General features: G+C 39.9%; 4 protein-coding genes and 1 long non-coding RNA gene across 10 annotated transcripts; 3 read left to right on the plus strand and 2 right to left on the minus strand.

Annotated features, from left to right (window-relative positions):
• Nucleotides 1-25,220: 25,220 nt before the first annotated feature.
• On the minus strand, nt 25,221-34,550 carry NHLRC3 (NHL repeat containing 3). Of its 3 annotated transcripts, none has more exons than XM_062614982.1 (7): nt 34,265-34,550; nt 32,986-33,138; nt 31,975-32,122; nt 31,484-31,522; nt 30,034-30,125; nt 28,402-28,514; nt 25,221-27,917 (listed from the first exon to the last, which is right to left on the minus strand). In XM_062614982.1, exons 1-7 carry the CDS (start codon nt 34,346-34,348, stop codon nt 27,689-27,691), a joined length of 858 nt encoding a protein of 285 aa, XP_062470966.1. In that variant the 5' UTR covers nt 34,349-34,550; the 3' UTR covers nt 25,221-27,688. The 3 variants fall into 3 exon arrangements, with proteins under 3 accessions (XP_062470966.1, XP_062470965.1, XP_062470967.1); XM_062614981.1 differs by having other exon boundaries at nt 31,322-31,522; nt 34,265-34,545; XM_062614983.1 differs by lacking the exon at nt 31,484-31,522 and having other exon boundaries at nt 34,265-34,549.
• Nucleotides 34,551-34,758: 208 nt separating this feature from the next.
• Nucleotides 34,759-55,753, plus strand: PROSER1 (proline and serine rich 1). Of its 4 annotated transcripts, none has more exons than XM_062614979.1 (14): nt 34,760-35,084; nt 35,248-35,318; nt 38,405-38,470; nt 39,244-39,312; nt 39,802-39,896; nt 41,765-41,858; nt 42,357-42,467; nt 43,166-43,249; nt 44,198-44,276; nt 46,360-46,455; nt 46,578-46,622; nt 48,875-50,633; nt 51,293-51,440; nt 55,618-55,753. In XM_062614979.1, the coding sequence occupies exons 2-14, from the start codon at nt 35,274-35,276 to the stop codon at nt 55,621-55,623; spliced, it is 2,697 nt and encodes an 898-aa protein (XP_062470963.1). In that variant the 5' UTR covers nt 34,760-35,084; nt 35,248-35,273; the 3' UTR covers nt 55,624-55,753. The 4 variants fall into 4 exon arrangements, 3 of the variants coding, with proteins under 3 accessions (XP_062470963.1, XP_062470961.1, XP_062470964.1); XM_062614977.1 differs by lacking the exon at nt 55,618-55,753 and adding an exon at nt 52,793-54,484; XR_009964101.1 differs by lacking the exon at nt 55,618-55,753 and having other exon boundaries at nt 34,759-35,084; nt 48,875-50,951; nt 51,293-51,418.
• A 2,766-nt stretch (nt 55,754-58,519) lies between these two features.
• STOML3 (stomatin like 3) lies at nt 58,520-67,297 on the plus strand. The gene is made up of 7 exons (XM_062614985.1): nt 58,520-59,205; nt 62,138-62,241; nt 63,040-63,112; nt 64,230-64,312; nt 65,077-65,280; nt 66,265-66,399; nt 66,548-67,297. Exons 1-7 carry the CDS (start codon nt 59,154-59,156, stop codon nt 66,737-66,739), a joined length of 843 nt encoding a protein of 280 aa, XP_062470969.1. The 5' UTR covers nt 58,520-59,153; the 3' UTR covers nt 66,740-67,297.
• A 2,145-nt stretch (nt 67,298-69,442) lies between these two features.
• LOC134161812 (complement C4-like) lies at nt 69,443-111,321 on the minus strand. The gene is made up of 41 exons (XM_062614984.1): nt 111,169-111,321; nt 110,275-110,467; nt 109,037-109,220; nt 108,249-108,319; nt 107,865-107,950; nt 106,199-106,281; nt 104,976-105,063; nt 101,574-101,679; nt 101,266-101,389; nt 100,330-100,445; nt 99,413-99,580; nt 98,468-98,665; nt 95,974-96,165; nt 94,790-94,939; nt 94,253-94,379; nt 93,809-93,880; nt 92,698-92,901; nt 91,663-91,774; nt 91,374-91,444; nt 90,619-90,758; nt 89,265-89,477; nt 87,842-87,893; nt 87,269-87,349; nt 86,188-86,391; nt 84,624-84,699; nt 84,073-84,229; nt 83,634-83,729; nt 83,145-83,313; nt 82,002-82,168; nt 81,138-81,296; nt 80,493-80,552; nt 79,939-80,032; nt 79,168-79,336; nt 77,486-77,573; nt 76,623-76,697; nt 75,855-75,963; nt 74,806-74,895; nt 74,111-74,203; nt 73,257-73,340; nt 70,878-71,010; nt 69,443-69,714 (listed from the first exon to the last, which is right to left on the minus strand). Exons 1-41 carry the CDS (start codon nt 111,231-111,233, stop codon nt 69,576-69,578), a joined length of 5,058 nt encoding a protein of 1,685 aa, XP_062470968.1. The 5' UTR covers nt 111,234-111,321; the 3' UTR covers nt 69,443-69,575.
• Nucleotides 111,322-118,085: 6,764 nt separating this feature from the next.
• LOC134161814 (uncharacterized) lies at nt 118,086-120,778 on the plus strand. The gene is made up of 3 exons (XR_009964102.1): nt 118,086-118,215; nt 119,538-119,623; nt 120,341-120,778. It is a non-coding gene; the product is annotated as an uncharacterized LOC134161814 (long non-coding RNA).
• The last annotated feature ends 1,118 nt before the right edge of the window (nt 120,779-121,896 follow it).

Genomic DNA, 121,896 nt, shown 5'->3' on the forward strand with positions numbered 1-121,896 from the left:
AGAAACAAAAAAAAAAAAAACAGAAAAAGAAAAACAGGGTGGAAGTTTTCAGTGGCTCCATGCCTACTGAAGTAATACAAGGACTTGAAACATCATTAAATGATACTCCTGTAAAAGTGTACAAAGTATTTCTTCTTATCTTCTTGCCTAATCTCAAAATATGCATCTGCATAAGTACTTTTAGGTAAAAGGAAATAACAAAGCCAACAATTTTATTTTCTTTTAAGTTATTTTTTCTGTTGTGTAATGTAAACAACTATGTGTCACTTATAATACACAGCTGTGTTTATATTAGCAGACAACCCATTTTGTGTTCTGAGTTTCTTGCATACAGATATATATGAACTTGGCTTCCAGGGGAACTGAGCCACAAATCTCAAAAACTAAAAGCTGCAAGTGAGATGAAAAATACCAGGAGCAGAACAGCCACCTGACAGGGCAGAGAGAGCTAATCCTCTTTGATTGAGTTTGGATTTGCTTTCAGGGAGTGTACCAGTAAATGGCTTTGGAAGGCAGAATATTCACCGAGGTGACTGTCCATGAAAGAAAATACTGAAAGAAAGTGAGTTTTCTGATACTGAAATTATACTTTGAACACTTGATACTTGCTGAGATGTTCTTTTAAGCCAGGGAACAGAAATGATACTGCTGCATCTGCATGAACTACTGTGGTGAAGCAACATGTCTCTGGTTTCAAAGATTAAGTCCTTTCAGCGAACTCATCTTAAAGAATCCCCCAACCAATAATTAGGAAGATTTGCACCAGATTAATTTTAACTTTAAACTGCTTAAATTAAGCCAAAGAAAACTCTTTTTATAGATACATTCCAAAGCAAAAAATGCGGGTACTTATCACTGTGTTTACTTACATTATAGTTGTATGTGTATAGATGAGGCAAAAATGTAGGTTGGATACCCGTGGAAGAAAACCTGGATAAACAGACATAGCTGTTTATTTTCTCATGCTCAGAAATTATTTGGACAGAATGTGTCCCTGGAGAGAGCTGTAGTTATCAGACAATGGAGAAGTGCATCATTTTCTGTGAGCAAAACGTTAACACTGAAGCATTTTTGAGCGAAGGAAATCCAGAAGTGTTTCCTACACAGTGAGTAAAAATGTTCAGTTTCCCGCACTGCTTCCCAGTTCCCTTCATAGTGAATGGTCCTGAATGGTTTTTAAACCAGAGTATTTAACCCATATATCTAGAAAAGATATCTGAGTAGATAGGATGAATCTCCTTCTTAAGGTACTTTCCTGTCTCCATCAACAACGGAAGCTTGCACAACCAGCTTAGCTGATCTTAGTAAACCAATGTCAGTCAAAGTCTCTGGGATTTTTAAGAATCAATAAACACGAAATCCTTGCATTTTTCATCTCACTGAGAAATATGATTGACTTGCTCTGCAAATATTTTCTATTGCCATGACCCTGAAGACAGATCCTAAAGCTTTTGTTTAGTATTTACCATAGCCTTGTTTCAGTGAGATCCTTTAAAAATATAGTCAACAATATACCTAGAAATTGGCTGAAATTTATTTAGAAAAAAATAATAATAATAAAAAAAATGCAAATGAAACACCAAAACCACCAAACAGTAAAGGAGACATGGATTTTGTTGATAGGTGTCATTCAGGTTTTCCAAGGCTAGCTGAAAAACATCTGTCAAAACTCAAAATTGTTCTTTTTTTTCCCCCTGAGAGAGCAGGCTTTCCCACACGTAACATATATTTTTCTTTGGAAAAGTGAGAGCCTAAGAACGAAAGGTTGGAATGAAGGGTTGGCCAAGAAACCAGTGTTTCAGGGTATGTGTAAGTAGTGTGTCCCAGTGGTGCTGCAGAGCAGATGTTGCATGTCCTTATACTTTCCCATTTCCAGGGTATCCAGGTACACTTTACATTTCCTGAAATGTGCCTGTGGCCATGTAATCCTTCACAGGTTTCCTGAGCCGTTTTCCTCTCCAAAATGAGACACCGTGGGAAATATGACCCAGCACAAAGAAAAAAACCAGAGTGCATATGGCCACTGAACCACAGCTCACATAAATCGTCCCTGTAGCACATAGCAACATTTTTTTTTCTCTTGGTTGAAATATTTGAGACATTCTTTTCTTTGAAAATTTTTCAATATTTTCATGTGGCACAAAAAGCCATTTTCCCACCACTAGTAACTTTTATCTGTACTGCAGTTTTATTCCAACTTACTTAATCATCTCTAGGTATCAACTTTACTATTTTCCCTGTGCTATAAATGACTTCTCACAGACCTGCCTCCTGAATGACATGAATACCTCAGCATTTTAGCTCTTATGTATGAATCATATTTTATTGGAGAAATACATGAATAAAGAAAATTATGATATTAAGATCTGATTTTGTCCTAACAGCCTGAAAGACAGAAAACAAAGGGAAATTTCACAAAACTTTGGGACGTGATGGAAGAATGTGGGCTCATTATGCACTTCTGGACTTTCTTCAGTGGGATTTCTGACCAAGGACAGAATTTCACTATTAGCCTAAGGTAGTGTCCTGGGTTCAGCAGTAGCAGTCATTTTTCCCCTTCTTGGTAGCTGGTGTAGTGCAGTGTTTTGACTTTCAGCTTGGGAACAGAGCTGATAACAAGGATGTTTTGGTTTGGCCAAGGACTTTGTGAGCCTCATGCTCTGCCAGGGAGGAGGGGGAGCCAGGAGGAAGCAGAGACAGGACACCTGACCCAAACTGACCAAAGAGGTATTCCATACCACAGCACGTCATGCCCAGGAGGTAACTGGGAGTTAGCCGGAAGGGCTGGGGGACTGCAGGGTTGGGTGAGGTATTGGTCAGAGCTTGGTCGGGCTGGGGGGGGCGAGTTATCAGTCGGCTGGTGGTGAGGTGATGTATTCTCTTCCCTTGTTATTTCCTTTATCATTATTATCATTGGTGGTAGCAGTAGTGATTTGTGTTATACCTTAGTTACTAAACTGTTCTTATCTCAACCCGTGGGAGTTGCATTCTTTTCGATTCTCCTCTCCGTCCCTCCGAGAGCAGGGGGAGGGCAAGAAAGGGGGGGAAGTGAGCGAACGAGTTACCTGACTGGGTTTAAACCACGACAGGTAGCTAAGAATTAATTTTCTTAATGGAAACCAAAAGTTACCTACATGTGTAATGACCCATTGCTAGAGCTATTGGACAAGAGAAGTCAAATCCTGTGGTGAGTACTTTACTAGTAGGTGTAGCATTTCCTTTTGAAAAGAGAGTTCTCAGATTGCTAGGTGATTAATGACATCTGTGAAAAGTGTTTTTCTAATTAGTAACTAAATTTAGACTATGGTTCCTCAGATCCTCTGCAGCATGCCAGCTGCACAAAAATATCCCTTTAAATGATGGCTTGTTCCATGCTTATTTGTGCTGTGATTATCAAGTAAAAATAAAACTCTTCTGTCAGGTGTTTTTGTTTCATGAAGAACAGCTGATAGCCTTGTGAAATGAAGTATTTTTTTTATGGTCCCATAACTCATTCAAACCTTCACTGCAAGATGACTTTGTGGTCACACACATACAGAAAAACACAGATGAATTCTTGTGATGCCCTTGCTTCACCAATTCTGCAATTAAACCACATGCTGTTGAGAAACAGGAACTCACTGAAACTAATAGACCCACCTGCAAGACTCTCAGCACTGTGCTACACAGTCAGCACCTCAGACAGTATCAGGGATCTGAGGGAAAACACATTAAATATGACATTTGAAAGTAATACAGTCCATTACAGCAGACAGTGCTGGCTTTGCGGAGGACTTGACAGACAATGAAGTGATCAAAGGTGCTTTGATATGTCTAATTTTGACTTACATAGCTGAGTTCTTTTATAGCTGACAGAAGTGATGAGAATAGTGGTCTCTTGTGTGTCTTCCTAAGGGAGGGATTAACAAATAGCTTAGCTTATGCAAGCGACACAGTGATGCAGCATTTCTTTTTTTCTCTCTTCCTAACTCAAATTAAATGAAAGAATGAATGGTTGCAGATTGGGAAATAAATATAACTGAATATCCTTTTCTTTTTTTCTTTTTTCCTACAAATTGTGAGCTAATTAATATTACCTTGCAAATGTTAACCCTTCAGCAGACTAATTGCCAGTATGTCTCTCAGTAGACTATGCAGTTTTGCTATGTACTAGCAGGGAAATGTGCCATTCTGTATTCTCAAAGCACAGGTGTGCTTAACTGGGAAGGGAAGGAATTTTCACATCAATAAGAAATAAATTATGAATGTATTATATTTGCAGTGTTTCTGTGAATCATCCTAACAGAGTTACATTGTTTGCCAAGTAAGCAAGGTAGTAATAAATCAAATCTATTCTATGAATGCTTCTTACGAAATATATAAAAAAATTATGAGTTAAATTGGACTGAGACACAGATGTTTAAAAGAAACAGGTGAAATTTAAAATCTCAATTAAAAAAACAAGCCATTTTCTATTACACAGAGACAATGCCTAGTGTTCTACCAATGTTTAATAACTTCAATGTCTATAGCAACTTCCATCACTTGGTGCTAGACATTTGCAAATAAACAGCAGATTTGAAACCTTATTACTCACCATGGGAATGATCATTGTAAGGCAATGGAGTATGGAAGCCACATCAGTCCAGCTTCCCTAAGAGTTTTTTGGAAAAGTCCTTGAAATAATTTGATATATTTCAATGCTAACCATATTTTTTTCCCATAGTTTTTAGTGTGCTTTTCATATGATGCAGGAGGCAACTAATGATACTATTAATAACTGTTACTGTTTAGATGAATAGTGCCATGACTGCACAAAGTAATCAAACCCCTGGATCTATCAACAGGACCCTGAAGACATCCCAGGGGCAGGGACAGTGGGAGAGATAAAACAAGGCATGACTCAGGGAACAAATGAAGGGGCTCTTTACTGCAGCCCACGCAGTTCACATCCCAGGCTCTGTGAGCATCCCTCTGCCAAAATACTTCCCTGAGGAAACTGAGATTGTGAGAGAGTCCTGGAAAGGCAGAAAACCAGATATAAAAATTTTACAGTTTTTTCTTGGCTCTACTCCTGTGTCCTAGCTCCTTCCCTGAATTAACTAAGACAGGCTGCTTTTAGCAGATGAATAGCTGGGACCTGGGTTGGTGGAGACCCAGACTGCTGACTGTTAAGTGGCACAGCTCATTCTGTGAAAGTATATTTACCCAGACAGCTGTTTTCCATGAAGTTTCTCTTCTTTCATGAAGAGCCAGAGGGGAAACTTTTCGTCTTTTCTTTTGTATCTTCTTTCTTTGGAAAGACGAAGGATGGGAGAGTGTAAGATACTGCTTTTCAGGTACTTTTTTGTCTTTTTCCTTAAGACATGGCTGAATTGAGGAGTCAATCTCAGCTGAATACCTACTGGAAAAAGTTTCTGAGTCAGAAACAGTATTTTGAATGACTGTACCTCCATCTAACACAGTACTTTACTTTACTTTTACACCTTACTTTAGACCTTCAATGTGCTTTTACTGTTTGATTCTTACACTTTCTCTCTCAAACCTCCCTCCTGCCTGCAAGTTTGCTAGCACAATTTGGGTGAAAGATTGCATTCAGTCAGCCCATACAGTACTCTGCCTTCATTCCATCTCTCCAGAAAATCCTTATCTCTTCTTTTGTCCTTGTCTCCTCTCTCAGTATCATCACCATTGCAATTTCTCCCTGGGATGTTGCCAGTCTTCATCTCCTCACATCCTAGAAACTGCTGCTGTTCACAGTCTACACCTCAGTCCTCCTTCACTCTTGAGCAATAAAGAGCTTTCTGAGGCTGTAGCTCTTCTGTCAGGAGAGCAACATGTATAGTTTTCTGCGATTGAAATCAATGTAACAGGCTTTTGTGGGTCTCTGGTCAGAGGGCTGGGGATTGTGGATCACTGAGGTGTAGCTTCACTTTCTAGTGTTGTTATTCATTTGACTTCAGCAATGGCCTCGCATGGAAAACTGCAATCCATCACACCCATTAACCTGGAAAATATCTGTTTTATATTCAGAAGGAAAGATTAATTGCAAAACTGTATAGAGATATGGCTGAATACACTCAGATCTCACACACACCCACCTTTTCTTGTTAGATACATGTTTCCTTGTCTCCACATACCCGAAAGGGAGCTCAGTTAGATTTCTTTCCTTGTGCAGTTGGAAAGAGGAAAGGAAGGTGCATCTTCCTGGCATCAGACGGTCATGGGCCCTTTTTGCCCCTTGCCCTACCTCAGCAGTCACCACCGTCTGGATCACCAACTCTTCTGTCCCCTCCTTGCTTTTCCAAACCACCACAGGAGCCACCAGGGCTACACACCTTGCAGCTGCCCCCACCACTGAGTGCCTGCTGGCCAGCCAGTGTCCTTTCTCCAGAAAGGCATTTCTAACTGGGACCTGCTGACTGCAACAAGTGTTTTGCACCAGAAGTTAGGATCCCAGTAAGAAAGGCATTCAGATTCTGTAAAGTATCATTAAAATACCACTTATTAGAGCTAACAGTATAAAGAAAAAGAATAGATATAAGTAGTTCAACTTATATCCCTTTATATAAGGGATATATATAAGGGTTATAAATAGCTCATCTTATATCCCTTTAGATACTGGGAACCCCAAGTTGTATAGCACTGAACAGGCCGCCCATCCACGTGCAGCATGCCATGCAGACCACATTGGTAGGAAGGATTAGTCCATTCTGGTCATTTGAGCTTTTACAGGATTTTCTTTAAACAACTCCATTCTTATTTTCTACTGTCAGAGAGGATTTTCTTATAAGAACCTGTTCCTGCACTGAGATAAGGGCAAAGCCATGCAGGTGTGTAATTGCTGGTACAAAGTGAGAGCTACCTTCAGGCTCCTCCAGCACCATCACCCACCTGTGTCTGCCCTGCACGGAGGGAGATGGGGAGCACAACACAGGCCTGCAGGTGATGCTGTATGCACAGCACTGACCTGAGCCTCCCCAGATTCGCTGTTACATGGGTCATCAACCCCCGATGTGCATGATCTTCCAGTCAGGATCACTGCAGGAGTCCATAAAAGTAGTTTGGGATCTCCGTCAGTCTGGCTGCATTTTGAAAGGGCCTCATGTTAAGAACAGTTGCTCTCTGTAGAGAGGGATTTAGGATATTAATATGGAGCGTGTTGCTCATGCGGATAAGGTAATAGTCTGTAAGAATCACAGAATCCTTAGGGTTGGAAGGGACCTCAAAAGATCATCTAGTCCAACTCTCCTGCAAGAGCAGGGTAACCTAGAATACATCACACAGGAACTTGTCCAGGTGGGCCTTGAATATCTCCAACGTAGGAGACTCCACAACCCCCCTGGGCAACCTGTTCCAGTGCTCTGTCACTCTCACAGTACAGAAATTTTTCCTGATGTTCACATGGAACCTCCTATGCTCCAGTTTACACCCATTGCCCCTTGTCCTATCACTGGACATCACTGAAAAAACCTAGCTCCATCTTCCTGACACTCACCCTTTACATATTTGTAAACATTGATGAGGTCACCCCTCAGTCTCCTCTTCTCCAAGCTAAAGAGTCCCAGCTCCCTCAGCCTCTCCTCATAAGAGAGATGTTCCATTCCCTTAATCATCTTTGTAGCTCTGCGCTGGACTCTTTCAAGCAATTCCCTGTCCTCCTTGAACTGTGGGGCCCAGAACTGGACACAGTAATCCAGATACGGCCTCACCAAGGCAGAGTAGAGGGGAAGGAGGACCTCTCTTGACCTACTAACCACACCCTTTCTAATGCACCCTAGAATGCCATTGGCCTTCTTGGCCACAAGGGCACATTGCTGGCTCATGGTCATCCTGTCATCCACTAGGACCACCAGGTCCCTTTCCTCTTCGCTACTGTCCAGCAGGTCAGCCCCCAACCTGTACTGGAACCTGGGGTTGTTCTTCCCCAGATGCAAGACTCTACACTTGCCCTTGTTGAATTTCATCAAGTTTCTCCCCACCCAACTCTCCAGCCTGTCCAGGTCTCGCTGAATGGCAACACAGCCCTCTGGCGTGTCAGCCACTCCTCCCAGTTTAGTATCATCAGCAAACTTGCTGAGGGTACACTCAGTTCCCTCATCCAGGTCGTTGATGAAAATATTAAACAGCACTGGTCCCAGCACCGACCCCTGAGGGACTCCACTAGTCACAGACCTCCAGCTAGATTCTGCCCCATTAACCACAACTCTCTGCCTTCTTCCTTCCAACCAGTTCTTGATCCACCTCACTACCTGATCATCAAGCCCACACTTCCTTAGCTTATCTATGAGGATGCTGTGGGAGACAGTATCAAATGCCTTACTGAAATCAAGAAAAACCACATTACCGCTCTACCATCATCCATCCACCTAGTTACTTGCTCATAAAAGGCTATAAGGTTGGTCAAACATGACTTCCCCTTGGTAAAGCCATGTTGGCTGCTCTTAATGACCCCCTCATCCTTGATATGTCTAGAGATGGTGTCAAGAATAAGTTGTTCCATCACCTTTCCAGGGATGGAGGTAAGGCTGACCGGTCTATAATTACCCAGGTCCTCCTTCTTGCCCTTCTTATAGACCGGCGTTACATTTGCCATCCTCCAATCCTCAGGCACCTCACCTGTTTCCCACAACTTACCAAAGATGGTGGAGAGTGGCTCAGCAATGACCTCCGCCAGCTCCCTCAGCACCCGCGGGTGTATTCCATCTGGACCCATTGATTTATAGATGTCCAGATTACTTAACTGATCCCTAACCCAATCCTCATCCACCAAAGCAAACTCCTCCTTTATCCTGACTTCTGGGGCTACAGGAATCTGGGTCCCCCGGGGAGAGTCTGCAGGAGTAAAGACAGAGGCAAAGAAGGCATTCAACACCTCTGCCTTCTTTATATCCTCTGTCTCCAGGGCACCCACCTCATTCGGCAGTGGGCCTATACTGCTTCTTGTGTTAGTTTTATTCCCTATGTATTTGAAGAAGCCCTTTCTATTGTCCTTGACCCGACTTGCAAGATTAAGTTCCAAGGAGGCCTTAGCTGTCCTAATTGCTTCCCTACATCCTCTAACAGCTGTCCTATATTCCTCCCAAGTGGCCAGCCCCTCCTTCCATAATCCATAGATTCTCTTTTTCCATATGACTTTGCCCAGCAGTTCCTTGTTTAACCATGCTGGTCTCCTGGCTCCCCTACTTGACTTCCTACTCATTGGGACACTCTGATCCTGAGCTTGGAAGAAGTGGTTCTAGAATACCTACTGGAAAAAGTTCTAGAAGATCCTACACTGACATTTTGACAGCATAGATGGATGGATGAATCAAATTTTTATTATTTAAGAGAAATGAATTGCACAGAGATAGTCTGAATGAAAACCAGTCAGCAAGTTTTAGTGTTCAAAACGATAGTTGGAGCTCAGCTGGAATATGATCGATACCTGTTTTGAAGGAGTCTTTGGCCTACCAGGCTGCATCCAGCTTCAAAATGAAAGAACCACTGAGATTTATCTGTCATGCATGATATCTTCTCCCAGAAGTTCTTAGTTACAACACGACCTTTGATAATGAGATTGTTATAGTCTGACTACTAATTCCATTAAAATCTGTTATTCCACTATTTTTCCACTAAACTCCAGAACAATGCTGAAACTTACTGAAATTCTCCAATGGCTACTAAAAATTGTCTTCATTTATCAACAGCAAAAACATCTCTGTCTTTTAATTTTCTTCATGGATATTCCTCATTTTAGTGTCCTTGCCATTTCACTAGTTTTTTTTTTGTAAAATTTAATTTCTCTGATGAATGGAGCTGTAGCAAAGAGTCACTTGTGTAGTGTTTGGGCTAATTTAAGACTCCACTGAAATGGTCAGGGGTCAACTCCCAGACCTCGCTGCAAAGAAGACCTTTCTAATATCTACTTTTATTTTTCCCACCTCCTCATATCCCACAGGACCTTGGGATGCTAGCACTGACTTATAGAAAGCTCTTCTGCAAACATAGCAAGCTAACGTCTTTACAAAACAGGAGAAATGGACAAGGAAAGCCAAGCAAAACTTTCCATGGAAGTTAATAAATTATACTCCATATAGCTACATTCAAAGCCATTGCTTTCTGAGGACAGCAATGTGACCTCTTACATCATCAGTGTTGTGCTCTAAGAAGGATCTTTGACTGTTCTACCCTTGAAGTAAACATGGCAGAAATTGTCATTCCCCTTGTTGGCTAGAAGGACCATCTGGCACTACATTAGAACAGTTTTCTTTTAAATTCAACAGCATGCTAATTATAGGATGACTAGTAAATGGTTAAACTGCCAGATGTTATGAAAATATATCACTTTTTATGTGATTAGGCAAACATTTAATTAAACCTGCAGATGCTGTGTCTATTTTACCTATGAACATATCTAAACCATATTCACCTGTGGGAAAGATGGAGCAGTTGCTGTCTTTCAAGACGAAAAGCAGCTTAAATGCCACTTTGCTGAAACATACAGCATGTATACATGTGATTTAATTAGGTATGCTGGTAATTTCACCAAAACTAGTTACAGACTCTTCCACTTTGGTTCTCTGGATTGTGCTTGCTGATCCCTGAATAATCTTTTAGTGCTCTTGCTGAGTTATTTCAGAGGTTTCAGCAAAGCCACGTTAGAAATGGCAATATACAGCCACAGTTAACAGGATGTCTAACAGATGACCCTAATATTGCTTCTGATTTTGAAATCTCTTATTTTGAATACATAGAAACAGTCTACAGCCTTTTACTTCTCCCCATTCTAAGGAGTCTTTCATTCAGAAAATACTGAAGAGTGTAAGCAACCTTCCAAGATTACACAGTATTGTTCACAGGGTGTTTAGCATTCCTGTGAGGCTGCTTCTTTAGCAAAACAATGAACAACAGACCTCCACAGTTCTTCCCATTTGTTATGTGGCCTTGATGCTTTTCAAAGAGAGTATAACTCCTTTATATTTGAAAGTGCTTGTATTTGGCTCTACTTGGTATTGTAAGATCTAGAGATCAGATCTGGAAAAAATGGGATTTAGAGATCTAGCCAAAGTCAAGCCTTCATTCAGTCAAGTTTCCATTATCCCTCTCTTTTTAGTGCTTAGGAATCAGGTTTCAGAAAGGTGATTTATTCCCATTTAGTTCTGGGCCCATAGTCTGCCTGGGCTCTTCTTAGAATCCATCCCAAGGCACAGCCATTGAAGTGACCAAAGATGCAGGTGGCAGCAAGCCCAGATTCAGCCACAGAGCTTGAAATCTATGAGTCAAGAGCTTCTTTGGATAGGCAGCATCCTTGGCAGGACATGATCTGTTGCTCTCTCTTGACTGCAGAAGGTGCTTCGTGCAACTGAAACTCCCTGAATGGTGCTGAGTTTTTGCAGATAGTCCTTGGCATAGTTTTAGCCCATGCCCAAAAGCACTTTTCTAGATGATTCATGAGCACAAGAGTTATTACACATCAAAGAGCAGTGCCAATAGGCAGACTGGACATAGCCACACATTTTGGAGTGTAAAGGATTTTAATAGTAGGAGCATAGGTCATTTTGTGACAGTTGACCCTTTTGTCACAGCTCTGTCAAGAGTAGAAAGAAATAGGATACTGGGAAGTTATTTAGGAGGTACTGAGGACATGGGGTTTAAGGGACAAAGCAGGAGTTTAGAGCTTCTACAGAGGAAGCAATAGTTTAAATAATTTCACTGGGTTTTAAGTTTGCTTTATTTATAACTTTGTTCTTCCTTTGCTAGCATCCTCTTTAGCCAGTTTTCACCATATGTGTCTCATTAGGCGCATACAGCCTTCTGTCCTGAGCACAAAAACTGACAATATGATCCACATGATGAGTACCTCAGGGTTAGATGCTGCTAACACACCTCAGGCAACTTAACAGCTGAAATCCAGGCAGAACATTTGGGAGTATGTGCTGGTTTGCCCTTGGCTGGATACCAGGTGTCCACCAAGCCACTCTATCACTCCCCTCCTCAGCTGTGCAGGGGAGAGAAAATATAATGAAAAGTTAGCAGGTAGAGTCATGCAAACCTGATACAGAGTATAAAATATTGGTGTTTCAGCAGGTGTGTTCAGTGCTTCAGTGCCTGCTTGGAGTTCATGGTGTTTGCCTGGGAAAGCAGCGAGAATGTACCTGTCGTCATCCCTTGCAATGTTACTTGTTCTCCATATTCATTAATTTGCATTTGCAGCGCCATCTCCTCTTACACTGTCAGTTCTGTGTGCGTGCTAAGGTCCTCTCTAGACTGGGCCTGAAATACCAAGAAATGGCATCTTAAGAAACACTAGGACCTAGAAACTGGGAAAAACACAGCACTTCCAATGTGTTACATTTGATGGGTCTGGAAATTGTTCCTCTTCTTGTTTGGAAGACATCAAATTTGCTGATTTTCCAAGCACACTGCAAAAGACATTTATGTGAGAGGGTTTACAGAGGAGGTAGAGACATGCATTCCAGCTGACAGTGGAAGCAGATAGCTGGCTGGCTGAACTGCTGAGGTTTAACTTAATGGTATTTTTGCATAATTTATTACGGCAGGTCCATAAAGCCCTAGAAACTGATCGTGATAATTTTAAACTTAAATAAATAAATAAATGATGGATCGTTGAACAAACTGGCACTCAATTTTAGGAGATGAACCTGAGGCACATCAAAGGCAAGCTCCAGTGCCAGAATCAACTGCAGTTTTACAACTATGCTAAGCTATGCAATTATCTTAAACAGCAATGATCCTATTGGATTTGCAGGGAGAAATTTAGCATCAATCTCCTTACAGAAAACAAACAAACAAAATCATCACTGCATTTTCATATTAGCACAGCAAAAGGCAGTGGCAGAAGTGAATTATCATCTATGTTCAGAAGAGCCGCTGCAGTGATGGTTGCCTCACAGATAAATCAGAATGTGTAATTGTTGATCTGAGGAGCTTGTGTCTACATAGCGCAATGACCTGTAGAGATTGTGACCAGTAAGAAGAAACTTTGGTTGTCTAAAGCAGTGCTGATTAAGTAATTTATTGCTAGACACATTTTTCTACTCATTCACCCACCTCTAGGGAAAAAGGACTGCAAGATGTAACTCTAAAACAGATAAGGGATGTGGATGGAAGAAGGCTGTTCCCAGGGCTAGAAGACAGGAGACAACAACAATGTCAAGAAAAACAACAAAAGAGGTAGATGGCAAAAGTACTAGGAGATAAAAGAAAAAAAGGAAAATTGTAACATTCCTTTTAAACCAGTAGGGAGAGACAGCAGACAGCAACGTAATAGAGATTAATGATGGCAAATCAATAAATAAATAAATAATGAGATAGATTGCTATTACCCACCACTCAACAGCATTGATCATTGTCAGAGACAGCAAAATTTCTCTGGAGTTTCCTTCTCTCCTAACTGGGCTGGAATCCAGGGGAGAACAGAATCAGAGGCAGCTTTCACTTGAAAGACAATTTATTTATTAGTGAGGCAGAAAATCCTATTAAAAAGAGAGGAATTTCCACGATTGTGCTGCAGTATTATTTTTCAAGTATTCTGCCAAAACAAAAAAGTAGGGTGTTTTGTGTAAGATGAAACCATAATTCTGGATGGGACCTTGAGGTAGGGCATCCATTTTGCTCCCCAGGAAAAGTCCCAGGAGGCACTTTGTTTTGAAAGACATAAGATTCCTTCCCTGCCAGATGTATCTAGATATATAATTTTCTTTTTTGTTTGTTTTTGGATTAAGCTAACAGCATCTAATGGGAATGTCTGCTTCCTGGCAGTGAGTGTGTGCAATGCTGGATGTGACATGTGTCACTCCCTTTCTGCTCATTTGTGCCAGAAACTGCACATCCCAGGTCAGAACCAGCTCACGGGCAGAGGCACGATGCCGTCCTGCCCCTAGCTACCTCTGGCAGGAGGGGCTCACAGGGAAAGTAGCTAACAGATCTATTAGACCCTCACCTGCACAAGGTGGTGCAATGAGAGATCTCATCTGAAAGCTCTTGCCGTGGAGAGGCTTTCTATGTTGCGACATGCAACAGACAACTACTTGAAAGGAGGATGGAGCAAGGAGGTGGCTGGTCTCTTCTCAGTAACAAGTGATGGGACAAGATGCAATGGCCTCAAGCTACACCAGGGGATGTTTAGATTGGATATTAGGAAAAATATCTTCACAGAGAGGGTGATCTGGCATTGGAACAGGCTGCCCAAGGAAGTGGTGGAATTACCGTCCCTGGAAGTGTTCAAAACCATGTAAATGAGGTCCCCAGTGATACGGTTTAGTGGTGGACTTGGTAGAACAGGGGTAACAGTTGGAATTGATGATCTTAAAGGTCTTTTCCAACCTAGTTGATTCTGTGATTATTCAGCTGAGTTAAAGGATGGGTCTGTTTTGCAATGTGAATGGACCAAACTTTCTCAACTTGAGCACCTTGCAGGGCCACAGCATGGCAGAACCCCTACAAATGTAGACCTACATGATGTGTTGGCCTCTCTTGTTTTGATTTGTACTTTCCTTTGCACCAGACATGCTGCCAGTTACTGCATCTGGGCTGCAAGGTGGGAAATTCCAGCCAGAGGAGACATATCTTCTATAAATTCCTTAATTCAGTCATAAAGAACTCATATGACCGTCTCACAAGACATTTTAACTGGAACAAGCCCAGCAAGAATAGTCATGTAGAGATGATGAGGTTTTAACTCTGCAGTGCCATGATCTTTTAGCTGATGGAAAAGAGCCCAGAAAAAAAATTCTTGGGAATTGATTTTCCTTTTTAATGTTGCTAATATCAGATGTTGATAATAAAGATTAACCTACATATCTCTAAATAAAAATGGCATACCCCTGCTGCGGTTCACTTGCAGGAAAACTGCTCCAAATACCTTTCTAGACTAAAAGAGAGATACAATATGCAAAATAATTATTGTAATCCATGAATTTCACAGAAACAAAGCAGAACAACAAACAATTATGATCGTAAATTGAATCATAAAATGGCAATATGCCAAACTATATCAGCTGGTTCTTTTTACTTGCCTGTTGGCAAAACAAAGAGGATTAGGGGAATGATTCATCTGTTGATTGGAAAATCTATTTTAAAGTTGCAAGGAAATTCAAACAACAACATTTAATAAGCAATAACTCACTGTGCAAAAGCTCTGTTCACTTACAACTTCAGGCCCCAGACTGTAAACTGGAGATGCTCTGGAGCAGCACAGCCAACCTAGCTCCGATGTCAGTCCCTCATCACCAGGTTGTACCTGCCTGTGATTGCTATGGTTCTAGTAAATGGGCTCATACTGGCAACAAGGAAAAAAAGGGTGGTATATTTGCACAGTGAGTCCAAAGGAGGGGCATGAATATGATCAGAGGGCTGGAGCACCTCTCCTAAAAAGACAAGCTGAGAGAGTTGGGCTCATTCAGCCTGGAGAAGAGAAGGCTCCAGGGAGACCCTTAGAGCAGCTTCCAGTACCTAAGGGAGTCTACAAGAAATGTGGAGAGGGACTTTTTACAAGGACATGTAGGGATAGGACAAGAGTAATGGCTTTTAACTGAAAGAGGGGAGATTTAGATTAGGTATAACGCAGAAGTTCTTTACCGTGAAGATGGTGAGGCACTGGAACAGGTTTCCAGAGGAGCTGTGGATGCTCCATCCCTGGTAGTGTTCAAGGCCAGGTTCAACAGGGCTTTGAGCAGCCTGGTCTTGTGACAGGTGTCTCTGCCCATGGCAGGGGGTTGGAACTGGATTATCTTTAAGGTCCCTTCCAACCTCATGATTTTGTGATGCAATCCTATTTCTGCTGTAGCTGTTAGTGTTAATTTTATCCCTGGCTGCAAGTGCTGATAGGGGCTCCAAACCCTGTAGCAGTTCTGGGCAAAGTAATTTGTGCTGGGGAGCTCCTGGCAAACTGCCTATCCATCATCTCATCTCTACCCTGGGCTCATTAAGCCCAAGCTGCTGCTTTGTCTTCATTTCACAAAACCCTCATGCACCAGAAATCTCAGCAAAACTTAAACTTCACTCCACTCAGCAGTCTGGTGAAGATCTAGGTAACAGGTTTGTATACATGCTGTGTGGTTGTGCTTCCACTATGCATAATCGCACTGTGTTGCTCTTTGGCAAGTGCCATCTGGTTTTCATTTTCTTTCACGGTATAATTCATCACCTCCACCCCCACAGATTTACACTGCAACTGCCTTTCTGCTTTCAAGACAATTTCAGCTACACTGAGTGTGTTTTGATTTATTTTAACTGAATCCAGCAGACACTACCATCAAATTGTTCTCCTTTAAATTAAAAGGGATTTGCAAATTTTAGCAAGATAGAACTACTCATAAAATCTTAACCGATAAAGTACTAAGATGCTAAGAAGACAAAAGAACCAACTATAAAGTATCTCTGCTCACCAGAATCTAGGAAAATACTCTGGAGAAACATCTTAAGCACATTAAAACCCATTAAAGCTATATAAGCAATAATAGTCATTAGAAGATGTATAGAGAGGAAAACAACTATTACAGCTCAGTAGAAGAAATTACTTGTTTAATACTTCTTGTTGTGGCTCAAATTACTACTTCTGTTTACAAAAGACTGGAATCTTCTTTCATTAAAAGCTATTTTTTGAAACTGACATTGTAAGAAGGGACACTGGTTTGTTCTGTATGTGTATCTGTGTACAGCCAAGGTGAGAAAAAGGAACTTTAAAGCTAAGAAGGAGCAAAAGATAGAGTTGATTAGAGAAGTAACAAAAGCAAGTAACTGATAAACCAGGAAGAATGTTTTATTGTAGGTTTGTGAGACTTCAAGTGAACAGTGTTCTCCCCTTTACTTAAGCACATACACTGGAAACATCATCAAACATAGCTATAACTGTAAAAAGAGAATAAGATCCAAAGAAGAAGCCTAGGTCTGGCGACAGGATTGTTTTCTTTCTCTGTAACACCAAACCCCCACTTTGCACTTTAATTTTACAAGCTCCTCAGCTATGCCTGAGGGTTCACTTTGCACAACTGTTATTTTCATTGAGTGATATTTTGTGCCAAGGTACTGTGAATTGTGAAAGGATTTACCAGGTTCCAGGGACAATCTCAGAAACATTACTTTACATGCACATACACACATTAAAAACCTTATTAAGTCTACTAACTCAAGCACACAAAAGCCTAGGAACTGTCAGAATTAATGCTGCTTGTGTTACCCTAAATCTGTCCTTTCCCCACATGCATGATGGCTACAATCTTCAATAACATGATCCCCAACTTAATTTCTCCCTATGGCTCCTGTCTTATCCAGTGTCCTCTGCTGGATGCTCCTCCTTCAGCTCCTCACTCCTTGAATATCTCCAGGCTCACTGCACAGCCAAACATCCACATATTTTCCACAGGAATAACAAGTGGAAATTACCTCATGCAGACAACATGCCCTTTGCTGAATTTAAAGCCATATTTAGTAGGAAGGCATTAGAGCTTCTCCATGCTTTATAATTCTTCTAAATAAATGGAAAACAACATACTTTCTTAGAAGTCATTGATTTCAGCAGAAGATAAAGCAAATCCATTGGATGAATGATTTCAACCTGCAGAGTCCAACTTTGGAGGCCAAAAGCAAGCAAAACCAGCACCTAATAAAGGCAAATGTTGAAAAGTTTCAGCTTCGTGACACAATTGACTTTACCTATCATAGAGCTGGTATTTTGACAAGCCCACCTTTGTCCCTGGAAGTTTCTTCAGCAGCCTTATTGAAGAAGAGGAACAGGACACCAGAGTCTTGGGTCTGAAGACTGCTGCCCAAATAAGATTTTTGCAAAAACACTGGGAGAAGTTCTTCAGGGTCAGTGCTATTCCCTCTCCCCATCTATCCCCTTAGGGTGGTCCATGGGTGAGTGGGGCTGCTCCACAGCAAAAGCCACCCGTGTTGGGCACCTGGTGAACTCCAGGCTGTGCAGAGGCACCTGTGCAGGTGGAGGAGCAGCAGCCAGCTTCCCCTTTTCCTTCATTAGTTTCCTTTGTGGAGTGACTGGAGAAAAAAAGTAAGGGGCCAACACAAGGCTCCAGGTAAAAAACTAAGGCCAGGTAATTAAGCCAACTGTAGCAGCTAAACAGTCTTAGCCCATAACAAGAATGAAGCAACCCAATCCCACAGTTTCTGGTTTACCAGTGTTGCTTCAATTTTACCCTTCATCCTGCCCCCATTGGGTCTGATTCTCTTTATAAAAGGCTAATATATTCTCCACTGAACTTAAAAAACCAGCAGCATTTGCATTTTGAACACCCAGCCGCTCAGGATTCATTCCATTTGTTATTACACTTCAGAGGATGTACCCAGTTTTGCCACTCACCCTGCTGAGGAGGCATGGGCTAGTGAGGGATGAGCAGTGGGATTACTGGCTACTTGGCCTGCTGGTGTTTATTTAAATATCACCAATTACCATTCCTGATTTGAAACCTGATCTACACTTCAGATTTGAAATCACTATCCCAGGGGTAGCTCTATCCTGGTGTTAGCTCTTCAAATATATGCACCGGTAATCACATTTAATTTGACTAGGCTTGCATAAAGCTTTGTCTAAGAAAAAGGATATGTTTCCAGCCTGTCTCATTGACTCATACTTTCATTAAATGCCACTGTGGACTACATAATTCTGAATGCTTTATATACTTGGATTCATTTTTAACCAAATTGTAGTGAAAAACAAATTCTTCCACAGGCTAATGTGTATATTTCTAATAAAACTTTTCAGAAGCTGCTTGGAATTTCCTCTCTCTTAATTTTTCCACTGTTTCTATTATTTGTCACGTGCTTATGTCAAGCTCTCTTGGCAAGGCACAAGCTTTTATCTCATGTATTGTATAGTGCCAAGCACTGTTTTTTCCTTTTGAAATAATTATGGGATTTGAGATTTTTAGATCAGGCTGCAAATCTTTCTTCTCTGATGAAGATTTTGGGTCAAGCAGCTATTATTCCTTTCCTAGCCCAGATGAAATTTCCCCCTAGCAGAACAGTGAGAACTGAGGATGTCATAAAATCCATTAAAACTCAATACAGTGGAATTAACACAGCGAGTTAGATTGGTGCAGTGGCATTTCTTGGGACACCTGAACTGATCTAAAGGATCCCTCCCACAAAAACAAGACCTCCTTTTGAAAGCATTAATGCTTCAGATTGGCTTATATGTCTTTCTGAATTCTATATTGCTTTTCTTTTACCCCAACACCTTTCCCTGGCTATAGCTTCCAGGGCAAGGGCTGTCTCTGCTGCATGCATATACACTCCAAACACAGCAGGGAACTGCTGCTGATGTTGGGTGGCTTAGGCAGTTTCATTATAGAAGCATTTGTTACCAGTCTTCTCTCCCAGCATGCTTGTGATCACACTCGATCAATTAAAACTAAATTAAAATAACATACATACATATGAATGTTAGATTCTATATACTGCATCTGCCACATACACCTCTCCTGATATATTTATCTCTATAGATGCATATATTGCATCTCCTAAACACAATCTTAAATTTGTTATATGACTTCTGTTTCTTAAGCGAGTCGGGATTTGCAGTGGGAGGTGATATCCTTTATTATACCTAGAGAGATAGTTGTTTAAAAGAATTATATGGTCTTGCATACCCAGAAGCTGGTCTCCCATTTTAATCTGCCACAACTGGGCTAAGAAGGACTATCTTTTTCCTTGCAAATGTTGCTGTGCTTGCGTCTGCAGATCATTAAGGGTTCTACAACAGTGTGTGATTGCTTCCTCTGTTGGAAGAGCAAGGTGATGCTCAGAGAGCTGCCATCATGACTGAAGGGCCCTTGGGTTCTGTGCAGAACAGGAAGGGCACTGGGAGCAACAACATGATGCATCAGACTTTACACGACTGCTCTGCAGAGCTGCATGGGTCTCAGCACCTGGCAGCCTTCCAAGGACAGGCTGGTGGCTGGCTTTGCTGTAGAGGTGGCCTCTCCAAGACTGCCAGCAAGTCTGCCATTGCAGATAAGCTGTGTCTTTCTTTGAAACACTTGGGTAACAAAAGAGAATTTAACATAAGCCACTCCAGTATTGTCAGGGTTTTCCAATTTGCAATCCATCCTTCTCTCCTGTGCACTGCTGTGTAGGGACCTGTGTGCAGGGATGAAGACTTGTGCATTGCTAAAAAATGTATGGGGATAGAAATAACAGTAACCAGAAGGCAGTAGGCCAGAAGGAAGGTGAGTCCATGCTGGAGGCAGTGTATGGCAGTTCTCTGCAGCTGAGTTCTGGAAGTAGATCCACATGGATGGGCTAGGGCCAGGGCCAGCTGGCCATGTGTACTGGAAGCACTGGCCACATAATCTGGCCACTTCCAGCGTATTGATGGCTGCAGTGTGTGTACAGAGACTGCCAGGTCTGTAGACATCACATGAATCACTTGGACCCCCCAAGAGGCTTCCTCATCACTGATGCACCAGGGTGACCCTCTGCTCCTGGGAGAGCTGTGGAGGACCTCCCAAATGGTGCTCTAACAGTGCAGCCATGTGCCTGAGTGCTTGGAGCAGGGAGGTAGAGGCATTATGAAATCTGCTGTTAACAACAGCCTGACTCTATTAATAGCAACAGCTAAATAAATAAAAGGTGTTTGAAAATTATTGGCTGTGACCTGTTTCCTCCTGACTCAATGGTCTATGAGAAGAAGAAAACTTACTACAAAGATATTGGGCTTAATGAATATGTGCTGCTCCATGCATCCCTGTAAGAATAGAGGTCAGCATTTTCAAATTAATTGAAAGGTGACACCTTGAAAGTTATCCCAGAAATTTTTAATTCTTCCAGCTCATTATCTCGCTTACAGGTGATCCAAAGTTTTTCTCCTGATTGTGCCTGGTAGCATTATCCACCACAAAGCCCCAATAAGGCAACACCCTGGAGGCATATTATGGCAACCCTTAGTTATAGAATAATCTCCCACTCATATAACAATTTTCTACGGTTTTCATTCCTAAAAGCTCTGAAATTAGACTAGGCATTAAGTAGGATGTGGCAAGCCTTGTTGCAGTGTGGAATATGCTAGGTGGAATCACTCTCCTGTCCTCCTCCTAACCTCCAGGTCTCCTCCTTAACTGATTAAAGACACATTTCCTCTAGAGGATTTATACACGTGTTGAAGCACATGCCGGTAATATGAAATCTTCTTTCCTTTCTCTTTTGCAGCATCCCTCTAGAGATGGATATGGGTATTTGCCTGCAGAGCCTATGAATGCTGCAGCTGGGATGTACAAGGAGGGCCCCGTTTAGGAGCTAACAGTCATTTTCTGCCTGCTGGTTCCAGCTACACCTATGCACATAAGAATGAACCAGCGCAACCATCAGAATCATGTCTTGGCTGGAAATTATTAAAACATTTGAAAGAGCACCTTCATTTTAATTCCAAGATTTTTCAAGTGCTCCGATCTTTGTACAAAAGTTAGCCTACACTTGTGCTCCCTCATGTTTCTGTCAGAGCAAGGGTGATGATGTGTTACAGAAAAATGTAACATTTCTTGCAATTTTGTTAACTGATGCAGAGAGTATAGCGCTTTTCATCTTTGGGACAACGGCAGCCAAGGCATGCCCCCTGAGGAGAACATCAAAGCTGACTAGACTGAAGTAAGGGCAACTCTGGCCTCCTTTGCTAAAACTTTTTGGTTTTGGTAAGACCAATGAACTAGGCTTTGTAACTCTACGTTGTCTTTAAAAGGTATCTTCAATACTAAAACCTTAGGATAGTTGCAAACTCTTAACCTTGCTTTCAAGCTAACTTCTCCTCTATAATAGATCCCACATCTCTGCCCATCTTTATTCTCCACCCCACCTTTGCATGCCAGCAGACAGTACGCCCTCACTGAGTCCCGAAGCCAAACTAGTTCAGAGAAGCAGCTATAAGGAAAAGGCATGTTGATGCAGATGCCTTGAATGATGAAACAGTGATGTTACTGAACTCGGTAGCTGGATATAGTCAAGGATTTTTAACAGACTCTTCTCCCCCTTTACTATTTGTAGTTCCACTGTAGCCTTTGTGAGACTAGAAGGGGGGAAGGAAGAGCCAGGATTGCAAGCAGTATTCAAAATTAGCATACACCAGGAGTTCACATACATTACAATGCTGTCTGTTGTGATTATTTCATCCTTTCCCAGTACCACCCATTATTCTCTTTGTTTCCTGACTGCTGCTGAGCTTGGAAGCTGATATTTTCAGCTTTTATGAGTCTGGATAACTTCCTATATGGCAATGTATATCAAAGTGTTTATATAAAATTAGACTTCTTTTTACTAATTGTACCTAATTTTATATTTATCAATGTTATATTCCTTTTGCCATTTTATTGCCCAGGCATTCCACCTCATTATAACCTTCTCAAATCTTTGCAAAGGGTAGGTCAGTACTATCAGTAAATTCTGTCCCTAACTTTCCATTTACAGGTAATTTATCAATATATTGAGTAGCACAGAACTAGTTGTTAGTATACTTCATTTACCAATCTTTTAATTAGTCTTCCATAATTATTCCTTCTTTCTTATGCCACACCATTTCTTTATGGACACTTGGCAAGAGATGTTGCTGAAAGCCTTTTGAAAATTTAAGCAAACTTTATTAGCCAGGGGATCCTGACATACATGCTCAGAGATTCTCCCAAAGACTTGTAATAGATTTCATGGTTGTGTATCCAATACATCTACTTTTTCATTATGGTTTATGTCAATTGGCAAGATACAACCATTAATTCTGTTGGATCTCTACAGAATCCTCTCACACAGGTGTGGGTTTTGTTTTTTTTTTTTTTTTTTTGTTGTTTTTTTTTTTGTTGTTTTTTCTTTTTTTAAGCCATATTTGCTATTTTTTCTTCTTTCTGGTACTAAAGCAGTTCTAAGTATAAATTAGTATTTCAGAAATCTTCTGAAAATAATGAATGACCTTAATGAAATTAACAACTGCTAGCAACTTACCAGTTTGTTTCAATAACTCATTTTCTGACACTTCAATTTCAGCCAGATCTTCTGATTAAGACCCTGTCAAAAAAATGTTAACAGCATCGAAAATTTGCTAAGGACTTCAACAGCAACCACCGACTAAAAATGTGGTATTTTTTGTAGTTTATTCTTCCAGAAGGGAACCTTGACTACCTAGTCACCCAAATTCTTTGACAACTGTCAGACAGTACTGTACTGAAAGCTAGTAGAAGAAACAAGTTCAGACACATCAAATCAAAGGGAAATAGTATTAGTCCTGTACAGCAGATAGGTTTAGTGCTGGCAGTTCCAGTATCCAGACTTCCTATCACAGTAAATACTCTTTTGGATTTGCTTGTTTTTAATAAAAAGTGCTATGAAAACATTTCAAAATTAAAGTCTCACCAGTTTTCCACTGCAAGTCAAGTTTTCCGATCTATAGTTTAAACAAGATGCAGAGCAAGAGATGACTCAGTCATCATCTGTAGATGACTCCATGGGGGATAAGAAGAAAAAAAATAAATCCATAGTCAGTCTCTAAGCTACGTGAAAACAGAAAACATGAGGCTGAAGACAAATGAATCCAGACTAAATGTAAAGTCTTCCCTTTATAATGATATTTATTGACTACCAGGAAGGATTAAAAAATATAGACCTTAGTTATTCAAGAGATTTCTTAAGTCTTAATTTGTTTGTAAAAGATCCCATCATAGCTCAGACAGAATTAATAGGCTTATTCCCAATGTAAGTGGGTAAAGTTTTTACTTCTGTTTTGCAGATCCAGTTACACAATTATATTTGGTTTCCTCAGCATCAAAACATAATTTTATGATAAAGCTTATTCAGTACCTCATTTCTATCAATTTTGCTTTGGCTTTAATGCAGTAACATCCTGTGTGCATATATTAATATGCTCGTACTTCAAAATTGCACATAAGCAACATGACTTTGATGCTTTATGAACACTGAAAGACTCAAATATTTTGAATCACTTACCTGAAGAAAATTCCACATTCAAAATATTTTTATGGCAACTGCTGGCAAATTTTTGCAGATGCAATTCCAAAGTAGAATAAACTAATAATACAAAATTGGAGCTAGATTTTTAAAAAAACGCCAAGAAAGGAAGGGTAGGATAAAATTGGTGAATGAGACCCAGTAAGTTTAGCTCTAATCTCACTCAGGATCACCTCTGTAGGGAAATACATTGGCATTGCTCTCTTGGTATAATTATGCTAATACAGTTATACTATTAAAAATTGTTATGTTTCCAAAGCAAGATATCAGGAGTAATTCCATTGGAATCGATAACACAAAGACTAGAAGAACCAATTCACCACACCCAGTTGTCTCTGGACACTGATTTACTGATTTTTTTTTTCCTAGTAAAAACAATGGAAATAAATAAAAGATGGGCATATATCCAGTAGTAATAAACCAAAATGCCTACAATACAATTACCTGCTTATGTTTAGTTTGAAAACAGAAAGGAAGTCTGGAATAATTCATTCTCTTTGTTGACTTACTCCAACTGTACAGAAATTACCAGCTGTTCCCATTTGCCAGTATATTGCTACACCGAGTACGCCAAGCACTGGCAGGGGTTTGGTGCCCTCTTATGTTTCGTACAAGGAACTTCAGTGACAGCAAACACTTCTTGGGAACAGATCACTTGCAAAGGCTTCTCAGGTTACCTATTGTTAAGAAAGTATCCACTAAGATAACTATTTCATGCTTCAAAAAGGTTAATAACCGCTTTAAGGCAGTGAATGTACAGTAACAAGCAGACCTACAAATATACCTCTGCACTGTATACTGTACTATGTTATTTTTCTTCTTGTGCAAGTATTTCTAACCCATAGAGAAGTCACTTTTGATCTCCTAAAAACTAAACAGACTGCTCAATAAATCTTTTCTGGAAATAAAACGTTATTCTGTATTAAGAAGTGTTTTGTTAGTATGTTTTTAATTTCCCTGTTAGTGTCAAAAGGATGTACAGTTCAAGTATTTCTTTATACTTGGCATTATATAACTCATCATACTATTTTACTAATTGCTCAGAGAAAAACATCTGTATGAAATTTATCTGCCTTTTTTGATACATAAGTTAGCAGAAGAGATGGGCCACAGAAAGAGTAATGTATAAAGATAACATGGAATTTTACATTACATTTGAATGTTGGTATCAAAAACTACTACATACCTTACTAAAGTGCTGATGACCCAGTATTTAAAAAAAAAATAATCCATTGCAATGGAAAATGTTGCTATTAGTACAGAAATAAAGCACCCAAGCCTTTCATAATGGGAAATTCTCAATTTATTTTATCAAATTATCCTATTATGCAATTTTTCAGAAACCAGTTTCAAGATGATACGTAAGAAAACCTTTAGAGAATTAGCAAGTTACTGCACAAATCAATCATTTTCTGGTCATAGACACAGAGGTAAAAGAAGTCTAAGCATCTCATGCCAGTTAATAATGAGCATCCCTTCTTATCACAGATACCCAAATGCATATAGGCAAGGCACATTTTGGCCTTGGGCACTTCAGTAAAGCCAGACAGAACTGGATGTAATGCTCCCCTTTTCTAGGGGCTGCAAAAACCCTTGTAAAAATACACTTTTTTTGGGAGCAGTTCCATGCAGCAAACTTGTATGGGTAACTTATTCGTCAACATCCAAAAGTACACTACTCCTTTACTGAACACAGAAGCATGCTCCCAGAGAGCTTTGAGTTCTGTTTCTAATGGATGTGATGAAGGAAAAATAAATAAGGAGAGGATGTGGTCAGGAAGGATGGATGTGCCTGGATCCCTTACACCACCTGGAGATGTTAAAATACAGTTAATGATATCACAGCAGTATTTTCAAAACTAAATCCACCTTGTGTAGGTGAGAAATAACTACACTGCACACAAAGCAGAAATCCCTGAGCTAGTTAGAAAATTCACACAACACACTGCAAAGCAATGTGGATTTATGCATCTAGGTCTAGAGGAAGTACTGCCACTTTTTCAGCTAATAAATATTGCTTACTAGCTCCCATTCAAGACCATGTGAATGATGGAACATAATTTGCTAGTGTAGAACTCTGGAGTTCTGGTTCTCAGACCTGGACAGGGGCAGCCAGATAAAATCTGCTTTGGTATTGTGGATGCAACCAACAACAAAGAATTCCCACTTAGTGCACTAATCTCCAAGAGTACTGAAATCAGGCCATCAGGCTCCATAGCCGAGTTTCCACAGAAAATATGAATCTGACTTTTCTGGACAGATTTTCCATCTGCTGACCCACAGACAGGTGATCTTAAGTTGAAATGTGCCAAACTAAGAAGCACTTGCTTTTGATAATGTTCACGAAAGTTGGTATTTTCCATCAGAATCATTTATTTTCCATACTCCATTTCTAAGGAAGCAGAAAAGGAATCAGCCTCTCTTAGCTGGCTTTTAGCATTAAAATAGTCCACACCGTACAATAAATGTGTGTGGAAACAGCAAAAAACCCTCCCAAATACTTTGAAGAGCTAGCAGACAAATATGGAATGTGGGTCTATAGCTTTACAGAGGTAATCAGTTATTCATCATCTAATTTCTGCCATGCTATTTTCCCCATCCCATTTTCCTATACCCAGTTCCCTCTGGTCTATAAAGGGAACTAACTTAAAACCTTGTAGCAACATGTAAAGAGAACAGAACCACTCTGGACTGGGAATGAAGAGAGCATTTTTTAAGACAGAGCTTAGAGACATCTGCTAGGATATAGTGTAAGAAACTTAACTGTAGACATTAATGGCGTTGATAAAGTTCTGGATATAAACCAGTTGAAAATCCCCAAATCAAAACAGATGTGCCACTCTTAACCGACAGAGCTTCCATGAAATTGGGGGTTATATCATGTGTCAACTGAATGCTCATTAAAGTTCTCCCAGTAAATTACAATTTGTTTATCTTGAGGAATTTAAATGAGTTGAACTTCAGTATAGTCCACTATGAAATCTCACAGAACAGAAACCCCATGCTGATATAAATCAAATCAGGTTAAGAACTGATTTAGTTAAGAAGCAGTACTTGGCTGCTGTGCACATAGTTTTAATTTAGTTTGAAGTGCCTCGTATCACTTTAACTTAAGCTTATTACAGACTTTACCACTTTAGCTAGAGGTGAAAGTTTATGCCCTTAACCACTTAAGGCAGATGCCAGTATCGGCACGGACATCACTATTCAGCAGCATCTTATTCAACATCATACTGCATCCCTATACTCAGTGTTGGGCAGTATCAGCACAATGACTTAAAACCAAACAAATAAACAAATGAAACAAAAAAAAAGGTGAAGAAATATTAAACTGAGGTGCTTACCTCCCAGGAAAACATTTATACACTTCTTTCAAACAGTTCTGACCTTCATTTAACAACAAACACAGGCAGGCTATGTAGAGGAGCCCCAGGATGACCCTACACATTTAAGAACAGCCACTGTGTTTGTAAAGTTTTATAGAATAAAATAAAGATGCTTATCAAAGTCATCTTACAATTGGCAACAACAAAAGCAAAAGCAAAAGCATTGCTAAAATGAGTAACAGCTCAAGACCAAGTATTTCTCCAGGACTGAAGAACACTTAGGACAGATTCTTATCTCTGGAGTTCCAGAAGTACAGTATTCTGTGCTTGTCTGAGGAAACACAAGCTATAAAAAACTCAAGGACATGTGGTTATAGGTCTTACGTATCACACAATTATGCCATGGCAGTTGTGGGAAACCATCAGCTTAAGGGTATATATCTTTGTACTTGCTGGGCTCCAATCTCTGCAACATAGACCGCTCCACTCTTCATGTCTACATCCACAAGGTGTGGTTTGGTTTCATCTGCCAGCTGGATTGTTTGGATCATAACACAGTCCCCAATAGAGCCAACCAGTGGTGCTGCCAAGATTGCTAACCTGTTGATATTCAGCTGAGCAACAATTAGGTATTTGTAATCAGCAGTAAATCTGTGAAAGACAGAAATGTATTTTGAACTATAAACTCCACATGACATCTTATGTTAACACAGCCATGCAATTTTAAACAAACAAAACCTCCTGAACAGTCAACTTTTTAAAGGCTACAAGAGACTAAATGCAATGAAACATTGAGAATTAACTTGTAAGCCTTGCTACTTTACATTGCTGTTCCTTGAGACACATTATACTACAATAAGCCTATTTAAGACAATCCCTCTTCCTGTAAAAGCTGCAACAGTAAGCTCAACACCACACTACAACTTTAAAATGAAGTTCCCAGTCCTGCACTCAAATACATGGGTTCATGGATTTCCCTGTCAAGATACTGCTGTGCAGTACCTTATGGCCCAGTACTCTACTAGTTAAACTGGTTATTCCTTGGCATCTGGCATTAAATATTAACATTCTAATTCATTAAGAATACAGCTTGTTTATGTAATTGCATACGTCCAAAAGAACTGTTCAACAATACCTGACAGAATAGGGTCCATCTTCTGCAAAACAGCTGCTCCAAGACCCAAGCCATTCCCCTGTGACTTTGTCAAAAACTTGGATTCTTTTGTTGTCTCTGTCTGCAACCCATACCTGTTAACAAAAAAAATAATGGCTGTTCACAAACAGAACAAAATGCATTACTTTCTTACATGAGCAAAGTATCCTGTAGTAAAAAAGAGGTACGCCTTGGAAGAATGTAGTTTTAAATAGGGAGGAACATAAGTAAATCTGACTTCCAGATATAAAGCAAAACCACCACATAGTTAATACACACAAATTACTTTATACTACTTTAACAGAGAAATCAATGCCTTCTCTTCATTTTTGTGGCTGTGATATGGATATGTTTAGTAGGATTCCTACTCCACAGCGAGGACATATTAACTATTTCATTCTCAAGATACTGATCTGTCACTTGCTAACAATTTGTTTTTCAAAAGTAGTCTCATGTCAATGACCCAGGCTTATGATGACTGCATCTGCAAACACTCTTGATATGTCTAATACTACTCTAAATATCAACCAACTTAAACACCAAGAGCATTTTCAGCATGTTTTGTCTTACCAGTTCTGCAGAGCTTGTCTCTGTCCCATCCTATGCTGAGTTCACAAACAATTCAAGCTAGCAATACTACTAGACAGTTCAGTGAAAGCATCTCTTGTACTACAACCATTGAAGTTTTAGCTGTTGACAGCCCATCAGTCTGATAAATAAAATTCATTACAAGGGAGCAATAACTAAGTTCATCTGAGATCTTTCATCACAATTTTAAAGAGACACATTACTGCAGCATTCCCTTAGATTTCTTAGGGATTAACAACTATTTTTAACAGGGGCAGATCAACACTATGCTGGCAACAAAATCAGAGAGCATCACAACTGCTGTCTTTGAACATATATACTCAGAGTTACCCTTTCATGTAAAGCAACCATGTGCCTCCCCTTCTCCCTCCCACCCTGCCAGTTTTGGCACAGAAGTGATTTTTATATATGCTTCTTATTCTGGCTCAGACAGCATCAGCAGAATTAGCTCAAACCAATGATTTTAAGATGTTTTAGTCAATCAATTTTCCTCAAAACAGATTAAGGAGTGACTACAAGAGCAGCAGAGCAAAAGCCATGCCAAGATTAACATCTGGCAAAAGTTGACTCTTGAATGGCTTGAGCTGCATATAGAAATGGTCTGATATCCACAACCTAGCTAGAGCCTTACTATCATCCTAAACTTATTTAGAATTTCCAAATATGAAATTAAATCCCCTGAAAAAATGTAAGTGCTTGGGTAGATATTTATTACTGAACATAATTCTCCTGTACTCTCACAATAACAACCTGTTAGAAACTGGAGGAAGAATAGCCTGTTGTTGCATGGACATTGACAATATAACCACTGGTCAGAAGCCCTGTGTTAACCTTGGAGCCAGCTACTTCAGTAAGACCTGCAGTATGAACCTTCAGCTCACGCCCACCATCATACTGAAAACTGTAATTACCATAAAATGAACCAGATCACAACAGCTCAACTAAAAAAGAAACATAGTTTGTTTTGCTTAAATACATGTAAACAATTCTGTTGGAAGATGAAAAAATTCTCTCTTTATTCTTTACCCGTCCAACAGGATCCACTGTTACACTGTGAGGAATCTTGAACTGACCAATGCCAGTCCCATTTGCTCCAGCCATCCATATCTCTCTGTAATCTAAACAGTGAGAACCATGAAAAATCAAATTAAAAGATAAAACACAGTAAGAAAACAATAAATAAGCCATCTTGAAGTCATTCCCTGGCAAAGCTACCTTGATTAATTTGTAAAAGGTGACATTTCTAAACTCAGACTTTTTAAACACAGTACTCCTGACACATAAACCCAAGCAATACTGGAACTACTACAGTGACTACAGGATTATTATTCATGGTTTCAGAATTATGGTTACAGAAATGTAGCTACTATTATAGAAGAGCCATAGTCCAAGGCTCTGTTAAATACCATATTAAAGGGGAAAAATAAATAGTTGGATGATTATGATATTAATTTGCTTACTAAATTGATTTTTTACTATTTGCTACGTAACAGTTTTGAGTCAGTTTTGCATTTTCACAGTTTACCAATCTGCAAAATAGATATTACAAAACTAACTTTTATGATAGTACAAAGGAAAAACTAGCTCCTCCACATTTTTCCAACCACAGACAAGTGCAGACTCCTCACTCACTGCCCTAACCAACACTGGTCATCTAACTGGGGAATGTGAGCGAGCTAATTAGAACCACAGAATAATTTAAGTATAAAAGATCTTCAGACCTCATCCAGGCAAATCTCCTTTTCAAAGCAGGAATAGCCTTGATAACAAATCCAAGATCATCCAGTCCAACCTGCTTCTCAAAGCAGAAGTAACCTTGATAGCAAATCCAACTCTGTAGTTTGATCAGGTTACTCGTCAAGTTTTGAGCACCTCCAAGAATGGAGACTGCACATCATCTCTGGACAAACTATTCACTGTCTGCTCAGCCTCATTGTGAGCCTGTCCCTCAAAAAAATCAAGCTGGAATTGACCCCTCTTTATCGTTTGCTTGGCGTTCCTTATTCTTCACTATGCACCTCCAAGAAATGTGTGGCTTTCTCTTCTCTCCCATTATAGACCTGAAGACAGCAATATAAATCCTCCTTAGCCTTCTCTCTTGAAGACTGAACACTCATTTTATCAGCCTTTTGTTGTTAATGAATAGATTTCTCCTGAAGTGACAAGCAAGAAAACAGGATCTGATTCAACAAAGTCTTCAAAGTAATGTTAAATGACAGCTCTACCAGGTCCCCACTTAAAAATATTATCAAGCCCTGTTATTTAAAATTCAATTGTCAGTGGTCAGCTACTGCAGAATTTTACTTTTCCATACCGTTGGATAGTTTGAGCAATCTGTTATTCATTCCTCCATCTCCATCCACAATATAAATATCTCCACTTTCTTCTACAAAGATGTCTGCTGGTTGATCAAATTGTAGGGGAATCAAACTTGAACCAGCATTACCTGGTGTGCCTAAGATCTGCATAAGTTTACCTGAAGGGCTATACTGCTTCACAGTGTGCCCATATTTCCCTGAATTAAAAAAAAAAAACAAAACAAAACAACTGATTACAAAGATTAAAAAAGATGCAAGTGATATTAATAAATCAAATAGACAAAATTCCATAGTGAGAATATGACTGTGGGTTAGTAAAGCCATCAGCTACAATATTCATCCACTGTTTTAGGGTCACCAGACCTAGGACAGACAATAAGTCTAGCCAGAACATTTATTTTTCCCCTGATACTTCTCCTGTCAGGAGTGGGGGTAGTGCTTACTAACTTCAGAAGCTATAAGCAGACACACAGCACAAATCCTAAACCTTCAGAGTGTTTTGTGCAGCACCTAAGAAGTTTGTTCATGGCAAGAAAAGCACCAATCTGCCTCAGAATTGTTTGAAGGACTTAAATGAGATGTTTAAAGTAGTATCTGCAGCATTAGCATTACGTGGGGAAGGAAATGCTAATGCTACCACCATGCATACCTGTTCCAACATCTGTGATCCATACTGAACTATCCGTTGCAGTGTTCAATACAAAGATACCATGGGGCATTTCAACTGTATCATTCCAGGAGTAAAGGAAATAGCCTTCCTCTGAGAATACAAGTACCTTTGGCACATTGTCTCCCCTCTGAAGACACAAAAAAGACAAAAAAAAAAAAAAAGGTCTAATAAGAAAACATATTAATCAAGTAATCATATGTTTTGAAATTCCTCTTTGTAAGTTTTTTACAACGCTTCATGAATTGTAAGAAACTCCTGAGACTGTCTGCTAGATCTCACTTTTTCCATCTGGAAAAGGAAAGAGGAAGAAGGGTCTAAGTTTAGCATGCAAATCCTTCCACTCATTCTAGAGTTTCAACTTGAATCAAAAGTCTAGTTTTCTGAGCAGCCAAGCTCCTGCAGCTATCCTGGTCTTCATTTAGAATTGTGTTTTTATGGCCTTGTTAAAAAATATGACAAGCGTAACACAGGCATGAAAAACTGTAACCGTACTTATTAGTAGCACAGCACTCAAGTACTCATACTGTGCTTTATAATTAAATCCCACCACCTGCCATGGAGAGAATGTTTCGTCTGTGACCTAGAGATACCAACACATAAGAACTGGGTACAGCAAATAACTGAATGGCAGTTACTGTAACTGGCTAAAGAGCTGTGTGGGTTTGATTTCTTGGGACAAAGGCTGAAAGAGTGGAAGATTCAGCTGCTCCAGAATCACATTTTACTTTGCAGTTAAGAAGCTACTGTGACTCAGTCAAGTTAAGTCATGCATTCACACCACAGAAATTTAATGCTTATAAAAGCACAAACAAGTGTGGTGCCAGAACTGCTTTAAAAATGAATAGAGCAGAAACATTTCTTATATTTTCACTAATTTTGACAAAATAACTACTCACAGACACACGCATATATATCCCAATCTAAACCAGTAACTTTAAAGGCAAAAATACACTTGAACAACAAATAGAGGAATATAATATTCTCACTCACTTGTCCCACATAGACCAAACCATGAAGAGAGTCAACAGCAACACAAAATGTTTGGCCAGTGAAGTATTCTGGAATTTTAGGCCAGCCTATGTCCAACTTGTATATCTGTTGCTGTCCCTTCCAAAGAGAGACATAATCAAATGCTTTTAAAACCTGAAAATACAAAATAAATATTGAGTAGTTGATAAATTCAATGACAGTGGGACCAGAATAACCAGCAGTAGAAAGCAAGTGTGTACTGAAGCATCATAAATTGATTTGTTCAATTTTAATTAAGAAAATAGATTATTTCAACAAATTGGAAATTAGCTAAAGAAATCCTTTGGGTTTGGGAGCTCTGGAATTAGAAGGCAGAAAGCACAGCCTGAAATTTCTTACATTGATGTTGCTAATACTATCTGTAAATCATTCTCCAAAACAAAGAAAATAGTAGAGACAGTTCCAAACACAACAGAATCAGTAACAACTTCAAAAGGATATGAGAGTAAGAAAATCAGAATAAAAGGAATATGCAGGTCAGAAAGGAAAACCACATCTTGGAAATGGGGAAGCTTAAGATACCAGGAAAAGCAAAACTTGGGTCAATATATATAAAGGATAATGGGAAACTATAATCTTCTCACTTGTTGTTATACTATTTTCCAGCAGAAGAATGGAAGCTAAGCACAGCTGCAATCAGGGCACTGAAGCCGACTAATCGGGACGGAACTAACAAGTGGTGACCCTGCAGGCCCAGGGACATTTAACTTTTCTGTTAAATGTCTTGCTAGACGCAGGGCTAAGTTCGCCACACAGAGCCACGAACAGCTTCAGAAGGACCAGACTATCCCGAAAGAAAACCGAGAGTACTTAAGCACAGAGAAAATCAGACAGCAGGAAGTGCGAAGTTACTTGCCCAGATATCATTAAGTTCACCTTCATTTAAGCAGACCCTATTGCTTGGAAGCCCCTATAAATGCATCACCCCGTGTATGCATTTCTCTCGGAAGGGCTGTATAAGTCATAGAACGATAGGGTTGGAAAGCACCTTAAGATCATCCAGTTCCAATCCCCTGCCAGGGACAGGGACAGCTCACAGTAGACCATGTCGCCCAAGGCCCGTAAAAACACATAACCAACCCTACGCTTAGCGCTACGTGAGCCAGAACCGCAGCCCCGTCCCCGCCGCCCCCAAGCGTACTCCTCCAGACCCTCCCCCGGTATTCGCCATCGGGCGAGAAGCCGTCACGGAACACCCCGCGCCTCGCTCGCTCGCTCGCCCGCTGAGCCCGCAGCCCACCTCTGAGCCCCAGAGCAGGGCCAGCACAGCCAGGAGCGCGCCAGCCATTACCAGCCACAGCCCTGACGGCCGCTTCCGCCTCATGAGTGCCGCGCCGCGGAGGCGAGGGCCGCGTTGTCATGGCAGCTATGTAAACCCCCCCCCCCGGGAGGGGCCGAGGGGAGCGGGTGTGGGTTTTCGTGTTCCTTCGCCGCTTCTCGCAGCGCCAGGTGGCGTGGAACCGCGCCTGCTCCGAGCCGAGCGGCGGAGGCACGAAGACATGGCAGAGACAGCGCGGTGGCACCCCGCGGGAGCGTTAGCTTTGCGGCGTGACTCCCGGGGGCTTGAAGACGGGCGAGTCCCGCTGGAGTTTTAGCTGCTTCTCCGCAGGCACCGCTGTGGGTGACTACCGGGGCCTTCGGCGCCGCTCTCTGATGTCATAGGAGCGCGACGGCGAGCGGCAGGACCGGCCGAGACGGGTGCTCCGTTGAGGGTAGCGCGGCGTGCCCTTGTTCCAGTCCCGCTGTCCCTCGCTCCCTGGGGCCGCCCTTCGGAAGCGCCGCGGCCTGTGGCCGCCAGAATCTGAAGGGCGGCGGCGCGGCGAGCTATGGTGTGTGGGGGCGTCGCGTACTGACGGTAGCGGCGCGGCGGGGTCGTTCTGGGGGGCCGCGGTTACTGCCCCTTCATGACTCTGGCCGGCCCGGGAGAACGGCTTCGGGACACCAGGCGAGCACTGGTGTCCGCGGGTGGCGACGAGCAGCAAAGGCGAGTCTGCCTTTGTCTCTAGCACTGGGTCCAGCAGTGCAGAAGCATCAGCGCTAAATTCCCAGAGGCTGGAAAGGTCCCAGGCTGCGTTTCCTACTCTGCTGCTTTTTATTATTGTTATTTATATATATATATATATATATATATATATATGTTTGCGTTGTGTTTTTTTTTCTCTGTGGCTGAAGACTCTTTAAGCTTTGGACTCGATTTTTTTTTTTCCCCCGTCTGCGTTTAAGTATTTGCATTGAATGAACTGATCAAGATGGACAAGAAATCATTTGAAACCGTGCTGGATGAAATTAGAAAGGTAACTTTCGGTTTGCATGTTAAGTTAACCGTTTGAAGGTAGAGTGTGCCTCTGGATAAGCACGCCAGGTCAGGTGTTTGTGTTCTTTAATAATTGCTTCAGGATTCAATAAAGACTAAGTTTCATCTCGGTATGAAGAGCTGTAACCCTGTGCTGCTTTTGTATCCTGGTGTTTGTGTGTCAGGTGTAGCAGTGTAAAGCTGCTATGAAAATGTGTTCTTTTTGAAATGTTTTGATTTTTCTTAGAAAATGAAGGTTGAAAGTCCAGGCTGCTACCACTGAGTTAACATGTGCTTGGAGAACGCTCATTTAAAGCAAGCACTTGAATAAGTTTATCACGTTTACACTAGATGAGTAAGAAAAGCAAAAATAGCCAAGTATTGTATTTGGGGTAGGGGCTGCAATTGCTTGGCCTGACTGGAGATGGGGACTTACAGTGTGAGTTGTCCACCTTCTGTAGGATGGTTTAAGAGTTACAACACACAAATGTGACATGACAGTTTCAATTTCAAAGCTGCACTTTGCTGTTCTTGTTCAAAGCCACATCTCCCACAGCTCAGGAGTGTCTGTGCACCTTCCTCTAGGATACAAAATCCCAGGTTTTGCTGCATGCTCTGGACTGTGCTTGCATATTTCTTAAAAACTCACTGAGCAAAATACTGGCTAATTGTGGGAAGCAGGGTTACAAACCTTGGCTTCCTGGTGGCTTGCAGGCCACTCATTTCTGCAGAGAGGCTTGCATTTAACAGGAAAGCTAGAGGTTAGTGGTTGGGGTAGTTCCTCAAATACTGGAAGTGGAAGAGGAGTTAAAAAAACATCAGCACCTGTGAGATTAATGGTTCCTGTCTTGAATGCAAGTACAAACGTGAGATAACATGTTTTGCTGTAGCACAGAGGTTGTTCAGGTGTCACAGTGGAACAGTTATGTATCCTGATAGAGCTACCTTGGTATGAAAATAAAGGGCTTGTTTTGGAGAAGATTGCCTTATGGCAGAAAAGGAATACTTAGCATTTTTGTGATAGGTGGTTTTTGTTACAATGGGTTGTCTAGGAGAGGGCATTTCCTTTATTTGGACATGGGTGTTACAGAGTTGAGTTTCAGTTCAGCTTCTCTTCAGCCTTAGATGCAGTGATGGCTACAGTTATAGTAGTAGTATTTTGGAGCGTGCTGAATTATAAACCACTGTTCATAAAAGCCCCAGGGATGAGTCTTCGTTATCACAACTGCACTAACTAGCATTTTTGTATAAGGTCGTGGTCATAAATTCTACTTTATAAAACAGGTCTTTTCTGTGCTGTGTAACCAGCTAAAAACGTGACTGCTTAAGAGATTTCATGGTGTGTACTTCCATAGTACCATAGAATGATTTGGGTTTGACGGGATCTTAAAGATCACCTAGTCTCACACCCCTCCCTCCCCCCCCCCCCCCCCCCGCCATGGGCAGGGACACCTTTTACTAGACCAGGTTGCTAAGGCCCTGTCCAGCCCGAACAATGGTTTGAACGTGAACACTTCCAGTGATGAGGCAGCCACAGCTTCTTTGGGCAGCCTGTTCCAGTGCCTCACTCCCCTCACAGTGACTAAGAATTTTAGTGGAAAGTCGGCAGGGAAAAATCAAGAAACAACCTGTGCACGAGTACTGTGCTGTTGCAGTGCTCATTTTCCAAGTGCTTATTTTGTGTCTTTGTTGCTAGGTCTTTATTTCTAGCTCTGTGGTATAACCTTCTTTATTATGTGATTCACAAGTCAGTTGTGTTGGTGTATTGCATGAACAGTCCTGCAGTTAGCAGGAACAATTATTTAAATGCCTTAAAGTGTAGTTTAGTTCCACCTTTCTCCATATATATGTATTTACAATTATTAAGAGAATCAGTGTGTTTGTTGTTTTTGGGGGGCTTTTTGTTTGTTTATCCATAAATATACATATCAGTGCTTTCTGTTTGTGTACTTATTATAAAATCATTCAGTTCTTGATTTAAGGCGGAAGAGTGACATTTGTTTTGGTAAAGAAATTGCTATATGACATATTAGGCTTTTTTCTTCTTTTTTTTTTTTCCCCAAAATATGTGAAGAGAAGGAAGGGAGAGAAGAAAAAAAATAGTATGAAGCAAGAAATTCAGTGTGTCTGGTAGTGTTGGTCTCTTAATGAGGTACGGAAGAGAAAGGGATTGTCTCAAACAGGATGCAAGTGGTTTTCTGTGCACCTGTGCTGCTCACACTCAGGTTGCAGTGGTGGAGAATTTCACATCTGTCAGTCTGGAGGCACAAGAACAACAAAAGAAAGATTAGGGGTAGATTTTAGAGCTATTGGGAAGAAGATGGTGTGTGGGTGAAGCTGGAGGTGATTTCAGAATGAGCATGAGAGCTACCAACAGATGGGGGCCTGGGAAACTGGGGAAGAAAGGTGTTTGCAGTAGGCTGGGGAAGAATGCAGCTGCCTTGTACCTGTATCGGTGAGCTGGGTATGAGAAGAGGGAGGAAGCTCTGACTACTAGAGGGCCCACATGGTTATTAAGAAAACTGGCCACGAAGTCAAGAAATGGCAGCCAGTACTGCATTAAACTACTCTGCTTCCTTTGTTTTGTATGATTTTGTACTAAAGTTTGAACTATGGGAAGGTAATGATAAGACAACATCAACTTCTGCAGCAAGCTTTCTTGCATGCTTAATTCTTGATATGCAGTCTCTTCATAAATTCATGGAAGTAGGATGCTTTGCTAGTTATCTTACAGGGAGCATACAGAGATACTGTATGAATAATAATCTGTATTATCTTGTTCAATGTAAAGTTGATGTAAACCTTTGAGGAAGAGTGATGATGATGTTCCCTCAGTATAGTTTTAAACAAAAAAAATAAAAGCAAAATTTTTTTTTTTACAGAATAATTATATCTCTGCTTTTCATTGTTCTTTCAATTGTCTAAAGAGTATACTGTTACTTGATATTATTGCAGTGTAATTGATATAATATCACTTTATATGGCCCGGCTTTTCTTAGATTAATAGATTGGTCTAGCAGATGATTGTTCTATAATTATAATTTTTGACGGACTAATTGTGCATCTTTTTTCTTCTGTATCTTCTAGGCTGTACTGACTGAGTATAAATTAAAAGCTATTGAATATGTTCATGGATACTTTTCTAGTGAACAGGTAAAAGCCAGCGCTGTCATGGGTTTAGTGGGAGCTATTGGTTTTGTGTATTCAGAAATATAGAAAGACAGGGTCACCACTCACACTGAGGCTGATTATGTTAGCTTTTTTATTTATTAACTGAGAAGATTTAATTCTTCATTATTATATCAGCATTAAACTGCTAAAATAGTTCCAAGTTGTTTCGTTACCATATTACTATGTTCTTGTTCTTGCTGTGTGGGGAAAACTGGATACATTTATCATAATGGAATTTAGGGTTATCTTGCATGTATTTTCTAAACTGACACATAGTAATAAGTAGCCAATTTATTTTGATACAGTTTTTTTTCCTTGTTTCTTTTTTTTTGTTTTGCTGTTTGTTTTGCTCATTTTTTGCGTGTGTGTGTATGTTTGGTGAAGATGCTGTTTAAGATACTGGAATTTTAGAAGCTTCTTCAGAAATACTATTATTATTATTATTACTAGTATTCTAATACCCTGGCAATTGCTGTGCATATATACAAATATATAGAGAAGAGTAAGTATCTATTTTAAATATTACTGTATAAAAGGTATCTCTTGTAACATAGTATTTTTAGGTGCCTACTTATAAAGGCGTCTTATAAATAAAACCAACTTCAGATGCTGGTAGGCACTGATAGTCAAACATCACAGAAAGATGTTTTTTAGCAGTATACTACTATACCCCCAAAATGGAAATATCCTATTGATGCTGTCAGCATAATTTTTTACTATATATAAAAGATTAATTGAAGATGTCTCTGTTGCAGGTTGTTGAGTTACTGAGATACTTTTCCTGGGCTGAACCACAGCTTAAGGCAATAAAAGCTTTACAACATGTAAGTTTTTGTGACAAATCTTGTGGAATAATTTGCCCATTTAATCTCATTTTAGCTTTGTGATTTCTACTTTTGCAACTGCTGGCTCAGTCTGCCCTTATGTTCAAAGTTTCCTTTTCATCTCTTTCTTTTTCAGTGGTGTCAAAATACGAAACTTCATACTTTTAACCAGGGAATCTTTGCTGACTAAAATCTTTAACCAGGGAATCTTTACTTTCCTGTGTTTCACAAGAATAAATGTATCCCTTTGTAACTATTGTTAACTTCCTAATTTCTTCACTTTTGGCAAGTGCCTTTTGGAGTTTTGAAGTTAGCATACAAAGTCATCTTATCAATGGGAAGGCGATGTTTACTGAATAACTGTTTACTTAAAAATATTATAAATATTAATATATGTTATAAAGCTGTTACTGAGTTGCATTCTGAGTTTAAAATAATTGTACTGCCTTATTTTATATACACCTTTTTTTTTATTTGCTTACTTGTCAGAAAATAGTGGCAGTTCCGGCATCAAAAATGGTTAATATTCTCAACTGCTTCACATTCAGTAAAGATAAACTTATTGCCCTTGAAATCTTAGCTTCGTAAGTATCTCTCATGCTGTATTTCTTTAGCTTGTTATTGTTTTTACTGGTGTTTGAGTATATAAAACTTAAGATACTTCTAGAAGGAAACACTGGGGTGTCAGGTAAGGTAAAGCACAAATCCGTTATTGACAGGGCTGTAAAAAGACTTGGAAGTAGACATTGTGGAAAAATGCATAGTTCATCTAAGTCTTGAGCATGCTGCTATGTGGGCTTCTGCCTGCTGGAAAACTGCTATTTTGCTAATGTTTTACAGTGGCTTCAGGTCTTGTAGAGAATGAAAGAGGGCCTTAAGCTTTTTCTGCTCGCTGAAATGTAAGAGGCTTGAGACCAGAGTATTCTGGGAATTGACCATTGCACATTTGAAAAGCCCTCTAAATATTAACTATGTGAAAATGAGTTAAGTGAATCATTCTCTTAAATTGAAAAAATTAACTTGCAGATCTATAGAAGCTGTATAGATATCCTGTATTTATATTTACACAGGATGTTGGGTTATTTTGCTGAACACAGCTGCTTTAAATTATCTACCTTTTACATATGTTTATATTGGAACTCTTCCTGCTTTAAGGGGTTTATTATATGAAGTGCTGTTCTGTTTGAGATTGGGGAGATTTGGGTTTGTTTGTTTTTTTTTTTTTTGCATTAAGTACTCTGCCTTGCCTATGAATGCTATATATTACAGTCAGCTTGAACATTTTGGGATACATAAGTTCATTAGATAGATACCATAAAGCAAATAAGAAAGAGCATGTAGACATAATCTTGCTTCTGGAGTTGATCTCTTAGAAGCTGTATGAATGCTCCTACTCTCTTCAGACCAAAACAAAACAGAGTAGCCTAAAGGAAGTTCAGTGGTTCATTAAACTAACCTGTTTTGCTTCTTGAAATGAGATTGGAACCCATAGACTCCTTTAGTTGCTATACCTCAGATGGTGTGAGCAGAAAGTGCGGTAATTTCTTTAACTGTTGAATTTCTACAGTGTAAGAGCATAATAAGGGAGTCATGTTAGGGAATTCCTAACCCAAATCTGTGCTACTTTCTTTGCTAATCAAAACTAGAGAACAAAGCTCATCGTTCATTCACATTTTAATACTATTCTTTGAGGTGGTTTTCATCTCTTTGTTCAACATTCCGCTGATTCCAATTATTCTGATATCCTCCTTTGAGAAGTCTCCCTTTTTGGACCTGTATTGTGTTTCCAGTAGTTTGGATGGGGCATGTAATGTTTGACAGCAGTAAAGGTTTTGAGGTCAGGGTTTTGAAAAAGGCAGGTAGAATCAGGCACTTGCACATTTAGTTGTTCTCTTTAGTGTGTCTAGTGTTATTCTGGGAGAGAAGCAAGGAGAAACAAAGGGTACCTTTTTCAACTATGTATGTGAAGGGTTTCACTAAGCAGAATATGGAGGGAATTGCCAGTATTTTATTCTTTTTCATTCTGCAGTAAATAAGATGAAAATTTGTTTCGCTACTAGTCTAGCAAAAAACAGTGGCAAATGAAGTAGATGCTGGTTTTCTCCTGTCCTGGTAGTTGTGTGCTAGTAGCAATTAAAGTTTTCCAACAAACTGTTGTGATGCAAAATTCACTTTGTCAACAGTATTTTTTTGCCATAAAGTTTAGCCATTGTCGTCCAATGTTCCATATTGACACTCTATTCTAATACCATGCCTTACTTACAGGGATGAAGTCCATATTTAAGACTGGGATTTTTACTTTAATATTAATAGTAAAATTATGATCTTAACTAATTATGTTTTTTTTAATATATGTTAGTACTGGCTGAATAAGTGTTGATTGCTTTTCAGTAGTCCATTGTTTTTGTTAAATGTAGGAGGTGGCAATAATTGTCAGTGTTTTCATTTATAGCAACATTGTTGATGCTCAGAATTATCGCCTTATTGAAGATCTGTTCAGAATTAATATGTCAGAGAAGAAAAGATGCAGAAGAATTCTTGAACAGGTAGTCATGATACTCTATATCCTTGATTCAAATATGGTATTGTTTCCATCCATATAGTCATTGTGAGGTCAGGACTTTCCATGAGGACTGCTGGCAGCTACTGATGGAAGACCAGCTGGAAGGAACAGCTGCAAAAGACAATTGGAGCTATCTCATACATGTGCAAAAAAAAGAGTTTCTTTTAAGCATTAGGATCATATGGAAAAAGGGGCACAGAACTACAACCAGTGCTCAAGGAAAAAGTTCCACGTTAGTTTTAGAGAACAGCAAATACTTAACTACAAGTCTAGTAGAATCAGAGATAGTCTGAGTACATTTGCTCAAAACAAAGGGGACTTTAGCAGAACCTTACACTATTTGGGAAGAAGATTTGAGACAAAGCTTTGAATTGTTCCATGTTGGTTGTTTCATGCAGTCTTAATGTCATGAAATAGTAATTCCTTTCTTTAAAGCATTGAATGTGACAGGAAATAATGTCCTTTCTTGATTATTTTGCAGGCTTCAAAAACAGGTTGTAAGGCTCCTCATGCTATGATATCATCCTGTGGCATGATTCCAGGCAACCCTTATCCCAAGGGCAAACCAAGCCGCATAAATGGAATTTTCCCAGTAAGCATGATCCTCTGTTTTTGCTTTATGATTCGTTACAGTACAACCAAAACCGGGATTAATGTACATGGAAGGAGGAGTGGAATCAAAAGCAATGTTGTTTGGTATTTTTATTACCACATTCCACATTTATAGGAACTTGTGTTATTTTTATTTATCCATTCTTTCTCTGCTGCTTTAAGTAAAGGTTATGGCATGAATAAGACATCCTTCATACAAAGAAAACATTGTAAACTGTAGCAGTATTTAGCAGAATCAGGAGAATGTAAAGAGCCTTACTCTGGTAGGTTGATAAGGTGACCTAATATGGTCACTTACAGTACTGCTGCTAGTCTTAGTGTAGTTCTTAAACAACTATGTTAAGTATTTCCTGTGAACCCTTAAGGGACTGCAAAATGCTAGTTATCATGTCCACAAATCAAAATGCAGAATTCTAAGTATGTCATGGACTGCTTAATATGCATCTCTTCATAAAAGCTCAGTGTTATAAACCAAGCTATTGAAATGCTCTTGCTTGTCATTTTACAACCCTAGAACACAGTTTCTTTTCCATAACAAACATGATTAAGTATCAGTTTCAGAATATTCAGAAACTCAATTGTAGTTTAGAAAAAAAAAAAAATCAAATATGGCAGAAGTCCTGTAGCAAGATTTACTTCTGAATTAATACTCAATTGTTTAATTTTCTTTTGTTTCAGGGAACCCCTATCAAAAAGGACGCAGAAGAGTATATTAACGAAGGAAAGGGAATAGCAGCCCGTATACTTGGACCATCCAAACCAGTATGTCTAATAAATGAATGAATGAATTAAACTTTAAGGGGGGTTGGGGAATGTAACCACCAGTTATTTCATTTAGGCTTTGATATAAAATGCTGTTATGTGGCAAGACTGTAGAGCAGCAATTTAAACACGGCTAATCTTAGCTAATAAATATCTATAACCTAGTATTTTTATTTTTATTTATCCTGAAAAGCAGCTCTAGTTTATGTCAGTGAATTCTCTAATGGATACAGTGTATGTGCATTTGAAAGCAGAATTTAAATTACAGTAGAAGAGAAATTACAGTAGAATTTAAATTACAGTAGAAGAGAAAACTAAAAGCATTTTTAGTAGTCCATCATGAGCTAGTGGTAGTTTTAGATACAAATATATGCAACTTTTTATTACTATCGCTAAGGCTTTCCCACATAAGCATTAAAAAAATGCCTGCATCTTGGAAACCTGAATTACAGCAGTACCTTAGGGGGTTCTTGTTTCTTAACAAGACAGCTGATCTGTATTTCAAAACCTTTAAGCATGTGGGAAAAACTTTCAGTGAACTTGTTTTCACTTTTATTGTTGGTTGTTTCCCACTAAGCTGTATTATTTTAAAGGAACAGGTGTCATAAGTCTTGGTTAATTTTAAATGTGCTAAATCTTTAAAGTGAGAAGTCAGTCCAAGACTTCAGCTTGTGAAGATTACAAGGCAGGAAGAAGTTCCCTTGGTGTTCATTACTGTGTTAAAACCTAAAGGCATATTTGTTTCATTCTTTTCATTAAGAGTGAAATATTTGCAGTTACTATGGATATTATGAAGAAATTTGATATAAAATCTTTTTCCAGTGAAGAAAAGATGCCACTACTGCTTGTGGTAGTATCTGTTAGCTTTTTGTCTGAGAAACATTAGGTAATGCTTTCACTATTGCCTCTTCCTTTTTTTTTTTTTATTTAATTTTTTTGTTTATGTAGGCTCCATCAACCTACAATCCTCACAAACCAGTTCCATACCCCATCCCACCATGTCGGCCACATGCAACTATTGCACCAAGTAAGGCTTCTGTGTGTTTTAGCTTGATGCTGTTGTTTCATCTACTTGCCTTTTAAGTAATGTGTCAAATGTCAGTTTCTCTGACTGTGATCATACCTGAAATTAGCTCCCTAAATGTACTCTGTGTACTGGTTTCTACTTCTTTCTGTCATGACTGCAGATTTTTTATAGAAAGAGGAATATGTAACATCTTTTCCAACATCCACATAAGGAAAATTCAGAATCCTGTTTGTATGACAAAATATGTCTTTTATGGGAGGCATTGTGCATGTTAGACAAGACTAGGACTGTGTCTTTGTAATGTTTGACCAAGATTTGAACTTTAGCTTGACAAGTCTTGTTGCTGTTGTACCAAACTGGGGATGTGGTCAGACACAGCTCTGAATTGGGTGGAAATAAGTAGGAGCTTGTTGAAGGACAGTAATCTGCTTCTCAGTTAAGGGGGAATTTCTTTCTCAGTTGCCTTCAGCATTACATTCTCTCCATCACAATGGAGAGGAAAGTTTCCTAAAAGAGACGTTCAGGTATGCAAATTTAAGGGACTTAGTAACTGCCTTTTCTTGTGTTTGATCTGGCTGTTCCTAGCCCTGTGCCTTAGGCAAGATTGAGTCTTTCTTTATAAACTCTTCTCCCTTTCCCCTGTGCACCGTTTTTTTTTATTCCAGGTATTTTTGAAAGTGAGCAAGGCAGTGGTCAGTTCTGTGGAAGAAAATGTTGGGAGTACTTGCATAGTCAGACTTTGGTCTTTTTAACCAGCTGCTAAAAGATTTTCCTGATCTTGCAATTCAGTACTGTGAAACAAGGAGTGCTTTGGTTAGGAAGTTTGCTTTTCATTGATGTTAGAGATTTCAGGGAGTTTTTAAGGTATTTGATAAGAAAGTGTGCTACAGCTCTTGGCATGCACGTTGAAGGGTGAGTCATCTAACCAACTTGATGTCTGCAAGTCTCTATAGTCAATTTGGAAAACTGGGTACTACTAGTGTCTAAAGTAAGTCTGATTACTTGTGTCCTACAGATGATTTGCTCCCAGGAAAGTGTACAGGAAATTGCAGACTAACTCAAATTTATGTTAAATAAATCCTATCCAAAGTAAGTTAGGCAGAAAATTTGGCATGTGACTAGATGTAAGTATTACTACATTTTAGGACATGAAATGGCTTTTGAAGTTTGGGTCTTACCAGACTGCAACATGTTTAAAGAAAAAACAACCCTTGAGACCACAGAACTCATAACTGATGATATATTTATGTATATAATAAATGTATTTAATGAGATTGCAGAATCTGACCTGAAACTGTTGAATGTGATTGTTTTCAAGCAATGGTCAGAATGATGTTTTGTTTTCTGACTCCTACTGTATTGGTTTAACATTTCCTTCCTGGGTGACACAGTGATTGTTAGTTTACTGGTTTTCAGCCAAGAGTTGTCAGGCAAGAAATCCTATCATTAACTTGAACTATTATGAAAGTGTGAAATCAGAAGCACTTAAAGTATTGCTCAGGTACTACCTTTGCTCCGTGAAACTTAAATTCAAGTACAATAAGTATTTTACATTAAAATGACTTGCTAGTCCACTTGAATTTGTTAGCATTTAAAGAAATATTGAAGAATGATAGACTAACTATTTGAGATGGGACATTTTTCTCTGAAATTTCTGAGTTTAGTGTTGGAGGACCAGACATGGTGTATGTTTGGCTCTTTTGTTTGTCAAGACGTTAATGTTAAAGGATGAGTTGCAACAGCCTTTAAGTCAGAAACAGAAAAAGAGTAAATATGCTGCAGACGCACTGAATCTCTCCTCCCTTTGAGTTTTTCAAGCAAAAGGGAATTGAAAGCAATTGAAACCTGACTTTTTCAGTCTTTTTGAAGAGAACTGCCCTTATTAAAATTTGGATCATAATGCAGGTTGTTCAGACAGACATGGGCAAAAGTCAGCATCCAGCATGTGATGCTGGTATGGCGTTTTGGTGAAGGAATGTCTTACAATATTGAAAATGTCCTTTTAAAGGGAAAGACACTTACTGGTTCATTTAGATATGGATCCTTCTGATGACTGAGATGTGAATTGCATTTGATATTTTAGGTGCTTACAACAATGCTGGATTAGTTCCAATGGCTAATGTCATAGCTTCAAGCTTACCAGCTCCTCAGCCATACACTGCTAATCAGGTGGTATCAGGTAAAGTATGCATACCTTTAACAATGTTGATGGTATTTTTTTCTAATTCATTGTTGTGAATGGATCATTCGCTGCTGGAGTTCTGTTTGCTTTTAAATAATAAACTGTTGTTCTCTGTTTAGAAAATGAGGACCTTTCTAGCCAGGCAAAACCTTCCCAAAATCAAGGTAAATTGCAAATCCACATGGGGATTTTTATGTTGATTTTACCTTTGTCATTTGTTCAGAAAATGTAAACAGCTTGTTTGTTTGGTGGGATTTCCATAAGCCTCTGAGTATTTAATTACTGTTGGAATAGGATCCTTTGAGGGTGGAGAAATAAAATCATCTTGGGCATTTGGCACTTAAAAGCATTGAAGCATTAAAATTAAGCTTTCTGTGTTGCCTCATTAAAGTTTTATATTCTTCATCATATAGCATGTGAGAAATCATGTAAAAAAACGAAATCAAAATAAGCTTTACAATGTAATGCACTGAAACACTTCAGTAATATCTTCACAATTGTTAAAACTCGGGACATTATTTGAAAACTCATTCATGTTTTCATCTCATATATTAGTTTCAGTGGCAAGTTAGGAATATGAGAAGGACAGATTCTTTATTTATAGTTTGTTGAAATACATGTGTAGAATGTCTTATCCTGGACTGTTCAACTAAGTCCACCTGCACTTCTGTCTTACCCTTTAAAATCCAGTAGTTTTTGTGGAGGAGAGACTTGGGCTTTTTTGGTTGTTGTGTTTTTGGGAGTTTGTTTTTTGGTGGGTTTTTTTTTTTTGTCTCTTATTTGTGTGGTTCTTTGTATGCTTTGTACACTTAGTGTAAATCATAATAAGTCCTGTTATGAACTGTATTTAAAGGCTTTGATAATACTTTGTTAGATCTGACAAATAGAAACTGAGTATCTGCTATTGAGTCAGGAATATTAACAAATACCTAAAATGGATTAAATGGCTAAGTTTATCTCCTGTAAATCCTTATAGGCAAATATATGTATGTTTTGTCTTTTCTTCTCTATGCCCAGGGAACGTCCTACTGAAATGTTGCCACTTCAAAGGATCACTTTTTTAATACGTACCCCTTTAAGTGTACATATGTTTACAGGATAGTTTGTACAGCTAAATGAATATAGTGTAAGGAATAAAATTATCACTTAGGAGGAGAAATTCAGTTCTATTGCATATGTATTTCTCTGGTGATTATCTTAACTGTGATCTTTAGGAGAGTCTTCAGCTTGGAAACAGGATGAGGAAAGAACAGAATCCAGAGCTGATCATTTGGTTTAGGGTTTTGGAAAGTAACATGTAAAAGGAAGTAGTTTGCAAACTTACTAGGTTTAGATTTTCAAGATACATAAAACAGGAGTTTGTCATGAGCCTAAAGATTCCATTTTTGGGTTTGTGTGTGCAGATGTAGAATTTGGGCAAGAAAGAAATGTAAGCTGTTACAGAGTTGAGGGTGATGAGTTTGGTTGGATCAGTGATTTGCTTACAGTTGAGCAGATTATTCTAAAAGTAAAATAAAACATGAGGGTTGTTTGAGATGAATTATTAGTTTACACATTCATATTCCACAGGAAAATAGAGAGAGGCATATCTAGGCTCTTGACAGTGTTCATAAGTGCAGCTTCTTTCCATTAACCTCCATATCCCCATTTGCAGAGTGTCTGCCTGTTTTTCTCCAGCTTGACTGATGCCTCTAACTTACTTTTTGTAGGGTTGATACAAGCTAATATTCCTCGTGGCAGGTGCTTGCCTTGATTGCAGACACCTGACTAAGGACTTACAGAAATATTTTGTGATAAAGTGCCAATGTTAGTTTAATATTGTAGCATGATACATGAATTTAAAAGTGTACCTTCTTAGAGTCTAAATCTGAAGGAAACACAGTGAAGAGAATGACCTGATTTTGAAGGAAAGAAAAATACCAGCACCTGAAATCAGCTTTCTTCAGTTGTTGACTAAAGTTCTCTGAAATAACGATACATTGAATTAACTGTTTCTGAAGGAAATTCTGACCTTCAGTGAGAGTGGATGCAGAGGAGCCCAGGTGATTTGATACTCATGGAATATTAGATCTGTTTTGGGTACTGCTAGATGTTAGGAACCAGAGGGAGGGTGTTTACCTGTGTCACTTAGACACTCTTACAAGTGTCTTAACTGTCTTGCATGAGGTCATGAAGAGGTAGTAGATGTCACAGTGTTTTAAAGAGGAGTGGTAGCCTATGTGCTGTACAACTTGTGTGATGTGTTTGCTCGTACCTTTTTGTTGTGTTTTCATAGGCTCCCTGTTCATTGTTTATATGCAGACATTGTTAGCTATTGCCTGTGTATCATATTTTGAAATGTTATATAATATGTTTGTGTTGATTTCAAGTATTTCTGACAGCTTCAAGTATTCTTAACAGTTTTGTTTCTTTGCAGCTTTTTCTGCACAAGCGAATCAGCTCTTTACTCCTCATGGTTCTAACCCTTCAACACCTGCTGCTACTCCAGTCCCTACCCCATCACCTGTCAAGGCAATAAGCCATCCATTAGCACCTGCAACTCCACTCATCTCTGGGATGAACATGTCTACCCCTGTCCTTCCTGTTTTCCCAGGACAGGTCTCCTCTTCCATCCATACATCTCAGCCATCCACCCCAACCCCTACTGTCATCAAATCCCTTTCATTGCCTGGTGTTCCTGTCACATCTGTTCACAATGCAACCTCTACCCCTATTCCTGCAGTTTTTTCTGGGCTGGCTTCTATACCTGCTGCTACACCAGCTCCGCAAGGTTCTTCCACACCGTGCACTACACCTGCACCTAGTGAAGCTTTCACATCTGCTACTGCACCATTTGCTGGCCTCCCGTTTTCTGCAACCTCTTCAATTGCTTCCGCTAATAATCCTGCTTCATTGTCATCAGTTTTTGCTGGCCTCCCTTTGTCCTTGCCACCCAATGCCCAAGGGATTTCTAGTCCTATTCCATCCACAATTGCTAATTCTCCTGCCACTACCATTCCTGGTTCGCTTAGCTTGCCTAACCCAATTTTGTCTGTCTTAAAGGGATTTCTGACATCAAATGACACTTCATTAATTAATTCATCTGCTTTACCTTCTGCTATGACAAGTGAACTTGCTTCTTTATCTGCTCTTGCTAATCAAAGCTCTGACCCTCCCACTTCCTCTGTCAAATGTTACACCCCATCAGCCACCCCCACCTCACAGCGTTCTTCCACACCCGGGCTGGCCATTTTTCCAGGTCTTCCATCCCCATCTGTAACCAATTCCAGTTCCACTCCTCCAGCATTGTCTGCACCGTCACCTTTAACCACTTCACCATCGATTATGCCAGTCAGCTGTGGCTCATCAGCCTCCTTCTTGCATGGTGCAAGCCCTGCTAATCCTGATCAGCAGCTCTCAGCAGCCCCAGCTGCCACAAGTATCCCAGTTATGGTCAAAACGGAGCCCATGAGTCCTACCCTCTCGGCCTTCAAAGGTCCTTCTCATTCGGCCAGCCCTTCTCATGGCACTATAGGACTGTCAGCACTTGGGCGTGCATACACCTCAGCAGCTTCAGTGCCAGTCAGTTTACCCAGTTCCCTGAATCCAGCGCTATCAGGTCTCTCTTCTTTGAGTGCTCCTCTAAACAATTCTAATTCTCTGTCTTCCATTTCCCTTGCCTCACATGGCTCCTCTGCTCCCATTGCCCCTGTGTTCAATGGACTTCCTCCTTTTACATCTCTAACCAGTAACTTTGCTTTTACTGGTAATCCAGCACTTACGCCACCTGTCACTCTCCCAGGGTCTTTGTTAGCTACTCCATCTACAACTGCTTCAGCTGTGTCTGCCTCTCATGCGAGTTCCACTGCTGCTGTACTCTCAGAACTAGCCGCCTCAGCAACAGTCTCTGCTCCACCCTTCTCGCTTAACTTGTCCAGTGCTGTCCCTTCCCTTTTTTCTGTTGCCCAGGGACCTCTGGGATCATCAAACCCATCCTTTCCTGGTTTTCCTGTCTCTAACACACCCTCTGTCACTCCTGCTCTCCCTTCTTTCCCTGGCCTCCAGGCATCTTCTGCAGTAGCAGCAGTTGCACCATTGCCGGCAGCTGCCACAGCCCCATCTCCGGCTCCGGTCCTGCCAGGGTTTGCCTCGGCCTTTAGCTCAAACTTCAACTCTGCACTTGTTGCACAGGCTGGGTATGTTTCTGTTTCTGAAGGAGGTCATAACCATTTCTTTTTCTCTTGAGCACAACACCGATTTTACCTTAGACATAGGCATTATTTTCACTTGTAGTAACTAATTACAGTTAATTTTTAAACTGAGTTCACCAATAGTTTTGCACCTGTCTTGTAAACTGAGAGCGTAATTACAAAATAGGCTGTCCTCAGTAGTCCCTGTTGTAACAGACTAATCCACTGAGGTGCTGAGTGATCTCATTTCTCAGATAAGGATACTTGGCACCTCCTAGGTTTTTACAAGAGTGGATTCCACGTGGCATCCATTGACATATTCAGGTAATAGCAGACAATATCTTAGATGTTCCTATGTTTTAAGGAGTTATTCAGCATTAACTTTTATCTGAAGATTTTTTGTGTGCAAATTGTAGGCACAGTCAAGGTACAGAAATTTTTGAGTTCCCTTCTTAGGTGTGCTCTAGACAGTCTTGGTTTGTGTGTGCATGAATAATTTGTAGGTGGGTAGAGACTGGGCTTCTGTTTGGAAATTCTGGCCTTCATGAGGTTTAGAAAAGGATGCGCTTTTGACTGATACAGACACAAGCTTATAGAGAGAGAAACCTAAGATAAAACATGATACAGATGTTCCTAATAATAGCCACATCTTGACATTCTTTCAGCTTGACTTCTGGACTGCAGACAGCAGGAAATGCAGTTTTTCCTGGTCTTTTATCTCTCCCTGGCATCCCTGGCTTTCCCCAAAGTGCCGCACAATCTTCCTTACAGGAATTGCAGCATAGTGCGGCTGCACAGTCAGCACTACTACAGGTAATGTGCCCATTTACTAATGCTGTTTTACTTCCAGTAATCATTTGAGCATGTACTTAAATGAATTCTAAGAAGTTAACGCTTAAGTCAGTAGATGATTAAAACCCCTGACCTGTTTGAGAGCTGATACAAGGGTGATGATAAAGAACAACTCATATTAACTTCTTACTCAAAGTTGATGTACAGTGCTTCTGGATGTTATGAGCGGGATTAAACCCATTTTGAAAACTCTTTGTAAAACAGGGAGGAGTAAAAGAAAAGACATGCAAGTGAAATTGTTGTAGGTTTGTATTAAGTCTAATGAGCTGACCATGTAGTTGCAAAATTTGTGCTCGGTTCCAGTCTGACATTTTAATACTTAAAGATTTGTGTGGAAAACCACTTTGTTGTGAATTACATGCCTCCCTACACACGCGGTCAGGTTGTCATGAATTTGTGTCTACTGTGGTTGTGCTTCTCTTGATAGTTCCCACAAATACAATTGTAATAATCTTGAGGTAGCTTTAGGTGATGTGTAGTTTCATCATTTCTTGTCCTTGTAAGAACTTGTTTCACTCTTCAATCTACAAAGCTTAACTGAAACTATCATTGGAGTTTGTAGTTAGATGTTTACTTTGCCTTTTGTAAAAAATGGCCCCTGTATGGATTAAGGAGTCTGGTAGGAAATTTGTCCTCTACAGAATACTAAAAGAGGCAGTTGAGTGTCTTGAATTAATGTTTTCTCTCTTCTGTGATCCATTGATTTTTTTTTTTTTTTTTTAAATTTTTTTTTAAATGGAGCATGTGTCTAAGTACTGTTCAGTATGCAGAGTATTGTCAGATATCTTTTGAGTATCAGGGGAAATAGATTGGAAAAAAATTCTTTGCCTAGACCACATTGCTTTTGTAACTCAGGAATTTATTTGTTCTTTAGAAATCTGTGTATCCAGATTGCATTGAAGAAACATCAGTTTTCTTGTTCACAAGTTCCAGTCACTAAAATTAACAGCTATTCAAGCAGTGAAGATAAAATTCAGAGCTGGTGAAATACCACAGCTCCTGATTAAGCTATGCCTTCCAGATCATCTGGTGCACACTTCAGTGGAACATAAATGCCATTAATGCTTTCTTCATGTTTTCTCTTAATCCAGTTGCTTTCCTCATGCTGTGGTATTTCAGCGCAATTGTTGTTCTAAAGCATAACATCTGCATATAGGTGCATTGCTCATCTCTGCTCTTTGCATACTTGAGATTATACTCTGGTTTGGCTTGACTAGGACTGGTATTGTGCCTGAAATTTTGCTTAATGTAGATTTTTGTTTATTTCTTTGTTTTTATCAATGCTGTTTCCTAACTTCTTCTCTTCCTTGAAGGCACATTCTGCTTCTGCTCTGGAGAACTATCCAACTCAGCCTGAAGGGTTTGCTAACTATCCATCAGCACCAGGAACACCATTTTCATTGCAGACAAGTCTGCCCCAGAGTGGATGGCAATAAGATAACCAGACATTTTAAAGACTGCAGTGGTTGCTTGACAGAGCCTGATCCTATTCACTCTGAAAGTTGTCTCAACGTTAGTGGGAGCATGGTCTGAACTGGGGAAAGAGGGAGGGAAAACACAAGGGTAAAATGATTCCAGGGGGCTATGTCAGATGTCAAACTTAATTTTTGATTGCATTCAATTGATTCAGGGTCTGATCCTGTGAATTGCTGAGCATCCTTGGCTCTTCTTGTAGCTTATGAGATGAATGTTTGGTGTCGTACCGGATCAGAAATATTCAAAGAGGTGCTTATGTAAATAGAGCAAGTGGCTGTCAAGCTGAACGGGCGAAGAAGTATACTTAATAGCGTGTGTAAGCACCTATCCTGTTATGTTTTGTATGGTATATGTGGTTAATAGAGAATGAGATCTAGAGTGGAACTAGGTTCTTAAAGATGTAGATGATCTTTCATGTAGATGCACACTTCTTGTGTGTGCATAGATCAAGGTCAGTTTATGGTTCTTTGGATTTTTTAATTTGTATGTGTGAGGATCTCCTGTTAGCATCACTAGTATGTTATAAAGAGAGGCTACATCAGGGGGGTGTGGAGATTTTCTTATGCTTTGAAATACTGTCATAGGCTTGCTGCTGAATTGAATACTCTTTTGTCTGAATCTGAATAGGAGAGCTAGGAAATAATGCTGTACTGCATTTGGGTAGAAGTGTATTCTGTTTTACTGGAGTATTGTTTAGCTAGCTGAGAATGTGTCTTTCCAAAGTACATGAAAACATTTTTATTTGCCTCTAAAATAAATGTTCCATAACGTTCTCTCTGCTCCCTCACCTCTCTATGAATGAAATAATTGTACTGCGGATAGGCCACCTATCCAGCACTTTTGACTGCAGACTTTTGTGAATGTTTACAGACATGGTTCAAGTTCTTCTCTCCCTTATACTCATAAACGAACTGGTTCTCTATGCTTTTTGACTAAAACCTACAACTTGATGGTGCTTAATTTATCCTGTGAATATAAGCGAGAGCAGAATTTGGACCATGGATTTTTTTAGTATTTTTCCTTGGAAAACTTATGTGGTTTTAAAGGCATATAGCTAAATTAACTGTATTGGTTAGGAAGGGTTATGATGCAGCATATAGAAAGGTCTTGCTTTGTTAGTGAAATTCAGTTGTGCACTCTTCTAATAATGTTAGCACCTATGGCAGCTTGTAACACATCATTGAATATCATCTATTTAAGATAAACTCTTGTTCATGTTCTAGAGCCAATAGAAATGAATGATATTCAATCCTGTGGTTAAATTAAAATGTAGAGAATACTATACTATAGAAAAGCTCTGCACCTAGAGTTTTACTTTTTTAAAGTTTAATTCTGCTGGGAGTTGTTGCTAATGTATTTTCTTTCCAGATGTGAACAAACTTTTTTAGAACATTAATGGAAATTCCTGTATTGGTTTTTAACACATTTTTTTTAAATAAACGTTTACAGTCATGGCAAAGAGGCTTTGCTCGCTATTTACATATTTGCCTAAAAGACAAATGAATAAACTTGGTTTTACTAAGACACTTCCTAATGTTTGTTCTCCCTTATGCTGTTTCTTTCTGATACAGGATTATATATTGAATTGTAAAATTGTTTCCTAAAGACTGGCAATAGAAACATATCCTGTGACAAAAATGATCGTATCCTATTATCAAAAAAAAAAACTAGATAGTGTCCTCGATACTTTGTCAGTGATTTGGTATTTTTTCATTTTAATAATCAAATTTACATATTACTTTAAAGGTAAAAATGTATTGCACTTTGACATTATTTTCTGAAGCCGATTTAATTCTAGTGATTCTCCACTCTGAACTTTTAAAAATCAGTGCCTTATATCTTAAGAAATCTGTGGAAAAAAAATCTCTACCATCTTTCATTACGTTTCCCTTTTCATTCTTTTCATGGCTTCTTCTTTCCAGATTTGTAGATAAATTGGAGAAGGAGAAAATAAAAGTTTGTATATGTTCTGAAGGGCAAATTGGGTTTTGTCCCATAGATGTGAATGTAGTAATTCAAAGTCATTAAGCATTTTGTAACCTTACTGAGGTGCTGAGTTTGATCTCCAATTTGATTCCTGGTTTCCCCATCAAGTAATTAAATTTTGAACTAATTTACATCACTTTGTAGTCAAAAGCAACTACCAGATACCAGCTGTTATGCAGTGCTTTATCAAAAACTAAGCATTTTCTACATGTCTTTCTGAAAATCAAACATCTACTGATTGGTCATGGGGTGTGGGTTGTTTTTTTCTGTCTGAACATTAGACAGCTCAAAGATACCTGAGACTGAAGCCCTGTTTCTCCAAATGAAAATACATGAGAAGTAGTGTATATCTACTGCATTAAATGCTCTTCTTCAGGAGCAATCTACTTGCTAAGTGGTGTCTAGCCACTTTACCTATAAAAAAGAGTATTTCATACATAGCTGGTGTAGTTCTACATAGAAGCATGTTAACAGTGTCAGACAAGTGAGCAAATAGGTTAAGAACATGGAAGTGTCTTTTTTGTGTCTAGAATAGGCTCTCTGGTTCTTAGTGAATCATAATGAGCAGGATTTTGTAAACTGAACTTTCCAGTGGTTAGGATTAAGGTAAGTTTCAATTTCTTAAGCATTTCTCCTGATGTAAAGTTGTATTTTATTAATTTTTTTTCCTCTTCAGGAATAAGGTCTGTGTTCTGCATTGCAGCAAACTCCTGCGACCCAGCCTTGGGATTTACGAAGGGGATGATTTGTCCTGATCTCTTTCATGCTTACTTGAGCACCATTTTTAAAAAGCCAAGGAAAAGTCTGCTCCTACAACAAACCGTGATGGGTCTTACACTAGGCCTGTGCTGGGAAGGGGTAGCTGCTGTGTGACTTTGATTCTAGACTATGATGTGTCATTGTTAAAGTTGTTATTACTGATATATTTCAGCTGCGTTGACAGGCAGCAAAGATAAGGTGGAGTGAAATGTTCTTTGAAATAAAATCTTTGGAACAACTAAGAACGTACTGCGTTTGCGTCTACATACAAGTTTCGATATATCTTTTAAGTATTTTAATTGCAGCTGTTGTAGGACAGAAACAGAGCAATCTTCTGTCTAATTATTCCTCTGATTTGCAAGTGAGCGTTGTGAGTTTGGCTGGGCCTGGAAGGAAACTTGCTATGGTGTGAATGTTCTTACCTTGCAAATTGTCTTCCTTTCTGGATTGAGACAGGAGCAATCCTTTTGTTTCCCATTTACTTATGCTCTAGTGAAGTGTAGTCTAATGGGTGTCTTCTGGTATCTCCCCATCTTCAGCTATTGAAAGCTGATGCCATTCCCACAAGGAGGAGGAGCAATGTGTATATTATTAATTTTTAAGGAGGAGCAATAGGGTGGTATTGTTAGTTTACTCTGTGTCCTGTCCTTTCTAAATTTTGATCTGGGGAAAGGAATGATGAGCCTGAAGCAAATAGGCAAGTATCTGTTCTAGGGGCAGAATTCAGGGCCAGGAAAGGACCAGGCTGAAAAATCTTTAGGAAATGGCTAAAGGATAGTGTATGGGAAGGAAAGTGGTACTGGCCTAAAAGGGTCAGAAAAAGACAAACTGAAACCTACAACTTTGTTATATGCAAATTCCATGTGAGGACTGCCTTATGACTTTTTTGATACCTTTGGGTTTGACACTGTTTAGGAATGGCTGTGTGTAAGAATCCTCATTCTGGTTTTAACAAACTTTGAAGTGGGGGGTGCTTGGTCTGTAGGATTAAGTCTGCAACTGGGTGATAAGTGGGAGCAACTGCCTACTTTAGAGAAATGGAAATCTAAATGATCCTCTTGTCTGAAGGACTTGGTGCCATTTGCAAATGTAGCAGTTGGTGCAGAGAAGTGCTGGAGAATGGCCTTCTTACAGGCAAGCACCTAATCACCGTGCAGACTGAGCCTTCAGTCTGCTTTCAGAATAGAAATTGAAGGCTTTAGCTGTATCAGCATGCTGCAGAAATAGCTGAACTGCTGGTGACTCGAGCCACATTCGTCTGATGTTACTTCTAAATGAGCCCTGCTGAAGTGGCATTAGACTCAAACTGGTTTTCTCTGTGGTACTGCTCTGTAACACTGGGCTGTGGCAGGCTCTTCAGCACAAGTGAACTTGCAGCCTGTAAACTGTTTTGCCCCAGAGTGCTCATGTATATTCTTCTCTGAGTGTTTTGTGGGGAGTTATCCACATGCCCCAGTGTAACCCCAAGGAGAAAGGATTAAGATGGCCCTACCTTTGACTTTTTGAATTTTTGAAACACAGAATTAAGGTGCAGCTTAAGTTAACACAGAGAAGCTAATACAGCAATGTTCCTGAATGTAAAAGAAAAACACCGTCTGCTTTAGTCACCTCTCAAGGGCTGTATTTACAGGTACATCAAGGAATTCTCAGTAAACAACAAGGAGCAATTATTTCTGTTAGGTTGTAACATGTTTTGTTCATCTATCTGACAATATAAGTACCTGTGTAGATTGTTCTATTCAAATGGCTTGGAAAAAAATATTTTCAATAAAACCGAGTTTCTCTAAAATACAAATGTTGGGGTAGTTTTGCGTATGATGCTTTTGTTTCTGCAATAATTAAAGCCATTTTTCTAAAGCATAATCTTTCTTTGCCCTTGCTGCCCTCATAGTAGGCATCTGCTCTGAACAGGTTTGATCATGCAGCTCAGCCTGAGAAGCCCAATACTGAAGATAATGCTACAACTGCCTTCAAATGGATGTTGTCACGTATTTGGAATGGTATTGCAATAAGCATGGCAGTCCCAGTGTTGCAAGATGCTTGTTCTTACAGTTTTCATGATGATTTAAAGCATGCATTCAATGGTGTAGCATTCTCTCTTATGAAGCTGAGAAAGGATTCTCCGGGGAGCAGTTGGCTTTGTATGACCCATCTGGGACTAATGTCAATACGGTCAAGGTTGAAGACTTAAGTGAAATGAAGCTAGAGCCTGATCTTCAAACATAATTTAGATAATGGATGCCCACAGAAAACAGCTGTATTATTAATTTAGCTATACATCATACTCATAAATTACATATTAAAAGCTGACTCTCCTTTTTTTCTCAGTAAGCAACAGATTTGTGTCCTTTGAGACAGCTGCTGCCTGTTGTTGCAGCCTTTGGAAATGGCTTAGTCTGAAATGCTGTGGTTGGTTTGTCAATATTAAAAAGTGTTTTGTGGAAAATATTTGGGGAAAATTTTTAAGACTTTGGAGCTAAAATGCTTTACTGTGGTTTTTAGATCTAACACAACGGGGTTCAACCTGTAGTGATAGTATCAAGAAATGTGTGATGAGCTATTCTATGCGGCATGGGGACCTCAACTGGAGGATTAGTTACATTGCTAGTATTTGAGGTCTGAACAGTAGTTGAGCCCTATTTTATTAAGAGGTGTACAGCAGAGGAGCAGTACTCACTCTGTACACTCTGGCTTTATAGAATCATAGATTGACTAGGTTGGAAAAGACCTTTTAGATCGTGAAGTCTAACAATTAACCCAGCACTGCCAAGTCTACTACTAAACCATGTCCCTAGAGTGCCTTGTCCACACATCTTTTAAGTACCTTCAGGGATGAAGGAGAGACTTGACCCCTTCCCTTGGTGGCCTGTTCTAATGGTTGACAACCCTTTTGGCGAAGAAACTTTTCCTGATAGCCAATCTAAACCTCCTCTGGTGCAACTTGGGGCCATTTCCTTTTGTCCTATCACTTGTTGCTTGGGAGAAGAGTGCTTTCAGGTAGTTGTAGAGAGTGAATCATAGAATCACAGAATTCTAATGTCTCTCCTCAGTCTCCTTTTCTCCAGGCTAAACAACTGCAGTTTCCTCAGCCAGTCCTCATAGGAAATTTCCTCTTTATTTTCTCTTTGTGTTTTGTCTTGCTCTCTGGTGACAGGTATCACTGATTCATAGAAATAATTTCCAACTTGCATTTTGTGGGGTCTAAAACCAGCTGGGACAAGAAGACAGCCACAGAAGACCACGGAGTTACATCAGGGACAGCCCTTAACCTCAAGACTGTTTTTGTAAACACCCCCTCACCAGGGTAACTCACTCCCAGAGGACTCTCATACAAGTGGGGATTTTTCCTTCTTTCACCCTGTTTCTCACCTCAGCACTTCACATGAGCAATGTGAGTCTTTGAGGTATGCTGCTGTCTCATCTGTGAGGGGATCAGAGCTTCCCTCAAATGTGATGGATCCCCAGAAAGGGAAACCCAAGGAAAACAAAACAGAGCATCTAATTGGTAAGCCTCACTTTTGTGTGTGTTTTTTCTCTATTAAAAAGGAGCAAAACTATCCAAACAAAAAAGTTGATTTGATCCCAGGCATTCCTCATGTCTCTGACATAGGTTGTAGAGGAAAATTCAGGATCTGCCTTTGTGGGTGTCGTGGTTTAAACCCAGTCAGGTAACTTGTTCACTCACTCCCAGTGAGTGGTGCTGAGCTGACAACAATCGAGGTCCGTGTCCCCCCCCCCCCGGGGCTCTCCCCTTTCCCGCTCCCGTAGGAACGGGGAGGAGGATTGAAAGAGTGCAACTCCCACGGGTCGAGACAAGAACAGTCCAGCAACCAATGTACAACACAAATCACCACCGCTACCACCAACGACAACAATGATAAGAGAAAATAACAAGGGAAGAGAATACGATACCACCGGCCAAGAAAACGAGTTCCACCCGGAAGCCCCGTGTCCTTCCGGGTAACTCCCAGTCACCCCCCCACCCCGGGCATGACGTGCTGTGGTATGGAATACCTCCTTGGCTAGCCCGGGTCAGGCGCCCCATCTCTGCTTCCTCACAGCTTCCCCTCCTCCCTGGCAGAGCATGAGCCTCACAGAGTCCTTGGTCAGGGTAAACATCACTTAGCAACAACCGAAAACATCGGCTTCACCGACACTGTTCTCAGGCTGGAAGTCAAAACACAGCACTGCACCAGCTACCACAAAGGAAAAAAAAACATGACTGCTACTGCTGAACCCAGGACAGTGGGTGAAACTAAATTGCCTCATTCTGCTGTGCCAGCATGCACCAGCATCTCCTTTGGGCAAAATAACCCTAGGGGCTAAAACGGCTGATTCAGCTGTTGATACACTTCTGTACGTAGGGATGGGGTGGAAAGGGGGAAATATAAGTTAGAGAAAGGTATAAGAATTTTTCAGCCCCCAAAAAAGATTTTTGGATTTGTGTGATGGAACACCTGATGCTCTCTTCAAGCAACAGAACTGATGCCAAATCTAGTTATTGCTGGCAATGCGTGCTGTTTTCACTGTACTGCCTGGCCATAAGTATGGATAGTGTGATGGGACAAGCATGAGTCTCAGCAGGACTGATTTGGGTGCTTGTAGGAAGCAGGAGGTTGCTTAGTGGTTAAAAGAGGCTGAGTCTACTCCATCTCTTCATTGCTCTGGAGACCTGGGAGGTATTTGCCCAGAGTTCTTTATATTCTTCACAAGACAACTTCGACATGAGCTTTTAATTTGCTCTTCAGATTTGACACACATATTGTGATTTTCTATATCAAGTGTGTTGATGATGTACTGTGTTGAGCATTTCAAGAAAAAGGGAACTGAATCTTACAAGTGCCCTTATTCTACACTATTGTGTTTTTCTAGGGTCTTTCATTTGTCTTGTGGCTAAATGGTTTGAAACTTCAGGGTAATTGGAGAACATTTATGGTGGTCTTTTTTTAACTCGGTCTTGAACACAAACATATTTATGTGTGAGTCATTAAATCTGCAGCAGGGCTTTCAAAATTAGAATGGTTAAAACCACAAGCAGCAAAGGGCTTGGTGGTAACACCCAGGTTTGCAGTGAACATTATCAGCAGGCGCAGACCAGCTATGCACAGAGGTATCTATAGAGGAAGGAGCTACAGGAGGGCTGCCTTGTGTCTCGTCCTCCAGGGCTGCTGTGGGTTTTCTCACAAACCTGCCAGTCCTGCTCTGCTGGTCTGTTAGCTTGTGCCTTACAGATCAGGCAGCCTCACCATGCTTCACTGTGGTGACAAGATTTTTTCTCACAAGGTATAAAATGAATTGTTTTCTATTTACCAGTTTCTATCTGCATATTAATTTTATTTGACGTCAGAAATTCGCAGCGCTACCCTATGCCTATGAAGTAACATAACCAAAGCACGTTGCATCTTTCCATTTCATCAGCATGGGGGAGGTTTTCTGAGACCTCTGAGCCTTTGTCACCTTTCTCCCTGTGTTGGGAAAGAAGCTGTGGCATTCGGCTTCCTATCTCTTGATGCTCACACCTGCAAAAATCCTCTTCTGGCCCAAACCTGGCAGCCAGGCAGCCCTTGGGGCTGGCCCAACCTACATCCCTGCTACTTCTGCTTTTCTTATGACTCTCCTGATCCAAGGCATTTCTGCATTTAGCAGTACTGAATTGACCTTACAGCACTTTGTTGTGGTAGCAGGACTGTCCTGTTTCCTCCTTGCCCTCTTTTGTGCCTCTTCTTTGAGGACCTCAGTAGCTCCAGCTGCTCTTCTCTTCAAACAGCAGCTGCTCCTGATAACCCTTTCTTTACAAAGAGCCTCCTAAAGTTAAACACTCACCAGTGCCTTCCCTTCAGGCATGAAAATAATGAAATTATTTTGATTTTGATTTGAGTGAGATTTCATTATAATGAAGTTCTGGGACGAGACAGGCTGAATCCAGTGCGAGAACTACTCAAAATGCATGAGCATGCATTTTGACAGGTAGTGATTTTGAAGCTTCTGGTCCAGTGAATGAACTGGTCCATCAGTATTCCTCAAAATGCCCATCTAAAGGCAGCAGGAGTTCCCCTCATTTTCCTTATTACCTGTTTCATACTAATTAAATCTTTTTTATCCAGCCATGACAAACCAACACAGATTCATATCCATGGATATTCCACCTGATAATTTATTTCTCCTTCACAGCCCCCTAACAGTGCCTTTCATTTGAATTCTTTCTTACCTGGCACAAAATATACTTTCTGAGCCTTTTATTCTTTTGCACAGAAGGGCCATGAAGTTGGATGTTTGGTTAGGCCTTTCATAGCTTTCTGTGGGCAATGAAAGGGAGGAAGAGGGAGTGAGTTTCTGTGGATTTTGCAATCCCTCATGATTGCACTGGACTAGATCTACAGCCTTCAGGTAACTCTCTTCAGAATTTGCCTTCATTGCTGCTCTTATTTTTTTCATAGCTGACAGACGGGAAGGAATTGGTGTCTGTGGGTGGATCCTGCTTTCGTTTTCATTCCTCCTGGTGCTTATTACCTTTCCTATTTCCATCTGGGCATGTGTGAAGGTAAGCTAGTGGGATTTGAGGCAGAAAAAGAACACAATTATTACTGCTGTTACTTATGTTAATTGATTTTTTGATTTTGTTTGTCACATTCACTTTTTGGAAATCATAACGGTTTCTAGTGAAGATGTGGACTAGGACTGGGATCCATGTTCTTCCACTGACTTTCTATATCACCGCAATTTACTCATTTGATTTCTTCCAATCTCAACTTTCATCATTAGTTAAACTTTCTTGCTTTACAGCACTGGGGGAATAAATCTAAAAACTTTTCTGAAGAACTCGTATTTGGTGCTGCTAGTGAGTAACATGAGTACATGGGCACATGGGTCCCTGCATTGAGCAGTTCTGTAACCTAAAGCCACAAAATGCCCCTTCAAGACATGAGTAATTTAAATCAGTTTTTAGGGATGAGTTACCAGGATGATTTCCCTGAACACCAGGCCTTGAGGAGTCCTGATACACTGACTGAAGCAGTTAGCTGGGTTATCTGAGGTGAGGTATACGCCTCTGAGTGTAGTACTGATATTGAGAGAGTTATGAGTAGCCTCACCATACGAGTGGCAATTCTTTTGTATTTTGTCTGTTTTGTAACCTGTTTGAGAGCAGGGTCTGAGTTTTTCCAGCAAACCAAGAGGTGAGAAGATTTAAGATGCAGAGTGTTTTGCGGTTTTGTTGGTTCCAATATTATCTCTACTTTTTTTCACATATAGTATGGATGCCAAAGAGTAAAAAAAAAATCAGACCAGAAAGTGGGAATAGAATTAGTTGCAAAATTCTAAACTTAAAATATTTTCCTAGGTTATCAGAGAATATGAACGTGCTGTTGTATTTCGTCTGGGACGTATACTGTCTAAGAAAGCAAAGGGACCAGGTGAGTACATGCAATTTTATTCCCTTAAGATGCACTGGTTTTATGTTATTACGATGCACTCTGACCACATCAAGAATTGCAGAGGTGCATGAAGCACAGCAGAAGGTTGAGGACTTTGATATCAGGTACAGCTTTGCTGTTGAGTAGGTTGGACAACAAATGGTAGGTTGAGCTCATGCTACAGACACTGATGGGGGACCGGGGAGGGCTACATGCAGTCTTCAGGCCTGCTAAGGACTTTTTTGAGTGACTGGGCTGCTTACTCTACATGTGCCTCACTTCCAACACTTCTTTCTGCTGCCAGCAATTTAGCTGTCTTCTGCTCTGAAAATAGTAAATGTGTAAGGAAAAGGACACTCTGCATCTATACAGAGTTTGGTGCAGTCACTTAGGATCAGGTTATATATCACAAATACAAACCAAACCCAGCAACACAAAGTATTTGTGTTGGTGTAGTTACGACCTTTTTGCACTGAAATGGGGCAAACTGGAAGCTGAAATAAGGTGAAAAAGTCCTTTTCAGATTCTTTCTTTCCTCTTGAATAACAACCATGTGGTCCAAAGGGCAGCTAGGGCAGGTGCAGAACTCTTCTTGATGACTCTGGGCACCTAGTCAAAGTGCTGAGATGAGAAGAATAGCAATGTCAAGCCTCCCTCTCCTGAAAGGTGAGTGGAGACTCCTTCACAGGATGTGTCAGAATGTGGGACAATGTTCCTCATGTTGCAACCTACAGGCGGTGCAGGAATCTGGGCCTGGGGTATATCATTCCTTGAGACACATATGGCTTATGATTTATAAAGGGGAAACCAAACAAAGACGTGGAAGGAATTTTTGTCAAAAGTCTGGTGGCAGATTTGAGACCAGAGCTGCACTCTCCCCATTTCCAGTCCAGGGCCCTAGGTCATTAAGCTCCAATAAATTAACATTATTTGCAGATATCTGCATTTCCCTCAGTTATTTGAAAATGGAACGTCCTGTTGCGGAAAGGACAGTTGTAGTAATAAGGTGGGCACATTCCCCACCCTGTGGATATTTCCGTCCGTTTGCTTGCTGCAGGATACCTGGTTCTAGAGTTAGCTTTCAGTGGCATTTCATGTAATTATTTTTGTTTTTCAGGTATAATCCTCATACTTCCATGTACAGATACATTTGTCAAGGTTGATCTTAGAACAGTTGCCTGTAACATTCCTCTGCAAGAGGTAACTATTCTCTAGCAGCTGTCTAAGACAGACATAAAAGGCAGAGGTGATTCATGGCATGATCAAAAGTAATGCAGGTGTTTTATAGTCGTACACCTGTAAACTACCACAGAATTTAGCTTATTTGCTGTATTTCCTGACTTTCAAACTGCTTACAAAATTTCTTGAAGGCAAAACATGTCGAGGAGGGAACAGATAGTGGAGCATCATGAGAGCTCTGCTGAGGCAAACTGGCTGCTGAAGCACAGAGGACTTGTCTGGCAAAAGGTGACACAACTCCTCTGTGAATGATTAAATATTTTTCAGATTTCTTTGTTGCAAATTTCAAAGTGCAAAATTTCTTGTACTTTGCTTTTAATTTTTGCTTTAATTTGCTGGAGTTTCTTGGAAATACTTTGTTTAGAGGAAGTAGCACAGATTTTCCAAACTGTGTGTAATTTATAAAATCATGAATGGCCCTTTCTACAAGAAAGGAGGAGTATAACCATGGTCATATAACCACCATTGCAGAAGAAAATGATTCAAGTTATGAGATTTACTCACTATTGGAAGAGTTATTTGAAGGGTATGTACTTTGGTGATGCTGGATAGCTTCCTTAAAGTTATTTCTCGGGGGAATGACAAAGAAACAAAAATAAATTCTTGGTTTCCTTGCATTATCAGGGTCTTTTTTTCACTAAGGAGAAAAAAAAAAACATTTCCCTTCCTTGGCAAAGGATGTGTCATTGGATCCTTCTCTAATTCTGTACATTTGTCGAATGCAGATTCTCACAAAAGATGCTGTTGCTACCCAAGTCGATGGGGTGCTGTACTACAGGATCCACAGTGCTGTCAGAGCTGTTGCTAACATCACTGATGTCCATTCAGCTACCTTCCTCTTGGCACAGGCAACCCTGAGAAACGTTCTGGCTATGCAGACCTTGGCTCAGCTCCTGGGAGGCCGTGAGGAAATTGCATGCAGTACCCAGGTAAATCCAGCTCTCAAAATTCACTGACAAGCATGGAGATGTGTTCTGGGGAGTAGCAAATCAGAACTAATCTCTCTTTCTTTTCAACAATGATAACAAAATTTTCCATTATGTTTCTTTCAGTTATACATCTGCTTGTCTGGAGTCAGAAAGAAAGGTATTTCCCCAGGTTCTTGTAGAAGAGTTCCTATCAAAAAGCAACAAAAATCTGCAATTATCCAGTGACTTGAATAAGTTAGTTTAGCCTTTGCACAGGGGCTGCTGTAAGTAGTGAGAAAGTCTGCTGTTCGTGGGAAACTCTGTCTTGATCAGACCCTTGATTGAGGTTTAATCAAGACAAAGCTTTATCTCCTGTCATAACAACATATAGTACAGAACTGAGTTGGCTTATGCTTTAAAATGCCATCTGTTTTGCTGTTTTATTTGTCAGCCAGGGAGGAAGCAGAGAAATCCAACACCTGCTTTACTCTTTTTCAGTCAGAGATGAGGCATAGTCAAATCAAAGAGAGACTGTACACCTCTCCAGCCAAGAGAGCAGCGGTAGGCAGAGCCAGGGTCATGGTGGTGACATGGGTGCAGTAGTACATAGCAGCCTGAGCACAGAAGAGCATGCCAGTGCTACAGGGCTGTGCTGTGTCTTTCACTCATAGTGTGCCGTTACGTGCTTTCACTGTGTTGTGCTAGTTTAGGAAGTTGCCATAGAATTATTTTGCAAAAGGGAGAAGTTTGACCAGCACCCACCTAAAGAAAGGATGGGGATCATAATTTAGGAGGCAGTAGAGAAGCCACACAGGAGTTGATCAGCAAGAGTTTCATAGGTTGTGGTACCCACTGTACTTACACTCATTGGACGGTAGGGCTCCATCTTTCTGTTATGCAGGTTTGCATGCTGACTTTCCTTCTGTCCTAGAAGCAGGGTACATGGCATGGTTTTCTTTCTGCCCTCACTGTGCCTTTTGTGATGGGTTGTGTGTTTGTCCCAAGGCTATCCTCAACAGAGCTACAGAGCAGTGGGGAATCAAAGTGGCCTGTGTGGAGATCAAAGATGTCAGGATTCCTGTGGCCATGCAGAGGGCCATGGCGGCCGAAGCAGAGGCTGCTCGAGAGACAAGAGCTAAGGTGAGATCCATGGCAGTGTCTACCCCCAAGCTCTTGTATCCTTGTCCCAGTCCTCCAAGTGCCTTTTTTTTTTCTCCTCATTGTAAAGGTGAGGTTTCCCCACAATGGGCAGCGTCACAGAGCCATTTCCACTTCTCTTACTTTACAGATTGTGGCAGCAGCAGGAGAAATGAATGCTTCTAAAGCTCTCAAGCAGGCCTCCATGGTGCTGGCTGAGTCTCCGGCAGGTCTCCAGCTGTGCTACCTGCAAACATTAACGGCAAAAAATAATTCCACCATTGTTTTCCCTCTCCCTATAAATATGCTTGTGAGTTTGGGGCAGAAAAGTAAAGGGGGTTAGAGACTGTTCTATGCTAGCTTCTTGAACAGAGAGATTTAAATGGTTTCCCAGGACTCCAAGGGTTCCAGACTACCAGAATTACAGTAGAAGCATGCTTCTATCCTCTGTATCAAAAATAAGAGTGAAAATAGTTAAATAATCACACATAGCTCCAACATTTTATGACTGCATTTGCAAAGTTCAGGTGCTAACCAGTTTCAGCAGAGTCATCTCTAAGTGAAATGGAAGAAAACATGTGAAATATAAAATATGTAAAATGCATGTTAGACCTAGTATGAAATTTTAATGATGCTTTCACCACATTTTACAGAGTCTGGAGTATAGAAATTATTTGGTAGTTTGTCTGCAAAGCAAGAACCTCTGAGCTTTTGATGTACTCCACACAAAAGGAGGTCAGACAGTGGTATTTAACTCATATTCTGTGGAGTGAAAAGAAAGATTTAGGCCCCTAACCTTAGAGGTGTTCTTTCATAACTACTGGAAGAATTCCTGGATAAATGGTATGTCAGTGGAACAGCCTGTTTGTCTCATAAGAGTAGAAATTAACACTTGCTTTACTGACCTTTCTACGGGATCTGTTATAAAAGGAAGACAATATATGTCCAGGCATTACAATCACATTTTCTAAATCTGAAAGCTGGAGAAAACCTTGAGGAAAACAGATTGTCCGATGTTGATTTAAGTGTCTGACTTGCACCTTCAGGAGGTTTCTTATCCTCCTTTGCAGGTGTCATGAAGCAGAGGTTCAGGTTTTCATAATGAAAACCTTTCTCACCCTCTATCCTTGCAATGCCTGGCAGCAGTGGGGGACATCGCTGATATCCGAGTTCAGCTGTCATTATACTTGAGTTTACAGCCTTCAGCTGGGCAGTTCACAGTGCTGGCACATGGTGATGAGCTGTCTGCTGTGAATCCAAAGGCTCTCATGGTGTAGATGTTCTGGTAGGTGATGCTGCCATGTAGTATCTTGTCCATGCAAGGCTCACTGCTGCCCCTCCTATCCAGTAAGGTCATTTAACTTCAAATTAACCAGATCAGCATGGACCTACTAATTATCATATTGTTGATACAGGTCCTTCTTATTTTCACCAGTGTACCACAAAGCTGTCCAGGTGACAAATTTTTGCACTCAGTAGCTGCTGGCACGAGGACAGTGCTACGAGCATCCAAGGATGGTGACCTATTCAGCAAACACAGCTTTTCATTTCTTCTCTGCTCTGCTTCAGACATGACTGCCAAATGGCATACTGATGGCAAACAGAAGAACTAAGACCTGTATTTGCAAACCATCTATGTATCAGTGTAATCAAAACACTTTCTACAGGCTTTTTCTTATCCTAAGAAAAGAGAGGTTTTGAGTTTTGGGGAGTTGTTTCTCACTGTCAGTTTGCCGTTTGTCGAAGCCTTTAGAACTGTGGCAGCAATACCCCCACCTTTCCCTAGCAAATACTGCATCTCCACTACAGAGCTCTTTGCATGGCCACAGTAGCAGCAGTGCTTTAGAAAAATACAACCACAGATTGAGTCAGGTGGTTTTTAAGTAGTGCAAATTAATTAAGCTCTGAAAAAAGAAAAGCTTGAAAGACGTGACTACAGAGTGCAGTTAAAAAGCAGTTCTGTGCCCTCAGTGAACTACCAGCACTAACTAGCCCATTGTCCTGGGTTCAGCAGTAGCAGTCATTTTTCTCCTTCTTGGTAGCTGGTGCAGTGCAGTGTTTTGATTTTCGGCCTGGGAACAGAGCTGATAGTAATGTTTTGGTTTGGCCAAGGACTTTGTGAGCCTCATGCTCTGCCAGGGAGGAGGGGAAGCCAGGAGGAAGCAGAGACAGGACACCTGACCCAAACTGACCAAAGAGGTATTCCATACCACAGCACGTCATGCCCGGGATGTAACTGGGAGTTTGCTGGAAGGGCTGGGAGACGGCAGGGTTGGAGGAGGTATCGGTCGGAGCTTGGTTGGGCTTGGGGGGCGAGTTATCGGTCGGCTGGTGCTGAGGTGTTGTATTCTCTTCCCTTGTTATTTCCTTTATCATTGTTATCATTGGTGGTAGCAGTAGTGATTTGTGTTATACCTTAGTTACTAAACTGTTCTTATCTCAACCCGTGGGAGTTGCATTCTTTTCGATTCTCCTCTCTGCCCCTTCAGGAGTAGGGGGAGGGGGGAGGGCAAGAGAGGGGGGGAAGTGAGTGAACGAATTACCTGACTGGGTTTAAACCACGACACCCATGCAGGACTGCTGGCTCAGGCACAGGGCATATCCAATCCAGTTGCTCATCCCTCATGCTGGACCAGTTCCAGTGCCAGCTTCAGATGTGTGTATGGGAATTCTGCTGTGGTGTAAGTGGGGTTGTTCATTCCTTTACCTGAGGACTCACAATTAAAATCAGAAATTAACTGATGTGCTGAAGCATGAGTGTTAGTATCTCTTTCAGTAGCAGTGTAACAGGCTGTACTTGGTAAGTCCATGAATGACCAGTCTTCTTTCTGAGCCATGCAAATTTCTTGGCCTCTTTTGCTGTCCAGTGACAATGACTGCAGGAATTAATGAGCTCTGCAAGCACCATGATTTTTTGTTTGATCCCCTGCAGGATGATTGGGCTGTTGTACAATGGATCAGGGAGACAGAAATTCCTGCTCTCTCTTCACCAGTATCAAGGACAAAACCCACAATCAATATTAGAGTAACTGCAATCTTTTATTATTACACTTCTACCCCCCCCCCCCGCCTGTGTCTACAAGAAATAGATCAATCAGCAAAGCAGAATCAGCAAGAAAAATTCTGGAAGGAGCCACGTCGCAGTCACACAGACAGGATGTGGGAAGCAGAGCAATGGTTCAGAAGGAGCACAGGTTCTCAGACGTGTCCATGAAGTCATGCAGGTCAGCACAGGCTTGCCGGTGCAGGGTGGTGTGGCACTCGCTGTCTTCTGGAATTTTCTCTACCCAGGTTTGTGAATCAAGGAGGTACTGCATCCTGAGTGCAAGTGGGACAGGTAAAGAGGTGAGTCATGACTATGGATGTGGAGCAATGGGAAAGCATACACCCCATGATGCTGTATCCCTCCACTTGAGCATCTCTGAGAGCAGGAGGAGTTACACCAGCCAAGAAACTTGTCTGAAACCAAGTTTCACCAGCAGGTTAACTGTGCTTTGAATAAAGTTAGCGAAGTGTCAGTGCCACACTGGGCCTAACTAACTGAAAAAACTACGTGTGTTTTGGGTGCCACCAGGTAAGCTTGGGCTAAGTTTCTATTAGTTTTCTGGAGTAGCACAAAAGCCCCAGTGCACATCAGTGAAACACAGTGAAGGGGGGTTTTGTTTCAACAGACTATTCCAAGATGTTTCCTAATTTTCTGTGGTGATAACCATTTCTGGCATTTTATGACTGGGTTGGGGAAGATTTTGGAAGCTACAAGTCTTTGTGAGACTTCAGTTTTTAGCAGGCTTCTGTTGAAGCAGACCCCTGACTTAAGCACTCTCTGTTGTTGTACAGAGATGGGGAGAGGGACTTTTTAAGGTTTTAGGAAGTGGCAGTCATAATTTGACTGAGAAGGTCTCCCTCCTAGAAATTTTCAGAGGCACTAATTTTTCTCCATTTCCACACGGGAAAATGAAACATTTAAGGTGTCTTCCTCACAGAATATTTGATAGTGTCAGGCTAAGTTCCTCCTCAAATCAATTGTCTTTTCTCATTAAAGTGTGACAATGAGAAATGAGAAGAATATGCTATTTGCATGGATGATATCACAGAAACTGAGAGTTGCTCTTAGCCATGGTCCCACCCATCTCTTTTGCAAGCATAGGAGTTGTCTGAGGCATCTGCAGTAGATGGAACTATGGAGCATTTCCCATCCTACTTTTCTAGCTGTGAGTTTTTAACCCAGTGGACTCAGAGACAGATTTTGATTCTGAGAAATGTGGGAATGAGGCTCTGCACAGATCCATAAGCTGACAGGTTTGGGTGTCTCAGCTGTTCCCCACAGCTACCCTTTTGCCTCTTTGTGTAGTACTAAAGCCAGCAGAATTGGCCCCTAAAATTTTGGTCCTCCCTTTGCTTTCTGGAGGTATTTTAAGAGGCTGAATATCCTCTGGATCCAGGGTCCATGATAGCTGCTGCTTGGAAATCATTGCACTCACTTGTTGTTGAAATCAACCGTTTGCCCATCTTTCCCCATGATGAGGTACCGTTTGCCAGCGACCACATTTAAGTTGCATGCAGAGCGTGTTAGGAACTGTCGGTGGACACCCACTTGGATGCTTTCATCACTAGCTGTGGCATAATAAGAGAAAACCTCATCAGCTTTTCTAATACAGAACCGTAGTCCATAGGACACAACACCTTGTGATCATTTACTCCACTGCTAAGCAAAGGTAATATTTCTCTTGTGAGCTGTGGCTTGGCATGGGAATAAATGGCCATGATATGGTAGGATATACTTTCCTTAACATTATCTGAGAAAAAGTAAGCCATTTTTGTCTTAGCTGGCTGTCTGAACTTCCTCAGTAGTTACTGAAGGAGCTGTTTTGCTATAAAGAACTTTCAGGCCCTATGGAGTTTGTTTAAATTTCAGAGATTAAAGAAAAAGGCAAGGGAAACATGCTTTTATATTTCACATTGCTTAGGCTCGTAATGGTCTTAAAAGCTAGCAAACTAAACTCAAACATCTTGAGGCTCAACAGTGCAGCAGACACTATTAAAAACTCACTCTTCTGAGTGCATCTGACCTGAACTTCACATAAAATAATTTAGAAGTTCCTGGTCAGCATTCTGGCCCAGAAAATTATTCATCTGGGCACCACACTGCCCACTAATTCTGTTAATAATCAAAGTAGTCTGAGGAGTGCGCATCTGCAAAATTGTCTCTGTCTTACACAAGTGTTTCCATCTGTCTTCTGAACCAACCTTTTATTTGCAAGGATTGGTACTGAAATAATGCCAGGGGTCCAGAAAATGAGAATTTACCCTACTAATTCTCATCTACCCTTGGTGATGGCAACAGAGACCAACCTCACTGAAAACAGGTACAGAAAAGAACAAAAGATAACAACTCTAGTTAGTCATGAGCTTCTTTGGATGAAATGCCTTGCTTTTTCTTCATGCCTCGTGGCTTCATGTCTCTTCCCAGCTTTTCCCAAGCCTGTTGAAAGCCCCTTGATGCTCATAAGCTGCCAAACCAAAGGGGATTTTAAGGGATAAAATAAAGAGGAGGTAGGAATGGGAGAAGTCATCTCTTCCCTTTTACTTCACAATCAAAGTATATTTCTCTCAGCTGCCAAGAAACAGAATGTTTCCAGTGCTTGCCTATGAGTTGAGAGTTCAAATCCACTGGGGCTCAGAGCTCTAAGTCCTTTAGATCATGAAGGTTTTCTGGAGGGATTAATGAAATTTTCCATCCTGGTACTCTCATCTCCCATAGCCAGTGTTTTGATCATTAGGTATATTATAATTTCTCTACATATGGAAAGTCCCTTGTAGAAAAGATGCTGTCCCTGAACTCATGAGGTATGGACCTCGTTTTCAGACAGGACCCAAGCACTGGGCACAGATCACAAATTGTGTGCCATAAAGTACTTGGTGACACTGCCAGTGCCCTAGGCAAAGACCAAGGGAGTGGGTTAATTATTCTGCTCCAGTCCAGGAAAGTTTCAGAATCTTTGAAGCTGCTTTTTAAAGGCAATCTCTGGCTACCAAACTCAAACCTGACAACCATGTGGATACCACAGCAGCTGAAGTCTGATATGACAGACTCTCCAGAAATTACTTTGAGGGTATCAGTGTTTGCTGATGTTGCTGATAAAGTTCACCTGGGGACAGCTGGGATGGCAGGCTTGTGAAAGGACATTGTCTGAGAGCAGTGCAAAGCTTTACACTGCACCTAAAAAAAATAAAGGGGCTTCTTTGTTTTTTTCACATCTATTAAATTGAAGTTCTAGAAGTTTTCCTGTGTTCACTGACTCCAGGCAAGCCATTGTGGACAACTCTGCCTGTTCTGCTAGGATTGCAAGTGATTAATAATTTATTGGGTAACAAGCACTTCAGATCTTCATCTAGTATCAAAACAGAGGTCAGCGGATATTTCTCCAATAGAAAAAAATGTGAATCAATAACAGCAGCCCATAAAGTGAATTGGCTGATACAGAAGACCTAATATCCACACTATAGATATTTTTGGAGGGTTTATCTTAGACTACCTCCAGTTTGGAGCCATGGACTAAATGCAGCTGGAATGTGTCTTCTGGTTTAGTTTCATCTGAAAAACTGAAGCTTTTGTGCTCTGAGGTTGCTGCACAATGTGAGCTGAAGCAACCTACTCCTGAGCTGAAAGGAACAGGGAGGTAGCTGTACCAAAGAAGCCTTGCAAGGAATCAGTCCTTCTTGCAAGCCTAGTACAGAAGCATATCTGATCCTACTTCCTACAGCAAGAGAAGAGATCTGCATGGCTTGCACTGGCTAACATTGAATCAACCTAATTTTCCTACAGGTAAACGAAAGGAGCCAAACTTTTTGATACTTACTGGCTTTAAGGATTCGGTGGATTTTGGCCTCATAGTAATTAAAAACATTCTTCTGAGTACTATTGAGGAGTTCCACCTCGTACACTGCAACAGACAACAACTGTGTGAGGCCAGATGGAAACAAGAAATTGCATCAAAAACTGAAAAATAAGTATGCTTTTACCAGCTGTCTCTACAGACCCCTGTGTACCATCTATTCACAAATCATGGGGTTATGAAAGACAACAGGATAGTAATCCTGAATGCCTAGTATGCTTTTAGAAAGTCAGGTCATCAGTCAGAAAATCGTCAACCTTGAGATTTGTATTCCTTTTGTGTATATTATTTTTTTTAAAGAAGCTCCTATATGATTGATCGGGTTTTCACATTTTTTCCTGTCCTCTGTCGGGATCTAACTTACTGAAGCTGATGAACCAGTTTTCCTTCAGTAGCTCTTCCAACTTTCCGTCCAAACAAAAGGCCAGAAATATAAATTAACAAAAAAGAAAATATTTATCTGGCTCCACAAAAGGAGTCACTGAACTGTGGCACACCATGCCAAGTCTCTTTATCTCCATCCTGCAACATTAATTATGTAGGGGATAGTGTTGCTCACACCACAGGTCTTTTCTAAACCATGTAACATGATGTTGCTCATCCCCCAGCATCCCACTGTGTCTTTCCACAGCTTTTAGTTTTCCCTTTCACCCCCTTGATGATTGTGATAGTACACAGCTTTGTTTCATCAACTCAGCTTTTAGGCCAAATACAGAAACCTCACCCATTTCAGGAGAGGGGCATATAAAACTAGAAATTTATTTTTATTAAAAAGAACAATGTTTAAACTAAATTGACAGATGTCTTTCATGCCTTACCATAATCTGCAATAGGGTAGTAGCAAACAAAGCTAGAGCGTGACATTTGTGTTACAGCTTTACTGAAAGTTGATTTTTGTCTTGGGCAGGGACCTAGAGTGAAGAAAATAAATCATAGAATGGTTAATGTTGGAAAGGACTTTAAGATCACCCAGTTCCAACTCCCCTGGGTTGGATCACCCAGTTCCAACTCTGACACAGGCAGAGACACCTTCCACTAGATCAAGTTGTTCAAGGCCCCGTCCAACCTTGGCCTTGAATGCTGCCAGAGATGGGGCAGCCACAGCTTTTCTGAGCAACCTGTTTCACTGGCTCAGTGTTCTCATAGTAAAGAATTTCTTCCTTATATCTAACCTTATCTCTTCCTTCTTGTCCTGGGTTCAGCAGTAGCAGTCAACTGCTACTGCTGAACCCAGGACACTTCTATATAAATAAATTATACATCTGTCTGAGTAAACATAGATATTTGGATAGATATAGTTTACACATACTTATCCACTCAACATTATAACAAAAAATTTTCTTAGAGGTGTGTTGGAGGGTTTTTACACACATATTCAGCTATCAAGTCAATCCTGGATATCTTAACAAAAATTTGTCAGTTTGGTACCAAACATACCAGAGGATGCTTTGACTACTGTATTATTTAGAAATAGCTATCTTATGTTAGAGTGGTCTATTTAGCCATTCCTTACCTTCTGCACACTGGCAAACATTGACATGGCACACCTTCGAAAGCATGGCACTGTTCTTAGGAGCACTGTAGAACACGCTGCACTTTCTGTCTATGGAGAAGAAACAAAATGGCTTTTCTCAGAGAGCTCCATTTGAAAAGCCTATGCAGTAGAAGCTATATTTGCAGGTCAACTATTCCCTGGTCCAGATAAATCAGGGCATTAAAGGGTTAGATGCACATCAATAGTCCACAAAGACCTATAGCTTAGGCACCTAGAGTTCAGGGTTCACCTTGCCTTTCAGTTGGGCAGTGACCTGCATTTTTGCTTCTGTAGTTTCTGTTGTTGTTGCTGTTGTTTGTTTGGTTCTAGTTTTTTTTGTTGTTTGTTTTTTTTTTTTAAGCTGTACTCTTTCTTTTTTTTTTTTTATTTTTTTCCTGTGAAAATCATCCATCTTAAGAAGCATCTTTAGACCATAAAGCTACAGTGAGGATTTCACTGTTTCAGGAAGAGGAGCTAGGATCACCAAGAGTTAGTGGTTTAAATGTAGTGTAAACTTACCTGGATCCCTCAGCTTCAGGCAAAGTAGAGATTTGGCCTAATTTTCAAATATTGTTTACATAACTCTGCCAAATGGGGATGATTTACATTTAACCTTTGAGCGGGGAATGAAACCGATTCCCCCAGCAAACACAGTACATAAGGCAAACTTCTAGGGTTGCCAATCTCAGAGGCATAGAAAGACAGCCTAGCCAAAAAGAAATGTGAATGGAGCACAATTAAAAGCACCATAAGAAACAGGAACTCAGGAAACCTGATTAAAAAAACTGTGAGTGTAAAAGTTTGTATTTTCAGTTCATTTACAATAAAAAACCTTCCCGAGAGGATCTCTATTTAGATTGTCTTAAGCCATGGCAGTAGAAGAGACAGGATTCGAGGCAGGTTATATTAACACTCAACAAAATCATGTGGTTTCACACACTATATCGAAACCACCTTGCTATGGACTGGAGTTTGTTCTTGAGGATCTCTTTTGCAATCAGTTATGTATGATTTTTCTGTGCCCTTACCTGGGTTGTAAAAATCATAAAGGATGGCATTTGCTGGCTGAACCAAGCCCATGGGATTGATTTGCTTTGCCCCAAATGATATACAATCTGGGTCTGGTCCGCTTGTAATCTGGAGGAAAAAAGAACAATAGTTATGACGAGTAAATTAACTCTTTCTGCCCAGTCAGTTCCTTATTCATTGCTGCCTGTAATAGCTGCTGAATGCTTGCTTCTGATGGGACAGGTGAGTTAATCCTAGTAGCTGCAGTCTCAACTTGAAGAAGGCATTTCCTTCCAAGATTTTATTGGGAGACTTTGTGGATGAGATAAGCCTGGTAAAGGTAGTTTTGTGAGATGTGTGCAAGTCTTCTCTCCCTGAAACTGTCCGTTCCAGGCTCACATCTTCACTACTTCGGGGTTTACTTTCCTGCTTTTGGCTAAAGCCACCTTGCATATAAGTAGTGGTTGTAATATATGTACACAGCCTATCCAATACTGTAACACTATTTTAATGCTGGACAAAAAGCATCTCTTCTGAGTAGAGAGGACTTGTCTTTTTTGGCCAAAGCTTAGATTTCAAACATGGACTACATCTCCTGGAATATAGAAAGGTGGAGGATGAAGGTTTCACTTCTCCACCCTGTTTCAACTGAGCTGTTCAATAATAATATATCACAAAAATCAAAGGAAGGTAATGGAGTGTGAAAACCAATAATGACTAGATTTAAAAAGAAATTTATATATGCTATCTGAAATGGCAGAGATTGGAAAATCATTGGGTTTGCTTACCTCACCAAAGTATAGCAAAACCTTTCCTTCCTTGTACTCATAGTGCTGAATGTACTGGTCTGAAGACCTCACCAACTGCAGGAAAACAAATAAAATGAGAACAAAGCCCTAGCACAACGGGAACAACTTTGCTACTACCCTTTATACTCTGGTTTGCATTGTTCAGCTGTTTGCTTTATTCTGCACTCTTTCTTCCTCCTTAAGGGAGACAGTCTCTGAGAGCGTGAAGCTGGACAAACCTTCCCCAGCTAAGCAGGCTCTGGAACCCAAAACTATGCAGCCACCTTTGCAGAGCGCTGTGGCTCATCAACCTGTCACTGTGCCCTCCCAACAACCAGCTCAAGAAGATGTGCTTGCTTTCTCCTCTGCAAGCACAGGACAAAATGTCCTGGGATGTCGCAGGACAACAGTGTCAAAGGTGAAGAAATATGTGTTAAGGATGGGCATATATTTAGGTGCTCTGCTCTGCCTTGCTTTAATTTCTATTAGAAGGAGCTGAGAAGGCTGAACTCTGTTCACCACAAGTTTTTAATTTCTTGTACATATTCAGCAAATATTTATTAGAACAAGAATAATGAGTGGTGAGGCACTGGAATGGGTTGCCCAAGGAAGTTGTGAATGCTCCATCCCTGGCAGTGTTCAAGGCCAGGTTGGACAGGGCCTCGGGTGACATGGTGTAGTGTGGCAGGGGGGTTGGAGCTTGATGATCTTAAGGTCCCTTCCAACATTAACTATTCTAATGAAAATATGTCTATCCAAAAATCTGTTTTCCCTTCTCTATTCTAATATAGGTAATATTGGAGAAGACAATTTTTTTTATAGAAAAGGCTATAGAAGATTGAACATAAAAGTGTGTTTCTAACCTGATCGAGATCCTTTGTGTCAGGCTCCAAGCCACTCAGTAGAGAGAGATCTACCAGGGACATCTTTGGTGGATTGGAACCTGTGGACCTTTATAAGGGAGACCATTACCAGAGAACATCTGCACTAGCTTGCTCTGAAAAGTTTGGCTCTTCAGGTTTGCTAATGGTGAAACAAAATATTTTGCTCTATATAATTTTCCTAAGTGAATTTTGATTTGAAATTTAGTTGCTGCCTCATTAAAAGTCATGAAGCAAAATTAGTGATTTAAGCTTGTCAAATGGTCACCAAAAACTCAGGTGTCTTGCCTGAGCTTGTCATCTAGGCTTTCTTTACAGTTGATAGGCAGAAAACAATCACCTTCAAAGGTTCATCCCACCATGAAAGCACTGTTGAAGACAGGGAAGGCAAACAGCACTGACATAGTATCTGTTCTCTATAATTTAGAGTGTGGAGACAGGAATTGAGTTTATCCAGTCTTCAATGCTGTAACTATCCGTTAGGTAAATACATTAGATTTCCAATCTTTTCTAATTTTTTTCTTCTCAAAAATCAGATAGTTGCATTATTGCTAGAAAATTAAGTCGTTCTACGTTCACATAGGGTACATTGCAGTTAGATATTCTGCATACACTTAGCATTACTTCAGAAACTTATTTTGGTATTCCTTTTCTCATAGGAGGTATACTATGGTGCAGAGAAGATGTTTGTTTATGTAGTCAGTGCCTTCAGTTTCTCTCCTGTGTCTTGACTACAACAAAGGGAGCTTCACATTATTGTTTAAGCCTCACCCTAACACTCAGCAAAGTCCTGCAGAACAGTAGATCTGACAGTTGATGAATGTTACACAGCAATTAATGGGGAAAATGGTGTTTCAGCCAGCACACGAATCACTGAACACACATTTAACTAGGGAGAGTGAAATCGAGGAATTAGGGTAACTCCAGTCCTCCCCTCATTGTTAATGCCACTGTCTGGGAGAGGGGACAAAAACCACTGTCTCTGAGGCTTTGTCAAAACTCAGTGGAAAAGCTAAATTCTCCTGGGAAGCAAAACCTGCTTCTGCCACTCTTCATCTCTCTAGAAGGGGAGCTCAGGACAGCCACCGCTTTGTGCTCCTGTGACCCTTGCCAGGCTGTGAAAGGGAGTAAACCCAAATGTTTCAGTGCTACTCTGCATGGGAGGATTTCTTTTCACTAACTCTGTCCTTGCCTACTTCTTGGTTGCCACAACAGAATATCCCTTGTGCTTCCTTGTCTCCCAGATAGTAGTGACATTTTTTCATTTTTTATGAGGCCAGAATGTGCCCATGAAGGAAGTAACAGCATCTCTCCAGAAAGACATAAAACTCTGTAAATGTGTTATTACTGTATTCCAGTCACATCTACTTTATTTAGTAAAAGACTTCTAATGATTAGCCAGCCAGGCACTTTAGAGTTTCCCCAGAGTCTGATGGGGCAGAACCTGCAATGAACATTTGAGGTCTATGTAAACTGTGTAAACCTAATACTCTGTGTGGAAACCCTTTCTTCTGCCATGGGAAAGAGGGCACACTCATCCTGTGTGTACTCACAAAAGATCACCAGGTTGGATGCTGAGCTTGCAGATGTGATGAGGGTGACCAAGAAGAATTGCAAAAAAAATTAATGCATTTTATAATGAAGAGCTGATCTTGCAGACCTACCTGACACAGACTTTGTACTGCAGCAGTTCTGATTTACTGGGAAGGATCACATCCCTTTTCCTTCTGCTGTGGATATCAAACCACTCTATTTCAGACTGTGGCTCAAACGTGCTGTTTTCTGCATCAAATGAGTCCTCATAATCATTGTTTTCATCGTAGTATGCATTTTCTGGAGGTGACAGACATGGTCAGCCATGCACAAATTTGACTGAGGACCTGATAACTTGGCTTCTTTTTGTATAATGAGAAATACCAGTGGGCAGCCATGCGATGTCTATGGCTTTTGTAAGTTTGCTGTATACCATCTCAGCATTTCTAATTAATTCAGAGTTAAAATTTTAGGGGTAGAGAATAACCAACAGATCTAGCTAATAATGGGGTCTAAGCTATGCGTAAATATGTAAAGGACAGTCCACATGGTGGGTCCCTTATTATCCAGGGAACTGAGCTGGGCTCTCCTTTTGTGGTAGTCAGGAGCACCATGAAAGGTGGTCTCCCAGTATTGCCTCCCAATAACAAAGATGAGTTACTAATAGTACTTGTGTATCTATTAGGTACTTGCTGCACCTACAGTCGCTCAGATAATTATTGAACTATTCAAAAATATTAATAAGCTGAAAGAAACAATGTTGAGGTAAAGTTCAGAGGCCTCTCTCTTTCCTTGTTTCATTCATTTGTTTGCACTTTCCAAGTTTGGAAAGCCACTGAGTATCATCAGCAGCTGTCTATATGTGTCACCTTTGAGACCCAACCTCTTCCCTTTTCACTCACCAGAGTACTTAATGTTCCCTTCCATTTCCACCGTCAAAATCAAATCATTACATGTGTCGTTCTTCAGCTCAGATGACCAGTACACTTTTAATATCTAAGATGAACACATAAACAGAAAAACACTAAAAATATTATTTAAATGACAAAGGATTTACTCATCCAGGGTTTCAGCAAATGTTGATGCGAGTGTGGAGAGAAACACCGGTCTCCCAGAGACACATACTAGTTGCAGATGACTGTCATGGATATAAGCAGGAGAGGTCTCAAGTGCAAATCACAAATAGTGTGGCACCTCAGAGATAACTCTCCATTTCCAGGCACAAAGGGGGTCTTTCAAACTACAGCCACCTCTATCAGCATTGACATTTAGTGAACTTAAAGTTAAAAGCACTTAAAATTGTTTGCCCTGATGGGTAGTCTGTAAGCCCTGAATTTTAGAAAATTGGAGGTAGGAACAGGAAGGATAAAGCCATGGCGAGTAATTTCTTATGCTGTTTTCAGAAAGGGATTAAAAGAAGTCCATCTGGACTCTGAAATTCTGATTTAGAGCTTACACTCATTGTTCCATTTCCTCTGCCATGTACAGACACTTCAAGTTTTCTTCCAAGTTCAAACTGCAGACAAAGGCAAAAAGAAAAAAAATAAAGAAAAAGTTTAGTCTGTGATCAGCATTTGATCTATTTTTTCCTGCAGTCTTAGTACTCTTCTATTCCTTTAACCTGAAGAACTGGGGTAGGGAAAACCTTTAGCTGTAGAAGGAGTTATGAGACCTTGTGTCATAAGATTTTTAATATACTGCGCTACTGTTCTGGGTCCCAGGAGACATATTTTCCCAACTTATTCTCTCCTCTGTAGCATGGATTTGACATCTTAACAGGTCCCTACACACTGAATATCAGAATGTCCTACCTCTTCCTTATTCCCTAGCAAGACTTGGGCTCCTGGCTGCTCTTCACTACTGGGGGAGATTCGCATCACCAAAATCCTCTAAGAGGTCTGAGAGAGCCTCTGAAGTGTGCTGCTAAACTTCTGTTGATTTTTTTTATTCTTTAAAAAGATTCTGTTTTACAGATTAAGATATTAAAACTATTATAAACCAGCTACATCATAATTGTTTAACATGGGAAAACCTAAACCAGATGAGCCAATGTTTCTCCTGTTTGAGGAAATAAAGCTTGAAGCAATGGATGATTGTGTACCTCTAGCTCCTTCTGAATTGCTTCATCAGTATCAGTCAGAGTAATACTATAGTCTTTTTGTCTTCCAGGTGTTCCCAGTTTTACAGTCAGGTTGGTGGGACTAGTGTTCAATGTCTGTATGCTGTATGCTGACAGAGCTTCTAGGGCCACCACTGTGTCCTAAGTGAGAAAGAAATGCAAAATAACTAGCAATTATGCCAAATTATTTCAACAGTATGTAAGATGACATGATCAGTAACCTGGCGCTATTCTTCAGTTTTATGTATTTTGCTGCTTTGAAATATTTTTCCATGCACAGACTATTCACCTCATTTTCCAGCTTCTTTTTTTATAATTTAAATGCTAAAACCACTGGAGTTCTGACCTTCATTTATCGTAAGTCTTCATAATGACAAAGAATATTTGCTTGCTTATATCCATTTTATTTTGGCCCAGTTTTATTAATGAGCAAAATTTTTAGTGCTTCATACACCAAACAGGTTTGGGATTGCCAGAAATCTTTTACAAGTGTATGTAGGGATAGAACAAGAGGGAATGGCTTTAAGCCAAAAGAGGAGAGATTTAGATTAGATATGAGGAAGAAATTCTTCACTATGAGAGTAGTGAGACACTGGAACATGCTCCCCAGAGATGTGGATGCCCCATCCCTGGAAGTATTCAAGGCCAGGTTGAGTGGGCCTTTGAGCAACTTGGAAGGCAGGGGAGTTGGAACCAGGTGATCTTTAAGGTCCCTTCCAACCCAAACCATTCTATGATTCTATTATCAACTGTTATGATACTGTCCAATCTAAATGAAGAAGTCTTTATGGGGCTTCTGTTTAGTTCCCTCCCCCTGAAACTCCAAGCAGACTGTTGGTCAGGCACCTGTGTAGAGCAGTATCCTCCACCATAGTTCCTTCTTTCTGTCAGCCACGTAGCAATAGGCTTTGCGTACTCCATGTCTTTCAGGAGCAACGTTTGAAGCAATGCATAGGCAGTGGTTTCCACTGAGACTGCATCATTGCCATTTCCCCAGTGGCGTTGCTGCGTTGCTGCAAGAATAACTCAGTGCTGAATCCCCTTGGTAAAGACATTTGCCCAAAATAGCTATTGTTCTACACAGGAGATATTTCATATCATAGTGCTGAGGAGCTGTCATAAGAGCAACAAACCATTTGGACAGTAAAGACAATGGAAAAGGAAACAATTTTCAATTTTGACTTATCCAAAATTCTAAGCCCATTAGACCATAGTTTAATGATCCCATTGTACAGTGACATCAATCTGGTAGAGTGGTAACACTGATATCAGGGTGGTCCCTGATGGATAATAGTATTAATTATGCCCAGAAATCCAGTCTTGCTTGAACTATGGATATTAAACTATAATGTATTTACCAAATGAATTAGGAGAAATTAATAGTGTGGCAGTGAAGCCACTTAATCAACTGACTCAGCACTGACCACAGCTGCCCGCTGATGGGGGGAGAGGTTACAACCATGTGGACCTGGAACAAAACACACAGAACTGGTCTGGGGCTGGAAAAGGCAGCTTGTCTGTTGATCACAAATCCAGTCTAGACTGCTGCCATATGTAGCTCATTTACCATTCTTATTTACCCATCAAAATTTCTTATTCCAAGCTGGCTTGGACTTTTTTTTTTTGGTTGGTTTTAAATGCAGTTTAGGGGTGTGGAAAATTCTGTAGACAGCAGAAGAAGAAGAAAAGTTAAATGACTATTTAGCATGATTCTGTCCAATTCCAGTATCAGATGAGGTGACAACCCAAAGTTCACAATGCTAAGCTGTTACTTTATAGTGATATTAGTTATACAAATGACATATTACAATTTCAGCATTGAAATATTCAATTATGTAACTTAAGGATATTACCCATGCACATACATGCCTCTGTAAAGCTAATGTGTCTTCATTTATGTGAATTTGGTTTGCTCATGTAAGAATGCTCAAAGTGCTTGAATTAGGAAAAGTGCTTTCTAACTGAACTTTTAAGAATGGTCACCAGTACCTGCATCAAAAACAGAACAGCCCCTTAATTTTTCTTTTGCAGACTGGGCTTCTTTACTATCAGACTGCACAAGCGTCAGAGCATAAGCAGTGACAGCTGTAGAATAGCAGTTAGTATTTCTTGAAAGCTGATTTTTCATGTAAGCCACTGCTCCTCTAATCGCTTGTACCTGTGAAAACAAAATGGATCCATTTATAAAGGTCATTCAGGCCTATTAACTGTTGCTGCTGGGAGAGTATTAGGAAATTAGAATACTTCATTGCAGTAATTTTTGAGAAAAATTTAATAATTTTATAATAATATAGTGATTAAAGCTATTGATGATGGAGAGTGTAGGTCGAAACACCTTGTACATTAGGCCACAGTATCTTTTCCTATCCACCATAGACTGTAAACAGACTTTTACTTCCTCATTTGCAATACTTAAAAACAGCAGGGTGGTCGTGCTGTTTGCAATAGCCTTCAAACTTGAACAGTCAGGCTTCCTACCACATCAGGTGACTTGAAGACCTGTAAAGTCTGTTGCAGGGCTATAGTTACAAAGGCTGTCAAAGCCAAATCCTCTTCTGCTGACCCAATGCCACCCTGAAAGATGAAACATGAAAAAGGGAAAAGTTAAATGTACATGTACACATTTTTACGAAGCACAAGGATCTCGGGATTAATTTCCCAAGTGCTCTAAAGGCATAGGTCAGCTACAAAATGATCTAAGACTGGATTAGACGATAAATGTGGTGAAGGCTAGCTATGCATCTTTGCTATAACAGACCTTTTAACAAGTTATTCTTACATTACAGATTTTGTACTTCTTACAGTACAGGTTTCTTTTCTTTATATACGTTTCTTGTTATTCAACAAGTCACAATATTCCTTTAAATCCTAACAGCCCTAGATATGCAACAAATTCTTGTAAATAGAGATGACCTACTTGCATAGTTCTGTCCAATACTGGGTGATAGTCATGGAATGAATCATCTGGCTGCTGTTGATTGACCAAATAGGAAATTGAGTTGCGTATGTGACTGTCTTGGACACTAGTGTATTCTCTGCTCCTTGTGAGTACTTTAACAATGAATGCAGTTAACCTGCACAAAAGAAAATTTTTCAAACATGTGCTGGCAGATATTTATAGAAGACTGTATTGGCAGGAAAAGAAACACACTAATTTTGTACATAGGCTCATATTCGATACAGTGCACTCACTGGAATCTAGTGAGTTATTACTTGTCATCAGTGTGAAAATTTCTAGTTTGTGGCAAATGCAAAACAATCATCAGTTGCTCAATACAAATCTCCTCCATCAAGGACTAAATATGCTCAGAGACTTACAGAGCTGATGATCTATGACAGTTATACAGGCAGCACCATGCCCAGAAGAATTTAAAATCCAGCTCCTCTAGATCCAGCTTCTGATGCATCAAATGATAACAGAGTTATTTTGGAGAAAAAAAAAAAAAAGAAAAAGAAATATACACTTACCATACACTACTGGGAGTTCGTTTAAATGCTCCATAGGATCCATCTGCCTTCTGAAACTCAAGAATTCTAGTATAACCTGCATGAACAGAACAGCACGTAATTGTTCAGAGGATACATATACTTCTCAGGCATTTTGATACCTTGCTTGTATTAACAGGGACATGTTCAGTATTGACTAGTGGAAGAGTACATGGAGGTCTTCACTGGTACATTAAAGAGGAAATGATTGTATCAGCAGGCCTCTGACAGAAGGTGCTCTGTCTTATTTGACTTAATTGAGCCATGAGAATAGCCTGAAAACTGCAGGCATCTGTAGTTAGAAAGCATTTTCTGTGCAGTGAATCTTGGGAAACTTATTTCCTACTACTGAAAATTTTTCAAGCTCCTGACTTCATGGTGCATAGAATCAAAAAAATATACAAACCATCAACTCCTGGGTCAGACATAGGCTTAGAAATCATGATTTGTGGACTCTGATCTTGACTGTGATTATCTTGACAAAGTGTGTATCATAGCTACACAACTCATTTTCTACTCTGGTGAACTTCAATAAGAATTAATAAAAGCATAACATAGGGACTAAATGCTCCTGACAATACCAAATACTCATCAGCAGCACTTTATGTCACTTTAGGCAGTCTTAGATAAATAAGCAAAAAGACCTCAATTCAGCTACTGTTAACATGTTTCTGTCTCTGTTTATACCCTTATTTTTCACTGATGAAATGTGTGTCACATGTTGTCCAAAGATCTTGAAAGCAGGTGCGTTATATTGCTTTATGCCATGCGCACACCATTCTAGTTAGAAAAAGCAATACTGGTAACTTGGGCTCTGTGTTAGTCCCTGTGAGCTGAAACACCTATGCTTCCGCATGCTATGGTCCTGGCTTTGCTGTACAGTTGGATCATGTCTTCAAGCGTGCTCTTTAAGAAGCAGCCTTGCAGCTGCCCTCTCCCTAAGGAAATTCCCTCCTGGGTTGGTCCAAGGCTGCTGGAGTCATTCTATCTCATGTAATGAATACATGAGTGTGGAAGAGAAAATTTGAATACCATAACTACTACAGGAAGTTTCCTTAGTGATACTTCTCTTGCCAAGTAGAGACGTCTCCAGCAGGGGTATCTCCATCTCAACTGGCCATCCTAAGGACTGTCTATGATCCATGGGGAGAAATAAGGACTTTTAGAACATGATTTGTCTTGATCTGTTTTGCACATCTACATTAGGAGGAAATGAACAACTGGCCTTTTCTGTCCATTTACTCTGAAAAGAGTTGACATTGATCAGCTCAGATTTTACTTTCTGCTTCTGAATTAGGCAAGAAGGAGGGTGGACTGTGAATGTCAATACTGCACAATGTCGGATGTGGGCAATTAGTCTTCTAAACCCTCATCAGCTCTGTTCTCATGTCTGTCTGCAGATTATCAGAGGCATTTTTGTGTGCCTATGTTAAGACAATGCTCAGTCCTTTGGCAAGATTCAGTGAAAGACGATAACAAAGATGCTGTAGGTTGTTCTCTGGTTTTGTTTTTGTTGTTTATTTTTTTGTTTTTTTTTTTTTCATACCTTTTTCAATCATGCTAATGGCTTCCTCCTTCTGTTGAGGATTAAAGTTCACCCACTGCTCACTGGCATTCAGGTACTCAATTGCATAGACTGCAGGGGCCATTTTCACCATTGTTTGCTCTGCACAGCCTGTGGGCACTTGAATAAGTTTCTCAACTCCACTGAGACTAAGACAATTTCCAACAGACTCGTCCATAATATTTCCTGTTGGAAAAAATACAAGCCATAGTACATATCACATGTAAAGCTTGCTAGTGCAACATGAAGAAAGGACATACTAACTATAGGTTGGCACTCCAGCATGGCCTGATACTTCTCATTAAATACTCTTTTCAGCTACTTAAGACTTTGTAAAGATGGATGAGAAAAAGGTTCCAGGCCCTGGGAAAGCTGGAGAAAGGAAACTGGAGCAGTAAAGGAGCATGGAGAAGAAATAGTCCTGAGACTACTGGAGGCAAGGAAGCAAGGAAAGGGGGAAATACAGCAATTTGAAATGGAAGCCAATAGTCATTGTGTCTAGAATGCATTATCTTTCATTTTCTGGGAAAAAATATTCTAATAATTAATAAGAGTACTTGCTAGTAGTTGTTTTTAAAATACGTATGCATGTGTGTATATATATATGTATAAAATTATTTGATTAAATGAATATATTATTGTAGGTATCTTCCCTTTAGAAAAACAGAACTTTCCAGAACTTATATGTCAGTCTGACGTCCTTATTTCTGAAGACTAAAGCAGTTTTCTACAGACCTACATTCAGTGTGAGGTTATTAGGGAGAGTGAACCCTTCCCTTCTTCTCTGGCCTTCCCATAAATTTAGCCTGCTCACAGTGAGGTGGGAAAGGACTACATAAAGATTTTATCCAGTACAAGTGAGAAGGAGTAATTAGGAAGAGGAAAGGTACTGTAACAGCCTTAGGGCTGTTTTGTTTTGTGATCTGGGCATGTATCACAGCTCATTTGAGCCATAGCAGAAAAACTAGGAAGGAACGGAGACCAGACATTCAGGAATAAGCAGCACAAAGGGGGATGTCTTTTGCCACCTATGGAGAAGTTATTGACAAAAAATTACATTTACCTTTCAGGCTAACAAACACGTGACTATCAGAATCTGGTACCATATCAGATGGTCTGTTCAGGTCCAGTGTATGGGACTTTACTGTAAACAAATAGTAAATAGAGATCTATATCTAGGCTCTTTAAACCTAAAAATATAAACTGCAATTTTAGAACATGTTTTTCATTAAGCATCTCACAGCTGATGGCAATTACAACAAAAATGTCATCAGAAATGTTAAAGAAATTTATGAAAAGAAATGTGCTTCTCTTTTTGAAGTTTATTTCATTTTCAATTGTTAGCAATATTTTTTGGCTTAAAATGAGGCTTGGTTTTAATAACTCAGAAGAACCATTAGCAAATTAAATAGATGCCTACTTAACATTTAAAGAATGGTACTTTGAAATACAAAAGTAATACAAATAAATTATAAACATTTAGAATTAAATGATTTTTCTTTTTTGAGTCTTTCGCTGTGTATCAGATTAAGAGATTTGTGACAAGCTCTAGTCAACCAAAACAGCACTCATACATTAGGTATTTAACTGCACTCATCTGATATTTACACCAGGCTTTACATCGCCTGTAACTTACAGTCACTGTTAATGCAAAAGGTCTTTTCTTCTCTCTGTAGAACACCTTCAGCCTGCACAATTGAGGAAAGAAAGGTCAAAACTTTCGCAAGCACTGACCCCTGAAAGCAGGCTGCATGAAAGGTGCAACCTCTGCACTTCACCAGACCAGCAGGTGGCAGAAATAAGTAATTTTGGAGTGAGATTTCTCACCAGGTAAAGGTAAAACAAACTAAATTTTTATTTTTATTTTTTTTAAATTATTAGTATTATTGACATATTTCGCTGGATGGAAGTCCTTTAACCAAAACTAACCCAGAAAAATTAAACTTCAAAATTTATTCTCACCTTTGTGAGTCAAGTTCATAGTTGGACCTATTTTCATATCATCTATGAAATCCACCGAGTTCTGAGTTCGTTCTGTTGGTAAAACTTAAACTTTTTTTTCCTTCTGACTTCCATACATCCCTCTTCTTACAGTTTCTATTTTAATAAACCTGTTTTTACAAATACCTTTATTGTTTGGTGTACCATTGAACTCTGAGACTGTGTCTATCCTTAAAAAAGTTATGGCCTGTAACAGCAGCAGGTTCCTGGCACCCCATGCCTCATCTTTACCTCCATTACACTGACATTAATGGTGCAGGGTTTTATGTATTGCATTTTTTGTGTGGGTTAAAAATAGCTCTCAGTGGGTGACTTGCATATTGTAGTGAGTCTGCCTGTCAGTGTTGACCTTTGAAAGTCATCTTTTCTAGAAGTCTGCTCCCTTTCATCATTTTGGAAGAGAAGTAAGGTATTAAATAATTATTACATTTTTGTTTGTATGTATTTTACCCATGCAATTATTAAGATTGAAGATACATTAACTAGAAGGAATAAAATAGGGTTTAACTTTATGGCTAGCAGAGAGTATTTCCTTCTCAAAACATCACTAGAGGGACATATTTAATCTTGGCTACATAAGGGACAAAAAATTTTTACAAATGTTGATGAGCAGGTGGAAGTTAAAGATTATCAGATGGGCACTGACTGCACGAAGGAAGTTGTTGCTCTGTCATAGGTAGAAGGATGGTTTTTTTGCTGTAGAGAACAATTCTTTCCATATACACTACACACAAGCCCACCACAGGGTTAAATTTCTTCTCCATGCTATAGCTCAGTCCTTGCTGAGATACAGGTTTCCTGAGATTGCTTCTAGCCTTATGTTTCTATGATTTCACTCCCTGAACAAGAGCTCTATGCATAGTGACTGTTATATTTCAGCAGAAACACATATTCCTGGGGACGTGTTCAAAAACCAAGTAGAAAAGGCTCTTAGTGACATGGTTTAGTGGTGGACTTGGCAGTGCTCAGGTAAAGGTTGAACTTGACCTTAAAGACCTTTTCTAACCTGGTTGGTTCTACGATTCATGAAGTGCCTGCCCTCAACTAGTTATACCTACCACAACTTTGAGGTTTTTCCTAATGCTATCACTGTGTCCAGAAGATGTCTCAAAAGTAACAATAGTAATTGGGATATCTCCCACAGTCAGAGGGACAACTGAGAAGTAGGCTGGTGTTGCAGAGTTCCCTTTAGCCACCAGAATCTGCTGCACAGCCTTGTCCATAGCCTCTGTGGTGCACAGCCCCTTTGCTGCTTCCATTGTCACTACAACCTGCAGAAACAAAGCAACGCCTACGATTAGGCCTAGTGCAACACCACACAGGAAAATTATTCCAGTTCTACCATGCCTGTCTGGATAAGAATGGAAAATGAGAAACAAGTATAACAGGAGACTAGTTTTTGCTTAAAAAAGCAAAACAAGCAATGCAGACATTTTGCAAGACAGAAAGCGTTTTTCACTTCAGTCACCTGAGTTTACTATTGTCCATTTATAAAACAGGAAAACTTTTTCACCAAGAAGTAATCAAATGCTGGCATAGCTTGTCCAAAGAGTTTGTGGAGTCTCCATCTTTGGAGGTATCATTACCTAACTGGACAGGGCCCTTGAACAACCTGATCTAACTGGACCTGCTCTGGAAAACAGGTTGGACTAAGACCACTGGAGGTCCCTTCCAACCTAAATTGTTCTATGATCATATAGTCTGTTAATATTTTTCTGCATTGACTATGGCTGTGAAGGTAAATCAGATAGTATTTCTTCATTACACTGAATTTTCAATGTAGTTTTGGCCTATCCCTGAACCACAGGGAAATGAGAAGGATAGCACATTTTTATACATCCCAGTTGCACACCATTCAATGCAGTTCAGAAGATGCTGGTCAAGCAGAGCTGCCTGAGATAGGAAGAGATGAAAAAATAAGCATCAGCCTGAGGATCATGGAGGCCCTAAGCCCAGTGATAACTGTGACCATATGCAGAGCTGGATAGGTGTCATATGCAGAAAAAGCGTGGCTTTTTATTATATGCACAATGAATTTTGAGGCTAACATTGGATTATATGCTCATAATTTACCCCCATACCCTGTGTAATCTGCTTTATCAACAGCTGCATGTTGCCCAGATTGGCAGGCAGCAAAAAAGTAGCTGGTTGCTTCAGTGAAGGGGGAGAAGGCAAGGAATTTGGCAAGGAATTTGGCTGCGTACTATGGTAAATAAAATCTGTTTTATACACTAAAATTGATTAGCAGATAGAACTGGATCCTGTCCTTGGGCAGAATTTCAAAATGGAAGCACCATATCTGCACTGCAGGAGGGCACTGAAAGGTGCTTGGGTCATTTACATTAGATTATTACATAGCCATGCATCTAGCTAGATAGATATCTATAGCAAAACAGTTGGTGGTAATACTACCTGGACATCATTGGGCAGGTAGTTGTAAATCACTGCTTTTATTTCTAGTTGTTCATGTCGTCTGACTGAGTATGGTAATCTCAGGGATACAAAAAAGGCTTTGAAAACTGCAAAGGTGTGGGGTTCAGCTATGCAAAATCCTGAGATGAGAAAAAAAAGAGAGTTGAGAATTGCACACTTAACATCAGCTGATAAAAAGTTGAATGTTTAATCAAAAGTCATTGTCTGGGCATCCACTAGGTCAAGAGCCGGGGAGGGAGACAGGCATATCCTTTCAACTCACCTGCACTAGAGACCTATCTCAGGAATAGATGATTTGCCCTCTGGAGTCACTGACATGGTTTTTGGTTGGTAAAATTTAGCAGGAATGTTTGTAGCTTTTTTGGATGAAATGGGGTGTTATTACCACTACCTTTCTTGTGGCTTCCTGGCCATGTGGAAGTTAAAATGAGATTGTTTATAGAATGGAAAGAGTAAGTGACAGTTTTGATTGTATAATCCATCCTCCTTCAGAGTCCACTTTGTGTTGTTTTTTATAAATGGTAATAATTAAAAAATATTTATCCCTCAATTTCTGGCTGGGCTTAAATATGTCATAAAAGACAGGAGTAAATGTCACAACCAAAATACTTTTGTGCTTTCCAGTACAGGCTGTCTCATTCTGTCAACATAACACTGTACTTCTGTTTTAAAAAACATACGTTCTTTATTCATCTGTACAAAAAAGAACACAATAAAATACCCAATACTTATACCTTTTTGTGGAGATATGCTTATTGCTTGAACTTCCCAGGAAGTTATAGAGTCAGGAGCAAAATTTTCTATGCTAAGAAGCAAAATAAAATATATTAGGAAGTATGGATAAAATGTAAACATCGTTACTTGCCAAAGCTTGAGTATTGTAAGAGAAAAAAATAGTCCCTCAATTGTGGAAAGAAAGTACTTGCAAATATTCTGAAGTCATCTGTATCAGATAAAGCTAATATTTATATACATTCTACTGTACAAATGTAAACATATTCACCTGGTTATGTAATACAGTACCTATGATTTCCAGGGTTTTTCACTTCTTCAATATTCCACCACCAGCTCTCAGGAAAATAACTGCGCAAGTTGGGAGAGGTTTCGTAAAACTCTTCTTCTTGGTCATCATAGTCTGTAACACAAGAGCGGGGCTTCTGTTTGAAGTCTTTGGCTGCTGAACCCACCTTGCCTTGCAAACCTTACCCTTACCCTTGCAGGGTAAGAACTGTCACTTTGTCAAAGAGAAAGCAACATGAAAAATACTCTGAATGAAAAGACTTCATCTGGGTTTCATCTTCTCTTAAAAAAGAGAAAAAATGACTAAAGCTTGTCATTGAACAAAAGGCTAATTCTACTTTCCAAGTTCAGTGGTTATCCACTACCAAACAACAAAACATTCCCCTTTAGCAGTGTGTAGCAAAGATTTTCCCTCTATCCCATATTCATGACAGACAGAGCATGAAAGGGAAGCTCTGAGAAAAATGGTAGCAGAAATTACACTTGGAATGGGGTCATTGGCAACACAATTTGTTTGTTTGTTGGTTGGCTTTTGGTTTTGCTTTTTTTTTTTTTTTTTTATGACATGATCCCTGTGTGATCAGGGGAACTCTGGGGAGAAGAAAGGAAGGAAGGCAAAATTGTGCCTGGCTAAAACGGCCCCTTCTCACGAGGTAGTGTTTGAGAGGTACTGGGTTGTTATAACAATAGTATGTCTAATAAAATAGTTATGAATCTGAGATCACTCAGAGCCCTGAGCACAGACAACAACCCTCTTCTCTGCTCCTCTATTTGCAGCCTCCTGGTGTGCTTGAGGGGCCAAGACCTCCTCCATAAAGCTGTTCCGCTGACTAGATGATTCCTGCCTTTTCTCACCCCAAGAAGTTATTAATCCCACTCTTACCCTCACAGTGCACAGTTGTGAAAATGCAATAGAAGCACTGAAATACTGATGTGAAAACTTTCTCCTCTGCCCCCAGCATTAAATGCCCCTTAACCTCCATTGCCACCAAGAGAAAGGCATTTTTCTGTAGACAGTTGCATTCCAGAGTTCCTTACGTCGTGCCAAGCCCACTCTGGGCCTAGTCCACTTTTCTTTCTTTCTGAGGGCTGTGGCCTTCTCACAGCAGTCCTGGAAGGCTCTTCTGCATTCAGGGGAGCCAGACACTTTTGTTAGCCTTTTCACACAAGAAAACCCCATAGGATTTAATTTCATTCCATCTTGACAGCATTTTTGTAGATCAGTGTTTTGATACTTTCTGGCTGCAATATAATTAAAGCCCAGAATTAGTGCTGTAGAAGTAGTGTAAAGGCGCTCATCATGCTCATTCCTGTCATTCTTTGCAGTTAGTTACTGCAACAGACCACCTTCAGCTGGGGACCTGCTCTCTGTTCTAAAACCTGTCCGCAAACACAGGAGGGAAGCATGGGTCCTATGGCTTCCTAGATATTCTATTCTAAGCTTTCTCTTCAAATTTAGACTGTAAATTATAAATGCTTCCTTGGCAGACTGGAATTAGATAACTTGATAGAAATAACTATGACAGTGTTCTCCTTGAACAAAGAGACCAATTTCAGAAGTATGAGAGATTCCAGCTTTAAGTCTTCCTGTCTCCTGGCAAGGAAATACAGATTTGTGTACATGGGCTTTCTGGGGTTTGTTTGATTTTTTATTTTTTATTTATTTTGGTTTTTATACCAAATACTATACTAGCTCTTCTCTTAATTGGAGCACAAAGTACCAAAACCAGCACAACTTCAAAGCAGAATATAAAGAAAAGAAATATGATCTATAAAACTTTTTTTGGCCACACAAACAATTTTGAAAAGCTTTGAAACCGTGACTGACTCCATGACATGTTATCTAGTAGAGGTACTTCATATTTAGGATTATAAACTGATGAATTGGTTTCCTTCTGCAGCTGGGCCACTCTTTGGGTTAGTTTTTTGTGGTTTTTTTTTTGTTTTTTCAATTATTTTGATAAATGATGCATTGGGTCTCACAACACAGTATGCACACTTGTGCTAGGTTTTGTCACTTAATGCAAGAAGTGGGACCATATCTTGGTATCCTTTACTATTCCATCACTTCTTGCTCCCTAGATCCCAGCCAGACCCTTTTTGACTCCCCCTGCTAAGCCTTTCAGGCCACCCAGGTGAGCAGACATACCAAGTCCTGACATTTTCTTCTGAAAATCCAGAGATCTCTTCTGCCTTTTGGTAACCTGGAGGCATTTATAGCCTGGGAAAGCAAAACAGAAGAGCTTGGTCATGATATTACGGCAGTAATAGCCTGATCATTCAGTTCATTCATGGAAGACCAGTCCTGGGACTTAACCTCATTCATAGAAGACCCATATTTTGATGGATTACCTTACAGCCCTAGACAATTGCTGCCTGCCCCAGCTATGATGCGTACTAAAGGACCAGCAGCAGTGATCTGGGCTAACTGAGCTGCCAGAACTCAGTGGAAGAACAGAAATAGAAAAAATCCACAGTCAAAGAAGATTTTGCAATATCAGGATGAAATGTTTCTGGTATTTAAGCAATTGGTCTCCCCAGATCTATAGTGATCTTGTACAAACATCTAAAATAAAGGGCAGGTTGCACTTACCTTCCCGAATTTTGGATTGAATTGTATCTGATAAAAAAGCCAGACCAACATCAGTAAAAACTTGAGCACTATCTGCACCACCACCTGCAGAGCATCCAAGATCATACGAATTCATAGCATTAAATACCTGCCAAATAAAATAGCATAGGTGGACTGTATATGCTTGATAAGTTTTGGCTATTTTTATATACATTAGAAAAATTCTTGTAGTCATTGACATGCAGAAGCAAGACAAACTGTGGTACAAGCTGTGATTGGAAACTGAGGTTAAAGCTGAGAGATATTTTAGGTTGGCAGTGCTTCCAAGTAGTACCTTTTTAATATAAAAGCTTGTCTGCTGTAGCATGTAAATCCCTATCTTAAATATATCATTAATCTTAAATAGATTTTAAATTGCAAAACCAAAACCATTTTCAGGTTTACTAAAGCTGTGATTTAGCAATTGATAGCCATTAATTACATTTTTGATTCTCTCATTAGTCATGGAAATTTTTGCTTGACTAGTAGATATGATATTTCTTCTTACAGGTATCTTACTTTTTTAGCTGTAAGCTTATTTTTCTTGTTCAGAATAAAAACTGCTTTATCAACCACAGCTAGGGCAACTGCTCCTGCATGGTCTGTTTCAATTTTCAAATTGACTTTTTCTGTTGGTTCATACATCTCTTGTTCTGTTTGCACTTTAATCTAAATAGAAAAGATTGAAACAAAAATATCACATTTGTTAATAAAAAGTGAAGACTCTTTGGGCTAGGAATACTGTCAACAGGGATGTTCCTGTTTTGTGATGTTTCTGTCTAGGATCCTGTTTTTTTAAAGATGTAGATGCAGGTATCTCCTACTGGAGGACAATGGCAGGAGGTTAAAAGATGTCTCTGGGCAGGATAATGGATGCTGCCTTTCAATGACACTTAAACACCAATGGGAATTAAAGATGTGTAAAGGGTTTGCTGAACTAGGGCCTTCATAATTTTATTATTTTCCAGTGGAAATAAAATCACCATGAAATGCAGCAAAAGACTAATTAACATACAAAATTAGCTGGTTTAAACCAGGTAATAGTAGCACCTCCTTTCTATCTCACACTTGAATTTTTCAACATGACTGCATTCAGATCTGGTTCATATCTGATGTAGATACTTCTATGGTTTAGGAGGAAGAAGCCATGGTGATTATGAATAAATAGGGAATTATTAATGGAAATGCTAACTTGAACATAACTGTGTTTTGTCATTTTACAAATGAAGAATTGGCTTGTATGTTAGAGATGGATAATTTTTGTTGAAAACTTTTTTTTTCCAAATGTAGTATCACATTCTTTCACCCAAAACAACTTTTTGTTTTGGAAAAACATAATTTTAGAGAGCTGACACTTTTTGGCAGTTGTGTTTCATGATATTGGGAATGATTGCTGTGTCTTCCTTTTTTTTTTTTTTCATTTTCCGTTATGATACCAACATAAGGAAAAGGAGGAAGGTGAAAGAAAGGCTTAAAGGGGCTCCTATTTTGTTCACACTTCATTTTCTAATGAGAACTATATTTCTTTTACGTGCTTTACTCGCAGCTGTATCTTCTAGCCAGAATTCTCAGGATTCCCTTTTTCGGTAAAAATTAAATGTCTTTCACTTTTTTACTCCAGTCCTGCACTTGCTCTGCTGATACCCCATGTTTTTGTTTTTATTTTGGAATACAGTAACAAAATCTACTTGCTTTGAAAGTACCTTTCCTTCACAGACATCCATAACATCCACCCATACAGAGTCGGCAACAATCTCTTGATGGCCCTCATTTGCAATGAAGTAGTAAGCTAAAAAGCGAAAGGCGGGCACCATCTTCTCGGTGATTTTAAGGTTTATTATTTTGCTTGAAGAGGAGACCCTTCCCAAAAGCTCAACTTGTCCCTTTGTCACAACCTGCAGGGCATAAACAAACAGAAATCAAATATAGCGAATACACAGTAAATGGGGCATCATGTTGCATAACTTTCTATACATATATAGAATTTTCCAAGACTATTTCTGTTTAAAATTTATTTTCTTCCAGTGACATTTAATTGTTTTAATTCCCAACCTGCACACCAATAGCCTGGAGGAGACCAGCACACCGTACTTCTAACACAGGAAGTGTGATAAAGCCTCTGCTGCACTGATCATGAGGCCCAGGTTTGAACACAAATCTGTCCCCCTCACTCAGTCTTACAGCTCGAACAGGGGGCCCTAGATGACATTCTTATTTTTGCCTTCTACAATAACAGGTCATCACCCCCAAGAGGGTATCAGCTTTGTTTAATCTGTGATCAGTATTGAATCTTTCAGATGGTGTGGAATGATTGGACTAGGAGGTTTCACCCGAAAGTATTATTCAGGACAAAGTACTATAGACTGGCCTACAACTGATTTCAGCCCATCTCTCATTATTTAATTCCTTTCTCCCCGTTTTATAGTAATTATATTCATGGCTGGTCAGAGGAGTAGAAAACAGACACAGTGGCACTACTGATAGCGCTCCGCCCTGAACAAAATACACAAAGCTTTCCTAAACACACAACAAATGGCCTTGAGAAAGAAAAAAGACATGCTGCAGCCTGGTCTTAAACCCTCACTGCCTTCATGTAGATGATCAAAGTCTGGGAGAGAGCTGTAACACTGTCTCGCACCACGCCTTCCACACACCTTGTCTGCCTAGCACTGAGCCTTCCCAGAGCCCAGCAGCAGCAATTCCAGCCCTGTGCTAAGTCATCCAATGAAAATAAACCCCCAAACCTAAATTTAACTCTAGGTATACAACTATTCCTATATAGAGAGTCCTATTAAAAATAAATGGGAATTGGTGCCTGTGGTGCTTATCATCCTGGGAAATTTAAGCTGCCAAGGAAAATTAAGACAAAGAAGATAGAAGGGGATTAAACACATTTGATGTTTAACAAATTCACTCCTGGAATGTATTCATTTGTCTCCTTCAGCAAAATAAATACTTTGCATTATTTGTCCCGGCTGAGCAGGATTGTTTCCTCACTTTTTCATCTATAGAACCAGTTTTCAGATCTAATTTCAGGATGCTATTTAGGGCCATAACAGCCAGTGCCTTCATGGGTCCTTCACGACATTACCTGTTGGAGATAACACTGACCTACCTGTTAACTAAGATCAGGTGCAGGTAATACAGAGCAATGGTAAGATAAGAATTATGTGTTATTCATCAAATAAACTATAAAAGGCATTTTCTGAGATAGTCAAGGTCCCCTAGAATACAACTAGGTTTTCTAATTGCAGGGACAGAATCTTTGTATATGTATGATCTACCCACAACAAGGTGGGAGTTCTGTAATAGCTGAAAAAAAGTATTTATGTGAATCAGACCACTAAATGATATCTAACGCTGTCTTATTATGAAGAAAGAATACAGATTGGAAGGAGCAGGAAATAATGAGATCTGGATTAAGAGAAATCAAATTGCCGTAGATATAGAAGTTATCCCTCTAGGATTTCGGCTTCCAAGCTGTCAATTTAGTATCTTTCAAAAATATTCACGTAATTATGCATACAAAAATTACCCTATATGGACCTATTTGTTCTAGACTGTTTTAGAAACTACAGGCTAAAATTTACAGTTATGTGTCTTTCTTCAGAAGGAAAAATTACAAAGATTTGTGTATTACATGTCCAAAATATATGCAGACATAAAAAAATACAGAATCATAAAAACAGTTTCTGGGAGGGCCTGATGGAGCTCTCTAGTTCACCTGCCTGCTGTAAGATAAGCCATCACCAACATAAGATTAGGTCAGATGCCGTTTTCTCTAGCTGAGTGTTGAGTCCTTCTGAGGACGACAGTTCTCTAAACTCTCTGGGGAACCTTTACCAGTACCAGGTTCATCACTACAAGATTTTTAAAAATGAACCTTCCAGGCCATAATTTGTAGCCTTTGTCCCTTGTTATATTGCATGGCACCACCTAGGAAGGTTTTTCTCCTTTATGTTTGTAATTCCTTTTCAAGTAATTTTAGGCTGCTATTAACTCACTTAGCCTCTTCATCAAACTGAACAAGCTCAGTTCCCCCATCCTGACTTGGTAGATCAGGTTGTGCTGGGATACTCTGATCTCTGTTGTCCTTTGATGGATCCCCCCTGATTTCCCATGTACTAGTAAGTAGGTAGATGTTCTATGTTGCATAGTTTCTAAAAGAAATTGCTGATGTGATACTATTCTGTTTACCATATAATAGAAATAGTCAATGCTTCCACTGCCAGGCTGACGAATATCATTCAAGGTGATATGTAAAGTATCTCCAGGTGCCATAACGGTATGCAGGATACTGATGCTGAGGTAGTTCAGGGAAACAGACTGGTATCTTTCAGCTCTGATACTGGTTTCTGGTGATTCTAATTTTTCTTTTCCCTCTTCAGCCTTTACCTGTCAGGGAAGAAAAAGGCAGAGTAAGTGTCCTTCAGGAGACAGTGTAGTGTCACCCTTCATTCAAATCTTGTCAGGTTATTCAGAAACAGCTGGGAAATGAGATGAATCACTGCTGAGAACTCATTAGCAGAACCTGGCATCAAACAACAGGGTTTTGATTATTTTATTCTTTTACCCTTTTTTGTCTCCTTCTGTATTTGCACTAGATATTTTTCAGCCTTTGCTCCTTCTGAATGAGAACAAATGGCTCAAAATCACAAAGTGATTTTGTACTTAAACATCATTTGTCTATTTTTATATTGTGCACATAGTAGAACTCTCTCAAATGTACTCAAATGTAGCCTACTGTCTGCATTGCTCAGGACTTTTCCTTCACCTTCTTATAATTTTCTGTCACTTCTCATGGCAATACTTCTTGCAGTCCCATTTCCATCCTTCATGCCAGGAAAATACATACCTGAACCAGAAACCCCCTACCCTCCACCACTACCATCAATGCATGCACTCCCAAAGATCTGATGTACAAGAGTGTCCACTTCAGTGAGACATTCTTCAGGCCCCTGGTCTCTCTAACCTATCTTACACAATCTGGACAAAGCTGTGCAGATAGATAGTGTAAGAAATCATGTTCCACTCTCTGTGCTAATTTAATGAAAATAGATCATCTTCGCAGTCATTAATGATTGTTTTATGAGGTATTCTCAGTGGCATATTTTTAAACCTAGATGTTTGGGTTTTCTTTACCATTATTTCAAGCATCTGAGCATCTCCAGGGATGTTAAATTTAAAGGGGATTAGACCCTCTTCATTAGAAAGTGCAGTCTTCTTCATTGAGGCATGTCCAGGCAAGGTAACAGTAGCAGTGACAGGTAGAGAGGCAGCAGGAGAGCCATCAACTGAAGTGACAGATGCCTATTGGAAAAAAATGTTTTTCTGTTACTTCAATGAAATGCCTGGGTTTAAAAACTTCCCACAAACCAAAATCAGTTGCTTTTATAAACTGGGAAAATACGAAACACGTTGGTGTGGAAAATTTGGAATTTGGGAGAATGGGTAGCAACTGACTCAGTCTGGACTCGAGCTAATGGTAAAAATCTTGGAACACAACTTAACAACTGCCCAGATTTTCACTTAGCATCTATTAGATCTCAGCTGATCCCAGAGATATTTGTATTTTCTCCACCTTATAATAAGGTAAATTTCTAGCTTTAAGTCTCTGCAGAAAACTTTGTAGAAAAACTTGAAGGTCTGAAGTTTGAAAACTAAAAAACTTAAATTTTTTTTTAAAAAGACAATACCCTGTTTTAGTTTTCAAAATTTGAATTTGATATGGGATTAATTTGATACACTGTTACTTTAATCTTCTGATATGGAAGTGAGGAAGAGACTGCTCCACATTTTATGACGCCTTGTTGTACAGCACTGCGCAGATGACTTCCAGAACAGAAAACCACCATTTTCTGGCTTCAGTTTCCCTGCTTAGGATCTGTGCATGCAGAAATGAGACAAACCAGGCACACAAACAGTAGCTCTGTGTTGGACCTATTCCTAACGGTCTCTGTTCTACAGAGCTCCCACAGGATCAGATAAGGATTTCATAAACAGGGCAGATATAAATCCCTTGCTATGGAGGCAAACAGAGTCGGCTTGATACTACATACCACAACAGAGAAGGAGGCTCCGGGCACAAAATACTTTTTGGTGTTAGACAGATCAACAGCATAAGGAGATTTCACAAACTTCACATTGCTGAGTTCCTCTTCCCTCATCTCACCACCTGTTAATATCAAACAGTATGTGTTGTTATGAGAGCAGTAACTATGTGATCACATATTACCATAGCATCCATCATTTCTGTTTTCAAGATTAATTGCTACTGAAGAACTTCTTGATAGGTATGCTCCCTGCTCATGTCTTGGATGAACATCAAGACAAAGTTATTGGGAGTTGACTGTGCTTGTGCATATATCAAGTATCACGGTCTGATAAAACTGTGGGAAGGTATAAAAGGACAAGTAGGACTCACAAGGGCTAGATCATCTGCATTGCACAGTAGGTGTAGTACATATTCCTTACCTTTAGACTGATAGCTCAGCTAGCTGAGGTAGAAAGCAAGCAAAGATACCAAGCTCAACTAATAACTTTCTTTGTATGGAAGGAATAGATGAGGCTGAGGTGCTCAAAGAAGATCTCAAGGGGAGCAATTTATCTGTGCTCATACAGGTGTCTGGTATCACTTCAGATGGACTAGGGTACCTTAGATATCCTCACAGGGATGCTTAACATGGGACAGACCGTACAGGAGAGTACTTACGGTAGACCTGAGCACTGCTGTAGCAGCAGTGGAATACCACATAAGATTACATAGGACATTTAAAGTAGCACTGGACATTTGTGTTCAGATAAGTGAATCCCACACAAGGTTATGTTTGTCCAAAGAAGGGGGTCAGATGAAAAAGACTGTGTGCACGGCAGTATGAGCAAGCTTTGCAGTGAAGATTGGTACAGTGGACAAGATTTGACACACAAAGGGTTATACCAGAGAAAAATCAAGGTAAATTTTCCAAACTGTATCAGCTAAAGCATAGTGTACTCACTTGCAGTTTCTACGGTGGTAACAGCAACATATAGATGAAGTCCTTCCAGAATGAAAATACTCTTCTCTAATTTCTCTTCCAAAAGTGAAGTATTTAAAGTAACTCTTCCTTTTCCATTTTGAATCTGAAATAAAAGTGGAGGAAAAAAAAAAAAAAAGTGACAATCCTCTACTGGTTTGTTGCCATTAGAATGAAAAAACTGTTGCTTATAGCATGACTACAGTATTATAGGGACCTATGTTTTGATAATTTCTGAAAGTATTCAGGTCACCACAATCAGAATAGTTCCACTGAACTCCAGTACTTACTGATAGCTGTTGCTCCAGGCCTGGAAGAAAGACTTTTCTCTCATTTTCATCCATTATGCCAAATCGCACATATGCAACACCTTGAATACCTTTCCCGTAAGTGTGTCTTTGGAAGGAAGAAAAGTAAGGAGATGAATCATTACATTAACAAAAAGCAAGCATAAATCAGACTAATTATTTTATGCTGAAACAAAACTGGGATATCTGTAGGCATGCCATCTGTAACTAATAACTTGGAAACAAAAATTAGTCCCACTTACTGATAATTCAAACATCAAGACTTTTACTGCTCTGTGTGCAGAGAAATATATAGAGTAAATCCTATTGGCAGAGTCACATGTGGAGGCCTTGTCTGACAGAGTTTACACCAGAGTAGTTTGTTTTGTTTTGGTTTTTCTGTTTTTGTTTTTTCTTTTACAAATTAACTAGAACTTTAGTTGCATAGTGAGGTCTCACACAACTCATCCCGTTCACAGGAAGCAAGAGAGGTATCCAGTGTATTTAGATTGGATGAACAGCTAATTCCTTTGTATAAGACACCTCATGAACAGACCATTTAAAATAAGGGACCAGAGAATCATCTCAGGGACCTACATAAAGTATTTGGTAGCTCTGAAGACCTTAAGAGACAGATACTACCTGCTGATATTTTAATACCTACATTAGGCCAACACCATCTGCTACATGTCTCTCCTATGGATTTATGCAGTATAGCATAGGAACCTCTGTCCAGAAAACCTCTGAACTCTCCATATAGGTCATGGAGACAGTGGATAGGGCACGTTGTTGCACCTGGCAGGCTCCTTACTCAACAAAACCCTGGCAGATGGCATCCTCCCGCAGCACAGCATGTAATGTGCTACATGAGACCTGTCACAACCATGGTGTTGTCTTTTACTTGTGGAAATACTGCTTCATGTCAGTTCTGTAATGACTTATTTTTGCTTAAACAAAGGCTCCTTCAAATTGACCTGATCAGCAGCACTGATCTATACCAATGAAACTAACTGAGAGACAGTTCTTAGGAAGACTGCTTAAAATGCCAGAACTAATAACTATGGGAAACAACAGTCAATATACCAAATAAGTGTTCATTTAATGCATGCCCAGTTCAGAAAAATAAATTCAATTATCATGAATTCCATATGCTGATTTTGATGAAAGGCAGGCAGGCTGGTGTAGTATCACTAAGACCTTGTCCAATAGACAAAAGAACATTATCCAGTTATTCAATTCCAGTTTTTCCTACTAAGTAATTACAATGTTAATGAGTAGTGAAATATACATGAAGGAGTTGCACAGTCCATAAACTCAAAAGTGAGTGCTGCAATAACATACAGAGGAAACCCTAGAAAGGATTAAAATATTAAACCCAGTTACCTGATACCACTTTATATCACAATATCAAGTAATCATGGGTAAAGCTAGTTATTATTCAATAGAACCAAAAAAAGAAGTGAAGGTGCTCAAAAGGAGATTAAAAGAGTTGAGTTTGTTCAGCCAAGCAAAAGGAGGTGAATACAGGGTTCTGCCAGCACTCTGAATGTGTGCTGGGCAAAGGAAGGACCAGCACAGTCAAGGCAAAGAGCTCAAGGACAGCAGGCAGAAGACCAAGAGGCCTAGGATGAAATTAGACTAGAAATAAAACTCAATAGAACTTGAGGGCTGGAGGATCAGTCTTCCACTTAGTTACAGTGACAGGGTCAATGTAGTACATTTAGCCACTGCACCCTGTTTGGACCAAGTCAATTAAATTGAGTGCAGTGCTGTGCAGCTGGTTAGCACAGCACAGACTATGCCTGCTCTACTAAATGCCTTGTCTTCCACAGCAGGGTGGCCACGTTCAGACCTGGGGTGTCTCTTGGTCTGTGCTTCCTCCCAGAATGTTTCCAGGAATTCTCTGGGGAGAGCTGTATAGTTGAGGCTGAGCCTGTGCCACGCACCAGCCAAGCCATCAGCAGCCAAACTCAGGGCTCAAGAACTTTCCCTGGAACTGTCTAATTTACTGCCTAGGTTACTCAAATACCTTTTCCGGTATTACCTTCAAATCCAAGCAAAGTTCATAATGTATGAGAGTAATTTTGCATAGAAGGAAAACATCTAAGAAATTGTATCTCAAAAGAGCATAGAATCATAGGATGGTTTGGGTTGGAAGCGACCTTAAAGACCACCTGTTTCCAGCACCCCTGCCATGGACAGGGACACCTTCCACTAGACCAGGTTGCTCAAAGCCCCGTCCAACCTGGCCTTGAACACTGCCAGGGATGGGGCAGCCACAGCTTCTTTGGGCAACCTGTGTCAGTGCCTCACCACCCTCACAGTAAAGAACTTATTTTTAATGTCTAACCTAAATCTAATCATTTTCTAGATTATTTCTCTCTCCATCTTCTTAATGTGTAAGGTGGGCAAGATATTTCTGGCCATTTTGGTGTACAGCTGAGAGGTAAAGAAAGAAAGAACTTTCTCCTAGGAGGCAATCATTAGTATTTCCACTCCTAAGAAACTTGAACATTAAATAGTCAAGAAGGCTTGATGTAAGTTGATGAGCCACTGTTAGATCACACAGCAAATCTAGATCTGCCAGTACGAGATCGAAAATACCTGAGCCACACAGCACAAAATACTTATCCAATCAAGGTTCAGTCTCATTCTTCCGAAGTACTCAAAATATTTTGATGAGTTAAATTTTCATTGTCTGACTTTCTACATTAATAGATGTCTTAGGCCATTCTAACTTTCTAATTTGATATAAGATCAAGTGTAATTTAGTCTCCATGGAGCCCTGCCTCATAATCTGGCCAGTTTGAGGGCTGAGCTCTGTAGCCATGTCTCATCCAGATCAGTGTTGCACTGCTCTGCAGTACTGCATGTGTCTGTAGTGATGGTCATGGAAAGTCCTCTGATCAACTGTGTTTATTCACCTGGAAACACCTCAGCACAAAATCGTTACTCTCAAATAAGCACTAGCTTATTACTTACAAACTTCACTGGGCTTTGAGAGAATTTGATCTCCATTTCTACTTGAACTACATTGAATAGCAACATCTGAAGCTTTAGAATGTTTCTAAATGTTTAAAGCATAAAGTGTAAAGAAAGGCAGGTTATTGTTTTGTCTGGAACCTTATCTAGCAACAGAGAGCAGGATCCTAGTCACCTTTTTACTATCAAACTAAAGTATTCAGAAAATCTTGCTTCATTTTCATCACCTCCACTTGGGCCCAGATAGTATTTCACACGAATATCTCAAGTTAGTAGTGGAAACACAGAGTATATAGGATTAAAGTCAGATTCAAGTAAAGCCAGAAGCTGATTAATTGTTAATGAAGAGAAAAAGGAGGAAGCTGCAAAGCTCATTATCTACTTCTCTGCCTTGTAAAACAGCCTTGCCATGAGCACACGTACTCTGCCTCGATATCAAACACAAAGCTGTCATTCCAGATGTGGTAGTATGGCTGAAGTGGGATGAGTTTGACTTCAAAAGATGGAAGCTCTACATGGAAGAAAAAAGAAGATAAAATGTCAGGCCATGCAAGTTTCAAACTTATCTTAAACTCCTGGCATATGGTAACACCCTCTGAGAAGATGCAGCAGTGCTGAGAGGATGTTTTAGTTTGACTCAGCAATGCACTTCTGAAGCAAATCCGATCATCTTCCCTTATACTGCTTTACTTCACATAGTACAGCAGTTTTCACGCACACAAAAATGATTTACATTTTCATTTATAATGAAAAAAAATCAATTAAAAATTTCATTTACAATAAAACCAAGCCAGAAGATAAGCTTTAACTGCTAACAAATGGGCATTAAATGTCCTGAACCAGAAGCAGTCTGAGGTAAACCCACCCTGAAATGGAATGAGTGTGAATGAAGTTCTCAGCATCAGCTATTTCACTCTGCAATTTGTTCCTATAAAGCCTAACTATCTACTACTGTAAATATAACTAGAGAAATTTGCTCCTGGATTTAGGTTTTACAGAGGATGCTGTAGCCTCCACTATAATGTTATACCCACTAGCTAAGGCAAGCCCAGTTTTATTAAACTGAGATTTTAATATAATCCTGAGAATTTCTTTCATCTTTAAGAAAAAATAAAACAAACAACCCCACTCTAAATTATAGTGCAAATAAATCAAGCCATTTCTTACCCCAAATTGTTAAATTCCTACATTTTTACTTCTTTTGCAATGCCCTTACTTTAAAAAATCTTCTCTCAGTATAGGTACAACTCTAAGCAACTTCGAAACTGAATTCTACTGAGAGAAAATAGGCAGCTTTCTTTTTTATTCTAGTCTTCACTGAAAACTTTGGTCAGAATTGCAATGATTTTAAAATGGAGCTCATTTCCATTTTTTTTTTTTTCTGGAATAGAACCCTTCCAAAAAAGGATATCTTATGAAAATGTTTGTTAATTAATTTGTATAAAAATAAAGGTTTTTTTGAACTGTAAGTGGAAGGCGCACAAAGCCAGAGTTCTTTTGTGCATCAGAGAGAGCAATGAGGCACTGAAACACTATGAATTTTGTTCCTAGTACCTAATTACTGCCAGGTTTAATCATTATAATATATCTTTTAGCACATAGAGATGACTTCATGTATTTATAGCACAAATTACATATTCTCTTACCATAAATTTTAACTTCAAATTCAGCAGAAACATTAGACATTTCATATTCATGAAACCAGGCTTTGATTTTCCAAGTTCCAGGCCTGAAGATCAGATTCAGCAGAAAAAAGTTGATTAGGATTCTTTAGATATTTTTATGATGCTAATATATTTAAATTCTCACTAAATGCTGATGTTTTCCTTGCCTTGATCTCATCCCAAACTAATTTATTAATGGATTTCTCTTTGCTAGGAGCCAGAAACATATTTCCAAATGTCCTAGGAAACACTCAAAAAGACTTCATGAGGAACTGCAAGATAAGATAATTGCAAGCCACATGTAGCATGCACTGCCTTTGAAAAGTCCCAAGAAATAGGTAATTCACCATATATTTCCTATAGCTGTGATGTCAGAATCAATCTAACATGCAAGAACACACTGAATATTAAGTAAAAGCTTGACTGTTTGAAATCAGAGGTAATTAATTACACTTTGTAAACATAGCCCTTACAGAAGTGCTCTACTTAGTGTAGTCAATATGGTTGAGCAGATAGGTAAGCAGTTTACTAAATTGTTCCTTACCAAGAGAAATGTTACTAATTGCAGCATATTAACATTAAATTCTGGACTCATCTCTATAAGATGAGGTGCTTAAAGGTAAAAAGATACTAACCATAGGTTCAATCCCTGCTCCATGGCGAGAGAAAATCAATTTTGAAAGGTAACTCAAACAAATCAGCAGTTAAAAATGTTAAGTACTTCAACAGATAAGAGGAATGAATCTGGGTGGTTTGATCCTGCTAACAGGAAGTGGGATGAGTCCTCCTCACTTTAGACATTATACTGTGAGGTCTCTAATCTGCATAGATCCCCTTGGGCTCCTTGACAGACAATGGAGAGAAACAGACGGTGATGAGATGTGGTTCAGCTCATCCTGACACAGACATCTAAAGCAGCTCAGATGAATCACAACCTAAATATCATAGAATCATAGAATCATAATATGGTTTGGGTTAGAAAAGACTTTAAACATACTCTAGTGGAAACTCCAGCCCCCCTTCCCCAGGCAGGAACACCTTCCACTAGACCTGGTTGCTCAAAGCCCCATTCAAACCTGACCTTGAACACTGCCAGGGATCTCAGTGGCAACCTGTGCCAGTGTCTCACCACCTTCACAGTGAAGAATTTCTTCCTAATATCTCATCTAAATCTACCTTCTTCCTTTTTAAAGCCATTCCTGCTTGTCCAATCCCTATATGCCCTTGTAAAAAGTCCTTCTCCAGACTTCTTGTAGACCCCCTTTAGGTACCAGAAGGCTGCTCTAAGGTCTCTCCAAAGTCTCTCCCATGTCAGAGAAGGGAGTGTGGGGTAACACACTTAGGTATAGACCCCTGCTTGACAGTAGGCACCAGAGCAACCATGCTCGGTTAACTGCTGTCTCATGCTGCCAGTGTGCCATGGTACTTCCCAGGTGTAATCAGAGCACAACTGTCTTCTTTAGTGCACCTCCTGTTCTGAAGAAATGGTAAAGCAGACAGTACAGAAAAAGAAGAGAGGAAAACAGGAGCATAGCAGAAAGAGGGGAAGTGAAAGACAAGACTTGTTTTTATCTTGAAGATAGTTCTGCTGCAAGAGACATTTTGACATGTGAGCTGTTTCAATGCTCAAGGCACAGCAGTAACGTACTCAGCAATGTCAGGTATTTCAAAGTTTTCAGTGAACACTGCTTTTATTTTCTGGTCTGACTTTTTAACCACCATTCCTTTTGAATTCTGTTGAGAGAGAAAAAACAAACAAAATTATACACCAGGTGTCAAAAGTCTACATCCAAAAGCTCAGGTTCATATGCTAGTCCTAACAAAGAGAAAATGCTCTGCTTGTTTTCTTGCTTTAATATTCACAGTATGTTTCCCTCCATGCTCCTGAAATTAGCCAAAAATAAGTAGACATTTCTCAAAATGTGTAAATACAGTTTTCTGGAGAGAAGGCATAGTTATAATTTTACTTTCAGATCTTTTTCATAGTTCCTGTGCCAAAGAATCACTCATTAACATTTTTTTGTCTACTTACTAGCACAGCGACTGTAACTGTGTCATCTGCTGGCCTCATAGCATTGTCCAGAATGAAGATCCTGTATTTTACTGGTTAACAGAAGAATAAATTTTTTCACATATTCATTTCTGGCCTTTCTAGGTAGCAATTATTACAAGCTCTGAAATGGGTTACTAAATTTAAGATAAAACATTTTCTTTTAATGAAAAGAAATCTGAGAAAAATAAAAGAAAAATAAATGCTTTGCATGTTTCACAACCAAACAGATACCTTTTAGAAGCAAGTTCCAAAAAATACCCAAGGAGATTCACTCAGTATTGTATCCCTTTTACAGTCAAGGCCTGCAACCAAATTCAAGAACTTTTTTGACTTGTCTCTCTTGTTAATTAAATTTTTAAGTAACAAAACAGTTGCAGTCTTTAAGTGAAAAGGATGCTGGTGTTGAAAACAGAAGCAGTAAGAGGTTTTTCACAGGTTTCTCACAATTTTGCTTTCCAATGGAAAGCCATTGTTAGGCTTTTTGACTAAAAAAGAACAGATTTTGCCTGGCTCCTATTAGAAGAGAGAATGACTTTGTAACTCCGGTGACATTTCCGCATGGGTTAATACAATGTGCAGAGCACACCCTGTAGAAGCCCTGCCTGTAAAAGGTGAGTTTAAAATCTGGACCAGCTGGTAAGGACAGAGGTAGAAGGGGTTAAATGAGAAGGATGTATACTAGGAAGATTCAAGTCACTGTTGCTTTTTCTAATCATGCCCTTGTAGTATTTATATTTGACATCTGAAATGCAGATTTGTATTTTAACCTTTGGAATTTGGTGTGTATATAGGCTTATCTGTCTGAATAAAAATGTAGCCTTTCTTGGAAGACAGGAGGATGCGAGTGCTTTGAATGGTCTGCTTATAAAGGTCTCTGCTTTCAGTGACTAGCAGAACATATGGCAGATGACTCCTCTTGAACAGATCCTGTCGTTGAGTTCCTGGCTTGACCTGAAGAAGACAAAAGAAACACACCCCACCCCCCCCACACACAAGAAGCTGGTAATTTTGGAACCACACAGCTAACGCCCAAAACACCTGAAGTGTTTAAATCATTTTATGAACACTATTCAAATACAGATACTAAATTATATCTTTCTCACTGAGCGTTGTATCTTGCGTTGGGTGAACATTTCTTTTTTAAGTATAAATGCTATCTAATCCCCCATTTTCCACCATAGAAATACATATTCTTCTGTCCAGTGGCAATAACTCAAGCCCAGTGACATTTCTTTAGTCTATGTGCATGTTAAATTCTAGTTACCATGTCATTTCGAAGTAGTAGCAGCTTCTTTTAGTCCTTCACTTGCTAAAATCCTGGCTATGAGATTAGAGCTTTACCTCATGGTGGTTAATACAATGTTTCTAAATGTCATGCTCAAGAAGAACCTGATCTGAAAGCTCAGGTTTTAGCTTTGTGAGTAATCAATCTGAGCTAAACTGAGTCTTGCTCTGTGCTGTTTTCCAACCAAATAGCCCAAACAAGTACTCGAACTAAATGCTGCCAGACTTCAGAGAGACATGTCAGAAGCAAATGGTGCAAAACAGGATGCAAAGAATTAATCAATTTACACGTTTGCAGAAACATCACAAGCTTTGGTCTGAGAAACTGCACGTTTCAAGGTTTCTCCTGTTTTGTAAAAACGGGCAGTATGCCAGAGGCAGTCTTAGTTTAAATTATGCAGAAAACCAAACAGCAATAAAACAATTACATGTTTTAAAATTTAATTTCATCACAGATCTACAGTGATGAAAAGCTCTTTCATCACCATGTGATGAGCATGCTAGTAGGGCACAAAAGAGCACCACAATCATCACTGAAATTATATTTGTGATTGTTTTATTAGCTGTTTGGGTGAATAGGGTGCTGCTGACACTGGAACTGGTGTTTTGCCATCTGTGTCTAAGGATCAGTGCTGTCTCTGTTCCAGTGTATTCCTAGTACAGATTATGGATTTTTTATCACCAAAGTAAAACATTTACATCACTATGATCGTAGACTCACCATTAATTTTTTCATGTCTTGGTAGTTGTTATTTTGGTTAAGGTTAAAGATGACCCTCTCTGATAGCAGCTGATTTTTTGTCTCATCTTTGAAGTATGCAGTAACTTGCACAGGATGTTGTGCTCCGTGGACTTGAACTGTTATTGTCTCATGTGTACCCAAATGTACCACATTTGGGGCAGTAATTAGAAATCTAAACCAACAGAAAAACAGATTGTCCAGTATGAAGAATGATTTTTGCATAATTAAAAAATGCCCTTGAAAGGGGAGGAGGGTTTGATATTTCTGCTCAAATATCTCATCAAAGCTCTTGTCTGGCCATGGCAAACACCTAAATACACTTGATCCTGGCGGTAACAAAACAAGAGTCTCCTCTTCAAAGTCAATTAGAAGGACTTTGTTAATGCTCTATTGATTTGCTCAGTTACATCTATTTCCCAAACAGAGGAATTTGTCCAACTAGAAGAACCAGTATCAACATATGTAAATGTCCACTCAAATAGAGGATAAGTACAGAAAAATTCTGAATCTCTCCCAGAAGTGAGACCTTTGCTTCCTGCATTGCAGAAATCAATTACAGAAAGGAGAGTTTTCTTTCCCAAGATTTTCCAGTCTAGTAAATGTCATAAACTAAAGAAGAGCAGACAGCAATAACAGCATGAATATCATGCTTCAGCAGGACATTTGAAATTGTTTGTTACAGAATGGATATCTCTCCCCTTACAAGTTCCTTGAAAAGGCAGTTTTACTTTTCCCCTATTTAAGGTAATACAAATTCTCAGTGATCAAAAAAAAAAAAAACCAGGCTTTGTTGATTTTCTATCAAAACCTTTAGCATTTCCTACTTTCAAACAATTTGTTAGGAGTGAAGAATTATTAATAAAGTGTACTTACGATGGTGCTTGCTGTGCGCTGGACAACAGCAAACAATAGCTCATCAAAAATAGCAGCCTTTCCATTGGAAAACTCTACATCTGCAAAACAGAAACACCAAACAGCCACTGTCAATCTCCCCTTGAGCTGCAGGTTGTAAGGAATGTTGTAAGGAATGAGCTGATGGCATACCGCAGCAAAGAGCATTGCCTATCCTGGTTATTTATTAATAACTAGCAAAACTGTGCAACCAATAATGATACACATGCTAGTGATACACAGATTAAATAGCCTGGGAAGAGACATTTTGGCCTGAGCCACAGTTTTACATGTGATTATTCATTCATTCTCTTCCTAGATTCAGCATTTTCACGATAGCAAATAGAAGTCATGAGCAGAGAGAAGTTTTCACACATATGGCAAAGGCAATCCCCAAATTCAACAAGACGCCATGGCTAAAAAGTGTCTGTTAAGCACTTCTAAATGGAGACAAATGTAAGTGACAGGTCCCTTCTCTATTAACTTTACTTCTTCATATCTTCTCTACTTAGCTTCAGGCATCTCTGTGGTCCACCAAAGTTGAGAGAAAGCTCCTGGTTTAGACAGCACCAAAGGAGTTGTGCTGGAAATCTACCCGTACAACTCAGTCCCAGTTTGTAGTCCTTGAAGGCATTAATGCTTTAACTTAAGTGGAATTAAAATAGGTGTCTTTCAGCTACTCACAAAGTTTTGCTTTATGGTCAAGACAGAGGGCTTTTCCAGAGTGTAATTAGTCTCATATTAGCATGAGCACATAAGATGATTCATCAGTTGAAGGCACTTCAGATTGCAGGAAAGACACACAGTCTCTTAAAAGGCAAGATACTCAAAAAAGGGGACAAAAAAAGTGTCTGAGGAATAACTCTGCAGGATTCAGTTTTGGTCAAGGGCAAATGAAATAACAAACAAAAAGTCTTACTGGGTTTCATTTTTGCAAGCTTTTACTGGATTGTTGTCTCACAGACATAATTTTGTTGACTAATGAAAAAAGAAAATTGCCCATCTGATTAACAGGAAGGTCAAATCCCAGAAATGATTACATGCCCGTCCGAAAGTTCTGGGGATAAACTGCCCTTTAATACACCACATTTAAATCTGTGTCTATAATTATTAACAATGGATGCCTTAAATCACCACTCCACTATTTGTAAGGGAAATTCATGCTCACAGAAAAGGCTGCTTGCACTGTGAGGGTGAAGAGGCCTCCATCTCACCCCACTCCTTGCCTAAGAGACATACTTTTCCTTGCTCTTCAGACAAGCTGCCTTAAGACAAGGAGGTAGGTGAATAGGAGAAGGTGTAAGGTGTCAACAAACCAGTTCCCTATTTTACACTGGGCTCTTCACAAGTGCTGTAGCTCCCTCTGACTCAAAATCAGACAGATGGCAAGTGCTTTCTGTCAATTGGTGGTCCCAGAAAGTACCAGCAGTAGTAGCAACAAGAATGTTTCTGGCTTCAAACTCGCTTCGGCAAAGGCTAAGATTTGCCTGCTCTAAGCATAGCTTTTTTCAAAGAGACAGTCGCCTTCACCCTTCCTCTTGTGGTTTCTACTCTCATTTCAGCTGTCAGACAAGGGGGAGAAGGTGAGAAAAGGTACCTCACCTTCCTAAGGGCCCAAATCCATGCTTTTCGGGAGATGTTTGCAGGAGATAGAAATGGGCACTGTTAAGACCAAAGTTACTTTCACTCTGCCCTCCTTCCCCACCCTCTCATTTCCTCTGCAGTTATGCCCTGAAAAGAAACAGTTTATTTCCATGTCAAAATCACATAATTTTCCTCAGGGCCTCTGGCTTCCAAGACCCAAGCTGGATGGTGAGGAACAGCGGCAATTTTCATCACCAATATGGTCTATGCTCAGGACAAAGACAGAGGTTTTGTGGAAGAAGTTCTGGTGGGAACAGGGCTCATGCTCTCCCCAGGGAGCAGAAGAGGCTTGTTAAACTTGCAGCTGGTAAAATAAGAACTTCTCACTCCTACATGAACAAAGAGAATGAGGGGAGCTAATTAACAGCAGCAGAAACTGTGGAGCATGCTAAGGCTCTGCCCATTTTCAGAAACAGTTTCATTTCTCGGTCTATATGGCTACTGTCCAAGGTCAGGGCTGATGCAATCACTGAGTCGTTCCAGTGACTAAAACAGGAAAAGAAACTAATATTAATGGATCCTTTATATTTTAATCTAGAGAAATAAAACATAATAATAAAAAACTTTTAACATCCACAAGGTCAACACCCCAATACCCTCTTGTTGAGAAACACATACAGAAATATCCCAGCTGAAAACTCAACACAACCAACATGGGTTTCCTATTCCTGAAGTCACTGGAAAGGCAACTTTGCACAGTGGGGTCACACCAAAATCTCACTGTTGTGCCAATCTTTATCAGAGAGGAGGAGAAGTGCTTTCCATTGTCCAGGCTGGCTTGTTTGTCAGGGGACTCTGGTCTGTTTGTACAGCTATACAAAGAGCCAACTACGAACTCACAGTGAAACATTTTCAGAGATTGCTTTTTTAAAGGGGACCTTGCAAAAGCCATTTTTTTGCTTTCAATTTTTTTTTAATTGGATTTGCACACTTTGGCTTCCTTGTGAAGTACGGCTAGGTACATGTGTGTACTTAATGGTGATCCATAGCAATGTGTTGCATGACCATGCTATACTTGAATTTAAAGAGGTGTTCTTAAAAAGGCGTTTGTTATCCATAATATAAACAAATAATTGTAATTAAATAAGGATTTTTCTCTCCATCTCTTACAAAAAAAAAAAAAAAAGAGCAAATGCATACATAACTTTTTAGGCTTAAAATTCCTTATGCTTTATTTGACTGTCTATGAGTTTATATAAAATGATCATTGTGCTTGTTCTCTGGTATCACAGATTTTTCAGATTGGCTGGGATTTTGATTCCTAGGAATATGGAAAATATTCCAGTTCAAAGCCACATTAAAATATAACAAAATGAAATGAACTGAAATAAAAAAATGAAAAAATTAAAAATGAACTGAAATAAATAAAATAAAATAAAATAATAAAAATTTCTCCAGCATATGCATGAAAGAGAGAACACAGAAAACTCACCATAAAATAACTTCTGCATCCATTATTTTTCTAAAGACAAAGTCCTTTTCTGTTTACTCACCACCTACTTTTCACCTATTGATCCTTCAACTGACCCACAATCCAGTCCAGTGTGTGGAAAAATGGTCTGAGATTAATGGATGTGTAAGAAGGAATTGGTGAGCCCTGAATGTAGGGAGACAGACTTGCATTATTTTGAATATATGTTATCTTTCTTTTTACTAGCTTCATTTGAACTTTGTAGGTTTTCATAGTCTTTTGAGTACCAGCAGTAGTGTTTGTTCTTTGGCTTGAAGTGCTTCCAAAAAAGCTTTTTCCCCTTAATCTCACTAAATGCTAACAAGACCGAACTTTTATTTCAGTTTCTTAATGCACTCTTTCACCTTTCCCTGGCAGAAGAGTACAAAGGACAGCTTCTCAAAGCACATTTTACAAATAAGCACTGTGGTGATATCCTTTTTGTCGAGTTATAGGGAATTATGATAAACACAAAAGGCAATGATTCACTTCTGGCATTTCAGAAAATTACATTTTAAAATCTGCTTTCAACAGCATGAAGTGTGGGTCTAATTTGAATGGTTCCTCTTAACGGCAGGATAACTTCTCTTTAGCTTCAATGTAAATCGAATATGTAAATTTAGATGATACGATGATACTTTTTTTCTTTATCATAATCTGGTCATGAATTAAAAAGTTAATCTAGGCTTCAGTTGCTTTTACCATGAAAAATTGTCCTTTTTGTCTACATTTTCTTTAAACATTCTGCATTTAGTGCTCCTAAGAGTATCTGCTTAATCCCCAAAACAACCCAGGCTCCTAAATGAAAATAGAAAAACCCATGGATATATCGGTTTTCCTAATATATACAGATAAAGCAACCAGCCTTAGTTTTTTCTTCTGGGTTCCTCCTTCATTTTTCCACTAGGTAGGATTGATTCTGTGATTTTCTTAACATAGTGCCAAAAAAAAAAAAGAAAAGAAAAGAAAAGAAATTTAGTATTTGTGAAAAACACACAAACCCAGCACTGCATGTGGGGATGAAATGGGTTGCGAAAGTGATCTATATAAAAGAGTATGTATTTTTTCAGGTCAAAGAATAATTGTGTTGTACTACAGACATAATATTTCACCCCACTGTAGTAACACATCCTGGGTTTTGGGTTAAATGTTTGTTTGTTGTTTTTTTTTTTTCCTCTGAGTAACAGAGCTTTTGGTACCTTTAAGAAATGTAGGTCAAATTTAATAAATATACCGACTAGAGCCTTGCTGAGAGAAAATCCATTGGACTGCATATGGCCAGGAGAGGAGATGTCTGAAAATGCAGATGGCTCTCTCACCCCAGGTGAAAGAAAAGAACTGCTGGAAAAGAGGAATGAAACAACTTGGCCTAAATCATAATGGATATTTGGGGTACTGCCATTGTACCCAAACATCCTGAGACTGTCTACAGTCTTACTCTCAAAACCGTCCTTTGTGTTTTGTTATTTTTATTTTTTCTTAATTTGCTTTCAATTTCATTGTAAACCCCAAAGAAAACCCATTTTTTTCCTTGCTATCAACTGTAACAAATGCACATAACTTACAAAATTTAATATATTTCAAATATTTTGATCTTTCCCAACTCGTCCATTTTTATTTAATGGACTTTAATGAACATAATTGTCTCTTTAGGGCATTCTTCTCCTTTTCATGGGAGAAAAAGATAGGAAGTTAAAAAAGCAAAAGGCATCTTGATCATATCAGTGGCAAAAGCTAAGATTTTAACTAGCTGAGAAGAGTAAGAATAAAGTTTACACATCCAGGTCTGTGGATGTGGAAGCATATAATCAAATCAAGGAAAACTAGTCTTTTATATTGGCAAATTTTAAAAAGCAACTAAGAACTGTTACTGACCCTTGTCCTTTGAATTTCCTGACTTGTTAAATGGAGATACTCCAACATTTTGGACAATGGCACAATTATGCTAAAAAGTGTTTCACAAACGAATAGGAGAAAAAAATGAAATGCCATGTACAACCACAGCTCATCGTGTGCCTGTCTGCCACTGGAAGCTTTCCTTGTTCTGATCTGCAAATTATACCTAAAACCTTCACTTCATCCACTAACTCAGAGGAACATGAGACACCAGAAAGTAAAACACCACTTAGCCTGGTGATGGGACATAGCCAGGTCCTTTGAAGCGAAGCATGTGGGCCTCCCAGAGCACTGTACGCACAGAGCCCTGGTACCGTCCAGTGGGCAGCTCCACCATGGCAGCAAGCTTTCATGAACTGTGAAATTGCCAGTCCTGCCTTCTGAGACCCCCTGCTACCTCCCAGACAGGTACTTGGAACAATGGGGAGTGCAGGTTGCCTGTAGGTGAGCTAAGTACCTGAGCTTCACCACAGTCAGTACAGGTAGTGGGTTTTGAAAGATTATTTGGGTTATCCTAGTGGAGGGACTTATCCCAGTCTGCTCTGAATGCCTAAGCGCATGTTAAAAAAGAAGAGAAAAAGAGTAAAACCAGGTGACCCACTGGCAGTTTGGATTCAATCATGCATTCTCTTCTGGTGGGATTCACTATGGGATACTGAGAACCACTCACCTGCTGACATCAACAGCCTTTACTCCACTGGGTCCAAAACCAACTTGTCTGGATAGAATTCCAGGTTTTTATACAGCTTTTTAACCCACTGTTTAGTCTATCATCTTGAAAGAAAGCACACCAGCAAAAGCAGCGCTTGCTGCTCAAGCCATGTTTTAAGGGTAAGCTTTTTATATAGTCAGTGATGTTCTCAGTTGGCAGTTCAGAGCTAGTCATGAGCACCTTGCTTTACCCAGCTACATCAGCTTCATGGCAGTAGACCCTGGAAGGCAAGGTGAAATGTTTTGTGGTGACCAGCACCGTTTATTGCCAAGAACAAGCCTTATCTCACTTGCATCCTTTCTGAAAAGATTATTGCAGTCAGAAGCCTGACCCCTCTCTGTGCCTTCTGGACTTTCTGCTATACTGCTGCGCACTCTTCTTTCCCACTCCCTTCAAGGCAAAATCTTATCTGGAAAACATGGGGCCCCTATTCTGTGTTCCAGCTAAATTCCACTTACAACTAAAAGGGAGGGGGAAGATTATTTTAAATCATTTTTAAGCTCCCCATATTTCACAATAGGCAGAGGGCTAGCTTCACTTCTAAGGAACTAAAGCACCTTAAGATTTTGTGATATAGGGCCAGTTATTTAGAAATGCTAACACATTTCTGGCACACAGAAATAGGCTTCTCTGTCATAACACCTCTGAGGTTAAAAGAACACAGAGACAAAATACACCTTCTACAGATATTTATTTTACTCTTTTTACCTATTCCTCTTTACAGTGTGCAGATAGCCCTTCTCCCAGGGGGGTTAAAGTAGAAATAAAGGCTGGCTTAATTGTATTTACAGTGCTCTTAACAAAATAATAACCCTATCTGAAACTCAGATATCTGAAAGTGCCCTCTCTAAGGAGTCAGACAGGCAGGATCCCCTACACAGAGCAGTCCAAGACTGTATAAAAGCAAGATAATGTGTATAAGGTACACAAGAATGCAGCTGTGAGCTTAGGAAAACACTCTTCATGCAAACACAGATAAAGACATTCCTTCCTTTTTGGCAGCCCTGAGAGATGTACCTTGACCGTCTCCATATCTGCCTGCAAAGATGACCCACAAACATCCTGCCTTCATTCCTGGGTGCTGCTTTTCACCTCTGTCACCTAACACAGAACTGTATCCTACCTACATACCTACATGTTCTTCACTACAAAGTCGTCAGTTAAAAGAAGCTGAGACCTGAGGACCCAGCCCTTGGAAAGTAGCACACCCCTTGTTAGTGGCTAAAGACCAGAAAATGAAGTATTTCTCACACCTTGGAATTTGGAGAATCAGCCAGGCCTTGCCAAAGTTATGGACAGTCCTCACGCGGCTTTAGAGGAAATACCGGTAGGAAAATCAGTGAGCAGCAAGCTACTCATATCCATAATGTTGTGCTTTATTTGGGATAACAGAAGATGGGGGGGGGGGGGGGAGTGGGGGGGGGAGTGGCATAAGAAACATCCCTTGTGTTTGTTTTTTGGGGTTGAATAGGGATCATCAGCAATACAAAACTCAGGTTAAAAGTCATGAAACACAAAAGCAAAACTTTGGGGCTGGAGCTGTGTTACAGCCTTCCCATCCCACTGTTTTCTTGTGTTAGTGTGCAAGTGTGGATGCCCAGTGTGCCCTGGCAGAAGCTCTTCAGCATCCTTGCATCAGTGAAAGCTGAGGAGGGAGATTCTTCCAAAGCAGCTCTGAAGGGAAGTGTGTGGAGGTGAAGGAGCTGAGGATAAGAAGGAGAAATAAGCAGATACAGATCTTCATCCAGTGAAGTCATTACAGAGAGACTGGATGAAGTATCACCTTCCTCCTCCCCCTTCTCCCATAACAGTGGTCAGAATTGACCTAGTTTCTGGTTTCCTTCAAAATCCTTTAGTGAGCATGTTTATTGTAACAGCCAGAGTGCAAATAGTGTAGCTAAAGAAAAGCTTATGCGTAGAGATTTCTGTAGTTCAGAGGGATTTAAAAGATGTGTGCATATGTATGTTTACCTGCGTGTGCCTACATGAGCCTGTGCACTCATTTTACAGAGGTTTCCAGTGGTTAGTTTTCTTGGGACTGTGCAAAAGCCAAAAAGAACAGAAGGTGGCAGGTTTTCAACATTTTCATGCAGCAAAAAAAGTACAGTAAATGAAATGCAGGAAGGAGCTATAGTAAAAGGAAAATGGGAAGGTAATAAAGGAAAAGGATACCAGAAGGAAGAAGAGAGCTAAGCCAAGATTATGTCTGATTTGATATACCTGTGCTGTTGATGATTATATTAACACTGAAGGCTATATTTTCCCCATTTTTGCAATGTAATTCACTGATGCTGTAAGGGCTGATTTTGCCAGACTCTGAAAAACAAATCACACAGTGTGGCCAATTTATCAAGATCTATACAGAATACAAATGTGGCTCTGAGATTTTCCCTTTAAAGTGCAGGTACATCAGAGAGTGCACCAGGCAAAAAGGAGAATGAATTTACATTTGCCATAAAATTATGAAACAAAACCCAAATCAGAGAAGATTGCAGAACTATTTGTTCTCACATCACTAAATTAAAGATATTCCTGAATATTCGACCAGGCTTTGTGAAACTGTTCCCACAAAACAGGTGCCTTTTAACCTGCAGGCACCCTCTTGGCCTGCCTACTATTAAGCACACATTTATCTCTTTTTTCCAACAGATCTATTTCAAGCAACAGGTTTGCCTCACACTGTGTGTCAGCAGCACAAAAAGACCTGTTTGCAGCCAGTGTTGGTGACTTACCGGGTGGGATGTTCCTTGTGTCTTGAGCTCTCCTTTTCACTTTATTCTACAAACTAATTGCTGCAGCTCGTTCAATAAGAAAAGGACTGAGTGTTAGGTTTGAGTGCTTCAGACGGACACCAAGGGCTGGTCTGAGCTGGAGCAAAGCAACATCTCCTGCACTGGCGGGGATGCCAGGAGCCACCATGGAGTTAAGGTCCCATCCACAAGCACTCATGTGGGAATAAAGCAGTACTTCTGTGGCCCTTAGAGAAATTCTGGACTGTGTCCGACAGATGATGGCTCTTCTTTGTTTTGCTGCCAAATTCCCCCATTCCCTGGGCAGCTGATTAGGTTTTAACTTCATACCTTCACCAAATGAAAAAGGCTCTCTTAAAATGTCTGGGGACCAGGGAGAGCAGCCTCACGTGGCCCAGACACTGGCAGCATCCCTGTCACTGGCCCTCAGCCTGCTGCCTTCCTTCTAGCTGGAAGCATTTCCAGGCCATTCTGCTAATAAGTGACCAAAACCAGCTCACAGCAGTAACAGAAAGGGAGATGAGGGACCAGCAGCCCAGGAGAGGGGCGTAAGGAGAAGCTGCTGCCATGGCTATTGCTTTCCATCCTCCAAGCAGGGGGAAATCCTGCTACTGCGACAGCATAACATAAAAGAAATGGAAGAGGCACTGAAACATGGACTTTTGGAGAACTTCTGTCATTTAACATCTCTTTTTCTCAAAGCATTTACTTGCTGCTCTCCAAACACAAGGTATTTTGGAGGAATGACTGTGCTGCCCCCTGGCATCCAATAGCAGACCAGCACTGAAATGCTCAAGCTGGAAGTAGAGGTGGCAGCTGCTGGTCCCAGGAGCCACCATCTGGGAGACAGCCCTGAATGCCATCAGTTTGCTCGTTTTGGACTCCAGTAGAGTGTATCAAATCAGTCTTCCTGATCCCAAGTACTGAGAGGTGCATTCTCAGGTTTTGCTTGTGGGTCTGGCTGCTGTGATTCCTTCCAGGCAAATACACCTTGAATTCTCCTTCTCAACCCGTAACACTTCAACTTTGAGATCTTATCTGAGGAATTGCATAGAAATAAAAAATTGTATTGTATAGTACAAAAATATAAACACACACATAAAATATGTACTATTTACGTATATCAGCATCTGTTGCCTACCATATAAAAGCCGCAAATGTATTATATATAACCATATGTAAAGTTTAAAATATATATTACATTATAAAATCTATACAAAATATATAGAATAATAAAAACATATTGTGTGTGTGTGTGTTTATGTGTACACACACGCACTTGTTGCAGTCATGACTTGAAACCAGTCGTTTTGTTGGAGAATAAAACTTCTCAGCCACTTCATGAGGAGTCTGGGATAACTCATATTACCACAGCTGACAGTTCCAGATGGGAACTACAGGCAATGCTTAAATGCTGCAAATGCAATTTTTTCAATTGTTGGCATCACTCTTAACAGTCATAATGGTGTTACAGATGTTGAATGCACAGTTCCTGAGAAAACTGGAATTTCTGGGGGGAGAAATATTTTGAGAGCTAAATTAAAGAGGAAAATCCAAACAGCAGTGCACCAAGTCAAAGAGCTCAGACAGGAGTTGTTATGGGGGGTCCTGTTCTAAGTACAGTGTCTTAGGGTAAGAAAATCCCCACTACTGTGGAAATAGTAATAAATGGGTGAAGCAATTGTTTGCAGGAGGTGCATACACAAACTTCTTCAGGCTAATGTGTGATTACAGAATCTGAATTTTCTGGGCAAGCTGTACAACTATACTACTAATTCAGAGAAAACCTGCCAGCAAGAAAAAGCAGTTGTTGAATTGTTCCCATTTCATCTGGATACATAAAAGCAAGAAGGGCGCTCTGTCTCTGAAACTCACCTTTTTTTGAGGTTCCAGCCTGGTTAAAAACATTTAGGTTAGCAATGAAGGAGCTGCAGCCACACACCACTCTGGTTATATCATGCACGCAGCCTACTGCACTGAGACTCCCTGTCAATGAACTAAGTTTTCCCATAGCCAAACATGGCATGTAGACTTGTTATCAGCAGCTGGAATTGTGCTCCTCTGTTCCACTTCTGTTCAGCAAATTTTAGGGGTCTGTGCCCATCACAATACAGTCCATAACAGCTTTTTTTTGTACCTTGTTCTCCCAAGGGAGGGTGTGAGTGCGGTTTAAGTGAAGTGAGCATGGTCTGCTGAGACTGTTGCTTCTGAAGTCCTGGAAGATAAGAAAGAAATGAGCACATCCCTTGTGCAGCATG

Source organism: Pezoporus occidentalis, unplaced genomic scaffold, assembly GCF_034315485.1.
Source record: "Pezoporus occidentalis ecotype Australia unplaced genomic scaffold, CSIRO_AGI_Poc_V1 ctg18, whole genome shotgun sequence".
Taxonomy (NCBI): Eukaryota; Metazoa; Chordata; class Aves; order Psittaciformes; family Psittacidae; genus Pezoporus; species Pezoporus occidentalis.

Bases quoted from the DNA above. Each gene is read 5' to 3' on its own strand.
- NHLRC3 (XM_062614981.1), bottom strand. From the start codon at position 34,348: ATGAGGCGGAAGCGGCCGTCAGGGCTGTGGCTGGTAATGGCTGGCGCG. The intron at 32,123-32,985 runs GTGAGTGAGAAT...TTGTGTCTTCAG, and splicing joins GTTTGGTCTATGTGGGACAA to AGGGGAGACAATGTGCCAAA. The intron at 28,515-30,033 runs GTAAAGAATAAA...TTTTGTTAACAG, and splicing joins CAGTGGATCCTGTTGGACGG to GTATGGGTTGCAGACAGAGA.
- PROSER1 (XM_062614977.1), top strand. From the start codon at position 35,274: ATGGACAAGAAATCATTTGAAACCGTGCTGGATGAAATTAGAAAG. The intron at 43,250-44,197 runs GTATGTCTAATA...TTGTTTATGTAG, and splicing joins TACTTGGACCATCCAAACCA to GCTCCATCAACCTACAATCC. The intron at 50,634-51,292 runs GTATGTTTCTGT...ACATTCTTTCAG, and splicing joins GCACTTGTTGCACAGGCTGG to CTTGACTTCTGGACTGCAGA.
- STOML3 (XM_062614985.1), top strand. From the start codon at position 59,154: ATGGATCCCCAGAAAGGGAAACCCAAGGAAAACAAAACAGAGCATCTA. The intron at 59,206-62,137 runs GTAAGCCTCACT...TTTTTTTCATAG, and splicing joins CAAAACAGAGCATCTAATTG to CTGACAGACGGGAAGGAATT. The intron at 62,242-63,039 runs GTAAGCTAGTGG...ATATTTTCCTAG, and splicing joins CCATCTGGGCATGTGTGAAG to GTTATCAGAGAATATGAACG.
- LOC134161812 (XM_062614984.1), bottom strand. From the start codon at position 111,233: ATGGAAAGGCTGCTATTTTTGATGAGCTATTGTTTGCTGTTGTCCAGC. The intron at 101,390-101,573 runs GTAAGTACTGGA...CTTTTATTTCAG, and splicing joins GCCTGGAGCAACAGCTATCA to ATTCAAAATGGAAAAGGAAG. The intron at 82,169-83,144 runs GTACTGGTGACC...TTATTCTTGCAG, and splicing joins CTGTTCTGTTTTTGATGCAG to CAACGCAGCAACGCCACTGG.